We start from the raw sequence: 106,801 nt of genomic DNA, 5'->3' as shown, positions 1-106,801 counted from the left end.
GGAACGTGTTAAGTTTATCTGGTATGAATCTTTTTTCTTTCAGAACAGATTTCACATCACAGGGAGTTTTAACATGAAATTATGTAAAGATAATGTGTTTTCAGCATTCAGTATGTGTTCACACAGCCTTATCTCCTAAAATGGTTAAAACTCAAGTATCAAACTTGATGACATTATTGCAATTTTAAGATTTACTTGTGTAATTATGTACATTAGTAATCTCTTGTAAAAAAAAGTTCAGACTACTTAGTCACAGCAGCTGCATATCAGACAAAGTAACATAGCTTAACTTTAAAATCTCAAAATACAATAATGAGAAGATCTGTAATTAGATATGCAGCAAACTTTTTGAGTTTAAAGAACTCGGAAAAATTTAAATTAAAAAAATTTTAAATGATTTAATAATTTTTCTTAGTATGACATGAAGCCAATACAAGGATGATATGCAGGTCGCTCCATCTTTGTCCAGGGATATATACCATAGAAACAAGTGTCACAGCTCTTCCATCCTCCAGAGTGCAAGAGAATATGACTTGCTCTTTGCAATAACTGATAACTGATGTTTATTACTTAGTATTAGCATATTTTTAATAATGATTGCATTTTGGCAGCAGCTTATTTCTACTACTTTATTTTCAAAAATCTGTCCTCTTGCCTCCCTCCTTTCGGCAGAACTACCAGGGAACACAAGTGGGTCACCTCCCAGGTAACAGGCTGGATTTTACTTTGCTTTGCTTCGCTTTGGTAGATGTGCCCATGAAAGTTAGAGTAATAGCTGCCTCGAAACATGCTTCTGCCAGGGATTCAGTTACGGTGGTTTCAGACTGAATTTGTGATGTATCCACATTTCTCGCTTGTGCACTTTTTGCTCTTGCTTTGCTTCAGGTGATTGTGATGCCTGTATCAGGGCAGACTGACACAGTCCAAGGACACGATCAAAATAATAAAAATGTATCTAAAAAGAAAAAAACAATGACAAGCAAACGGAAGGAAGGGGAAAAGAAAGGTAAGAGTGCTTTCATGTTTATGGTCTTCTATTCAAACGAAAAAATTGTTGAACATTATGGAGTCCATAGTCTGTGCCAATCAATATTTCATAGGTCCTAATCAATCAAGTTTACAGTACGCACACTCTTAATTAACAACAGATGCAAAGTTTGAATTGCCAGGTTAAACTTCAGTGAAAGAGATTTAAATCAACATTTTTAAATCACCTTTCCTACTTCACTGTGGATTCTCACCTTGACTCACCTGTATGATTAAAGTTTTTTGTCATAATAAATACTTCTAAATTTCTGAAGCAGAGGAAAGACTTTGCAATCATGTATACATACACAGATAGTGTTATTTTCCACAGTGAGACTCATTTCAGCAGCTGGATCTTTGACACTTCACCTAGAAAAAAAGGTCTTGCTGATTAAGGGATCCTAAATGCCTAAGTATTTTAGAAACTCCTGATTGTATTGCCATTATTTGAGATTAATCAATTATTCTCTTTTAGCTTTATGTCCATATTGAATGGTAAAGTTGGAATTAAAAGCAACCATTTTTTCTCCAATTTAGAAAAAGAGTGGAGAATTTAAAGTTCTCTGGTGATTCAGCATTCTTGTATATTACAGATTTTTATTGTTCTTTTAGACTGTTACTATATAATTGCTATTTGGACATTGATTTATTCTTCACAATTACAGTTCCCTCATGTAGAACATTTTAGCTCCAAATAAGTTTTATATTCCAAGATTATCAGAACATGTTTTACGTATTTTTGCACAAGTATTTTTTCTTTGTATACAGGATGTATACATGTTATATCATTGCTGACAGAACAATTAATACTCTTATGCACTTGCCTTTCTGCTCCTAAGGCAAGAACAAGTATTTTACTGCATTTCTCTCCTCTCTTGCTTTATGGCTATGGGTAGACATTTCTGAGCAATCCTGTAAATTAGGTGACTTAAGTGGGAAGCAATTATTTACATCTGTAATGTTTTACAGGATCTACTTCATAAAGATTTTAATTAGAGACCATAAAGACTTGAGCTTGGTTTTGGTGCCATAAAAAGTAGTAACGTTATTTGTGATACTGAATCTCTTTATATGGGTATGGGAAGAGGAAAAGAACATGATAAGGTCATAACCAATGTGAAAGAAATATTGCTAAGCACAGTAAATACAAGGCAAATTTCATTACTTCTCCTAAATCAGATTGTATTAAGCCTCATGTTGATACAGAAGAGACACCTGATCCAAATGAAATCCCTCCTGTGGAAACAAAAAAGGATACAAAAAGCAACAAAGGAGCACCAAAGAAGACTGATGGAAAAGCAGGAGTAGCAGAAATGCTTCCTCAGCCCAGAGAAAGCTTGGATAGGCAGGGAAAGAAACCAGTGGAAAAAGCAGCCTTGGGTAAACCCCACTGAACTTGAATGAAGAACATGATCTTGTCATGAACTGGATAGTAAATTCAAGCTGAGATTTCAGGAGTGGTATACTAGCCATAATATTTTAACACAAAAGTTTATTAATCGTCTTTTTATTAGTCGTCTTTATTTGTAATAGTTTCTAACTTTAAATGCATAGTAGATGGGCATTTATGTCTCAATACCAGATAATTGCACTGCAGGAATTTCTAAGTATCTGAAGAATGATCTATGTACTGACAATGTGAATTTAATTACTAAAAATGTTCATGATCAGCAAAGTTCATTAGAGCGAATTCTGTCCAGAATTGATATATTTACTACGCTGCAAAAGAATGTTGGTATCATGTAGATGTGTTAATCGATACTTCTAGGTCATCACAGCTTGAGGCAGACACCACTTACTTTTTCAAGGAAATGATACATGCAGTCCTCCTAATGCCATGTGGGCTCTACTTTTCACCATGACCAGTTTGGCCACAATGGAAGATCCCCAGAAACAGAACCATCTCCTATGGATGCAGGGGGGCCATAAGTAGGTTTACTTTTGATCCAAGTTTCTTTCATGCAAACCTGTTTCATCAGGTGGATCAGGATGACATCTGGCCATTTCCTAACTCCAAGACTCGCATGACTGCTTTTCAGTCCACTCCATCCATTCCCTCGTGGTCTTGGTGAGTTACTGTGGATATGGCATTCACCCTAAAGTATGGGCTGCCCCATATGTTCACTTCGCTCCACACTTTTTACTACAGCACTCACATTTCTTCTAAACCCACTGTCCTCCTTCCCCTCAGTGACTCAGCCCAACTGTACCTCTTGTTCCACTCAGTAGCATCAGACTCACTGGTTTCTTATAAGAGAGGGTAGCTTCATGGTCCATGTAAGGACCATGTAAGGAATAAATATAAGCCAAGAATCTCTGCTGTGCTCATTCACATTCATTACTGTGTTCATTCACATGTTTATGTACTGAGGATATAGGAAAATATGACTCATTTGGAGATGCTTAGATACCATGGAAGAAGCAGAGTTCAAGCTGAAAAACAAACCAATGAAAATAAAGGTCAGAATTTATTTTGTTACTATGCAAGCTGAGTTCGACTTTAAAGTGACCAGTAATTATTAAACATAAGAGACGAAAATAAGATATTTTAATTACTAAGAAAATATTCTTATTGATTTCAACTCTTAGGAGGCTCAGTCATATTGTACTGTCTTTTTCTAGATGGATTATTGATGAAAGATTACTGAATTCCACTGGTATTTTTAGGTGTTGGATATATGACAAATGTGGAAATATTGAAAACATGAGAAATATCAGTTTCTAATCCATCCTAATCCAACTGTTAGCATAAGAAAGCACAGAATCTGAATAGCATGTAAATGCATAGAAGTTGAAACTCTGATGGAAAGAAATCCATTTCCTTCTAGTAGAATTCCAATAGAATTCTATTCCACTCTTTTTAAAACCAACAGAAATATTCACACTGGATGAAATACTGGATAGGACACTTATATGTAGGCAATTAGAGTAATAACATCTCTGTAAACAATGTAAAGGATTTAAATAACTTGGATGGTCCACAGTGAGTGACAGACACAAGAGAGAAAAAATCAAAATACTGACTGCTACACAAAATGGTAGTGGGAGAAACTTAAATACAGACTGAACTACAACTAAAATCATCCTATTAAATTTAGGTACTGTTTGACACACAGAGCTTGATTCAGTTCCACATCACAGCTTGTTCTACATATCTATGTATTATAGCATGGCAGTGAACGACATAGGCATAGGTCCCACAGAGAAATGCAGTAAGAAGGATTTCCACCGTAGGAGACTTTCAAAATGGGAACCCAAATACATGTAATTTCTCATGCCACTCTTACAGAAAATAATAAATATCCACAGATGTGCAATTTCATCACCCTGCCAGAGTCTGGCCTTTCAAAAGCAGTACAAAACTGCAGGTTGTGTCACACAACTCCCCTTTGCCGTGGCAATTGTTTCAACCTGTCTTACATCTCTCAAAATCCATCACCTCTTACAGCTCCTTGGGGTTGGGAACCTGTTTCCCGCAAACACCTACGGCAGTGTCTAAGTTATATATAGAACAGACTGTACCACTGAGAGCCTGATCCAATTCCTGCAAAATGCCACAGGGGTCTTTTCATTAGTTTTAATAGAAATCAAGATAGATCTCAGAAGAATGTTCTAAAAATATCCCAAATCTCATATTACAAAGCCCATTTTGCTCACCATGAAGCCAATGGCAGATTTTTCTTTTGTGTCAGTGTAGCAGAATCAGGTCTTAGCTTTTTGCTGAAAAAAAAAAATCACTGTTTTCCTGATATTTCAATTAAAACTTCTGGAAATACCTTTAAAAATCTAAAATAAATTGTGCTAAAGTTTGGGGGTTTTTTTTTGTTAAATTTGGATGGTTCCTCAGAAAGCTGGAAATGGAGTCACATCGGTATTGTTCTACGGGAATCTATTAGCTATCCAGAAGCATAGTGTTGTTATGCATAGTAATAAGATAAACATCAAAGATTAACCCCCCATTTTTTTATTTTGATTACTTAAGCTGTAGTTGTTCACAAATGTATAACAAAATGTTCAAAATTAATATTAATAGAATTGTTGAATATACTAAAGCTTACTGTGTTACCACGGTTGAATAATTTCTTCCTTGTGTTTTAAATGTATGATTCATATTTTGTTCTCCATTATAAGTATGAAAAAATTGTTTCAGTTTCGGTACATTACATAATGATAGAATGCAAATTATTTCTGTAGCAACAGAATGTCCCATCAAACACACGGAACCATTTGACTACATTTAAACTCAGGCACTGGTTGCAATATTTAACTGAAGTGCCTGTTCTGATTATTATCTTATTTCTCACCTAAATGTTCCATTGCAGCACACACTACTCTTTATGTTCAAATTTATAACTGTTAGAAATTTATGTTCTTGTGTTACAACAACTGTATTTAACAGTAAGGGAAAGTGTTGCAATAAGCTATATTATCTAATCACCTTCCAAAAGCACAAAGGGTGATTTTTGAAGATGAAAGAAGATGAAAAAATAGTCTTTGCCTTCCACTGTAGTAAAGACATTGTGAGCTCAGCTGTCCTTGAGTTCTTCTGAGAATTAGTTCCGGATTTGTTAGCCAATTATTGAGGCAGATCTGTCTGTGGTCTGAGACTGACAACCATAATTTGGTAATACATTAAGCCATAATCTTTGAAGCAGCTAGTTGCAAACTGAGATTATCCTTAAACTAGCATAGGGTGAACTTCTGCTCTGTATCCTTGAACAACAACTATAAGGTCCATGCATGAACAATATTCCATTTAATCTGCACTTACACTGGCCAGACAGATACCTGCAACAAATCTTTCCACACAGGTTTGGGGTTTATTTGCCTTGCTAAAAGGACATTAGGTTTTAATAATTGAAGCAAAATGTTGGTCAGGGAAAAGAACAGCAAAAGCTGTAAGGAGAAAAATGTTAGAGAAAACAGCTCTGTTCCACAAGGGCCTGTAGAGATGAAGGTACTATGAGAGAGATGGTGAGGGGCTGAGACCAATGGAGAGGAAGGAAGGTACCAGATTTGGTTGCAATCTTCTGCTGACTTTTGCCCTTGTTCCATCTCCCATTTCATTATGTGAGAGGTCTTTCCTGTAATCTCCTGCAAATTTTCAAATGAAACACCTTTCCTTCCCTCTTTCCCTATCTTGCATCTTCTACCATCCATCAGATTTGATACAATCATTTCCATTTACCATTTCATCACATATACCAACAGCAGCAGAATAAAACCTCCTACTTAATTAGGCTGTGATTATGGCAAGGAGAAGGAACTTTGCAACCTCCTTTCAGGAGGCCTGAAATCCTATCATATCTATTATCAGAAAATGGTTTGTGAAACAGCTGTTAATGATTGACAAAGAACAGAGAAATATCGCTCACATGAGACTTGATCTGAGTGTGCTGGCTTAACCAAATACATTAAATCTACACACAACTTCATCAACCTGTGGGACTATTGGTGTGCTTAAATATTTTGGTGGCTCAGCGTACAGTTCTTTATAGCCCTGAATCCTTGCTATTAACTTCCCTAATTTGTTTTGGACTGTTAAATGGAATTAAAAAGATAAACTAAACTAAATTGTAACATCCTGTCATAATGTCATTCCGATCTCAGAGAAGTTACTGAAAACACTAAGTCGTGACTAAGATGCAGAGATAAGGAGTCTCACAGGTTTACAGAATAAGATATGAGTCTAAAGCACATTAAAGAAAAAAAAAAGGATATCCTATCTGGTGGGTATGGAATAAATGACTGCTCCAGACAGCATTTCTGGGTGTTGTACAAACATACAAAATGACATAACAATAGCTCACCACTAATGTCTTGCTTTTTTTGCCTTATGTGGTTAAAGACTTTTTTGTTCTTAAACTGCGGTAACGACTAAGCAGAAGGCCATTTTTTCTTTCATCTACAAGTGTTGGCAACATGTTGAGCACACCAGTGCAAGCTGCAGACTGGTGCTACATCACTATATCCACAGCTCTTTACTATCTGCAGAACCATGAATTTTCTGAGACTTTACCAAAGCCATGCCTAGCACCCTATATCCTCCCAGATCTGTGATTTGCCCCTGGCACTGTGCTAGATACCTTTCATCATTTCTTGCCTAGCCTTAAGCAGCCTATCTCTTTCACATACTACTGCAGCTGGACATGATCTGGCAGTTGGAGAGCCAGAGAGCCACTGATTTATGCAACACACTTCCAAATGGCTTCCTCTCCATCAAAAAAGCCAAACCAGTAAGAAATTGCTCTCGTCACACCCTTCCCTGTCCCTGATGCAGAAAACAATAGTGACATTTGTGGTGAAAAGGCAAAAGGAATGTAAAGGAGGTGGCAGGGTACCTGTGGCCTGGAGGCCCTGGTTTAACCAGTGAGTTATGGTTCAACAAGGACCACAAATCATGCATAGTTACAGAGAGATGGTATCTACACCACCACGGGGCTTAACCACACAATCAGAAGGGAAACAAACCTCGTTTGATAGATATAGCTGTGGAAAATTCAGGTCACTTTTCAGCTTGATCATAATCCATGTGCAAGTCTAAAAGAGTACAGAATGCAAAAGGAGAATACCAAGGCATGTCTACTTCTGTAATCTTTTTCATCCGGAGATGACAATTTTGGAATGGTAAATATTACCTAGAAAGAAAACACTGTGTTTTCAAACAAATGCTCTTTAATTGGAAGCACCTATTCCAGGTTTGAAATAGAAAAGTATGACTTACCCCTTCATTACCCCATTTCAAGTAAAGATTTTTCTGGCTTATTTTTATAATAGGATCTAGTTTAATGTTGATATTTGAAGACATACGATAGATTTAGCCCCTACCTCTTATCTCCCTGTGAATAGGGCTGTCTGGTGTTGAAAAGGAGAATCTCTTCTCAACCAAAAAAAATCTCTTGCTGTTATGACCAGCAAAGATAAGATTACAGAAACACAAATGAAAATAGCCTGTTTGAGCAATTGCTGATGTGGTTACCCTCACAAACTAAGCAACTAAGGTGCCAAATAAGGAACTCTGCAAAGCAGAGAAATGATCTGTAGTGCAGACCGTGTGTTTGTGACAGATGTTATGCTAATGTGACTAGGTAATTATTATTGCAATGTTATATTCAAACAGGAGGCCTCTTCAGAAAACTGCTGCAGCTGAAAAATGGTTGCACTGAAGGGTAGAAAATTGCTCCATTAGTCTTTGTTCCTTCCATGTGTCCTGAGTCTTGGAAAGTGTTCCAAGAGTGACTCGGAATTTCTGACATGACAATAACATCATCAAAATGGGCAGGCATGAAATCTGACCTTCCTTTTTACATATGTATAATATACTCACCCTATCCATCTAATTCTGTGTTCATGTTTCTTCCATGAACTGCTTTCTTCAAAAATCCAGCCTGCATGTTATGCAGGAATAGATTTGTTTTAGTTCCATGCTCAAAGGGATTTAAATATATTATCTGCAAATAAGCAAACTCACCGGCTATAATCTTTTAGGCAGCTTGTTCCAGGAGGTACAGATGAATAAATAGATCTTATCTCTTTGTAGGACTGGTAAAAAAGATTGCCAAGGATCTTTCAAGAGATAGGTGGACTACCACAATAAATTTTGTCTCTATATTATATTACTTCGCAAGCTAACATGTCTTTTTGTCAGTTGCACTGAATACTCTGTTGAGCAGCCTGATTTCTTAGTACGTGACAACTACATAAAATCTATGTGAGAGCTTAAAATGGCTCTAACACCAAGTGGGGCAAAGCCAGCTTTCGACAAAACTCTTGTCAACAGATTGGTGGATGAAAAAGTAGTTGATAAACAAATGAAAGTACAGTAAAATAATACAGTTACATGAGTAGTGATAAAACACCTAATTCTCTTTTGTGAAATCCGAATTGTATTTCCAATTATGCTACTTCTCCTTTTCTCTTTTTCACACTGCAAGTTGTCTGGGGCTAGAATATTGTCCTGTTTTAGTACATATTATGTGTCAGTATCATCTGGGGCCTCTGGGCAATAGGGTGACTCAGGTAAATAATAACATACAACCAAGTTAAGTTCAGCAAGCGGCAGCATGAATCACAAAAGCAATGGGCAAATGAAGCTGCTGACCTGAAACGCATTCGTGGCCTGCTGGACATGTTCTGATTTTGCAATTCTATACTTTCATTACTAAATAAATAAATAAATATTACAGAATCACGGAATCAGTTAGGTTGGCAAAGACCTTCAGGATCAGAGTCCAACCTATGACCCAACATCACTTTGTCAACTAGACCATGGCACTAAAGTACCATGTCCAGTCTTTCCTTAAACACCTCCAGGGATGGTGACTCCACTGCCTCCCTGGGCAGCCCATTCCAATGTTTAATCACCCTTTCTGTGAGGAAATTCCTCCTAATGTCCAACCCAAACCTCCCCTGGAGCAGCTTGAGACTGAGACACAGCTTGAAACTATGGTAGATAGGTATTTATATATACACGAAAATAAATATTTCCCATCCTCCTGTGGGTAGACCAATAGCTTTCAGGAGACGTATGCAGTGACAGACGCATAAAGCGGCAAACACCGTGAGGGCTTCTCTCCCGACCCCCTGTCACGAGGTGTTAATCCCGCGTCCCGGCTCAGACCGCGGTTTCTGAACAGCTGCACCCGAGAGGGATCGGCCGCCGATCGCCGTGGCCCCCGCCCGAGGGAGGCTGGCGGGGTGGACGGGCCGAGTCCCGGCGGAAGGTACGGGGACAGTGCTACGTGCTTCCCGGGGCCGCGCCCGCCGCTCCGGCTCCCGCTCCCGCTCCCCCGCCGGGCGCACGCGCACACGGGCCACGCGCCTCCTTCCCTGTCCCCCCTCCCCTCCCGGCCCGCGCGCGATCCCAGGTCACGTGGCGCCCGGGGCGAGGCGCGCCCCCCCGCAACCCGCCGCCAGCGGGAGCGCGCGTGCGCGTGCACGCGCTGCACCAACGGCCGCCGCTTGGCGCAGTTCGCACCCGGCCGAGCGCGGCTCTCCCGGATCCCCGCTCCCGTCCGCTCTCCATCCATCTTATAACCATCCGTGCGTCCGTCCTGCCTCGGGTGGCGCCGGCCCCCGCGGGCTCTCTCGAGGTAAGCGGGAAGGGGGCCTCTGCCGCCGGGTCGGCTCGGGGCGGGGTGTCGTGACCGGGGGAGAGAGGCGGCAGCGCCGGGCGAGCGCGGGCGCTGCGGGGGACACAGCGAGGGTGGGAGGGAGGGACGGACGAACGGAGGGAGAGCGTGGCAGGGCTGCCCCGGCTGCCGGGCCGGGCTTGCTCCCCGCAGAGGGCTCCGACAGGGAACGACGAGAACCTCCCGGAACCGTCGCTGGGAAGCGGGGCGCCCGGACGGCTGTGCTGCGCTCCTCCCCGCCGCTGCCCGCGGCTCCAGCCAGGCTGGCGGAGGGAAGGGAAAGCATCCCCTCCCGTGCCCTGGCTGCCCGGTGTGCCGCCGGGTAGAGCGGGGGCGGAGGCTGCTGCCCCGCTGGCCCCCGGTGACGCCCGGCGCTGCCGCCCCGCCGCGACACGGGGGCGGCGGGACCGCTCGGGAACGCCGGTGTTCCCGGCGCTGCCTGGCGGTGCCGCTCTGGCGGACCGGGATACGCGCCTTGCCTTGCCTTGCTGCCCCAGCGCCTTCCCCTCCACGGGGGGATGCATTTCGCAGTGCATTTCCTAAGCTGGGGCTGTGAACTCGCTCTCCTCCGGGGCGCTCCGCCCCCGCTGGTCTGTGGGGTCTGAAGTGGCACTACATTGCCTGCATTTGGGTGTGTGTGTGCGTGTGTGTATGTATTTGGGGGTTTGCCAAGTTTACATCTGGTTTAATTTGTGTGAACGGCGTTTTTCTTCTCCTTAAGGGGTCACTGAGCACATGTAGTAGGCACCAACGATTTTTAATAGAGCAAGGCACTATGCTGTTTAAACCTGTGCATTTTCATCCAGCAGAATGATGTCATAAATATACCTGTGTTGTGGCTGCACTTGGTACGTGCATTTCATCTGGTTACTTTTCCCCCTCCCACCAAAATTCCATTGTTGTTACAAGAGAATTTGTTAGACACATCCCATCATGATATATGGTATTATTCAGGATACTGACAGAGAAGATGATACACAATCCTACAGAACTTAGACTGTAGAATCACAGAATATCCTGAGTTGAGGGACCCACAGGAATCATCGAAGTACAGCTCCTTGGGGGTTTTCTTGTTTGCTTTTTTTTCTATTGTGTTGTGGTTTTTTGTTTGTTTGTTTTTGTTTGTTGTTGTTGTTTGGTTTTTTGTTTTGTTTTCTTTCATTGGTTGTTTTGGGGGTTTTATACTTTTTAATAGTGTTTCCAGGACAATTTTGCATACTGAGCATTTAATATTTCAAAATACAAAAAAAATTATAGTGTTAGATACATTTTAAGAATGTACAGGTATTCATTAGTAGTAATGAAAAGTCCTAAGTCTCAAAATGCCTTGACTTTGTGACATGTCAGTCACTCTGTAGATACTTAGCCATTTTTTGTATGCATACCAGGCAGCTGGCTCCAGCCAGGGCCAACAGTTGTGCTTTCTCTCCTAGCTCCTGCTATAGTTCCCTTACATCCCAGAACATAGAGAAATGTAAACAGTTCTACCATCTCTTACTAAAATCAGGGAAGATCTCATTACTTGAGTGATGTAAAGGAATGATCTCCAAGGTGCTCCATAAAAGCTTATTACTATTATATAATAGAATATTAAACTGATAGGCTAAAGTTAAAAAGTTTCTAAATGAACTCAGGATGTCAGAAGCTTTGACTGATATGCTGTCTTACCTGGTATTATTCTTAATGCAGTAGGAGTAACTAGATAGTGCTGAATGGCTCTCCTCAGCAATTACAATATTGATTTTTAAGCTCTTAGCATAGCTTTTCAGTCAGACATACCAAAATGTTTGGGTTTCTTAGTGGCCTGTAAAAAAAAAACAAGTGGTGTTTAAATTTGGTCTTATTCTTGGTAATTAATATTTTGGTTTGTTGCAAAATTATGTGTAGTTTTCTGTTATTGTTTACTTGGAAGGCATCCACATCAAATATTGCAGTTTCTCAGAACTTTTTGAGTTTTCTCACTACTTCCAGCATTACCTTCCACTAGTGTAAAGTCTTGATCAATTATGGAGAAATCTAAACTGCACTTACTGCACTTAATGCCTCCTTATGTATCTTGAGGTCCTGAGCAGCCCTTTCTTGGATTACATGTTTTATGACTTGATCTCTGCTCCAGACAACTTGGAATCTGGACCAGATAAAGCTGAAGGAGTTTTGTTCAAAGCCACATTGGGAACCTCTGTCAAAGCAAAAGGTTAAATCAGTTGCATTTGTTTCTTTCTTCCTGGAAGATGCTCTCATGGTTAATACTCTAGATCACAATTTTCTGTTTTTCCAATCTTGCATCTTAAGTGCAAGATCACAGCATATAGGAAAAGAGAGTTTCTTACAGTCTATGTGTGATCATAGAATCTCTGTGCTTAAGTTACAATTTCTAAAAAACATGATTTTTTTTGTAAAATACTTTAGATATAAACCAAAGCTAACTTTTAATCATTGTTTATGTCATGAATTACCAATGTGTTCTATGTAACTGTCTGAAAAGGGATGAAAGGACACCTTCTGGTATGAGATTCAGTCCCGCACGTTACAGATATCCATAGTGAAAAAGCTTTCAGGCTTATACAAAACAGTTGGTGATATGTTTGTGATCAAATTCAAGTCTAAAGTGTATGTATTAGATGTCTTCATCCTGTACTGGGCACATTCTGAGAACATTGTAGCATCCTGTATCCCAGCAGTTTTTGTATCTGGCAGTGCTGATCAGGAGCATGTTTTCTATGAACCTTGGATCTCCTTGAAGTTACAGTTTAAGGTCCTACATGTTATCTAAGCAGAGGGTTTTTGTTTTTTTTTAATTGTAGGTACAATTATCCAATTAAAGCATAGTAAAAATGTTGCTGCTTTTGCAAAAATGTTTCACTTAAAAATAGGTTTAATCTGCCTAGCTGCTGTCTCATCTTGCTTGTTACGTTAGTGCTTGCATTTCAGTTTGGGCAGGCAGACTGATTTAATATGAAACTGTCATGCTAAGTCAAGCCAGATTGTCTTTGTGATTAAGGTCAAAGCTGAAGCACACTTTTTTGGGATTTTTTCCCTTGTATTTATATTTCAAGGGAATTTTGAATTAAAGGATGCTAACTTCCCCTTCCTAGTTAAATATTTCCTTTTTATCAGTTTGTTTCAGCTTTGCACTAATGTAATTTGACATTAGCTGCCAGAAGTTGTCCCAAGTCACTCATTTTCCCAAAACTAAGGGACACTTCCTCATTGCTTTTGTATGTGCTGAGTGAAACTGGCCCATTTCTTTATCCAAAGTGCTTAAATTCAATACCAGAAATGTAAATATATGAAGTAATAATAGAAAAGCCTCCATCGTATCAGGTGACATTTTTGTGTTGGTTTATGTGGCTGAAGCCAGCACATGCTAAGCCGTTCTTAGGTGGTGTCTTTAGGTTTACTTGTCTTTTTTTAGACTGCATAACTGTCTCCTCAGGAAACGTACTTCTGAATTGATGGTTATGAAAGGCCTTTTAAAGGAAATGTGTAAAGCATTCTTTGCAAAATTCTTTCAAATGAGAGCTTCCAATAAGGAATTGTAGCTGAGATTCAATTAGAAATGGAAGTAATTGACTCTCACTTGGCTAACAATAGAATTTAATTTGTGATGTGAACTGAAATACAATGATTTAAAGAAAAGAATTACTTATTGGTGACTTTAAGGCATTCATTCCCTAAATGAAAAAGTATGCCTGTAAAGACAAATAGGAAATCTGTGAGACCACTTTACAGGTTTGTCATGTCCCATATAGACAGTGCAGTCACGCTGTTGTGTCCTAGGGGTGAACAGATCCTTCAGACAGATGTGATCTCTGTGGTCATAACATAATTAATTACATTACCCTAATAATGCAGGTCGGTTGGGTTTGGTGAATGAGTAAGCATATGCCACTTTGCTCAGCTGTATCTTAATTTTTCTGCTCCCAACATCTCATGTAAGTACCTTTGCATGGGAATTCTGTAAGACTAGAATTTTTACCCAATTTATTAATAATACAGCCAAGTCTTATGTGCAAATTAAATTTGTTTTATTTTGGTATATGTACATCAGTTCAACAATATGGAGAATCTATCAAGTAAGAAAAAGGTTTCTTGATTATATACAGTATATTTAGAACTTTTTGGATATTCCATAGATGTATTTCTCAGAATAAGTATTATTTCTGTTCTTTCTGGTCAACCTGAAGATATGTACTAGTCTCAAATATTAATATTCATGTATGCATTCTAAATGTAAACAAATTGTTCACCACTGATAGATCAGGATATATTTCATAAGTGCACACATGACTATGTTCTTTTGCTTTAACTTCTAAATCCTGGAAGATTGCAAGAAAATATGAATATATCTGAGGCATTGGTGCCTGGAAAGAAACCTTGTTAAACTGGTAAAATAGAGAAAGGGATTGCTCATTAGGGAAGTGTTTAGTACTTTTTAGAAACATACAGAAAAAATCTTCGTGTGCTTTCTCTTGCCTCATGCAAAATTGAGATGGATGGAATTTCTGTTCAGAAGCATTGGTTTTCTGTGTTGTGTGTCTGGAAATAAGTTCACCCAAGGATGATGTAGCTATAGAAGAGTCCGCGTTGCTGGAAATACATCCATCCAAGTGCAGCAGGTGCTGGTGTTGCATATGCCTGTACAGATTCCAAAGGGCTGCACTCTTGGATTAGCCAGCTACTTTTTTCAGTACCTTGAGAGAAGTTAAAGTCTTCACGTGCATGAGAACATTTTGTGTGCATATAACCTAAGTTTTTGATTGAGCTGATAATTTTAACAGTAAAAATCAATTTATCAACTCTTAAAGTATTCTTTGTCCTCACTGGCATTCTTTTGCAAACAGAAAAAAAAGATAACTAAAAAAAAAAAAAAAGAAAATGCTCAAATTAATATCAGGACAGATACCATAACACTGGAGTCAGATGATTCTTAGCAGATCATACAGATATAACTGTTGACACATTATGAAAGGGCCAGCTCCAAATAAACTGCAGATTTCCTTTCTTGCTATTTTTTTTCCCTGGTGATAAATTAGTACTTAAGTTACACTGAAAAATACTCTGATTTGAATGGCTCCTGATTTCACCTGACAGGACATTGTGAAGGCATTGAATTTACCATCTTGTATTGTAGGTGGAAAACCAAACATTTGATTTTATTCTTTTTTAACCACTACTTCAGTGAACAATATATTGCTTTTGTATCACTAGTGTTTCTCTAACATCTATTAACTGCTTTGATTCTTGTACCATGCTATTATCACTTGTGATAGGGCTTTTTTAGTATTTTTATTCTTTGGACAGTAGGAAATTGCAGATAAAAGCAGGTAACACTGCCTGTTAGTATTTTTCAACATTATTGAGCAGAATTTCATTTTTAATTGCAATAATTTGCTAAAACTGGAAAAATTCATTCCAAGGTATATTTTAGCTTCCTTCAGCTTTTATGTGGAAAACTTAACAAGTATATTCACTTTTTTTAACAAGAGGTGACACTTGGTATGTTTCCACTCCACTAGAGGAAAAACTCTAGCTGTTTTCTCTTAGAAAAATTCTTGAGTTGCTTTCAAAAGGTATCTGATGCAGGTGACCTTCTGTTATTCATTCTATTATTTTAGTAAAGTTATTAAACTTTGAATTGGGTTTGAAAGTCCACATTGAGAATGGATAGACTTTTGCACTTAAAAGTATCAGAGATGTATTGAATGTGTTTTAGCACAATCTGGAATGAACAGAGCTTTGTTTCTGGTTTCAGTAAGCAGATGCTTCACACCAGGTCTAGGATCAAGAACTTGGGCACAGGAAAGTATTTTTAATTTCTGTAGGAGAATTGGAAACTCCTCCACTTTGTCTGTACTCGGTAGGCAAAGTGTAAAAGTGCATGAAAATAAACAAGTGTGGTGGAATTTTGGAATCTGTGGAGGCTTGGGGAGAAAGGACCTTTTTCAATATCAGGATGGGGTGTGAGACTGAGGACAGTGATGCCTCATGCTGGCGTGGAGAACTGTGGTGCTTAAGTCTTGGTGATAATAAGTAAAATTATGTGGGACTGGGTGGGATGAAGAAGACAATTGGTACATTAACAAAGGTTGTCCTGTACTTGCCCTATCTATTAGGATATGTTAATTAGAGAAGGATTTGGACCATTCATTTGTCTCGGCATATTTATTCTGATCTATGTTGAATTGGAATTGTGTACTGATAGAGGCTCATGTTTTTAGGATTTCTGCTTCCTTTCTTCCAGAACTTAGAATGACATGTACCAGTGAAGGTCCTGTGTGGGGAAATGTCCTGTAACTTTTTTCTGGCCACGTTTATTCTGTGGTTCCTATACAGTACAATCAAATCACTAAAATGTGGTTTTCACAGGCAGTCAGAGCTTTTTTTTTTAATGACCATCTGGAGTATGTAAATCTGATTTGCAACTACAAATGTAGCCTATTGAAGCAATGTTTTGAATATGCAAAGAGATAAAAAGAGGAGGGAAAATCTGAAAAATCAAGTTCTAACTGTGCTAAAACCCCCTGTATTTTTAATTTCTAATCTCCTGACCTGAATTTTCTATTGCATAGTTGAAAAAAATACTCCCATTTCCAAAACTAAATGAAATGAAATCAAAGATATTATGATGGTTGCCATAGAAAAGTGCATTTTAAAAATGTAGTCATATTTCACGTCAGGGATTTTGACTAACAAGCAACAGGATAAAATATGTAGAATCACAAAGAGCAGATCAAAAAAAGGCCATAGGATGGTGAATGATCTTTGTCAGCAGTATTAACTTGCATGAGGCTGTTGGAAAAACTCCTATGTGCTTTCTGAGGCTAAACCACAGTAAAATCTACCTACACCAACTAGTTTCTTTAAGGTTGCTTGGAAAACATTGCTTCTAAGACTTCCAAATTTGAGGTATTTGCTTTTCAAAACTGAAGCTAATTTTCCTGTGCAAATTGTAGTAAATAATATAGTGCTTAAAGTTACTCAGCAGGATTTATATTTTATTTACCTTATTCATATTGAGAAATAAAAGACAGAGACTAACTAAATGTGCAAAGCTTATTACCTGCCTAAATCATACCTTACTGCAGTGACCGCAATTCTATCTGTATTCTAGAAAGTCTATTTTCTAAAACACGTTTAGAAGCTTTGAGGAAAATAATGTCAGTTTGAAATACTGAAAAATATGGAAATTGAATAGATATCATAGAAAATTGTACACAAAAAAACTCCCAACATAAAGCTAAGTGAAAAATGTTTGAAAAGAAGCACCGGTTTACAAATCTGGTTTCCATTTTGCTCATAACTGTGTGTTTTATACAGTATTTTAATGGAGCACACATGGTGAGAGAATGATGAACACATAGGAGAAATCTGAGTGTGTCTAGTAATTCTTAATATCCTTTGGCGATACTTCTTGTGTTTACTAACAAACCAGTAGTTTTTCCTGTGAAGAACCTCGTTAAATATGAGCTTACTCAGTGTATGGTGAAGGGCCCAGAGATTGTAGCAGCTTATTGCAACCTTACTGCAGACATAGCAATCCCAAGACTCAGTTTAGGAGTTTGTAATTGAAACTGATTTAGTTTTGGCTTTGAGTGTAGTTCATTAATTATTTTGGAAACCTACAAGCCTTTTGGTTGCATCCAATAATGTGATTCACTGTCCTTGCATCAGAGTCTAATACGTGAATTTACTTAGAGGAGGATAGAGTGGAGTTAGTAATAGGGTCCTAGATTATTTTTTCAACTTGTAATTCTCTGCAGTGTTCTGAGTAGACACTCTGTAGCCCCCTGGGGGTGGGAAAGAGATGCGTGAGTTTAGGGTAATGAGAATGTGCCTATGTTGAGGGAATATAGATGGTCCTCAGAGAGTGTCTTTCCCATTCAGGGACAGAATTGTTTCCTTATACTACTACTCTTTCTCAGTTATTTCACCTATTCATTATATTATTTAGGGAACTAATGACGTTTCACAATTCCTCAGATCAAAAATTAATTCTTATTCTCAGTCATTGAGCTAATTATACAAAAAGCTTGTATGTATTGTCCACATGCTCAAATTATGCCAAGTTAACATTTCGGTTTAAAGAAAGCAAGAAAATTTTCACAGGAAAAAAAGTTTATTTTGGTTTTTTATGGCAAAGTATAAACTTGATACCAGGTCAATTATCTCTTTACTATTATAATGCAGTTTCGAAAAGGGGAAAACAGCCCACAAACACCAGACCTTGAAATGTCAAATTTGTTGTGTCAGACATGACTGGCTACTGCAGTGACGCCATCGGCAGAGGGATGCAGCACATGGAGAGGCAGCAGACAGTCTCGAATTAGGTGTGCACAGGCTGAACTAGGACTTTGAATGCTGCTACCAGTGGTAGAAGTTAAAACAGTGGGTGGGTGAAAAGTCTCCAAGTGAGCTATTGTAGACTTTGCTTAAGAATCATTAACTAAATCCCTGTTTTCGTGGGAGCTTCAGCTGAAGTCACGTGATGTCATGTAAACCAAGATCATTACCTATCAGTGCAAACATATGGCAAAGTCTGCCCATGTTATTACTTATCTCGAAGCACCCAAGGGGGCTGTGACATTTCAAGCAAAGCCTATTGGTGAGGAAGTTTCTAAGCGAGCCTTCTTAAAGAAGCACTTCCTTTTTAATCATAGTACTCCGTGGGAAAGGATATCAAACAGTGTTCTCTAAGAGACAGATGATTTACATAATTTTTCTGCTTCTGTGGAAAGAGAAGAAATGCTGCTACACTATTCTGTTATGGCTGTAATTTTTGCATTTGCCTGTATTTTGGAAAGTTAGTTTCCAGTTTTCTGAGATGCATTTCTCAGAAAATAATGTTTCTGAAGATGACTCCAATAGAAGTGATGCTGCTGTCCATGAAAAGGTTCCTTCTGGAATCTTGGTGAGTTTGATAGATTTATTGCTAAGTATGAGTATGTAATTTCCTGTAGCACAGTTTAAAATTATGAAAATTGACCACCTATATTTAATAGTATAGTGGAAGACTTTACTTAGGCATTCAACACTTACTTTGTTTCCCATTTTTGTTCCATAAGTACTCTGTGCAGTACTAGGAGGAATCCTAAAACCTCAATTAAAATCTTTACTTAGGAGCAAAGAGGTTTTTGTTGAGTAGACCTGATGCTACTCTTTGACAGAGTCGTTTTTCCCCCCAGTCTTTTCTTGGTACAAAATAGAAACTAGTAAAACACTTGCTAAAGATTTTCTCTGCTTAAGGAAAGCTTCTGCCTTATAAATCTATATACATGCAAATATAGGCAAAATGAGATAAGTTGAGGTAAAGCACTGCTATGCTTGGGTTTTATTTTGTTTTCCTACCTAAGCTCTTGAAACAAATACAACTTCTTTACTGTGTACATCATGTGGCATTAGACTATGATTTAATCCTCTAAGTGTATCTCAAAATAAATGGGATGTATGAATATCTACTTAAATGCAGCTAACATCTGCATTTAAGTAACTTTTTTTTGGCAGTGATTGTTAAAATTCAAACCCTCTAAAACTGTTACTCTGTAGAGCAATCTGATAGCTTGCCTTTGAGTAACTTGCACTCTTCTTTTTTTGTTGTGGAACTAGAGATTTATAGTATTCACGTTCATATGGGTGCACTTGTATCAAAAGTGTTGGCGTTAAGAACACAAAAACTGCAGATCACCATTACTAAAGCAGTACTCTAAATGCACAGAAAACAAATTTGTGGACAGGCTTTTGATTATATCTTGCCCTTGTATATGTATATTACTGAATAACATTAAAAAATTGTTGAAGAAAACATGTTGGTCCTGGGCCAGCCAAAATAACATCTTTGTTAATGGTACAGAAATATAATTCCTATCCACAAAACCTCTCGCTCAGGTTATGCTAATGTAAGCATTTCCTGGTAATGAGTTTTGAAAATTCAGCTGTCTGTCATGTTGGGCATGTTAGATGCTTACTCTTAGGTGGAGTACTGTTTAATCATAATTTCTGAGAGCCATTCTATTCCTCATTGCTGTAACATGAGGAAGTCAACCGGCATATGCAGGGTTAATTTTAGTTTAACTGATTCAAGTATTTTGTAGATGAAGGAACAGAATTTTAATTATTGAACTTTTAAAGTAGATATTTTCTTGTTTTGCATTTAGTTTTATGCTGTCCGAAAAAGAAAGACAAAGAACCAAAGCAGTTTCAGTTTCTGCCTTTTGCACTGTAATGGCTTCTGGCCAGAAAAAAAATATTTTTACGATATGACAGAGAGATTCCTTTTCCCATTCCAGTTACAGCTGCATTTAGGTTAGTAGTATTAACATATTCAGCTGTTAGAATTTTTGCACACGAGGTAGTATTGCCTAAACATTCAAAAACCAATCTCTCTGGAGCCTCAGAAATCACAAAGAGTGTTTGTATGCTTTAAGACCTCTGACATTCATAGCCTTTTAATTTACTATCGGAGAAGAATAAGTAGTAGTGAGCTGCGTTAACTTTAGCTTTTATTCAGAGTTCTGAATTTGACTGCATCAGGCAGTGTATAGACTCTGGATGCCAAAAGAAATAAAACTTAAAAGCTAAACAGTATGGTGAAGTACTACTGCATTGCCCTTTCTTAACTTGTCTTTTCCATCAGGCTTCTGTCTTGAATTTCGGAACTGGAAATTCTTTTTAGGTTCTTACAGCAGGTTATGAAGGCATACTGCTCTCTGCTTTCAAGGGAACATTTAAGAAATTTTTATTAAGCGTGAAATAAATAGTGTTATCAAGGAGATACTTTGTCTTCCTAGTTATTCTGTGATCAGGCTACTTCTGTTGCATTTCCAGGAATTAACACAATAACGCTTTACGCTTTTCTTCTCTATAGTCAGATTCAGTACTGCTCACCACAACTTTTCCAACAATATACAATAAAATTTAAGAAAAACAAACCCAAACAAAACCCAAACCAAATTCTAACCCCCAATTTTAAAATCTCCCAGCTCTTTTGACATTTGAGATAAAATCACCTGTTTCTCAGGTATGTCATGACACTTCATTTCTATTGGATCATTTTCTTTTTACAGTTTGAACCTTCTTATATAACATGTTTATCTTACAAAGTGAACCATTATGTTAAAAGCTGAACTGCAGCATGATAAGCAATAATGTACATTAGTTTATTACCTTTATCCACAATTCTGTTTACTTATCATGTACAAAACAACGTTTGCATTAAGACTTGGATCATAAAAAGCTTCTTTCCTAATAAGAAATATTTTTAATACTCAGTAGGTTCAAAAGTTCATGACTTTTTCACATGTAAGAGTGAAATAGGTAAGAACTGTCACATGTAAGAAGTTATTTAGTTTATATATGATCAGAAAAGTGGCTGTGCTGTGAGCTACAGCAATGTAACTGATACCTGTAGAAGAGATAATATCGCTACAGAATATTCTTGCTACAGGAAAGCAAGAAGATATGTAAAATGGCTGAATACTTTGGTCTTGTGTAGGTTTTTCGGTCATTTTCTGTGATTAGACAAGGTCAGTTAGCATATATGTGACAAAAAACTAGATTATTTATCATCCGAACTCAGTTCTTGGCAGATGGTGTGAAATTATGATCTTTTTAAAAGTCGCTACTTAAATCCTAGAGAATTCCTTGCTAATGCCCACTTCTCAAATCCTGTTCGTTGACATGAAATATATGGAATGGAGATTCTATTAAGGACTTTTATTCCTGATTGTGTCAAACATTTTCTTTAACAAATTCAGTCTCTTGGATGACATGAAATCAACTTTTCTTTGTAAACTAATACCATAGATCGCTCTTGGAAGAGGCCAAGATGTAGCCATGAATGATTAATGACAGTGTGTTAGAGAATTTTTTCAGAAGATTGAGATTAAAGATGACTGTCATTTTGGGGGAAAATTAATTGCTTAAACAGTAAAATAGAGATATTGCTACCTCTCTGTCTTGGGTTACAGTTTCATAGATGCAGCAAATGCCTTACTCATCAAAAGGAAGATGTTCAGTTCCCTGCCTCAGCCTCCTTTTTTTTCTAGCTTTGTGGTGCTCTGTACTTCATGGCTCTGGTGTTAGTCACGTTCTTCTTTGTGAGCTAATCTAATTTGTTAACCCACTGAAACAAACAGCACAAAACAAAAACAAAAACAAAAAACCACAACAACGAAAAAAAAACAAAACAAAAAACACACAAAAAACCCAACCAAACAAACAAAAAGGTAGACTTCTGCCAGTTGTGCTGGTGAGCTCGGTGAGCTAAAATCAGCTTATTAAGAGGGTTAGATGAGTAAAGGTTGAAGTGAGACCTTCCCTTTTTAGCAAATGAGCTATTACTTCACTAGCAAGCCGTCAATTTTTATAGTTGCACATGAAGCTACTTAGAGATGAAATTGAATTAATGACTGATGTTGATAGAGAGTCCATCCTGCTAATCTCATTAGTCACTCAATGGCAGTCTGTTCTTTTTATCTTCATTAACCCTATTGTACAAAAGCTGTGGGAGAAAAATTCTCTAGCATGTTACCTAGCATAGTCATTCTGTGGATAGTTTTAAAACAGTTTTAAATCTGTATTGGAAAACCCCCACCTTCCTTTGTAAGTCTTGTGAAGAGGAAGGAATTTTTTTTTCAAAAATATAAATATGACTGGGTAGTGTATGAGGAGCCTGAGATGGAGAAAAATATTTCTGGAGCTGCTCTAACTCTGTGAAAGTAGTTTTAGATTTCTTGCATGTTTACAATCATATTGGTACTGTTAGATGCCACAAAAGTGAATTCCTTTTGAGTGAATGCGAAATATCCTGCTTTACTGCAAGGAAGACTCTGAAGGCTCAGAACATAAATAATTGATTAATTACCTGCATAATGAAAACAGTATCAGTAGGAAGAACTCTTGTAGTGCAGTACAATTTTGTTTAGAAGCATTAAGAAAAATCCTAAACCTTGTTCAAAGACTAATGAAAATAGAATAGCATATCTATGGTGAGTTTCTATTTTTTTTCCTAGACATATTATCCCAAAATAGACTTTTTACAATTTGAGTCCTGATAAGTGTTCAGCATTTTGTGTCTTGCTTGTTGGCAGTGGCTCTATGTTCTCCCAAATAATATCCTTAACTTAGCAGGCATGCAGTTGCTTGGAAGTTTTTGAAATAAGCTTGTAGCAGTCTTTTGAGTGAGAGGCAGGAGATGGTACAATGAGGAAGCATTGCACTCAGGTTTCAATTAGAACATTTTCACCATTTTCCCTCCTCTTTTATTAAAACTCTGATGTTCTGAGAAGTCTTTAGACTTTTCCTTTCTTACTGACAGTCAGAGTTCACATTGTATTCTTATTCTGAAAGACCTGCACTCGGTCAGAATTCATTCATGTACTGAAATATTTTTAATGGATTAAACAGAATATTCAGTAAATGATTTTGTGCTCTTGTTTATCCTGTTTGACTATAGCATAATCTTGTTAATGTGTATCTCCTCGCTCCCATTACATATTTTGATAATTTCTCCAAGGTGACTCAGCTGTTTTTAAAATACAGAGCTGTAAAGGAAGAGCTACATGCAGTATGCTCTACATAAGTTTTCCTGACTTCTAAGATTTTTTCACATCCTTATGTACAGTTACCTCCATTTTCAATAAAGGATCATTTGTATTAAATAGGCAGTCCTCAGAGAACGAATTTTTCTTTTTAGCTTATCTGAGTTATTAACTTATCTGAGCAACACCTCTAGTCTTTGAGGTCTAAAAATGACTTGGTTCAATTAATCACAGATTCAAGTTGATAAACTATTAAGAATAAGATTTATAGCTCTGGAGACTTTTGCTAATAAAAGAATTGTCTCAAAGTTCTGTTGACTCTTGAAGACATTCATGTAAAGCTTGTTACAATAGTCAGAGTAACTGATAAATGACGTTGCACATCTATTTAAATGATTTTAAAAATCAATTTAAAAAAAATTTTAATGTGTTTTAAATGTACTTACTTTTTTTTCTTTCTTTCTCTTCCATAGTCTCAGACTATGAACTACGTAGGACAACTTGCAGGGCAAGTCCTGGTTACTGTGAAGGAGCTGTACAAAGGCATTAATCAGGCAACCCTTTCAGGATGCATTGATGTCATTGTGGTCCGGCAACAGGATGGTACATACCAGTGTTCTCCTTTCCATGTCCGATTTGGGAAGCTTGGTGTACTGCGCTCTAAAGAAAAAGTGGTAAGTTCAGAAAGTGGGCCAAAACAAAGTTTTGAACACCAGTGCATTCTCTTTTTTTCCCCTCTTTCTTCCTTCCCCATCTCCCCACATTCCCAGTTAGAAGGCAAATTTAGGACAGAGCAGTTGCTCATATATGCAGTATAGAGCGGTAGTTTTGGAATGCAAAACAGAACTTCTTGTGGTAATCCAAGGACTGTGCAAAAAATACTGTGAAAGAAAAGCTTTGACAGCTCTGGAGCTTTGGAGAAAGACTAATACAAACATACAGACTTCACAGTCTTAAAATGTTTACATGAAGCTATTTATTTACTTATTTAAGTATGCTGGGAAAGAAATGCTTAATGCTATTTAACTAATTACACTTTTGAGTAGCTGAACCAAATTTGAGAGGATTTCGCTTCTGGGTACCTCTAAAAAGCTGTTGGATAGTCACAACATCTACTTTTGGTACGTGCTGTACTTGACTGTCAGTGCAGTTCTCCAGTTTTGCTTGCGTGGATGACTGCTGCTTCTGGCTCCCTCCATCCTTCGAGTTACCATTCATACAGTTCTCTCAATAGTCAGTTGAATGTTTGTTACTGCATTGTGTATGCATTCTTCTCTGACATATTATGAGGCCAACAGCAATAGGTAGTCTTAAGATGTAAGGGAACACAAAGTATGCATACCTGTGCTTCAACTTAAGATATATACTGGTCTCCAGAAAGCAGCATGAGGTATAGGTGCTAAAAGTAGGGATGTTTGTCTGTCTAAATCAGCATAAAAAAAAGGGCTTTTGTTTTTAACCCATGTTGCTGAATTGGAAATTCAAGAAAATATTTTAAGAATAAACAGTGTCCAGTAGTGAAATAAGTATGATTTTCAGATCAAAACCATTCAGTTCTTTTGGGGAAGAAAGAAAAGCGGTTATCTTAAGGATTTGGGTATAATCCTCATGCGTATTTGGTTATTTACCTATTATTTATCATCTCCCATGACTTGGTTCCCTTGACTAATGGTTTTATTCTTATAAATGGGAGAATAATGGAGCAGATTAGGATACATGGATACTGTCTTTCATAGCACTGCGGTGGTATGTTTGTCTTTTTTTCTTGGCAGTCCAGATGCTTATCTTAAAATTAGTTCCCTTTTGGTTTTGACTGTCCATTTCCTGTCATGGTAACTGATTAAGAACATGAATTCACATCACAATATTCATATCACAGTACTAGTTGGCTTGGGGTACAATTTCTTCTTATGTATTGTCAGGAAACTAGAACTTGAGTAATGTATGTGTTGGATATCTCATAACTTGGTCTCCTTTTTTCTAAATTATGCATAACCTGAAATGTCATTGACATTTTCTGCAGTAAGGCAAGTCCATTGTGTTTCTACCTGACATGTAGTAAATTATTTTTACTTAGCTAGGCTAAATGCAAATATGCAGATATCTTTAGATAAGCAGATTTACAGAAGAAAATAAGATAATTTTTGTCTGGAAATTGAACACATCTTGTTTGGAAAAATTTGTAATGGAACTTACCTGGATACCTAAGATTTCATAAAGACGAGAAAGTAAAGTAGCTGTACATTGGTTTTAGAAAGACATTTGTTTTTTCTTTTGTTTCACACATGTGGCGAAGAATAATCTCTTCCGCCTGTGCAATGTAATCTAAGTTAAGGTACCTTTTTAGGATAATAAAAACATTCTTCTCTTACAAAAGTAGTATGGTTGCAGAAGAGTTGTGGTCCTATGTCATATCCCATAAACTCATGAGCAGGAATATCTGGAACAATAACTGAGTTGCAGAAATAATTGTGGCAAGTCTCTATCAGCTTCAAACAAAGCCTGCCTCCAGGAGGCTTCCAGCTGGAACTTTTGGTATTCAGGATTCAGATTCATACCAGGCCCCAACTCAGATTGAGATTTAAATATATGAACAGTCTCAGTCATGCTTCCATGAAATGAAGACTAGATCAATGATTATTATTTATGCTTCTAGCTCTCCAAATTACTTGAACAAGATTCTGTCTTTATATGTTTTTAATTTTTTACTTATTTTTCTTGTTAGGTGTTAGGCTGTCTGCTAGGAGCATGATGTATTTTGCAGGTGAACAAACTAAAGACCATTTTTATAACAGACTTGTTTCAGAAAGCAGAGAGAGGAGAGACAAGATTATATAATGGAATAAAGTTTACTCTCAGAGCTAAGTGGGCCATGAGGCCAGTGCTTTCCCCATGATGACTTATTTACAATAAATTCTCTTTCCACAGATTGATATAGAAATTAATGGCGATGCTGTTGATCTTCATATGAAACTGGGTGACAATGGAGAAGCTTTCTTTGTACAAGAAACAGAGGAGGAAAATGTAAGGGCTTTGTGCTTGATGACTACAATGCAGTAGTAACAAAGTAATGTGTTAAAAATGCTTAATTCAATGTTGTCAATATCATAACTTCTATGAAAGCTAGATATTCTGTGTCTGAATTTAACATCATTTTCATATGCTGCCAAGATGTTTGATGTTTTGTACCATTTTGCTACCAGTAATAATAATGTAATGAATTATTTTTATTAGAACATTTTTTGAAAGATGTGTTGAATTTTTTTATTTTGTTTTAGTTTATACATTCTTATTGCCTGAAGTTATTCTCATTGCAGAGTCTTACAATAATTTTTGCCTCAAGTTCTTATAGCTGGTGCTACTGGCCTCTATTAATAAAGGTAGTCTATTTTTTGGCACATTTTTAATTTGTATTACAAATTTTTGTCCAGTTTTTTACAATTTTATTTATAAAACTTCCACCATTTAAGGATAACTTCTTTGACTTGAGAATTCCTCTTGTATTATTATACAGTAATCAATTTCCCAAGAACCTATTGCAACTGGAAGCTAATGAGCCTCTGAAAAACAGGAGTAATGCTTCATTTTTAGTCTGATTTTCTAAGGATATAAGAGCTATGTAATCACAGTATTGGTCAGTCCTGAGCATTGCTTTTGATCACTTTTGAATCTGTTGGCATTTTTCAGCAAGACTGACGGAAAGAAGTTCTAAATGCAAAGTTCCAAAAGGTTTAATGAAAATAGTCAGTTCGAAGAGAGAGGGGGAAAAAAAATTGTGTCAGTGAAGTTAAAGATGAAGTGTTAACTTCCTGTTGTTATTAGGAATCAGTCTTTCAAGGAAATGAGCTTGATCCACTTTTGAGTTTAGGGTGCTACTTGTTTACTATGAAGGATCAGAGGAAGCTCTCATATTGAAAGGAGTTAAATATAATTTAAAGTGGAAGGAGAAAATAAGCATTAAGACCCCAAATGATAACTTGGGGTAGGGATTTATAACATGTAAGCAAAAGGAAGGTTGGGTTCTCTTTTAGCATACACCATGATTAAAATAAAAACTGAAAGCAGTTTTTTATAGATGCAGGCTGTCAGAGATTGATGGGAACTGACCGGTCTTATGACTTTCAGAAAGCCAGGGTGATAACCACTGCCTTTGTCCCCAGTGCAATGCTTTAAAGGAGCTATTGCTGTTGCACTTGCTTAGTTTTAATTTTTAACAAGAGTGCCTTATCTGTGTATAATGTGTTCTTGAAAGCTGGTAGTTCATGCTGAAACTATAGATCGGGTTTGCTACAAAGCAAAACAGTTATTTTTAGTGCTTTTGGACATTTTTTTTTTCTGCAACTGATCAACATGTCCTTGATGACCTCTTGAGGCTATGCTTAAGGTATAAATCATAAAGCTCCCATCGATTTTTTTTTTCTTTTTTTTTTTATGGATTCAGAACTATTCTTTCAAAAGGTCAGTCTTTGTGCTTTTCACATCTTCACATTCAGAACCAATATCACTCATCTCAAGCCATGTAAATCAGGACTATTTCTCAGCCAGTTTTCTTTTAACTTTCCCTGAGGGTTTCTTTTTTTGTTATCCTTCATTATTTATCACTAATTGTGTATTTATTTTATTATATTTATATTAGGTGCTATCATTTTTTTTGAGATTTTTCACAATGCAAAATCTGTTTGTCATGAGTGCCATATAAAGCTGTATTTTATTCTCCTTTCTCCACTTCACTGCACAACCAGTGGAACAAAATTTGGTCTGTAACTCTTACCTCAATGGAAAATTTGAATTTAGTATTAAATAATAGCAGATCAGACTTTGAACACATCAAAAGTATGATCAGTGCTCTGGCTGTTTCTGATCATAGTGTAGTTCCTGACTAATCTTCTGCATAAGAGTCCTGTAAAGTAACAGGCATATTGTAATTACTTCTATTCTAGACCATGAAATTGAGTTCCATAACTTTCTCTCCTCTCTGTGTAAATTCCATTTTCTTCTACTTTTGTTCTGCTTTGTCCCTTCACAGTGTGTTTCTTTCAGTCTAGATGTCACTGCCTTTTAAGTTTCCTGTTATGATGCAAATAAACCTAAAGCTAAAGCTTTTCCTTCAAAAGGCAGCGGGTTGTAATTAATCGAAGGTTGGTTGGTTGTATGTTGGTTTTAACCTGAGTAAGTTATAGCTGAGTTTTTCTCTTTGAATGATACTTTACATAAACAGTGCCTGACATGGGTGACAAAACTGAATGCACCTTCACCAATTTTGTGGTGAACTCCCACTGAGCTGGGAGGAGATGTAGACTGGTCAGAAACAAGAGCCATAGAACCAACTTGGCAGGCTGGGAGACTGGACCAACAAGATTCACAAGGTTTAACCAAGATACATGTGAAGTCTTGTGTGTGGGTTGGAAGAATCCTGCGCAGCAGTACAGCCTGGGATCTGACTGAAATGCGTCGCCATATCACCTGCCTGGCAGTGTGTCTTCACAGCAGTGAAGGCATATGTGTCCCAGGCTGCATCAGCAAGAGCACAGCCAGCAGATGGAGGGATGTGGGGTTGTCCTGCTTAGCCTAGTGTGTGTTAGATCAAATCTGGAACACAGTCCTGGTCTCCCCAGTTCAGGAGAGGCATGGAAAATTGGAGGGGACCCAGTGGAGAACCACCAAGTTGATCAGAGGTTTGGAGACATTGAAATAGAAAGAAAGGTTGCTGTAACTGGTTGTGTTGAGCCTAGAGAAGACTCAGGGGGATCTCACTACAGTCTTACAGTACCTATGAGATAGTTATAGAGAAGACAGAGGCTCTCTTCTCAAGGATGCCTAGTGATAAGATGGAGCAAAGGACATAAGGAGAAAATTCCAGCTGGATATAAGAAAAATCCTTCACTGAGATTAAGAACACTATAACACAGGAGTAGTTGTCTTGAGAAGTGATAGACACTCCCTCACTGTAAATACTCAATCTTTGGCTTGACAAGGTCCTGGATAACCTAACCTGAGGCCCTGCTTTCAATAGTACATTGGACCAGATGATCTCCAGATGTCCCTTTCAACCTAAACCTTTCTAAGAATCTGTTTCAAAATAAATAGCAGTGGATTTAATTAGCTTTTTTTATTAACACATTTACTGAGCATGGAACTGGTGTGCTTAGGGGCAGATAATTTCAGAAACATTCCACTGACTGGGTATGTGCTTTGCTGGCAAAATCAGTTGTTTGTGTCTGGTACTGTAAGAATACTAATATGCATTTTTATGAACTTTTTGTAATCACTCTAGTGAACTTGGTTCCTTTCAGGATTTCAACTTCATACCACTGGGATGCTGTATGATTTCATGTTTAAATATAGACACAAGGATTAATCTGTAGTTGACAACTATCCTGTGTGCACAAAACAAAGTAAAAAAAATATCCTAGTCTTTTTTGTCTTTTTTTTTTTTTTTAGGAAAAGGTTCCTGCATATTTGGCAACATCTCCAATACCCACTGAAGACCAGTTTTTTAAAGACACTGACAATCATTTGAAATCAGTTGAAAATGAGAGGACATGTGCAAACTCAGAAATTCTGCACTCTACAGAAACAGAGACTGTATTCACCCCAGGTTCTGTGAAAAAGAAAAAAAGAAGAAGAAAGAAATACAAACAAGATAGCAGGAAGGAAGATCAGATCTCTTCTGCTGGGACTGAAGAGATTTTCGAAATGGAAATCAGCTCAGATGATGAAAAAAGTGTTCAACCCCTAAGGTAAACTCTCAGATAGTTGCTGACTGCTTTCACTGTTATTGCTGAACATTTAAAAAGTCACTTGTACATTTCCTCCATGCAAGCAATGCATAAGTTTTGGTAGGCTCTGGCTGGGCATTTCCTCAAGCAAACAAACAAAATTCCAAACTGGTATCTTCCAAATCTTTACAGAATCCTTCAGGTTGGGCCATTTTTTTATGAACGTGAAATGTAGTTAAGCCCATTCTGGTAAAGAAGTGTTGTCGCAATCTGTTGTGTCACTGAGAAAGTTCCAGTGTAATTTCTCTGATGAGGCAGAGTGATCTTCTGGTGTGTTTGGTAACCTCTACATAAACTGCAGCATGGAATGCCTGTAGTACACCACATCTGAATTTGACTTCTTTGTAACTTAAAGTTTACTTTGGCAACTTAAAACTACATAAATGAGTGTTCCTTCACATTAGTAAAGTCAATTCTTTACATGTGTTTAAAGAGGAGGGAAAAAAAAATTTTAGTCCTATAGTTTGAAGTGGATAAACTATTAGTAAAGTGGAGCTTGTGCTAAAGTGGTAGCACATACTAATAAGCTGAAGAAGTTTACATGAGTAACAGGAAAGATTAAGATAACAGAAGAAAGCTATCAGGCATATAAATCCTTAAAATCTGGGGAAGGCCTATTCACCAGGACTTAGTTTTCAGAGAAAGCTAGCTGTTTTATTGGACAGTATTGTTGTTAGTTGTACTACTGTCCGAATCAATTGAAGTTCTGATCTGGGAATTGCAAGAATGTTTTTGTGTAAGAGAATAAAGTATAACTGAAAAAACTCCTTCAGGGTCTTCAAGGAAGTCTCAAATTTACTAAGTAGCAGCCAAAAAGGTTAGTGGAGCAGGAAAACATGAATCTGTTGTCACACCTATGTCTAATAAAATACACCAAACAAAATCTGGATTTTGGATAGATGTTTCCTAGAGTGTCTGTGTTTTTCTTAGTTCATTTGCCTTATCTTATTAATGTCATATTTATGTCAATGAATTGTCATTTAGATATTCGCTGCTCTGTTTAAGTCTGGAAATTGGCTTTTTGTTTGGTTTGAGATTTTTTCCTTTTTTTCCAGTGTAAGAAAAAGAACACCTTTGGTCAGTCTTCAGTGTGTGATTATTAAGACAACAATAACTTGTCATATTGAAAACGTCAAAAATAAAAATAACCATCAGGTACAGGAAGAAAGAAAATATAACCCATGAATCATTTATTCTTTATTCAGTGTATCAGTGTATCATTACAAATGGATGAAGCATTTAGCCATGTCATGCTAGTAATGACTGTTTTCATCCAGTGTTTAGAATTCTAATGGCTATTCTGGCAATTATCTTACTTGAACTAGAGATGAATAAAAAATTGCAAGTTTGACCGAAGTGTCAAATGTTTAGTCATAGCTGAACAGACCATGGTCCTTTCGTAAAGGTTACTCTGGTTTTATTTTTTTGTAGCCTTTAGAATGAAAGATTTAAAAAACTTTTTATTTGTAAGCTTCATTTTTTCACATGAGTAAGCAGAAACAGCAGTAGAAACGTATTATTGGACACAGAACAGTTCATAGTCTGAAAAGAAGATTTTGTAAAAGAATGCTGTTTTCTTGTGAATAGCAAGTAAATGAAGGAGTGAAAAAATATATTGTAGTGGTGGAGGCCCAGAGACAGTAGATTTGTGGCTCTGTGTCTGTTAGACAGTAGTCTGTAGCTCTGAGTTCATTTACTGTCATTTCCGTGGGCTGCCAAGGCAGGAAATAAAGTGCCTTGCAATAGGCAGACACTTGTTTTCTTTCCAGCTAAAGATACAGTTGTGAAAGCATTCATAAGATTTCTTTTCAAACCCTGTGGGTATGTAAGGTGATACCAGTGGGTTTGTTTTCTTTGGGATTTTGGTGGTTTTATTGTAGTGGTTTGTTTTGGGTTTGGTTTTTTGTTTGTTTGTTTTTAGTTATAAATGAAAAAAAGGAAGATAAGAAATAGAAACTTAACTGTGATTAGACATAGCTTCAGATTTCAAAGTGAAACTAAGAAAGGAAAAGGGAGGCTGATGTTCTGAGAGGAAGGTCAAAAATTCGGTCACAGGTGCCAGTATGTAATGTCTTATCTAGTTCTATTCTTATAAAGCAGAAAACAAGCTGTTTCCTGTTTCTTGAGGAAAATCTATTTCCAAGTGTTTATCTACTTTTTAAAAAAAATATGTCATTTGTGTTTTTCAGCTATGATTTAGATATGTTAGTAGTGCTGGATGTACATAAAATAATACCAGGAGGACTGAGATTACAGTGTGTATAACTCAGAAATAGAGCTCATTGTTTCTCCAGTGCTAAGGGTGTCAAACAGTTAAAGTAGTTACCTGTCTCTGAAATCTGATATATTTATTTGTACTGTATAAAGTGGATAAGGACAAGAAGTGGCAGCACTGTTTATAAATGTTGCAACATAAATAGCTTAAAATGGATGGTACCACTTGAAGTTATGCATACTGATTTTCCCTTCTTATTTTCAATAATCTTCAACTGCATTTGGATTTTTAACTTGTAGATTTATCCACTTATGGGTTAAATTTGATTTTTGTTTTGATTTTTTGTCTGAACTCTTTTAGACACTAATTTCCAGTGAATAAAATCTGTTCAGTATTACCCATGTGTCATCTTACCTCCCCTCTCATGTGAAAATATTAAGAGCCTCTCTAATAATTTTTTTGTGTTTACTTAGTTGTTCAATCATACCTTTTCCCTCTTTGGAGATACTTAGGACTGCCTACAAAGATAGCATGAAACATATTTCTGTCACACTTAGATTAGTTTCTGAATTCAAAGCATTTACAGTCTCTGCAGCTCTCATGTTAAGTCAGGATGCATCATCAGGTTTCATAAGAATACTATTATAGAATAAGACTTGGAGCTACAAAGACATTTTTAGAGTTCAGTATTTACCATAGTCTAGATGTCTTACAAATGAAAGACTTGTGCAAATGAGGTAGATCACTATGACTGCTTAGTGTCTAATGGGCTGTATTGAGTAAGCATGTAAATTCTAAATATGTATTTGATAATGATGAAATATTTTCTTTTCTCCATCCGTAAGAGAAATGAGCATTAGCATTCCAAAACAAATCCAGTGCATCTGTGTTGATAATGAAATAAAAATATTTTTCTTTTTTCTTTCATAATATGGCTTAAAATAATTTCTGTCGCATTTTGCGCTCAAATTCCAGGCATATCTTCCTTCTGTTCTTATCCACTGTTTAACCATGATGCCCTTGATCTAAGCTCAAAACAAGTTAGTTGTATTGTGAGAGTAGCTATTTATTCAGTTAAATTCAGAAAGCTGTAAAAAGATCTGGTCTTTATGATGGTAACATTTAAAAGAGACTTCTGTGTAAAATACAGTGCATGACTGCTCAATGGGTTTTAGTGTTGATTGGTTTTTGGGTCTTTGTAGACACTAAGTAGACTTCCCAGTGCAAAACAAATACCACTGTTCAGAAAAGTACAATATTTCTATCTGCTTGTTGTAGTTGATGTTAATTTGTAAACTCTTGGGTAAATCATGAGGCTAGTACCTACCCCTGATTTCGTACTGGTTTTAGTTTATGAAATGTGCATTGTCAAAACTACCACCTCTGTTTAACTTTTCCAGTGATTGTAAGATTCACATAGTAAAGGCTATGTGTAAAAATTTATGTTTGTCTTTGTATTGTGGTAATATTATCTGTCTGTGTAGAGCAATATCACTTATCACTACTCATATAGCATAATATCATTTCTGCTATTGTGATTTCTTCAGTATTAACTTAGAGGAGTATTGGATTTTAAAGTTGCAATATTTTCAAGTAATAATAGTTTTTAAATAAATTTTAAGTTATATAAAGGTGTTTTGCAAACAATAAATCCCTTTAAACTATACACTGATTTCTTTTGATCTTGGATTTTTAATAACATATATGATATGTAACTTTTTAAACTGAATTAGTAAAGCAGATTTTTTTATTGCTCACTTATTGTCTTGTGTATCTCCACAGAGGGTCCTCAAATTCATCACCAAAGGGTGAAGAGCAAAAAGAGTCTTTGATTTACCACTCGAAGGACCATTACCCCTTATCTGATGGAGACTGGTCCCCTTTGGAGAAGTAAGTAATTTTATAATGTCATCATACATATAATGATATAATTATTAAAAAAAAAAATAATCACTGTGCCTTTTTATTAATTTTCCCCCTTGACCTATAAAACTATTAAAGTTGATTGACTTCTATGATATCAAATGCAGCATTTGATACTCATTTGAAACTTTGGGAACTTTCCTCTCTACTCAATGTATTAAAAAAGGTTGTCTTTATTTTATCATTCCCGCTCCAATGAAAAAGAACCCTTTCTTATTAAAATTCACTATTAAAGAAAGAAATAAAGTTAATAGGATTTCCTTAGGTTGAGAAGGGTATGGAAAACAAGTATGATCCGTATGATCAAGCGATACTTGATATGCCAGAAATCAGAAGTGTTGAGTGTTTAAGGTACATTTTGCTGTGTGAAGTAGTCCAAATTGCTCAAGGTAAAGCTAGATCCTAAACTTGAATCATATTCCATTTCAGAACAGAGAATTAGCTAGATACTGGAGTTCTGATATCCTTGATTATCCAGAGATACGAAAATCAGCATCAGAGGACCGTAGAGTCTTAAAAGTGGCATAATACAACTCACCAGCTCAGTTTTCACAGTGACCAGGACCTTTCTGTTTGTACACTCAAGCACACTCTTCAGTTTCTGATGTTCATGCCACTATATTCCTGTTGTGTTCAGTTTGTAGATTTTTCAAGGCTCACCCTTCGGATTTCACAACTCTTAACATCAATATCTATTTGCATAAGAAAGCATTCTGTCCATATGTGATAGTACTTGAGGTAAATTTTCTATCTTTTGTGAATATTGGACATACAGGAAGGAGCATCCATTTAGCACATAGCATGCAAAGTAGTATCTTGATTCATCTGAACTCTTCAGTAAATGTCTAGTTCTACTGCTTTTCAGCTTGATACATTCACAAGGTCAGTGAGGATTACTGGTCAGCCTTCTCTGATATCCAGCATTGCTTGTTAGCTGCTCAGTGCTCAGTTACCTGTTCTTCTATATCAATTGAGGGTAGTGCAGAATAGAAGAGATCAACCTTCAGAAAATACTTTTTGAAGTGCATAGTCTCTGCTTCAGGTGTTTCCAGGGCTGTGGCATCACTGGAGGCTGTACGTACCACCCCATGCTTGGTGCCTGCATAGCTTGTTAATGAACAGAAACAGTTGGACAGGAAATCCCATTATCATTCCTTTTTGTTTTGGGTTGACAACCACATCCTCAATTATACTTAATGAGATGTAGTCTTCTCATATGTTCCCCAAAGGTTTGTGGTTTATGACTGAAAAGAAGTCACCGTGTTTGACCCTAAGGATTGACATGGTATTGTATGGATTATATCACCTAGGCAATTGTAGCATAGAGGCTGATACTCATTTTCAGTTTATAAAACTCTTAGCTAACATAGACTAGCAGGCTATTCTGGGAGAGATGATTCATACATCTCTTCTTGTTGACATATTTAGAGGTTAATCTGCTCTGACAACTTGTTTATGCATCATGTGAGATATACCCAAGGTCTTTATAATTTTGGGGGATTTTTTAACAGAAAGCTACCCAGTAGAGCTTGCAGTGTAACAGAAAAATTAGCAATTTTCCTTTCCCTCTTTGAGGTGGGGGTTGGGCACAAATTGGTGCATGAGCCATCTAGGAGAAGAGAAATTTTGCATTAAATTATTTCTCCTAAACCATCAAAGTAGGGTTTTATAATGTAGCTATTGTACAGTGAAAGAGAATTGGGAGGTTTTAATAACCTCCTTTTTGGAGATCTGAAAAAGCTAACTGACTTGTAATTGAGGTTAGTTGTTTTCAGGGTTCTCAGGGAAGATAATAGCTTAAGTCTTTTCCATGAGGACACTTCTGTTTGTCCTACTCACTATAATAAGATGAAAAGCATAACCATTAACTATTTAATATGTGATACCATCAATGTTCTTCCTGTTTTAACAAGTAATGTTACCATGACTAGGTCACTATTACAAGCTTGGGCCTTTTGGCTAAAGACTTCTGCCTGAGAATGACAATGGAAAACTTATGCTCTGGGGGAAGTGGAACAGACTTAGGGTCCCAAAGCCCTGAAGTATTTAGTCTTTTGCACTGAATACTACTGAATATTAAGGATTAAGCTTAGAAACAGGTTAATATTCTGCATGGCTTCCAGTTGACTTGTGATGTTGGCATGTGGGGAAAATTAGTTCATATTCTTCCTGAAAACAAATATGTACATGTATTTTCATCAGTGTGTTACTTTAAAAAGGCCCTTCTAACAGTACAGAAAACATCATTTCTGTAGGACTTCGTTAAAGAAGAACTGAGGGGGGAAATATCTAAATGGTTTTCTTTCTGTGTCCTTGAGTAATGGAGGCTGGAAGTTGACTGTGAGATGATGAATTGCCACTGTAGATATGTTTAAATGTCCTGATCTCTTGGATTTTGTGATGTCCTCTTAGAGCAATGTGAGGAATTCTTACTGTCTGGATTGTGATCTGATCTGAATAGTGTCTATTTTTGCAGTCTGAACTGTGATCATGGTTTAGTCCTGTATGATACTGTAAAACCTGAGCTCCACAAACCTCCAGAAAGTTTCAGATATGGTACTGCATTAGGTAACTAATCTTTGCAGGATTTTTGTAAGGAAAAAAAAAAATCCATAAATTAAATACCTGTAGGGGGTTACTGTAAAATTTTTAGTATTAAATAATTGAACAGCCTCAAAAGTTCATTTGGCCCAACCTTTCATGGAGAGAGAGTCTCAATGAGATGGTGTAGCACCTTGACACATCACAAATTCAAACCTCCTGTGATGGGGACTGCTTTCCTGGGAAGATTGTTCCAGTGGTTGATTGTTCTCACCGTAAAACAATTCATTCTTATGTCAAGGTGAAATCTCTCTTGGTGCAACAAGTGCAAAGACAAGTGCAAAATACTGTACTGGGATAACATAACTAAAGAGCCCAGTACAGGCTGGATCTGTGTAGATGGGGAGCAACCTTGCTGACCTGGGGGTCTTTTACACAACAAGCTGAACACGGGTCAGCAGGGCATGGCTGCAGCAACAAGGTCGTATTGGATCCTGGGCTACATCCACAAGGGCATTACTGGCAGAGGCAGAGATGTGATTATCCCTTGCCACTCAGTGCTGGTCAGGCCACACATGGAGTACTGTGTCCAGTTCTGGTCCCTACAATTTAAATTCAAATATTGACCTTCATATATATATATATAAAATATATATATAAATCCAAGCCATAATATGTTAATGAACATCAAAGTATAAAAAGAGCAGCAGTTCAATAATATGCTTGTTCAATAATACTTGTTCAAGAAAGGGCAGACTTGGACCTGTAAAATAATAAGAGAAAAATTATTTTGAAATCACTCCATTATAGCATTTTGTAGAGAGTTCTTCTGGCTTAAAAGTAATTTTGGCTAAAGTAAATTTCATAAATCTGTTTCTGATTTATGGATAATAATCACTGTAGGAAAAATAGGATGGATTCTAAAAGGTCATGTAGTACAAACACATCTGAAGGAAGTTTTCAAGTAATCTTTCCCTCTCCTAAGTTATCTTCTTAATGTTTTTTTCCCTACATTGGGAATTGATGTTGTTTCATGCATTTGTCTTTTATTACTCAATTCTTGGCATAGCAAGGTGAAATACTATATTTTGACAAAGGTGAGGAATTTAAAGCTAATTTCTCTCTTTCTTTTAGATAAACTTTTTTTGTTTTGCTCTTGTTTTGTTTGTAAAATGGAACATGGACTGAGAGGAGAGCTATATCTGCACTGCAGATATAGTGGAGGAATCTATTTAGTGTGATCACTATGTAAGTCCTTTAATGTGATTTTGGTTTTAACCTAATTTCTCACTGTCTGAAAACCCTGCTGGGCTTCTTGCCATGTTGCCAAATAATTGAAGCTCTGTTAAGCTGTTGAAAACTCTACCAACAGTAGCTGCACAACAAATGCATTTTAAACACTGTAGCTTTCTTTTTTCTTTTTTTTTTTTTTAATTCTTGTTGATTTGCTAGCCCTTTCTCTGAGCAAGTCTGCCCTAAAAGCGATTCAGAACTGGAAGTTAAGCCTGCTGAGAGCTTGCTCAGATCTGAATCTCACATGGAATGGACATGGGGAGGATTCCCAGAATCAACCAAGGTAAATTTATTGTCTCTAACTTTTGCGAACTGAGTTTTGGCTTGTCTAAAATTGTGTCCTAGGAGAGGATTGGAAATCTACTGCTGTTCTTTAGAATGATTCAACTGAAATGGGAAAGTAGCACCCCCTCGTGGCTGGCAGAGGTTTGGCTTCGTTGAGTTCAAAAGCTGCTCAGCAAAGTTATTCCAGAAAACCTAGCCCTAAAATTCTGAAATTTTTGAATTTTTAGTTAGAAACTGAAGGGAAAAACTTTAGAAAATAATTTCCTTTGTTGTCGAGTAAGTTCTAGTTCATTCCAGAAGAGCTGTAACCTTGGTAGAGTAAATGTGGTATCTTAACAGGACAGCTGGCAACAGAAGCCCTGATATGTCCACATTTATGCTATTCTCTTGCTATAGTTTGGTCAAGTCAGCACTTCCTCTATGCCAGTTTCTATGCTGAACTTGTAAATAAACTATTATGAAACTTCTGTTGCTGGGAACTTTGCTAATACAGTGGGACAGGTTTTATCTTGCTAAAATATGTATTTAAATTCTTTTTTTGATTACCTGTGACCAGGACTTTTACCATGAATACAAGTTTAATGTTTAGAATAGAATAAAACAAACAGAAAAAGTGAGAGGATTGACTAGACTTTTGTTTTCCAGATAAGCAAGAAAGAGAAACTGGAACACTGCAAAACAGCTACCATTACTCCATCAGAGAAGACTCATTTTAGGGTCATCCTCAGCTCTGATGAAGTTGAAGATGATGATGATGTGAAAGATTCTGTCTGTACAGTACTGAAACCTGAGCCAAGAACTCATCCTCTGCTTCAGCAGATGGATGTTAAAGATTCTCTTGCTTCTGCAATCGTAGAACCGCAAGTTGCTTTGCCATTAGATGCTGATCATCATTCCAGAATGCTGGTGGACCCTTTACCAGAAACAAAACCAACAGCAAAAACCGACTCTCCTTCAAAAAAGAAAGGTATGTAATAAAGCTGTTGATCTCTGCCTTCTATCTGGTGTACCAGTTTTGAGGCCATAGTGGGAAAAGTAGAAATGGGCCTTTTCAATTTTTCCTATTTAAATCTTAACTGACTAAAACTATAATTAAACTCTTGAATTTAGGAATGATACAAATAAGTCTGAATATACCACAATTACATTTGTATTTAATGTGTCTGGTTACCTTCATATTGGCAATCTTAATTGTTAAAATTAACAGGGGTGCACAAGCGAAGCCATCATCAAGGACCTGATGATATTTACTTGGATGACCTAAAGGCTTTGGAACCTGAAGTTGCAGCACTTTACTTTCCCAAAAGGTAATTTTGAACTAATATTCAGTGGATCTAGGGTGATATTGCAGTTTCATTACATGAGTTATTACATGTATTATTTATGTACCAATTCTGATAACATGACTCGGACTTCAGGTTTCTAGGCTTTTATGGAGTAACTGGTACTGATCTCATTGGGAAAATCTATTTCTAGTTTGAGAAACGCATTGGAAGATCACGTGGGAGATCACTACTGAGAGTTTTCATCTTTGTGGAACCTGTATGTTCTGCAAACAGAGAGGGGAGTAAATTTAAACTGCACACCCCATTTAAACACTACTCCAGTGCTGTTTTGCCACATTGCTAGCTCTAGAGAAGCAGACACGAGTTTATATTTTGCATGCCCTGTACATCCTTTCCAACTTTTTAATATCAAAAAAGACCAATAAAAATCCCACTGCATCTTCATGCAAGGCAGCTCAGTCTCAAAATTCACTCATTGGCTTTTTCTGAAGAATTTGAAACATTTTTATACTCCTAAAATATTTTGCAAAATAATAACTGTCTAGGAAGACCTTTATTAAAATATAGCTTAACAAGAAAGAAGTGTCTGTTGGTTTATGTTAAAACTAGAGTAGTAAACTTTTCAGTACTTCAGTTCAAACTAATAACTTTAACCTTAGATGACAGTGTGATATTTTTTTTCAAAACACACAGTGTTTTGAAAACATAAAATAGTGTCCTTTTGGGTTTTTTTATTCTTATTCTACAGCTTTCTGGTAAAGATTGAGGAGCACAGTATTGTTCTGCAGAATTAGAATGCAGAGGATGTTTTCTTCATTTAAATCCAATTTTGTTGTAGACAAGAGAAATGCAATTATTTCCCAATTTAGGTGAATGGAAACTGTCAGGCTGCTAGTATTGTGAGGGGTTGATGGGGGTGTTTGTATCTGTTTTTTTGTTTGGCTGGTTTTAAATTTATATTGTAAAATTATGTAGAAATGCAACAGCAAGTTTCTTTGTTGTTGTTTTTTGAGTAATCATTTAATATGTTCTGTACATTTTTTTTCTAAGTATAATACTTTTCACTTTCGTTTAGTGATTCTGATCCTGGCTTCAGGCAGTGGACAGAGTCAGATACCCTTTCTGGTTCCCAGTCACCCCAGTCAGTTGGAAGTGCTGCTGCTGATAGTGGTACAGAGTGCATGTCTGATTCTGCTATGGACTTGCCTGATGTCACACTGTCACTTTGTGGAGGTCTCAATGAAAATGGAGAGATTTCTAAAGGTATGTGAAAGACTTTAAAACATAAAGAGTAATAGAGCTCAGGCAGCTAAATCTGAATGCTCTGATTTCCTCCTTACAAAACTTGGCTTATTACTATACTCATGTCAAGAAAGGAGAATGGATAATCTTTCATTTTTCTAAACTTCGGAAGCATTTGCCAAGCAGAGACAGCAGAATTTAACCTCAATCAAGAGCACTTGATGTCTTGAGAAGCTTTCAGTCTCCTTTTTTGCACTACATGTTGTTTATCTGACCAATCAGCCTGATTTCTGGCTGCAATTACTTACTTAGTCCTATATAAATCTTCAAAACTCATGTTTTTTCCAATTGCCTGATTTTTTTTTTATGTTTTTTTTTTAGTTTTCTTAAGCGATTTAAAAGGAAAACAACTTTAGCTGTTGTGTTGGATTATCTCTTTGCCTGCATTCTTTTTCCTGTCCTAATTTTTTGACAACCTTTAGATTTTTACCAGCTGACTCTTCTCCCCTAATGCTCTAGTTTATTTAATGTTGAAGTTGTATGTATTTTTGAGGGAGCACTTGTGACCCCATAATCTTTATGAACATGTACTACAGTGCTTTTAGCATTACGTTTTTAATGGTCATTCGGTCTCTAATGCATAAATTGAAATTTAAATGATCATTAATAAAGACTGAGAACACTCAGTACTCTTGGTAGCATGGTAGTAGTAATATTGGATTTGCTTTGAGAAAATTGTCTTGCTTGCAGGGGTCTTACACTAAATCGTGGATTTCTGCAAACATATATAGAAACTAGTCATGAAAATGCTATTAGTTAGTGATAGTAGTAGTTTTTCAAACCTGAAAAGCAGACAACATCCTTCACCTCCCCTTTTTGTGTATTATCTAGGCCCCTTACCATGCCATTATAATTTTTGAAGAAAACTTGCTTAGACAAGCATGGCTCCCTTTTTCCAGCCTGCAAACTGAATTAGTGTCTGCCTCCTCCTTATCCTCCCTTTTCTAATTTCTTGATGCTTGTTACTGTGACTGTTGGAGTGGTGCAAGGCTTCCCCTGTAAGGGAGGAGGCAGTCACAAGACCCTTGACAGGTAGGCCATATTAGCATATCTTCAGTGTTACTGCAAGATCAGCAAAGACTCTGAGATGACAGAAAAGGTTTTCCTAGACATAAACTAATCAGACATCTTGGAATTTTATATTATTAATTTAAATCTCTTTCTGTTGCAGAAAAATTCATGGAACATATTATTACTTATCATGAATTTGCTGAAAACCCTGGACTCATTGACAATCCTAATTTGGTAATACGGATTTATAACAGGTAAATTGTCTGTGTCATGTAATTAGGCCATAGAAAATCTCATTTCAAACCTGCTCTTTAAAGTGAGCACACTTTTCAGCTTCCATTGCATTTTGTGTTATTGATGAATCTGTTTCTCAGTCTCAAAGAGAGATATTTTGAACCGAAGATTTGCATTAAATTTAGCTTCAGCTGGAGTGAGATTTTTTTCTGCAATTTCCACTGATGTTGAATTGTATGTATTAAAATCACTCTACTTGCACAAAACTGTAATATTAGTGGTTGGCAGCAAATATATATATATTCATCAGTGAAAGGGCAAGTTTTCATGCTGATATTTATTGACTTGTAGTCAGATTTTGTAATATCAATAACATGTTTTAAAACAGGTATTATAACTGGGCATTGGCTGCTCCGATGATTCTCAGTTTGCAGGTGTTTCAGAAGAGTTTGCCTAAGGTAAATAGATAAACTTATACTTTCCTTTAAAATTTTGTATGTAGTAACACATGATTATCTGTTTGTTTTTCTATACAAATTAAAACCATGTCTAATTTTTCAGGCTACTGTTGAGTCTTGGGTCAAAGAAAAGATGCCAAAGAAGTCTGGAAGGTGGTGGTTCTGGCGCAAGAGAGAAAGCATGACTAAACAGGTAACTTGAGACCTATTTTGATTTTTATTTTTTTTTTTTGAGCTGTAAAAAGATAAAAAGACTGTCATTTGTCAGAAGTATCTCTGAACTGCTTGTATAGCTCGGTGTCACTGATTGCCAGATGAGAGTTACTCAGTGTTGCAGTAGCTGTAGCTGCATCTGTTTATTTAGCCTTAAATACTGCATTAATATTTGGTGTTACTAGTTACTTCAACAAAATTTATTGTATTCAGCTGTTGCACAATGTTCTTAAAATTCTTTCTTCTAAGCCATAAACAGTAGTCAGAGCTACACTTCAGTCACTACAGTATGTTTTTGGAATGTGCACAGAAATAAATAAGTAGGTGCTGTGCTGCATCACAGATTTTATGCTGAAACACACCATTTTAAACTAAAGTTGCTTTCTAAACCTTGAGTATGGGCCTTAAATTCACCTCCCCACGAAAATATGAATTTTATAAGCTTAGAGGTTGACGGCCCCCTTAATGCTAAATTACTCATGTTGGACTAGCAGTTCTCGATTTTTTGACACACAGAGTTTTGTTTCCTGAAATAATAAAAAGCTTTAATGAATCATTTCTTCATAAGCATCTTTTTGTTAAATAATTTGCAGAATGAGCAATTCTGAGACTTAATATACTTTATGTACTATATTAGTAGCTGTTTGCTTAAAACTATGAATTCAGTCAGATCAGTTTAAAATGTTTAAAATGTCAATATATTCTTTATTATCTTGTTTCTTTAGATACCAGAGGCGAAAGAGGGGAAAACTGAGACACAAAGAGCAAATGAGCTGCCAGCAACTATAAAAGAGCAAGTTAATAGTAGGTGTGTTCCTGTCTGAAGACTTATTTTGTGGACCGAATAGTGTCTTCTTTTTTATTTCATTTTTCTTTTTTTGAACAAAGAATTCAGTAGGAATGTACTGTGGGAAGAAACATTTTCCTGTAAGCTACTGAAGAGGAACCATATGTGTTTGGCAAACAATTCAACAGAAAAATGTGACAGCAAACATTATAGGAACTACAGACACACTACAATTATTTCCTAAATCCCACTGTGTTTACTTCTTAAATCATAACATAACTGACAGAACAAAAACATACCTGGTAACCTTTAGCAATGGGACACTGCTCTGTAAATATAGTGGTATTGTTTCTGAGATGCTGTTTTCTTTTTTGCTTTTGTGAAAACATAATCTTGTATAAATAATTTAAACCATGCAGAATTTTTTGTAACATTAAATAATTGAAACAATAAAATAGCATTAATTACAGTGCACACGTTGCCCATGATTATGGTAGACAGCTATCAGTGCTTAGCACAAAACTGTCCCATTCTAGGTAACTTATTATGCACATTCATATTCTCCCATGATTTTACAAAGATACTTGTAAGCGTTGGTGTCTTAAAGATAAAAAAATTTAATATATTGTGATTTAATACTTCAGAGAAACTAAATACTGCTTTTAATCTTGAAATCTCTAATGAGCAGGAAAGTAAGTCTGTGAATAACCTTAAAAGGTGAGCTACTCTACTAACTTATCACCCAGTTTAATTTCCGTAGAAACTGTGGCAGCTTTTTTTAAAAACAAAGCACTGTTACCCATTCAGTGTCCCTTTTCCCTGCAGTTTGCCTAATGCATCAACATAGCATCAGTGACCACTTGACACTATGTCTTTACTAAACCCGTCATGTGTGCAGCCAGCTAGGAGTAGTAATGTTTAGAGCTCCACTGGTACTGGCACTACAAGTCTTACTTGCTTACTGGCATATGTTGGCTTTATCTGGGCATTCACTAGACCTTGGACTTTGTTTATCTGTGCTCTCAGGTAGTAGCAAATCCTCAACATAAGCAGAAATTAATCTTGCATAATAACCTTACTCTGTTAAAGAAGCATTTTCTGTAGCTTACGTGTATTCTGGTTGATGCCCTGTTAGACCTCCAGAAGATGATTCTTCTAGTGATGAAGCATCACAGGAGTTGAAGGAATCTCTAAAAATGGATTCTGCCCCAGCAGAGCATCCACCCCATGGGAACATTCCATCTTATAAGAAGTCACTTAGACTGTCTTCAGACCAAATAGTAAGTGGCACACCTTTCTTGTTCATAGGATGCTCCCTAATTCCACTCTGATTCTAAGAGTTGAACTTTTTTCTACTTTTTAGAAGTGACATATAAGTTCATTTCACAAAGTAAAAATTATGTTTGGGTTACCGTGCTAGCAATAGAAAAAAGGAATGGGGAAATTTAAAACTTAAAAAGAAAGTTAAAATACTTTCCTGTGAAAGTGTTTTTTAAGAATCTGTGTTTAGATTAAAACTTTGTAAGAAATTATTTTTTATAATCAAACTTCTGTATTAAGATGTTGCCAAAAAAGTGATGACGCTTGCTTCTGCAGTTTGGATGTGCTGGGATCTGGACACCTGCCTAACACGTCTGAGCATCTGTCTAACAGCATACATTTAAACTGGTGTGCAGTTTACTCACTGCAGTCTAAAAGTTAGTTCTGCTACTGTCTAAATATATGATCTTCATCAGGGAAGAATTTTGAGGAAAGCACCCACTACGCAGGAAATACTGTTGCATACTTTGGCAAACTGGGAGTTCCGTTTGATAATGCGGCAAGTCTACTGTGACAGCAAGAATTAGAGAGGCAGAGAGTGAAATATCTGCTGCTGTAAACAGATAGAGGAGCTCTGGAAAAAAACATGTACCCAGACTGCAGCAGACTTTGCCAGCAGAACTGTGCCAGTGTTAAACCATGGTTCACTTTTTGATGAGTTAGTCAAGATAGACAAGGAAGAGTATATGAGCCATTTGCTGCAGCTCATTTATGATTCTAAACATTTTAGAGAGAGGGGAACTTATATTTTCAATTATTTTTATTTATTCTAAAGGCAAAGTTGAAGCTCAGAGATGGCCCTAATGATGTTGTATTTAGTATTACAACCCAGTATCAAGGAACTTGCCGTTGTGCAGGAACAATATACCTCTGGAACTGGAATGATAAAATCATCATATCAGACATTGATGGAACAATAACCAAGTAAGTATCTTTGGAGGGTTTTTTTTCTTTGATTCTTTTAATCTTGCTTTATTGATCCTACTCTGCTTTTCAAAATAAGATAAAGAACCTTTTTTAAGATGGCTATTAAAGGATGTTCATTAATAATCATGAAAAAAGGTCTTGCTTTGATTTTAATTTGTACTTGCCTTTACAGCAAGCTAGAAAATGTCTTTTAAAAGAATAATGCAAAGATGGTGATTTTTACTATGTGACTGTTCCCTCTCTGATTGCTCCAGGTTTAGCAGCCGTACCTTAACTTGGAAACTAACTTGTGTTATATGGCCCCACTTTTGCAATAGTTAGGACTTTCTGCAGAGATATTTCTATAAATACTCTTTATAAATTGTATATTAGTGGTTGTCTTTAACAAAACTCATATACTGAGTATCAGATACCTTTGATTCTGCTTTTAGGTCTGATGCTTTAGGACATATCCTCCCTCAGTTTGGCAAGGACTGGACTCATCAGGGCATTGCAAAACTCTATCATTCCATAAACGAGTGAGTATGTAATCTGTGAAACAATTAGAGTTTTCTGGAATTTGGGAATTAATGGACAGGTAATTGAATAGTTGTTAATAATTTATTAATGGATAGTTTATTATAATTTTTTAGTCTAAATGTTGGGAAGTCAGCTACTTCTGTAGTTCACAAACAAAATTAAGTTCTTTCCTCAGATGTATACTTTTGCAAGAATGCAAGCTACCACTTTTACTAGTTCCCTTCTCAAGTGTTTGATTCTGCATTTCATTTTTAAGAACTGTGTAATATTTTTATGACTATGAAAGAGAAACACAATACCAATAATTTCTCAAACAGTCATGCTTGTATGTTTCCACCAACTGTGGTTGATCACAAGCCTTTTAGAACATGGTACAGTGTAAACTCAAAACTAAGTTGGGTCCTCCCAAAGCATAGGTATTTTGTGTTTTATTGGGTTTGCTACCCAACTCAAGTGAATGCTCCTTAGGATGAATTCCGTTTTCTGGAACAAGCCTAATTAACAACTTGCTACTTGCCACAAAGAGTAGTTTGTGGCCTGGCTCAAGTTTTCTGTCACAGTTGCATTTCTGATATAAGCTGATGTAGAACAGTGGAAAAGTAATTCAGCAAATTGGCAATTTCCCTGTGCTCACCTTGTGATCTGCAAGGATCTGCAGAGGCAGCCCCTGTGCCTTCTCTCTACAGCAGCAGTGAGGTATTTGTTTTATTCAAAAGTGTTGTAAACTACACCCTTATAAAGGTGCTGTTCACCTAAGAAGTATGTAACCCTATAATATTTATGTCTGGTAACTTAGGGCAAAATAAACCTACATACTACCTCACCTTTCAGATTTGGTCCTTTGTTTAGCAAACTTTTTTCAAAAATCTAGTGAGGCCAGAAATAGTACTTGGTACTGAGGAAGATCACAGGATGATCAACTGTTAAAAACTTCAGGATTTACTTAAAATAATCAACTTTTATCCTTGTCTTTTAGTAGTCTTTCTGCCCACAAAAATATTTGTGATCAAAGAATCTATTGTTGGCCTTCATTCTGTGGCTAAATTTCATCTGTGGCCATGGGAGTCCATGGGAGATACCCTGAATGTTTTGGTTTTGTTGGTTTTGGGGGGTTTGGTGGCTTTTTTTGTTTGTTGCTTTGTTTTGTTTTGTTTTGTTTGTTTGTTTGTTTTGGGGTTTTTTGTTTGGTTTTTTGGTAGGGTTTTTTGTTTGTTTTTTTTTAATTCAGTGCATAATAGAAGAGCAGTTTTGGAATTATTTGCCAAATTGAATCAAGTCTTTGAAAATGCTCATAAACACTCAAGTCTTTTGTGCGTGCAGAAACTGTATAACAAATCTGTGTAACAGATGAACCTACAAAGTCTGCAGGAAAAAATTAGGGCTTAATGAATGTTTGTTGTTATCAGTCCTTCACCCCACACTGCAAATTCTGCCAACAACCTGAAAAAGGCAGGAGATCTGGCACCCATTATTTTGTGATGCAGATAATTTAAATAACTGCTGTAATTCCACATGTAGCTGGTCTGAAAGAAGCTGAATAAAACCAGTGTGGCACTTATTTAAACACGGTCTAGTCCATCTGATTGTGTCATCTGAGTATTACTGTTTCTGTTCTTTTTGCATTTCCTGTTTCTCAGTTTTGATTGGAGTCATATATTTAAACTACTGTATGCCTTGCAGATTCTTTAACAGCAGAAAAGTCTTTTCCTTGTGTGTGTAGAGCACTGCAACAATTCAATACCTAAATTGGTGCCTCTGGACACTGCTATAATTGTGTACTTAGCTTTGCAAAAAAACTCTTCAGCGGGAATATGAATTTGATAATTCTTTTCTAGAAATGGCTACAAGTTTCTGTACTGCTCTGCCCGTGCCATTGGGATGGCAGATATCACCAGAGGATACTTACACTGGGTGAATGACAAAGGAACAATTCTCCCCAGGGGCCCTCTCATGTTGTCCCCCAGCAGTTTGTTTTCTGCCTTTCATAGGTAAGGATGTGGGATTTCATACATCCATTCTCTCCCCATTTCAGAGAAAAAAGCAGATATAAAAATATTTGGCATTACAGCTGTAACCAAACATTACAGTCTGTGCTAGATTTGCTGTTGAGTCTTGAGGTCCCCCTAGTGATCATTTATAAACTATTTGTTTTGTCTGACTTTCACTTTTATGCTTCTGTTTGTGTGAGCATGTTAGAAGTGGCTACAAAGTGGCTACCAGTCCTAGAGGAGCTTGTTTTCCCTTCTCTTTACTCCTTTAGACCATGACTCATTACTATTAGGTTCTGTTGTTATCAGTCTTTTCAAGTATAGCTCAAAGGGTTGTAGTGCAGTGCTACTACACAAGATAGAAGAAAAGCTGGGAAAAAAGCTGGGAAATATAGACTGTCATGCAAAAGGACCTTGTGATATTGGGAGTGCTCCATATACAAGTACTTACAAAGCAGTAGGGCATTTAGGTATGGTTTAACTCAACTGATCTTTTGGACCAACCATATTCTACTTGTTCTTGATGGGAGGAGCTAACAGTAGAAAAGTCTTTTTGGTTTTGTTTTTAATAAGAATGACTCATTCATGGATAGCAAATTCCATTAAGGTCATGGGCCTTACACACTTTTTTGTCAGAGATAGGAGTTGTGACAAGCTTATGTGTACTTGATTAGATCTTCTGATTCAGGTAGTCATCTACAATAAAAGCAGTTCACAAACTGCATTCACAACTGGGAATTCTATCTCATTTATACTTAGCATATGCACAGGTTATGGACCTGTTTTTTTACTGCGGATGTTGGAAAACAGTGAATGTTTGATTGTCTCTTGTATCATTCTTGGAGAGCTAGTTACCACTGTCTGTGTAACTACCAATGGGAAGCAGTAGGAATATAAATATCAGATAAATGAGGGAAAGAAGATGCCCTCTATCCAGTCATGACTTGGAATTTGATTGTTGAAATTTTATTTTAGGGAAGTAATAGAAAAGAAGCCCGAAAAGTTCAAAATCGAATGTTTGAATGATATCAAGAATTTGTTTGCTCCCAGTAAACAGCCTTTCTATGCTGCTTTTGGAAACAGGCCCAATGTAAGTCTGCCCGTTTCTAATTGAAGGGTTAAAATGCATGAAGTACTTGAGAAGCAAAATAAATAGGGTTTTCTTTTTGTGTCTATCAAAATTTGAATATGGAAATGGGACACTGATGCTTTTATGGGTTTGGTCAGGAAAAGCCATATGTAGATACTTTAAATAAAAGCTGTTACAACGGCTTATATGAGAAAGGTTACAAAGATGCATTAGTATTCTCAGAATTTTATTAAATATGTGCCACCTTTCCAAATTATTTTTTAAGGATTTTTGGCAGCTTTGTGACCTAAGGACATTAATGCAGTGCTCTGCAGTCTGCAGTCATTTTTCCTATTATACGGTTCCTGTATTTTCTCTGCAGCTCAATGCTACTGTAACTGAGCAAAAGAGGGGGAGTATTGTAAAAAGAATATTGTCACAAGGAGTGGTGTTGGGTGGCATAGATTTTGTGCATGTTTGTGGTCCCAGGCTTGGGAAAAGGAATTAAGCATTTGGGAGCAGGGGGAATGTTTTGTTATGGTGCATGTGTATGGTTTGGTGGGGGGAGGGGGGAGTGGTGTGTATTTTGGTGTTTTCCTGTTTTTTAGGGACTTTTTTTAAGAGATAGTTCTACTATACTCTTTTTGGATCGGCTTTTCTCATTGTTGGATCACATTCAATAAGGAAATGTTGAAGCATGTGCTTTTGGTCATGGTTTTTGCAGGATGTATATGCCTACATGCAAGTGGGAGTTCCAGCCTGCAGAATATTTACTGTGAATCCAAAGGGTGAACTGATCCAAGAACAGACTAAGGGAAACAAATCTTCGTAAGACCATTTTTGTTATTTCCACTAAAGAAAGTATCTAAGAATGAGATTACAAAATAATTGCATTTGTGTCCAGGATTTCCTCTTACATATGGTAATATGTAAGGTGCAAAACCTTGTTTGCCAGAGACTTACAGCTTCGGATACATGACTGAAACTTTTCAAAATGAAAACTGGCGAAATAAAATTGAAAATTGGTTCTGCAGTAGTTATTCAAGTATAACTTTCTGGTCTAGACTTCCAAAGCTGCTTTTTGATTACAGCTGAACAGCGACTAGACTGTTAAAAAATGGTCTTTCTTCTTCTTTAATATAGGTATTACAGACTAAGTGAGCTTGTGGAATACGTGTTCCCATTGCTTAATAAAGAACAGAGTTCTGCATTTCCGTGCCCAGAATTCAGCTCTTTTTGCTACTGGAGAGAGCCTCTTCCTGACCTTAACATGGATGAACTGGCCTGAAAAGTACTTCTCACCAGGAGATGGAATTTCATATTCAACTACTCAACTTCAGTTTAAATGTGAAGAACTTTCTTAATGAAGATGATAATTTATATATTGGTACCGTAAGTCTTACTAAGGAAATCACTTTAACTTCATTGGTTTGAAACAAAGAAAATGCAAAGCTACTGTCTTATTTTTTGGTGTGTGTGTGTGGGTTTTTTGTTTGTTTCTTTATTGCTTGTCTTTATATACCTGTTCTAAGGCACTTGAGATTGGCCTGTCATTGATGGTCATGGTACCCAAGTGCTTCAGGGCAACTAAATGCTGAGGTAAAATATGACTTCACATTCTCATCAGTACAGACCTTATTGTAAACGGACTAATTTTTTTTTAATTTGTCTTAATAGTATATTTTCTAAAATGAAGCCAAAAAGTGTATGGAAACTGCCAAATAGAATGTCAGACCTGTTAATAAAAAACGTGGTTTAATGTTCAGATGGGCAATTGGGCCATTTTTGAAAGGAGCCAGAGCCCAAGACCAGTGTGCTTTTTCTCAGCTAAAATACAGAAAATGTATAGACCTTACTAGTCTGACAGACTCTGAAGACATAAAATTCCTCTTAAGATGTACATATGCCTTTTGTTACATGTACAAGGCTGTGCTTGTACAAATCTGCTCAAACTAACTCTGCTTATTACTTTTCTTTTTTTACACATAATATTTAAACTATTTGATGAGCTTGTTAAAAATGAAAGTTGTCTTCGGACACATATATGGCTTTTGTTGTTTTCAGGCTGAGCTGTGTCATGTTAATTTCCATCAAGAAAAATCTTCAACAATTCTGTAAAAGTTGGGGAACTGGCATTTTTGTTTCCTTTTTCAGCACAGAGATAATGCGTATGTGTGTGTATGCTGTGTAGGCCAGTAAAACGTATGTACAGATTATATTCAGGGAATTGTAATACTAAAAAAATTATGTATTTAATATTTTAATTGTCTACTGCGCAGGTCTTTCCAGAATTCTGTATTGCAGGTTTTCAAGAGCTGGAAGGAAATGCACCCCAAGTAGTGAGATTCCAGCTGTGAGAATGGTTAAATGCTGCAGAGCAGAATAAAACCTTTTCCTTTTTTTCTTTTTTCTTTGGGCTTGTTTTGTTTGTTTGTTTTAAGTTTTGGGTTATTCATAAACATCATGCTGGTCATTCCTCAGGTTCCAATCAGAGCCTGTGAACAAATTACATTCCAATTGTAGTGTTTGTCAGCTGTAGAAGCAGCTAGTGTTTCTCCAAAAGTGCTTGAAGGCAAAGGCAGCTGCTTTCTAAGTTGAGTTAGTGCATTTAACCTCCTTTGGACAAAACTATGGTGAGAACATATCATTCCACCAGCCTGGGAGGCTTAAAGACTACAGTCATTTAAACATCATTTAATCGTCAGTCCTGAGATTTCTGGGCTTCCTCTCACTCCTTAAGTGTGTTCCTGGGGCCATGTATTAAAGATCTTTCAGGGGGCAACATCCAGAATTTCCACAGACTCCGGAGCAAGCTCTTCCCTGTGCACAGCTCCCAGTGGGAGCAGGGAAGGGTGAGTGATCTTCAGAAGGCATTTGTGTGGCTACCTGCTGCAGTGCCTGCACAGGGCTGCTCTTCTCAGGAACAGCTGGGGCAGGCCTTCTGCGTGGGCTGAATGTAGGAAAGGAGCTTGCTCTGTTTCACTACCTGCAGAAGAGTACATTTAGAGGATTTTGCACCCCTCCAGGAATATTTTCTTTATTAGGCTGAGTGTCTTAACCCCAGTTCTGATGTAACACCAGCTAACACTAGTCAGTTGGTGAACTGCTCAGAGGAATCATTTTTAGATCACCATATAACTGAAATTACTTTTTTCCCCCTTATAAAACTCTAGTGTATTCCTGTATTTATAAAACATTGGATAATGAGTTGAGGCAAGCATGGAATCTCTTTCAAAACAGGAGAATGAGAGTGGGGAAAAAAAAACCCATACCTATCTGTCACAGTGTGCCATGCATGTCAGTGAATTGAAAGGTATCCTCATTCTTGTTCTGCATGCACAATACTTTCAGTGGTTCTTGGTCACCAATCTACTCAGTGTTTAAGTGGATTTCACAGGATATTTTGCTCTTACTGCCTTTTTTTCTTTTTCTTTTTCCGTTTTTACTGTCAGAAGCTTACAAACATCATTCCTTGTGGGTTTTTTTCCTTTTCTTACCTTTTATTCCATAGATTTCACTAGAACTGAAATTTTCATGATCACCAAGTGCTTTGAATATCAATGGGATTTGATCTTTTAAGTCACTTAAATACTTCAAAATATAAATAAATAAGAATCCAACATAATAAAGTATTTTAATTATGAGATTAAATATTCTATCTAAAGATTCTATTTTGCATAAAGGGAGTGAAGCAGCCTTTCCTAAACCAGTCCTTTTGTGGATGTTAAAATTTTCTTTATCATGCTTAACTTACTCTTGGTGACCCTGGTACACGGCTTTTTAAAAAATGAAAGTACTTCATGAAACTACAATGAGTTTCCAAATGGTTGTTACCAAGGTTTGGCTATGCCTTTCTTGGTTAATTTTTTTTTATGTGGTAATTTTTTTTTTTTTGCTTCACTTCAGCTCCATCTTTTCAGGCTGTCATAAAGATAAGCTGTGGATTTCAAGGTGGGGACTTGAGTAAATGATCAGCATGGAAAAATATGAGGTTTATCTCCAAATGCATGTACTTTCAGCTGGTGTAAATTTGGTGGTTGTGTGAGCATGGAGAGCTCCTCACTATGCTAACACGTCATTTTGCATTGTAGGAATGTCCAAAAAGTTGCTTAGTTAAAAAATCAGATTTTTTTTTCTCTGTAACAGCTACAATTTGATATTTGCTTTTTGATAAAATTTAAGTGTTGCTGAGTATTTCTGATATGAGTAGGGCAGAGGGCTTATTTGTTTTTTCTAAGTCTGGCTTGTGTTTGAAGCTTTCCAGACTGTTTGTTAACCCTGTTAATGGACAGAACAGGGGGGCACTGTACCCGTCATTGCATACCTACGTCATTTGGGCTGCTGGGCACTTCACTGACTCTAGAGAAGACATCTTGTTGCTATTAACTGTAGGCTTGTGCTGCAATATTAATGTGAAGTGGGGTAAATAAGAATTAAGCATTAGCCTGTCCTTTGTTACCTGAGTCGAGAGAAGTGGCCTGAAACTAATGTTTGAGAACAAGTTGTGCTATACGGATTTAAAATTAGCGCAAACTAAATCATTCTTTCTGTGAAAGAGGAACTTCTAAGTGTATGTGTCTGTAGGCATGTGCACACCCCTGTTAAGACTGTGTTGTTGAAGATGCAGATCCTCTTAGTGTTGGAACCTGTCAAAGGCTGAGTCAAGGACACCTGTCTGGGAGTAAATAAGGAACACTGCAATTCAAAACTTGTTAGTGACTTGGGCATCACCCATTTCTAGAATGTCTTAAAGATCAGCAATTCAAGGGGCACACATTTCTGGATTTAATTGGTTTTTGGTTGTTTTTTTTACTGTACCAAGCATGTTTGTACTTCAAAAGATTGGGCTCTCATTCCCAGCAGTATACAGTTGCATGTGCAATCTTGGCTCATAACTCTTTAGCTTTCTGTCATCAGTGTACTCCTCCTAAAACCTTTTATTTTTTTTTCAACTGGAAAAGTTTTAACACTTGTGTTAATTCTGTCATGGAACTTCTGAAGCAAACTATGAATCCGCTTGTGGTAAAGAGAAAAGAGATGAGATTTCATGTTAATATTTCAGACGAGTCTTCTAGAAAATGCTGTCATATGAATGAGTTGCTTAAATGACTGTAATGCACATTCATAATGAACCATCAAAAATACATAGTGAATTTGAGATGCCTTTAAAGTGTCACTTTTGCCTAAAGAAGTTTTAGTTTCCAAAGTTAAAATTTACTAAATAAAATGGAATTGTTTGGGATTTTTTTACAGTGTTAATTACTTTCAGATGAAAGTTAAAATGTTGGTTTATTTTGAGGGTGGGAAAACTCTCTTCAATCATTTGTTTTTACCTTGAAGATGTGGAATACTTGATTGTTAAGCAACCCAATCACTAATAAGGTAGTGTGTTTAAAATGTCAAATCTGTGATCATACCAATACAGTGGTTTTTGTTAAGACTGGACTGTCTTGGGTACAGCAACCCACAATTCAGTGCAATGTTTATTGGTGTTCGGAACAATGTTATCACAATAAACAGACTTAAACTAAAATTTCTCTTTACTTTGTGTTTGGTAATTCCATTATTGTATTTCTAATTTAGTGAATGCAGGGTTATTGAAATTGTATTCATGTTTAACATGGAATTCTCTTCTAAGGACTATGATACATTTGCTTTCTTTCACACTCGGTTTACTTTTCTTCAGAGTATTTATACAGCTGATAAAAAATTGCTGTCATCAAACTTAACTTCTGTGGCAGTACCAATACTGGGTTATAACTATAATGAAAGGCAAACACACACTTGTAATATAGAATATCAGAGGCATGACTTGGGAATGCACAATCTGCCTTGAAGAAAATGTTGTAACTGCATAGTTTGAGCTCTGGTAAATGCCCTAATTTGGAGTTTTATCCTAATTCCATCAAAGATAACTTTTTCCTTTCAAGGCAAAAAGTATTGTCTTCGGCAACAGTTGTTGAATTGTTTGAGGCAAATATTGGGAGACCATCTTGAAAAAGAGGCCTTGGGCTTTAGTAGAAACTGATTTTCCTGGTCTCTTGCTGTTATTGGTAAATACAACTAATTAGCAGCCTGCATAGAAAACTTGACTGTTCAGTCACATGTAAAAGTACGACAGATCTGCATGAAAGCTTCAGTGATGCTGTGCCTTTTGGTTCTTCTGTGGTGTCATTTGTGTTGCTGTGCCCAGCACCCACTCGCTCTCCTTGTGCCTGGACACAGAGCTTACTGCTGGAGTTATATTGTCTCCTGCATTCCTGCTGGTTTCCCCCATGACTCTGCTCACACTCCGCACTCACTCCTCACAGCACACTCTCCTTCCTGCCCATCTTTCGCTCCTAGGTCTCACTGCTTCCTTGTGTGTGAGTGACTGTGCCAGTGCAGGCAATACAAGGGTGGCATGTCCTATGTCTGCCCAATGTTTGGAGCTGTTGCAAAAATACTTCTGAGCTGGCATTGTTTCTCCTGTCCATCTTACCCTAATGGACTCTTGCTGGGGTGATCTTGTTCTTGGTGGATGAATTTTTCTGACTTGGAGCAACAGGTTTAGATATGTAAAGAACAGAAGAAGAGTTTCCAGGAATGGGCACTTTCTCTGTGCAGGACACAATTTCTGGAATCGTGTCATGCAGTTGGTACACCGAGGGCCTGCAGCCCTGCACCATTTTGGTGGGGAGGATGTGTACATTCCCCCTGGTTGCTGGCTGAGCTCTCAGACTAGTGGTGAGCTGAGCAGTGAGTCAGCTGGCTGCTCAGAGGGGTCTTCTGGGCAGATGCCCCATGTGCTGCATGGTTTCAGAGTTTTCATTGTTGGGCAGAGCAACAGTTTGTCAGGGTCTTCTGTCTGGCAGGGGTGCAGCATGTTTCCTAGGCAGGACAATACCCACTGCTTTTCCTCCTTTCCCCTTGCCTTAAATTAATCAAACCCACATTGATGTTTCTGTCCCCCTCAGAGATACCCAAGACCCTTCTAATCGTGCAGGGGAGCTGGAGCAAATATTAGCAGACAGATGCCAGCACTTGTAACCCTATGGGGGGGATTTTTCTTCACAGCCAAAGTGGTTGCCAGCTCAGACTGAGGCACCAGGCTGGTACATGGTGGGAAGGCCCCCCAGCCAAATGGCTGTGGCAGCAGCGTTGGCTCAGTGGGAGAGCAGATGTTGAGCTACAGGAGAGCGAGGGTTTGCGGTAATGGCTTTTGCGTGTAGTGCTCTGGATGGGGCTGTGCGTTGGGGTAATTAGAAGCAATGCTAAGCCACCTCCTTGGGAGTGCTACAAAAGCCTTTGCTTGTAAGGAAGTGTACCAGAAAGATATGGTTCTGACTAAACATTCAGCTTTAGTCTGAATTCATCTGAATTCTGCTTTTTTAGGACTGGGTGGCTGCCACTCTGGCCCCAGCACCAGGAACTGACCCACCTCATGTCTTCTTCCTAGTTAAGTCTTTTGTTCCAACCTTTCCCTGCCGCCTTCTTTTCCTTCTCCTTCCTGCCTTGCTGTTCCCTAACCTTAAATTCCCCATCTCTGATGATACTTCATGTGTATGTGGTCTGGGGAGAATAAGCAACATAGCCTGAACTGCTCAGCCTAGAACTGGCTAAAGGACAGGGCAGATTTGGCCATAAATTTCTGATAAGGCCCCACTGTTTTGGCAGTAGCCTCCCTCCTCCAGCCCAGGCCCTGGTGGGAGGCCGAGTGCTCCAGCCAGCACCCCTGCTCTGCAATGCTCTCCTGGTGTAGGAAAGGTATTCCCCAGTTTAGTGTTCACATTTAAACACTCCAGTCCACTGGCTGCTTCCTCACTTCCCCCCCACCTCCTCCTGCAGCAGGATGGAGAGGAGAGTTGGAGGCACAAAAAGGTAAAGATCGCATGTTGAGATTAAGAGCAATTTAGTGGAAACAGCAATGAGATGAAAAAGCAAACAGTAACAACAACAATACAACTAGCAGTGTGTGTACAAGACAGGTGAACAATTCACATGCAATTGTCACCATGCCAGTTTGGCGCCACCCCACTGCACACCCTCCAAAATTGGAGAAACTCCCCCCCTTCTGTGCCCCCTGCCCATGAGGGGAAGTGGTACTGAATAACCCCAGGGTCTTGGCTGTGCCCCTCCTGGCTGCTGCCAAAGTTAACCCTGTCCTGGTCAGAACCAGGACAAATGCAAAGGCCAACAATTGGTAAAAATGAACCAACCATACAATAAAAAAAAAAAAAAAAACCAAAACAAGCAAACAAAAAAAACAACAAAACAAAAAACCAAAAAAGTACTTACAGGATCTCTGTCTATAAAGCAGCCAAGTGCTGTCCCCACATGGCAGTGGCGACTTACTTTCCATGGAACCCTCTGTGCATTCCCCATGCTCCCGTACATCTTGGACTTCAAGCCTCTCTGATACCCCACAAGGAGGGGTGACCCACCAGGGCCATGGGGATGGATGGCTGCCTGCCCTTTCGGTCACTGGGAACCATACTGTGTGCCAGCAGGATGGATGAGGGGAGCACATCCCCAGTGTGGAATGTTCAGCAGCTCAGCTCTCCTGGGCATGGATGGCCCTTGTTCTGTGTGCACGTGGAACAGACACGGAGGCTTGCTGCAGCAGTCCCAGGCTAAGCCCTGCAGATGCAGGTCCCAAGTCTGTGGGCTTTGTCACTGCCATGCTGGGGAGCAGAGGGGTCATCTCAGGATCTCCAAGCCTGTCAGTGTTTAAGAGGCATTTGGACAATGCCCTTGACAACATGCTTTAGTTTTTGTCCAGCCCTGAATTAGCCAGGCACTTGGACTACATGATCGTTGCAGGTCCCTTGCAACTGAAATATTATCAAGGCAGTGACTGAGCAAATAAGATGGACAAAAACTCTGTTGGCATAACTTCTGTGTACTACAAAGCTTATGTAACAGTGCTTGACACTGAATAAACACTTAAAATATATATATAAGCGTGATTGAGAAGCCAGAAACTGCAGTTTAAAAGGTGGTGAAGAAGAGAGTGAAAATTTTGGCTTAGTGCTGCTGTGTTCCCTGGAAAGCAAAAGAGCATTGAAGCATTACATAAGAGGTAGGCTTTATTGGGACATATCTGCAGTTGTTTTCCATCACACAATTTTCTTCATGTTCCTGGATATTACTCTCTCTATCTATTTATATATATATGCACATGAATATACATATACACATACATACCTAAAGCATACTCTCAAATGTGCTGTTCCTTTTTACTGAAGAATTTTAGTAATGTTCCTTTTTTTCACAATCAAGATAGCAAAATAAATGCCAAAAGCTGCTTATGTAGTACATGTTGCAAGATGTTCTTTGAAATCTCCCATATACAAAGAATTGGCAGAGCTGCTGTTCTGCATCTCGTCTCAAGTCTCCAGAGTATGTTGCAAAAAGTTGGTGTTGGCTCAAGCACAAGTCTGCCTTGTGATGACAGGAGACTGCTCCCAGGTATTCCTTGTAACTTGATGATTTGAACTCTGTGCCATTATTTGGGAGCAACCAGCAGCCAACATGTGTACCTGCTGAGCAATTCTCACTGGAGTGCATATTCCTCCCATCTCCAAACTGAGACCATAAGTGCATTTGTAGTTTTAGTGAAATACATCTGTATCCACTACTGGACTGTAACACAAAGACTTAGTTAAATCAGCAGGTAACACTGACTTCCAAATGCATGTATCCTCAGGAGACAGTTTAGTCCAGCTGGAGAACTGGAGAGCCCTTTACTTTGTATTCTCCATGAATTTTAAAGCTGCACTGGGCATTTTACTTTAAGTTGCTTTCCTGTGCTTTCCACTTACAGTTTGCTCCATTTCCTTGACTATTTATAAGTTTTCTTGATGGGCTGGTTGGCTTCACCAAGCCGAATAGTCTCAGTGACACTGCACAAAGTTGCTGCAACTAACATGGTGTACACTTAAAGGAAATGTGGTGGAATACCACAGACAATCCTCACTGTTTTGAGTGCTCAGCATAGAAATGTTTTCAGAAGTCTTAACAGCAAATTAAAATGAGGTAGTTTTTTAATATACTTTTTGCTGCGAAAATTGGCATTCCTGCTTTGCTGCATGCATTCCAGGGGATATGACTGATTTACATGTCACCTTGGTGCTCTAGGATATGTTCAGCAGAGCTGAGTCTCCCTGACTGTCAGCATGCTGGCTTGTCTTCAGATGTTCTGCTGCTAATGACCTGCCCGTGGGAATTCACCTGTCTCACAAATGATGCTGCCTTGGGGACTCTGCTGGCTTTGATATTTGGACAGTCTCTGTGGAACCGCCATGCCTCAACGCCTGGCTCCAGGAATGGCAGACATGTCTGCCTGTACAGCTTCACCTGGTATGATTTGGTTTTCTTCCTGTTTCAATGTCAAACAAGAGCGCCTGGCACAACAGATACTGTATTGCCCAAGAATCTTGCAATTCTCATACAATTCATTACAAAACTACTTGCAAAGCAGATCTAAAAGGTGTCACTGTGATCTATGAAACAGGCAGCATTTCTGCCTTACAGCCCCCACCTACAGGATTTATTTTTTTTAAGGCTCTGGAGCAGAGAACTGGAACTCAGGTTCCACTCTCCCTTTGCCTATTAAGGGGCTACAGCACTGTAGTCTTCCCAGCTGGATGAATATTTCACCTCTTAAGTTTCAGGAAAATAACCTCATTAGGAGGAATTGAGCCATCTATCCTGATTACAGCAATTATCAACGAAGTGGAAATTAAGGGTCAAGTCCCCCTCAACAAAGGCAGGAATCTAAGACAGAGGTTCCTTGTAAAAGGTCATAGCTTTAGCCACCCACACTGCTAGAGATGAATGGGAAGCTATTCCTGAAAGGTCTAAAAGTATCCTCAAAATACGCTGCTGAGACTGGGCCCTGCTGTAACACAGTTCAAGGAATGCTTTACAGCAGTGTACAAATGCCAGCTACTCTGCATTATGAGGGCTCCAACCATTCCAACACGGGCATCAGCAGATTCTGGGCCTAAGGAGAAACTTTCTGGTAGAAAGCTGGGCTTGTGAAGATTTGTGAATTGGATTTAGCAATCTCCCAGGGCAGTTAGGTAATAATTAAATGATACAACTTTTGCAACTCAGCACTAAACTTGCACTGCCAATTCTTAAAAATTTCTCACTTGGCGTGGGCGGGAAAAAAACGTTGTGCTTGCCAGCTAGGTCTCCCTAAGCACTCAGCTCATTTTGTTTATTTCCATGAGTCATTTTTAGAACAGGCAACAATAATCTAACAATACTTGAGTCACATATAGTCTGGAGCCAACTTCTTAGAGAACACAGCTTTCTTGAGAAGAGTGAAAAATATTCTAAAAGAAAAAATGCCTCTCTGGCTTTTATACATAACAAGAAATTACATTTAAAAAAAAAGTGGATGATATGCTTGACTTTTGAAAATACAGAAAACAACACTTCCTGTCTGTCCCTTCAATTTTGAGAACTAGAAAGACATGAGACAGAAAGGACAAAACAACACTAAGCCCCCCTTGAACAAGTGTGTGGTTGCTGACTACATGCTAATGGCTCGCCCCCCAGCACAGGTCCAGAAAACACGCAGGGAAATGGGACAGAGGCAGCTCCTTTTATCAAGCTGTGAAGTGCAAGTTCACTGTACATCTCTGGCTACTAACATCTGCTCTTACAGAAATAGCCTTCCTGCTACAAATACAGCCAGCTTCTGCTTATCTCTTAACACCATCATTTCTGATAATCAGGTGCAAAGAGATCTTCCCAAACCAGGTGCTTTAAAACTCCTCTCACAATTTCCTTCCTGTGCTCGGAACTCCCCCAGTGCAATCCTAGCTGCACAGGGACTGACTCAGAGTTCCTCTGTGGAGAGAAAGGTTTTTCTGCCTGCTTTTCTCAAAAGCACTTCAGTTTCCAGGATGTGACAGTTTGTTGTGGGAAGGCCCCATTTCATTGCCTGGAAACACAGTTATTAGGAAGTATCTATTCCAAAGCTAAGCAACAAAGGCACAAGTCTTCATCTGATCTCCTCAGATGGGATGGGCTTCAGCTATAAACATACTGTGCTGCTTACAGCACAGAGCACAGAGAGTTCTTCCCTCAGCTAAAGGAATCATTTGTTCTGAGGCTATAAACAGCTGTTCTGCATTTTTAAGAAGGAAAATATACTACACAAAACACTATGATAAATACAGCTCTATGTGGCATGAGTAGACTATTCAAAAGGCCAGTTGATACAAGAATATACAGGTGACAGATGAACAGTCTGGCACTCAGTAAGGCAAGGCTCGATTTTTTTTTCAGCCACAAAAGACACCAAAATGCTATCCCCTAAGAGCCAAAGCATCATTTTTGTTACCTCCACTGAGAAGTGGCTAGAATGAGAAATAAAATACTGCTGCCCCAAATGTGTTTGTCTGTTTAAGCTATGAAAGTTGTTTCATCCATGTAAACAGATGCGGAGTGTTAAAACAAACTTCACCAATGCGAAGGAGGCTGCAGATGGTTGGTTTCTGCATTTGACAGTAATGACTAATAAGACAGTTTTCCTTTATCAATGATTTTTCCTCTGATTTGCACCAAAGACAAAAACTTCCCTCTTAATGCAAGTACTTTAGGAGTGCCCGAAACAAACTTTGTAGATTTTTTTAAACTTTTCAAAATTACCATTTTCCTACCTAAGCAAAGATAATTCTGATTTTTCTGACCTGTTTAATTAATTTCCAGCAGCAAGCTTTAATCCCAAGAGCATCATGTTTAACTGATCCTCTTTTTTACTCTATAAACGGATAGTAGCTGTTCTGAACCTTTCAGTAGTACCAACTGCACCTTATGCTCACATCTGCACAGTGGAAAGCTGAGGCAAGTTTCTCCCTGCGCTGCAGCTTTCACTTGACTGGAAGGAGTCACTCAGCTTGCCTCCTGGCACTGTGTTTGGCCTTTAGGGGAAAAAAGAAAACCAGTGCAGATGAGTATCATTTTGTTTTGCACCATGGTCAGCAATTGCACTGCACAAATTGATTATGCAAATGCACATGATTCAGTAACACAAGGAATAAAAAGCCATCAATCACATCCGCTACAATTTCTCTTTCTTGGCCCTGCTTTACTGAAAACATGAAAATACCTGACCGGAACTGTAAACTTAAGCAAAGATGTAAACTCTTATATACTAGGGACAATTTGAAAAACTAGGGAGAAGATGGCAAAGACAATTTAATAGGGAACAGCAAGAGCACAGTGGAGAAGTGTCTACTGAGAATGTACCTTTCAAACAGTTGTTCTTCTTGTACAGGTCAAGGGCTTGGGAAGGAGTTAATTTAGCTACAGAAACATATCTTTTGTAGCTCCCTCGGGAAACAAAGGACAAGGAAAAGTTCTCTGTATAGACTATAAACCCATCACTGAAATCAAATATATAAACTGAATATATTAAAGCTTTGAACTTTATTACACTTAATTTCTTCTGAGTATCTTACCCTTCTTTCCTGTTCAAGATAAACCTAAACATGAGAAATAGAAGGATAAAGGAGAACTCCACTAAATGTGGAGTACATTTCGTCAGAGTCTGTGTAGGCCAGTTTGCCTCCCGTTACAACAATGTTTACTTCATCTCCTGCTTTGAGGTGAAGAACAAGGTGGAACGTCCCAGGACCACCACAGGTCCGTTTCCCCGAGTAGGGTTTGTGATACTCCAACAGTTCCCTTCTGTACCCAGCTGTGTGGAGCTGAGCCACACTTGCATTGGAGACGGATAGCACTGCTTCTACATACTCATCTCTCTCTGGGGCCAGCACGGCGGTGATCAGGTAGCGCCCTTCATATGGTGATGTGAAAATGCCTGTAGAAGAGAGACAGCTTTTCAGAGTTATTCAAAATGGGGACACCTGACCTCTCTAAGCACCATGACAAAAATAAAGCTACATGGGTTATCCATCACTACATACAGGTCGGCCTAGATCAACTGACAACAGTCATGAAGACAAAGGAGTGCTGCTTTTGTGTTAGAGCCCACCTGTCCTCCAGGACATGACCAGGTCTTGTCAACATTCAAAAATGTTGGAGCTGGATGAAGGTGTGCACATCTGGATGCTGTGCAAGTCCCCAGTAGGTTGAGGCCCACCTAACACCCTCAAGTGACATGACACCCTGCTTGAGAAGGAGGCAGCCTGCAGGGATGGCCATTGGAGAGGCAGTGTGAGACACCCCCCTCCCACCTCTCCTCTGGGTGACCCAGCTGGCTAAGCTACAGTGAAATCAGGATTAGTAAGTAAGGGTTAGGAAGGAATCTCACCTCTGCTGCCTGGGCTCAGCTGGCCTGTGGTGGGGTGAGGAGCACAATCAGTTGTGCTGCCAGAGAAGACATAGTAGTGAGCTGGGCCTCAGTAATACTGGGCAGTTGTGGAAAACCAGCCATGGCAAAGTGTATGTCTGTCCACATCCACAGGAGGCTTCTACCCCGGTGTGTTTGGTTTAAATGGATTTATTTTGTTGTTCAATGTGCCAGCAAGACCTGAGATAACCTCAAACCCTGGAAACCCATGCTACTGCCAGTCTATCATCTCTGTGGGTCCATATCCTTTGGCTATTACCTGTATTGGGGTTATAATAGTCCCCGTCATTCACAAGCACTTTGTTAAAGTGAACCACGCCAGCATCACTGGAGAAAGGCTTCTGTGTGAGCCCAGCAGAAAACGACACCAGAGAGGGCGCAGCAGCAGCAGCAGGTCCTAAAATGAGTAACAACTTGAGTGAGAATCACATTAGGATGACAACACAGCCTTTTCCCTGCGATGGTTTATAATCCAATGTCTCTGTTCCTGCACATAACTCCCCTTAGACTAATCCTGTCAACTGAGGGATGCCAGAATTAGCAGAATACGTATTGCTGGCCCAGGTCCCAGGTGTTTCATCACAAAATTTACTGAGCACCATAAAGTTCCTGTGTTGGCCACAGTCTTTTTTTTTTCCTTCTAAGAAAATAGTACATGGCTTCTAAATGCTGGCAGTGGAAATCCTGCCACATTTCAATTCTACAATGCTTCTGCCAAAGTCCTTCTTCATGACTGAGGTTGCCCTTCAACATCTCCGCTCTCTGGTGGCAGGAGTGCTAAAGGTGTTTAGCTCACGCCAGCTTTCCTGGTCATGCTGAGAAGCTACACACATCTTAGATCTCCTACCTTCTCTGCCAAAGCGTAGTGAAAAGAGATATAAGAATATATAACATTTCAGTATTAATGCAAAGAGGATATTCTCTCACTCTGGCACTTCCCTTTTCGGTGAATTTTCACTTCACAATTTTTTCTCCTTTTCTCAGCAGATCAAACAGACAGGCATTTTATAGTGGCTATCTGCTTACGAGCTAAACACTGCTGTTAGACTGGGCTGGATGAAATACAATTTGGACAATTAAGACAAATTTTTACTTTTAACAGACTGATTTAATGGCAAGTACTTAATACTCAACCACTTATTAGTCCCATTTTAGTTACCTTCCCTTTAAACATTTCCCCTAAGGCAGTACACACTGCTAGAAGTAGTCAACTTGTTGCTTTGTTCAGGCAATTAGGTAAAAAACAAATGACCTTAAAGTTGTCCACGGTTGCTGCTTCACCCTGCTCCTTCTGCCTTCCATAAAATAAATGTTTGCCTTTCCCCTCTCCCTCTTAAGCAGAGATGCCCATCAGCAACAAGTGCTCAATTCATTGAATCATAGAATATCCTGAATTGAAAGAGACCTGTTCAACCCCTGGTCCTGCACAGGACAGCTCCAAGAATCACACTGTGTTCCTGAGAGTGTTGTCCAAACCCTTCTTAAACTCTGATAGGCTTCATGCTGTGACCACTTCCCTGGGGAGCCTGTTCCAGTGCTCAACCACCCTCTGGGTGAAAAGGCTTTTCCTAATATCCAATCTAATCCAGATTATAACACTTAAAAATTTAAGTTTAAAGGTGTCAAAACTTTTCCTAAAATGTAGATATACAAATGCTCTGCTACCCTATCCACTTTTTTTCTGAATAATTCAGCATGGGGGAGTGGGAGGGGAAGGCAAGAGGAAGACATGCCTGCAAATTCAGAATTGGCAAATAACTACCTCGATTTTCCTTGGGGGCTGGTAACCAGCTGCCTCCTGTATCTTTAGAAATCTCATTCAGCATTTTGTCTCATGTTCAGAAAACAGACAGAAGCCCTTTTTCCTTACCCCTGCCTGCCAGTGTGCCTGCAGGGTGCCCTGTAAGCTAAAATGAGGTTATTTGAAAGGACCAACATTAATTGCTGGAAGTCTACTTACTTAAGCAGCTTCTGTAGAATTCCACCACCTTAACACCACACTACTTACAGAAAGCATCTCTATGTATATGCTTACCCCAGGACTCAAATCAACTGAAAACACACCTCAACTTATTTCTTACTGGCTTACTCAAATGGTTTCTCTCCTCTTCAGTCACACTGCACAAGTATATGCTGCCTGCCTATAAACACTGCCCTCTTCCTTCGGAGCAGCTATAGTCCTGTTTGGATTGCTGTCATCTGAATAAGGGAGTGACTCCTGCCCCGGTTTGCCACAACTTCCTTCAAGATTTTCCTTACTAATTGCTAGAACAGTTGTTAGAAATAACTATTTTCTGCTATGCTGCTGAAATTGTTTCAGATCTGCAGCCTGGTTTAGCACACTATATGTATCTATTCAAAGGGGAAATCTTAAACTGTCTAAATATCCTCTAAGTCAGTTCAGGAGTCAATATAAGGAGGAGCAATGAAGACACACTGTGTCTGTGCTCTCTTACCCTACTCACTACTTCCAGCTGGAGTTGTGCCTGTTCAAAGCTTTCACAATTCCTACCAACAGCTCAGCAGTGTTTTGCGGAACTTTACCCTCTCTTACATGTCCCCCCTTGAAAACACTTTCCTTCATGCAAAGATCAAAGTTCAGCTTCTCTAGGCAAGGTCCAGGCTTGAAAACTACTTTCACTTAAGCAGTCAGTGTTGTGGAAGTATTAACATCAGAAAGAAAAATTTTAAAACATTTAAAAGCGGCGAACCACAGGCACAGCTCTGATGAGGAAACTGGTAGGCAGATAGAAAGTTTCACAAAAGATTCAACCCCAGTTTTACAGCTTCTAGGGGCAGAAAAAACTCTTTTTACTTCAGGTGCATTCAAGAAGGTTTCACTTGAGATAGATATATCTGTATCTTTCTATATACATAGATACATAAGGAGTAGGTATGTCTGTTCTTGATGATCTAAGCTACATAATGCATTCTGGGAAGTCAAAGAACTACAGAAGATGCATGGGTGGCCCTTATTAGGTTACATCTACTTCCACCCATCTGCTAATTGTACTTCTGGTTCTCCACCTCTCTTTTAACTTCCCAGCACAGTTCATGCCTCCCACAGAGCCCAAGGGCCAGAAGGACAGAAAAGAAATAAAAAATATTAAGCAAAACAAAACAGCACACAGCATAGGCATTTGCCATCAAGGTGAAAGGAGAAAAAATAACAGTGTGATGGTGCTGCTGACAATTGGTCAGCAACTGGAATGAAGATTGTTCAAGGACCTACACAGAAGAAAGACCATAAGTACTTAATTCACCAGCAGGCACTTTTAATTTCCTTTGAACATGGTGCAAGTAAGGAGGATTTGTCAGATTCACTTTTTTATTTTTTAATACTTCAGTTTGACCCTAATGTCTCATTTGCAGGAACATTTTTTCTGCTTATGGGATGGCCATGCAGCACAGCATCACACTGATTTCCATGAGCCAGTGCTCAGTGAAGCTGCTCTGCTAAGTCACAGTGTTTCTGATGGGGATGACACCTCCTTGTGTTATGAAGACACAAACTTTTCTCCAGAGTCTCTCACTGCGGTCAAAGTGTAGGACCCAGCACTTGGTCTTGTTGAACCCCATGCTGTTTGTCTCGGCCCATCTATCCAGCCATAAGGCCAGATTAGGGATAGTGGATGTAAATGCTCCAACTCCACAGAAGTATAACAGCTCTTTGCACCATTCTTACCTCTCTATTTTCTGACTGTACCTGCCATTAAGGTTTGCAAGGCACTTGGGGGGAAGCTAAAGGACAGATCAGCAGGTATATCTTATATTTAGACAGGTCTTCAGGGACACGGATCAGGAAAAGGAACTCCTTGGCGAAGCCCACCTCTCTCTGGATCCCAGGGCGATAACTGTTCCACCAACATGTTCCACCAAGCAGCAGACGGGTGCACTGCCTGCCTCACCCTGCCTTTTCAACACTTCTAACATCCAGCTACTGTTTCACACAGTTTTAGCATAAACTTATTAAAATACTGCTGCCTATAAACTGCAATAAATTGTACAAAGTGGAAGAAAACCCCCAGGAAATCCATTTATCACAGAAATCTAGACATCTATATTTGCTTTGCTGGTATCAAGATAAATTAATGTTTCTTTACTTCTTATCCTCTTCCAGAAACCTCCTCTATTGCTGCTTGTTCTTACCACCAATCCCCAAATGCAAAAACATTGCTTTAAGGCTTGATGGATTTTTAATTAGAATGTATAAATATCAGAATTACAGTGTGAACTCTTTACAACTCTTTTTTTGTCAGTCCCCAGACCAGTCTTTACAACGTGTTTTTGTGATTTTGTTATGGCCATCAAACTAAGTCCCAAGGGTAGGATTTTGGATTCCATAAAGCCCTTATGTTTTATTTCCATCTATTTCCCATATTTCCTCAAACAAATTTAGATGAAATCATTCTTTCTGAAGAGGGTGTGGAAATATTCACTTTGATTGAGGATACCATTCCCCAGGGTTTGATAATATCTTAAGTATGAAATTGCAGGGCTGGCAACATCTAATCAACATATTTATCAAGGCCAACTAGCATGTCATACAAATTTATAAATGAATTGCAATATTAACAATTATAAAAAATAAAAAACACCCTACCAAACCAAGAAAACTGTGTTTTGAACCCTTTAATCTGTGGCTGTCAGTGGACAGCACTTTTGCTTTCACTGTAGTCAGGAACACAAGCCTTGGTGATTCCAACAAAGCCAGAAACTCTCCCAAGAGTAGAACCAACTCATGCACTGCGCTAAGGCATTAACAGTTCTTCAAGATCTTAGTCTTGGCCTTATTCATATCTTATTAAAGAAATATTAAAATCGGCAGAAATATATCTTTATTTTCTCATTTAAAAGGCAAATAAAAAGGTCTGTACTAACATTTGCTAGAAACTACAAACCCTTTGTATTTAAAAACCACACTGAAGCAAGTAACAAGAACCCAAGATGAATTATTTTTCAAAACCTAACCCCCTTCTCCCCCGCCCCATATTTGTAAAGTATGCAGGTTCTGCTTTGATGTGTACATATAGCAAAAATCGGGCAGATTTTCCTCAATGCTAAACTTAAATACTAAAAATCAGCACTTTTTTTCTTTCAACCATGACTTTCCAGGGACTGAAATAAACATTAAACACCTGTGTGAAGAATTTCTAGGAAACAATCACCTTACCTTGTGAGTCCGTGGTAGGAGGAGACGACTTTGGATATCCTACAAAGGAGAAGTAGTATGTGTGACTCAGTACATAGCAGAGTTCATTATGACCAATATCACTGCAGTCTTCTGAAAAGATCCTTGGTTACTGAACAGCAACCTACCCAAATAGCTACCAAACAGCACCCCTTATGAAATGCTCAATTATCATTAAACTGGGGTGGTCATGGCAAAGAAAACCAAGTTATTACTTCAATGTACTAAATCCACTGCAGGAATTATGGAAAGAAAAAAATAATTTAAGTTTCCCTAGTGGCAAAGACTGCTGTAGTTACCAGGGATTTTACATCAGTTCTGTTGACCTCATGCTTTGTGCAGCCTTGGAAAAGCAACAAAACTGGCACTGAATGTGTTTCTCCTACTCCTATAGCCAGCTGCAGGCTGCAAAGGCCCATTCACAAATCATCTCTGCTGTAAACCCATCCTCAACAGTAAGGAAGGTAAAAGTGGCTGGTAAAGCACAACAGATCTCAGTGTCACTTCCCTAGCCAGACTTGGCATGTCCATCGCACTTAGTTGGGAGTGATTCACTACCAGTTTGGTTCTCTCACCTGGTGCTCCAGCATACCCTTCAGCAATGGGCATGGTACTTTGACCAGCCTGACCATCCGCACTTCTAAGCCGTCCTCTTCCTGACATCAAAACTGTGCCAGGAGGCCCTGCCTCTCCAGTCTCCAAGATGATCCCGGTTGTTCCAGGCAGAAGTGGCACAACTCCTGACCCTGGCAGCACTGGGCGTGGAGGAGGTCTCAGCTGTGGTGGCTGGAGGGGGGTCCTGTGTCGAGGGGGTTGTATCCTTGGCCTTGATGGCAGCAGGGATATGCCAGGATGGGGCTGCACGGGTGGCCTTGGTGGCAATGGCTGCCATGGTACTTCTGATCGCCCTTTGAAATGATGAAAGAGGAGGAAAGATACAAATTTATTTGCCTAAAACAGTAAATAAAATGGCACAGTTTTGTAAAATAAACACTTTAAAACAAAACAGGGCTCGGTTGGAGGCCACCTGTTCCCTCAGACCCAAGACTGCACTGGCAAAACTCCATTCCACTCTTGCAGTACTATAGACTCCCCTCTTTACCAGCCTGTGTGACACAAGGAAAGGACAGTCTGGGGACAGGACAAGCAGCAGTCAAATAACCCATGAACAGTCATTCAACCACTAGACCAGTTTTGACTTTCTGCACCAGGCAGGGTGTGTATCACACCTACTCCCACCAGTACCTTCATCTCCACTGCGTGCTCTCTCTCTCTCTCTCTCTCTCTCTCTCTACTTTCACTTCAGTTCTGCTCAACCCCTCACACCCACTGCGTACTCTGCAACTGTGTACTCACATAACTCCTAGCACAAGGCTGACTCTTCAGCATGACCATAAAGAAAATTATCCACAGCAAAAAAAAAATCAGTAATGAGCATGACTTATGAGACTTTTTTTCCTTACTTTAAAAAGCAATGAACTTAAAATTCTAAGTGCTTCCATTACTAATATTTTCTGACAATGAAGGCAGAACCCTAGGATATAATCTACCAGAAAACTCTTTATTGTTTAAAGTGAAGAGATACCATTAAAAGACTTTTCCACTAGGGTAGCCAGCTCATATGACATCAGGGTTGAACAGCACTGACATGGTTACATTTGTGTCTGGTGTAGTTCTAAGCCCTTTACAGGAATTATGACATTCATAAAAATGAAGTCCTAGATGACATTTAAGGCTGAAATGTCCTCCCAAGAATAAAGGTGAATTACATCTACACTAAGAACAGAAATCTACAAATATGTAGATTTCAGCAGATGCAATGACAGCTTTTATATAGAATAATTAGAATTTCATTCTAAATTAAACTTCAGCATAGGTTACTCTGGTTAGGTGCAGGGAGCAATGTGAGTTTCTGTGGAAAAAACCCCCATTGCAAATTCATCTGATGAAACTTATCAGACTCTGACGTGTCAGAAACATGTCAGAGATGCTTGCCATGGTCCACAGTGGAGACCACCTCTCTGAGGTCTCAGTGGTCACAGTGAAGCACTTCAATTCAGCACAGTCCAAAATCAGCCTGGGTAAATTCATCAGTGGCTAGGGCTAAACCACCTGGCTGTGCCTAGAAGCAGATTTGGTGTGAGGCTTCCCCTGGCTCTGCTGTGCAGCTGGGGACCCCAGGAGGGCCTTAAGCTGCTCCTTGGGGCAAGAGCTTACAACCAAGTCATGCAGGTATTGTCCAAGACGCATGGCTGGGGTTTGGACAGTGTCATCGCAACCACATGCTGTTTTGTGACTACTCAGCACCTGCACTTTACCCTTGTGAATCCCATTTCTTGTTTTCAGTCTCATGAGAAGTCCACATAAGCCTTCCAGAGTACTGGGAGGATGTCTGAAGTCATAGTCTCACACCACCTGCATTCATTTGCTCGATATAGCTGCTGGAAATAAATCTCCCTGAGCTTTCCTGGCTGACTTTCACTGTCATGAGAATTGAAACTTACACAGGCAGTGCACCACAAAGCTGGGCTAAAGCTCTCTTGGTAACTCTGTTCACAAGGCAGAGGCCTAAAGAGTGAAATGTTCACTTTATACAGGTTAAAATTATTTTCAGAAAAATCCCAAGATTAAAAAAATCTTGGAATTTTTTTCAAAAAAAAAGCTCTTAAGCATCAAAGTGAATTGTTTAACAGAATTATTAACTTAGTAGAGACAACTTCTGTCCACAGCAGCATCAATTTAGACCTTCAACTAAGATCTTCAGATTAACCTCACTCAAAACACAAACTGACAAAATACTTGGGATGCATGTACTTGTCATTTCTTGAGTCAGTTATACTGAGCTTTATTAAGACAATTATTTGAAATTACACTGGGAAAATGTATACATTTATATGTTTGTTTTTCTAGACCTTTAAATAACAATCAACAGCTGAAATCCCATATCCTGAGCAAACTGCCTCCTTGCACACAACATCAATACTGCAATACCCAGAATTATCCCATCTCCGTAAAACTAAATCCAGAATCACCTGCCTAAGGCTCAACTTAAAGTAGAAGTAATTGGATATGTGCGAGTTGAGAGTAATCTGGTCTGCCACCTTTGCCAACCTTTTGGCCTCTTCTACTGAGATGCATCATAGCAAGACAAAGTACCAATAAATCACTAGATAAAGATGGTAACATTGGAGTCAACCTATTCTGACACTGAATTCCATAACACACATTGTCAATTCACAAGGCAATGAGAAAATGAACCCGTGATGAAGGTTGGGGGGAATCTAGCTGGACCTGCTTTAACTTTGCTGAGCAGCACATGAAACAGAATCTTCCTCATCATCTTCCCATTTGTCTAGGAATGCAAAGGATAGAGTTGAGATCATTCCACAGCTAGGAACACTAACACTGTCCTCGGCAGAGATGGTCTTGCTGCTCTGGCTGTCATCACTGCTGTGAGTGACAATGTGGTTACCATATCACATACCAGCGTCTTCTCTCAGATGCTCATCCACAACTAAAAACTGAAGGAAAGATTTTCCTCCTTGGTTGAAAATAAGACTGCTTTTGTTCTCCTCTCCCTTCAGTTTGTTCAGACAGTCAGCTTTAATCTGCAAGTTACTTCACTGAAGGAGCAATGATTTGCTGGGAAGGACAATGAGCAGCAACCTGGATGCATGAGGTGGGTGGACCTTTGGGATATATTTGTTTCTAGAGTATCATTCTGCTCTGATCATGCTCTCATCAGTCCCCTAAACACACAGAAACAAAGTGTATAAAGCAAACTAATGAGTAAAGGAATCTGTCACTGCACCCACAAGAAGCCAAAAAGGCCTCATGTGAATTTTCTTATAGATACCAAGGGGATTTTACAATTACGCTAGGAAGCAGCATTTTGCACAAGCTCACAGGGAGCCCAGAGGAATTGACTATTATGACTGTATGACTATCACACTGCAACATTAAGATTTTTATGTTGTCTTTTATTGATGTTGTAATGCAGAGCACACATTTGGTTTCTTAGACCATAACTTCATCAGACAACATTTTGCTGTTGCTTTCAAAACCCTGCTACAGAGACAATTACCACAGGAATTGCAGTTCTCGTCAAATAACCGTAACCAAAGCAAACTGCACTCCCAGCATGGTATCTGGCTACAAGACCACACTTTGATCCCTGGAAAACTTCATGGACATATATGAATAGGCAGTAATTAAAAGAGACCACTGACTTTAACACGGCTTTCAGTTTCGTGCCATTTGAAGAGCAAACGTACTCACAGAGAGGCACAGACTGCAATGAGAACAACTTACCCTACAAGATATGGAGCCGGGGGCAGCCACCATTTAGTGTGGATGAAAAGATACAGGATCATACTACCTAGGAGAGCACATCATGCATGGTCCCCTAAATGCTTAGAGCAGACCACCGCCTTGTGTGAGGCAGGACATTGCACTACCTTCACCAGGAATTATAACAAATTAAATGCATTTCTGGCCCCTGGGCTCATATCTGATGTACAATCATTCACTGGCTTGTTAGTTTGGATTGAGGCACTTGAAACCCCTTAATAAAAACATTTGGAAGAAAACATAGCCATATTCCTAAGATCACTGTCATTTGACTTTGCTCAGGTTTACAGTGTGCTGGGCTTACACTGCTTGATGAGATTTTATATTCTATTCCTTGCAATATATCCTTGCCTTACTGCCCTCAACAACTTTATTAGTAACAATTGGATTCTGTTTCGGCCCTTCTGAAGTCAAATGACATCATTTGAATGTTACAATATGCTGGCAAATTGTGCATAAGAAATTCTACACTGATCCAAGTCCAGGACTGTCAGTCTTCCTTTCAAATAACGTTGGTATCAGAGACAATGCTGCAGGTCACAGATGTAAAAATAGTTTAAGCCATACCCCAACTCACATTACAGCGTTCCCAAATCACTTCCAAAAAAGGCTCTTCTGCTAAAATGTTTCTGCAACTCCAGCTTTCAAAACTTACTTAGACTGTTGTGCCAGATAGTGTTATTATAATTGGAAACATTTGGGAACTGAAATGTGTGCTTCACAAATCCTTCAGAGGCCAGAGGCACTCCATAGCAGCAAGGGATGCTCAGAGTGCCTGCACCCCAGATCCAGCAGCAGCATCCTTCCATAGACTTTTAGCACCCAATGGTAGGTGGAGAGGTCTGCCCTAAAGCAGCATTATTTTATGGAAAGCCAGGTGTGCTGAAGCTTTAATACACTGTAATAGGGGCTGAAAAATGCAACCCGCGAGGTCACTTGAACATCTGCTTTAAAGAGCAGAAGAAAGATTACTGTGTGTATCTTGGACCTTTCTCCAGTGTCATTCCCTAGTGCAAATTAATTTTGGGCAACATGGATGAGAAACAGGATTACACAGATACATCATACTCCATTTTAATGGGGATTTGCAAGATCTAGGAGTAAAGGTCCTAACCCTGTTGAATTTAAGTCAAGATGACACCAAAAGAATTATCTGAAAATTATGGACCCTCTTCATTCCTTTTCACTTCTTCCTTTAAAGGAAGAGAAATGTATTTTTTTTAAATTTCACACAAAACTTCTCACCTCAGAAGGATTTTTGCATCAAGTAATGCAATACATTTGGTTTTAAACAATTAAACAAAAGAAACACATCTATTATAGGCTTTCAAGTCTCTGCCTTGGAGTGAGAAGAATAGTTTTCCCTAAAGAAATTAGTTTCAGACCCTTCATGAAGCACGACTTGTCCATTCAAGGACAAGTGCTCACAGTCTTGCATCTGATCTCTCCCAACCACCATCAGCTGCAACAGCCCACAGGCTCTTTCCTCAGCACCTCTCCTAATTTTAGGCCAGTCAGAGAAATTTGCCTCTTATTTATCTCATACATGTACAAAATTAAAACCAGAAGCATCAACCAGCTGAGGACTGCAGTTTCAAAGCAGTCTCCAATTCTTATGTTTCTGCGTCATGCTAGCAGAAACAGGAACTCAGCTTCCTTCTGTAAACTTTGACTCTCTCAGCAAAACAACCCATTGCTGAAATTTGGAGCAAGAACTGCAGAGGGAACAGAGCGGCTTTTGTCAAGGTCCCTAAACCTTCATGGCAAGGTTCACCAGCATGCTGAGGTTACCATTTCACAGCATTTTGAGCCAAAGGGAATGTGCCCCGACTTCTCATCTGCTCTAATGCAAACTTTAAACCACCTGCGGAGGTAGATTCGTACTAACATGTTGCACTACCAACAGAAGTGGCTGAGGTGTGAAAACAGTGCCAGCTGGGGTCTGCCAACTATTGCCAACTACCTTGTGGGAATGCAAACTTCTGTGAGAGCTATGAAGAAGAATTCTTATATTGCCATGTCAAGATATGCCAGAGCTTGTTTATGAAAGTTCTAGATCAAAGAGTTGGTGCTGAATTATAATCATTAACTCATGCTAAGAACACAACTGAGAAAATGCAGGGATAATATGTATTATCAAAATAAATTTGAATTACTCTGACTTGATTTTCTCCATTTACTTTTCAATTTTTCCTGAGGCATGCAGAATAATCTCACACAACAGAATAAAACAAAAAAAGAAAAGAATTAAATCAAATTAACTGCAATAAGAGCCACAGACAATCATTACTATTCAAAAATACTACTTTTCCCACTCTCTTTATTCTGTCTCAAAGTAAATGTAAAAGCATGTAAGACTTCTTTTTTGGTTTTGGTTTTTTTGGAGGATACTTTTAAAAGCACTCAAAGTACTCTGTGGTATTCTAGAGCAAAGAGCCAAAATTAGAGTCACTGTAAAAACAAAGTAGTAATTGTGTAATATTAAGTTTTCCCTCCCTTGTTTAGCTCCTTTATAAAAGTTTCAGAAAGGAAAGCCAATTGAAAAACAAACAAACAAAAAACTGGGAAAAAAAAAAGGAAAAAACTTACTTGTGTCAGACTGAGATTTCAGCACATCTTCAATGCCTGTGGTGATTTTGGAGACCTGACTATGAAACTGTTGGACAGAATTTTTGAGGCCAGAAATATCTGTGGAATGAGATGCTATAGTTCCATTCATTTCATGGATGCAGTTCCATAAGCTGCTCACGTGTTTATTCAGACCTTCTTTTATCCTCTGCAAGCTATCTGAGACAGAGTCCAGCTTGCCGCAAGCTTTTTCAACATGTGAGACTCTGCTCTCAACATCCGAAACACCCGCCTGGATACCTTGTGTCTTTTCTTTGCACTTGCTAAGATCATTCAGGACATGGTCATTCAATTGTTCTAGCCTCTCTTTCACTTCACCACAGCAGCTCTCACTGGGATGAGCAGTTTGATTTGCAAATGTCCTCTGCATTTGATCAATTTTTCGGAAGACACCTCGTTGCGTTTTTCTACATGTGGAATTGACACCCAGAAGCTGCTCCTTGCAGCTACTCAAGCCATCTTGAAGATTTTTCATATCTTTATCGATGACATTTAGATTATACCGGAATACACGTATGTCTCTTTGCATTTTCTGAATGTCACGTTGGTTACCCTTAATTAAGTTCTGTTTCTCATTAAGAGAGTTATTTAGAGACTGCAGAAGAACAGAGTTATTCTCTGTTTTCAAAAGCAAGTCACTGTACTTGTCGTTACAGTTTTCTAGCCGTTTCTGAAGGTCCTCCATACCTTGTGGTGCAGACTGACATTTCTGTCCACAGAGCTGTTCAAATGACAGTAGTTTGTTCTTCAGGAAATCAATCTCTGCTGTAAATTGCTCATTTGCAAATCCTGCGTCACTGGGCAAGATGGGCCCAGGGTTCATAAACATTCCATCCGGGTCCGTGTTATTAGCGATCTCTAAAATAGTGCCACCCAGCCTGACCTCTAGAGCCCGCAGCTTTTGGTCAAACAAGTCTCTCAGTTCATCTACCTCAGCAGCTATAGCACCGCGGAGAGTTTCCTCAACGTAAAAGCAGTGTTCTTCAGCATTTCGTTCTGTAATATTCATCCTCGCATCAAGCTCCTCCAGCCTCTCGCCAAACATGTCTTCTAGATCTGGAGTTGACAATCGAATTATTTCATTATCTATTCTGACATTCAAGATCCTATGTGCTTCCGCAACTCTGTCAATCTTCTTATCTAAATCTTTTATCTTTTGGTCAAAGTCATTTCTCTCACCCTCACTGCAACAACTGGAGTCGTTTGACGGAATCTGAGTTCGGAGAGTATTTATTTCTTTCCTCAAATCATTCTCTTTTCCTTTTATAACATCAAGTATCCCTACACAGTTATTTTCATTGTCATCACACTGCTGTTGAATATCCTGTAGTTTGTATTCACAGGAGTTCTTCAGATCTGACATTTTCTTTTCAAATCCTTCCATTATTTCTTGTCTGAGGGACTCAAATTTTGAGTCTATATACTCCTGATAAATATTGTCACTGGGCATTGTTATTGTAGGTCCTTGTGCTGCCTCCTGCAGTTGTTTTAATTGTCCTTCATAGCCTTTTACTTTTCCATTCAGTTCCTCCAGCTCATCATTCCTCACCTTCAAGGCTTCTTTGACCTCAGCTAGCTCAGACTTTATATCTTCCATTTCAAAATCAATAAAAGGGTCTTTTTGATCTTTATTGTTGTGGAGTCCAGGCAGATGAATAGCATCTGTTTCACCACTAACCGCACTGTCAGGCTCTGGGCGGTCGTAAAGGTTGTTCAGCCAAGTGACCAACATCTTACTAGCATCTTCTTGTACAGTCAACTTCAGGTTTTCATTCACACCTGCCACGGAGGACTGAAGTTCAATCACAGATCGTGTAAGTCTAAACAATTCATCCTCAAGAAACTGCATTCTCTTCTCATATGCTGGAGCCTCTGGCACTTCCGTTGGTTCTGCATCTGTTTCACAGAAATAACAGACAAGATCTGGATGTAAATATTCCCACTGTCACTTGTTTTAATCAGCTGTGGTTAATTTCACTTTTCTTTAAAACCAAATAATGATTTAATTTGCAGAATGCTTGTTGCCTTTTCTGTTCTTGTTTTCAGTAGTTTATAATTAACACATCACCAAAACCCCTCCAAACTAAAAAGTTTTAGCACATTGACCAACTCCTGTCAAGATACAAGGGCAATAAATAAACTGGCAAGCAGAACTGCCCTTCTTGTTCAGCAATAAATCTAAGCTATAGTATATATAACAGACCATTATAGATCTATACACATCACAACACAATCACCTTGGAACCACTGCATCTCCTATAACAATAAATTTGCTCCCAAATTCCCACTTCAGTGGCAGCCAGCCATTTATTTGCCTGAAATGGATTTGTGCTCCAGTATTTTACTGAACTGGGGTCCAAATATAAATCCCATATATGAGATTATGAGATGGGGTTCTGCAAGGTACTCCAGTTACCACACTCGCTTCATATGCAATTCTGGATGTTCAGTTTCAGGCAAAATGTGTGACAGTTGCAGAAAATCCAGAACAACAACAAAAAAAGAAATATTATGAGACGTCAGGAAAGGATAAACTTCAGGAAAAGTCAAAGTAATTTTTTATTTAGTCTAGAAGAGAATGTTTTATTATCATCTTCTGGAAATAATGTTTTAGGTGGGCTAACAAATTATTTTAAAAGGTTATTTTTAAAGCAGGTGTATAATCTATAGGACTAGTTTGAAAGCATGTTTTAAGTGATTCAATACATTCCATTACACAGAAAACACATGTGGAAATCTGACTAAGCGCTATATATGACACTAATCTCCAATTATGTTGGAAAAAGTCCTTCAGAAGGAAACATCTGTTTATCATTTTTTGTTAATGGAGAAAAGGCATAATACAGCAGTAACAGCACTCCTTCTTGCCCTTTCAGAAGACAGTATCTTACACAAATGTCATTTATTCTTTAAAATATTCTTTGAGGAACTGAGGCTTATCCTTACTTATTCCCTTACTCCTTACTATTAAGGCAGGTAATCTAACATAAATCTGTAAAATCTACACAACCTTGAACAAAACACTGTGAAACTGCAAGGGACCACTATGTATAATCAAAATTAGTACCTACTGTGGGGTTTTTTTGTTTTAATAGTAGTTCTTATTATTATTTTTTTTTCCTCAACATTGGAGAAACCACAGAAAAAAAAATCCTGTAAATTCTCACAAAAACTCCAATCTTAAAACAAAGATTTTCTGGAACCCTGAGTAGTCAGCTGGCATTTCCAGCCAGCATTCTACAGTCCAACCCTCTGTTATTCTTCAGGAAATTCTCTGTATCAAGACTGCTATTGCCTGGCTATTATTTTGCCACCACACAGCGTCTTCCATACGGCATTTGTACCTGCCAGTAGTTGATTTCAATAGAAACCATAACGGTTCTTATTCTTAAAAGACAGAACAAGAAAGCAGACATATGATCACGCCTACCAAAATTCAACCCAAAACTTACCTACGCCTTTCTTCACAACAGCTTTAGCTGGTGTTGTGGGACGTCGAGCAGTGTTTGGCTTTTCTGCTGGTCCTTCCCTGCAGTCTTCCCCTTTGTACCCAGGACAACATCTCCATTCTAGCTCTGTCACTGTCTTATATGCAACTGTGTACCGAGGTCTGAAACTCGTTCGGTATCTGCCAAAACAGAAAGCATTTTAAACGACCTATAACCTAACCAGCTATTGGAATTAAAGTAAAAATTAAAACAGGTTTTGTTATTTTTTTTCCCAATGAAAATCAAATATTCACGATTCATTTTCTGCTTCAAACATCAAACGAACAAACATTTCTGTCTAGGTTTTAAAGTTACCTGCACCCAACACAGTCATGTCAGGAAAAACAAATATTGGCATGGAATAAGGGCTTTCATGTATGAGCAGAGGGATAAAATGTTGTGGCAAGTGAAGATTCAACTTCTCAGACACCACTGAGAGTAACAGTGACCATCAATGTATTATTCTATAAATTCAAAACCTTTTTCCTCTAATAATTGCTTTTCATTCCAAACCCACCCACAGGGCTCTTCTGGACATCAAAAAATGTTTCTGCCCACTTTGTTCCACTTGTCTTTCCACAGTCTTCACTTAAACCATTCATCAGCATGCATATGTACAGAGCAGTCAAAGTTGGAAGGGATATTCCAGAGGACAAAACGCTGTAAGCATGAGTCAGACAAGGACATGAAAGAAGGAGTCAGATGAAATGCTAAACCAAAAAAGAAATCAAGTCTTTCCTACTTCATTAGTTAAGCTGAAAAGGGTGTGGCAGACAAACCTATGCACACATTATGTACATACAATCTTGAGCTTCCCTGATTAATCACTTTCTTTAACCATAGACTTCTTCCATAGCTTTCCTTCATACACACACTGCATGTTCACCTGTGGTCAGACACTATGGTATCCCACCAGACTATAACCAGAGGCCCTGCTATTTTATAAAAACTAAATCAATTTAAGGTACAGCTCATTTCAGCTTGAGAGAAGAGGAAAACGAGGAAAACGGGGATTTGCTACCTGAGCTCTATAAAATTGTATTTTTGGAGCACAGAGAAACAAAAAATCCCCATTTCTCACATGAATTCCTTTCTCAGAGTAAAACTAGCATCACGCTACTAATGTCCCTACAGCATTTTCAGATCTTTTTTCCTTCCTTTTTTCCTTACAATTATTTCAGATTATAACAACAGGTTGCACTCATTTAATGAATGACAGGCTCACTTCACAGCTGAGATGTCTCTAAAATAGTAATACTGGCAGAATAAATTCAGAACAGTGGCAAAGGACTCTACAGAAGCTCTGCAACAGATTTCATCCATAGCCTGTCTGGGCTCATAGGGAGTGTCTCTTGGGACAGAGAGAATACAGTACAGAACAGGCACTAAGAGCAGCCATACTATCACACAAAAATCACCTACATACTTCATTAAACACTGTTGTATTAATTTGCAAAATTCCTTATTGGTTAAAAAAAAAACAGTATTCAGCTATCAAATGGAAAGAGTTAAATTCTTACACTGTGAAACAGTTTCTATTCAAAGTGACAGAGTGAGAGTTAGTTTAACTGTTACCCTTCAAAGCTCCTCTTGCCACCGATGCATTTAATTGCTAAAATAATTCCATATTTTTTTTATTCAGCATATTTCACCTCCAGATACATAATTTTAATATAATGTCCCACATCTCACAGACGTATGCTGTCCCTTTTCAGTAAGGTGGTTAACAAACTTGTGGCAGGGTGGTTAAAATGTTTACTACTTATTAAGAATTTTTTTCTTTTCCAACCACACCTTTCCCAATTCTGCCACAATATATTCTAATTTTTGTATATACTCAGTGTTGTTTTGCATTATTAATTTGTCTATGACTTCTCACTTAATGGGAAAAAGTTACTTTCTGGGCCAAGAGTATCTTATTCTAATAAGCCTCTCGATTACAAAGGAAAGCAGGGGCAGGCTATGTTGTATCTCTTGTCTATTAGCTGGTCATAACTACAGTGGTTTGCTGGGGCTGTCAGCTTTTCAGACTCTGACTCGGAGCACGTAAACTCAACGTGGGTTTCCAATCTTTTTTTTAACCTTCGCAACACCATATAGGAAACAGCTGTAGCAGCTCATCATTTCTTCTACAATTTTCACTGAAACATCTGCTGAATCCTGCTTACAAATATAAAGTACAGACATCCCCAAGGTCAAGTGCTTTAAAAACTAAATAGAGGAGTGCAACGTAGAGGGCACCACTGGGAAGAACAATATCCCGGCCACCCAGGAACTTCCTCTTCCCTCTCCCTTATCTGAAGTATTAAACCACATCTTGTCAAGATAATTTGGGTTTGAATCCTTTCCTTCCAACTAGCTGCCAGAGTCAGGAGCAACAGGATTAGCTAGACACTTGAGTGTTTTGAAGTGGTTTTGAGAGTCATTACAACCTCTCTCACAACTACCACATTACTGAAATGCAAACTTTGAACTTCCAGATCAATGTTCACATGCCGGAAATGGTTGTACATACTTTTCTCTGATTTCCATAAAACACTTAACTGCTCCAAACTTTGTGTGTGTTCCTCTCTATACTTTCAGGGTCAACCTCCTTCCTGAAAATTACAATGTTTTGATTATTTTCAAACACCTCTCTATTTTCCTAACAAAGTTTTAAGAATATAGCTTAAAGTAATTTTATAAAAGGAATAAGAACTAGTTTTATGCAAACTGTGCACTTCTTTGCTTAAATTACAGAAGGAGGATTTTCTATCGTATTTTTGACAAGTTTCTCTTTCTATTCCTTCTCTATAGTCATACTCATCAACATAGACACCTTAAGATGACTTCAATATTCAGACAAATCATGAGACACAAAAGAAAAATATAAACAAATAAAAAGAAATCAAGCTTAATATTTCTCATATGTGAAATTTTTCTAAACTCCATCTTAAAAATAAAAAATAAGCATGTTTGACATTCTTACTTTTTTTTGTTTCATAGTTTCATGATTCTAGGAGGCATAAAATCCCTCAATATGATTTAATAAATTATCTGAAATGCAGAATAATTCTCACATTCTAAATTATAAAATATAAACACTGGGCGTCTACACCTTTTAAAATGTTGTAGCGGTCCATTTCTTACAAATTCTTGCCAGTTTGAAAACTTAAGCAAATACAAAAATTGGATCTGTTTTTATTTCAGATATGGCACATCAAATACAGACTAACCTGAATCCTAAACCACAATTCTCCTAGAGCAAAAACAAGCTAGAATCAGAATATTTCAAAATCTGGATCTAGAACAGCTTTCATATTTCACATTTTGAACTATGCTAACAAGAAGCTATACTCATGGATGGCTCAGAAATTAAAGTTGGATTTACTTACCAAGAACTATTCCTTCTCTATACTGCCAGTCCAGCTGAATGAATCATAGAGCTACTCCCATTTCCTCCAGGAAGGTTAGTCATGTAAGGCTGGGAAACAGGAACTTACAATAACACTTTTCTAATGTAAATTCAGTCAAATAAAAATTTCTTAAAAATCACAGCTTTATTGATGCAGCTTCTCTACTAATGATATACTTCATACAGAGTTGTTGTGCAAGTCACCCATGCAAGGAATGGTGCCACTGTGCCAACACTGTCCAGCTGCACTGATAAATGACAGTCACCAGCAGGCATCCAGCCCAAGGGAGATTCTCAATCATATATTAAGTTTTTTAAAGCCAGAACTTTGCTTGCTCAATGAATTTCAGTGCAGGAGCTGGAGACTTCCAGGATTTTGCTAGGATATAACAGTCTAACAGCATTGAACACAATGTATTACTGGTTACAGTTCTAACAAAACAAACCATAGCTTCCTGCAAGGGACCACATCCTGGGAATAATTTGTGATTCTATGTATGGGAAAGACATAGGACTGGGAGCTACCAGAATATACAAATCAGACATGTCTTTATTAAATTCTTCAGTATTCTGAATCCAACCGCTCACTCATAGTCACAGCAAATGCATAACATACAATCACAAACATACAAAATGTAAAAAATGCACTCCTGTAGCCAGAGATACAAAATGTTGGTTCCCTATGAAGCGTGGTAGAGTTACATGGTTAGAATGCATCATCAATTTTCACATCGTGTATCTGGTAGGTGTGAATCTTTACAGAGCTATCTAGTGAGGCAATTTGGTCAAAAGGGTTCACAAAAAATTCAGAAGTCTCTCAAAGAATTGAGGCTCCGCTTTAATGCCTTTAAATGCTGCAACACAATTCAAAACCAGTAAAACATCAAATCTTCCTACAGTTGACTTGGATTTCTGCTATTCATGTAAGTGTTACTAAACACAATTATTTTTACAAGTATCTTAGAGATATTTTTAAAAATGGTAATTTCTTACATGGTTAAAAGTTACATACAATACACCAGCACTTACTGCGCCTAGTCACCTCATCCTCCTGTGGACCTTCAGTCAAAGATGATGGTTGTATCCCCTTGATGAATTGAGCTAAATACTGTAATTGAAATAATTCTCTCAACAGTCTCTAATCTTTCCTCACAACAGAGAAAATAAGAACAGCTGCTTTTAGGAGCATTGCCACAACAGGTTTATAACTACCAATGCCTACTGTCTTCACCATGAATTCAACATGCTGATCAAATGAGAAAATACATTCAGAATGCTAAAGCAAATCTTCACTTTTAATAGCTAAGTGTTTTGCAGCTGAAATAAAGTTGTACTGGGTGACAGTAGCATTCAAATATTCCTCCTCTTTGAAAGAGAAGTACATCCTTAGGAAAATGCTTAATTAAAACTTCATGTTTGCTGTAAATGCTAGACATTTTGACTAGGGAATAAGCTATAATATTCTCATGGTGCTAAACCACAGAAGGAAACAGTTAACACTGATATTTGGAATGTCACCTAATAGCGATAAAACAAATCAGAAACATTTGGACAAAACTGGTGGGAAAACATATGGTTCAGTTCTGGAACTAGATATTAACACTCAACCTTTTGGGAAATGCAGTGACATAAGTGGCACCACATCCTCACTGTGAGGAAGGGACTGTTGACTCAGCATATGTTTCTACATAAGCAGTGTATAAAATGTTTATTCTGAGCACAAAGCTTTAAGGTTGGTCCAAAATTCTGTAGTGATTGGAACAAGTCCCATACTTCAGCAGCCTGAAAACTGCTGTCTTATTAAATATAAGATAACAAATCTTCAGTATTTCACAATTTTATTGAATGTAGATTCATTCTTTGTAAATTATATAGTCTGATAGTTATTTTTATCCAGTCATCTAAATTTCCAATATAGATTGCAACGGGAGTGCCAAAGTAGCACACAGACACTCTCAGAAATACTACCTAGATGCAAATGTACTTTGACCAAGCATTTTTTATTTTGTAGGTTTATACTACACAAATACTAAACTAGAACCAGTTGATCCCAAGTTTTCTGTTTCCCAAGACTGCAGGCCTAACCGTAAGCCCTACAAATAGTGCCAGAAATCTTAGTTCCACTGAGATCGTGGGAAACTTCCAGTGGTTGTCTGTAACAGCAAGTTTCAGCTCTCCTGGATTTCAGGTGCCTCCTGTGTAAGTACGGACAGGTACTAGTTCTCTGTATTTCCATGATGGTCAACAGAAATAGGCAATACAGCCAGCAGAGTCAAACCTGCATCTCACTGCATGAGGCTGCATCTCACCCTAAAGTCATTATTTACATCCGATTACCTACAGAGCATGCTGGACACCACTGACTTGCATTTGAGTCACCATTACTGTATGTCTAAGTTCCCATGCTCATATTCATCCCTCCGTATAAAGGGCAGACAACCGAATTCAGGGTGAGTCAAACCCCACCTCTGGATTTTGTTCTTTTATAACCTTACTACTGCACAGCAGCACTGGCAGTTAGCTTGTGTTCCAGCCCACAGATGAGCTTAATTTAAGAAAAATGTGTCTTTACTAAGAGTTTATCCTAAGGCATTTATAGCAAGCAGTGAAAAGATGTTTTGACAGGAATAGAGTAACCTACAGAAGTCTAGGTGTTAAGTGAAAGAAAGACATCAAGGCCATAATAAATTCCAATTATACAATGCAGCAAAATCAATTTTAAAAGAATCCTATTGCACCCCAAAATGATTTTCCATTTTGATCTGGCATTAGAGACACTAAGCTGCTTCTTACAGATAGACTTAAGAAAATCTTATCTTTACACTGCTATTCTTCCTTTAGCTGGCTTTTTTTTTTTTTTTTCAAAATTCACATAAAGTAGGTTAGTACATGTCTTTGCAGGCACTGGGGTCTGAGGAATTACTTTTTTTTGAAAAAAATGCCACTGACCTTACCCACTAGTCCAATGTCTGGCCCAGTCACAGCCATCTTAATTGAAGATCCTGAAAAGTCATGGTCAGGTCTATAGATAACATAATAATCAGGACCTAATAATTGTTATGAAAAGAAATCACAGAGTGACTAAAATTTTTTTGTGCTGGGAAAAACACAAATTTGAGGCACCCCTGCGGAAAACATAAAACTGTGACAAGTACCACTAGCACATATGACCAAGGAGGCTCAGCTTCTCTGGGTTCGCACAGGTACATAAGGGAGCTTCTAATAAAGTTTTCACTAATGTATACTATAGCATGGCCAACATTTGTTCCAGATCTATTCTGAGCTAAATCCTGAATAAAAAGCTGCTGCTGGCTGAGAGCATTAACAGGGACTGAAACTCAAGGAAAGCAAGGGAATAAGTCAAAGCACTACGCATTCACAGAAACACAACTGCCTGCTGTGTACATAACCAAGAAATCACCCATCCAGGTCATGGCAATGACTGTTTTAGTATCTGATTACAAAAGTAATTTTACTAAATGTTGCATAAAACAGGAATGAGCATTAGAGACTAAGTGCTTTTTTTTCCAGTGCTTATTTTTATTTGGTGTCTTCATGCTACCTGAAAAGCATGATGGAAGAAATTGCTAGTGGGCAGAGACCTGGCACAGGTGACTGTATTACTCCCTCCTGCTAGGAAGGAAAAAGTTGCTTTTCCCTACATCTAAATAAAACTGTTGTCTCACCTATTGGTGCCAGGGAAGGAGCAGACAATCATGGTGCCCAAATCAGCTTGTGACAGGCTGGTCTCTCGCACACAGTTCTCTTCAATGCTGAACATTATTTCAATGAATCTGAGAGAATCCTGAATTTTACTTCAGAGTTTGGGTGGTTTTTTCAATAAGAGAGGCAGAAGATTACAGGAAGCATTAGAAGACAAAAACTTTCAACTATTCTCAGGCAACACCACATGGTTCCATTTGTAGCTCCTTTCAAAGCCTCCAGAAGTGCCATTGTTTATTACTTATGCAGTGAATTTCATGCCACTCAGCTGGAATTCTTCTATCAAAAAAAGACGAGATTCAAATTACAATTTTCTCTCTTGGGAGAAAAATGTTTCTTCATGGGAAGAAAGAGCCAAAGGACTCCACACTCTGAAACATGACCTCATGTCTCATACTAATTATTTCTTCCTGTATATCTTCATACAGACACATACACACACGGAAATACCTATCTCTCTAACTCTCAGCCACCGAAGATTTTATTTTCAAAGAGCTGACCACTAAAGTCCAGTAGACAATGCTCAGACGTTTAAAATGTTAATACTCTTAATGTTCATAAATTACCACTAGGTAGGCATCCTCTTCTTAGAAGCAGTAAAACCAAGACACAGGGTGCATTTAAGTAACTTGCAGCCACAGACAGCCTGTGGCAAAGTTCAAAGCAGAGCTTCATTCTTGGGACTTACATTCTTGAATTGTCTTACATAGTTGCTTCCTTCCATTTTGTCATGAGATATACTTATGCCAGTCAGACGTGGTGACAGACCAACAATAAGCTATTAAAATCCCACTTAAATGGAATGGGATAGGACAACCCTGAAAATACAGTCCTTTCAAAAAGATTTCAGCAAAACTTTGTAGAGCTGCAATGTGATGTAGTCTAACAGGGATGGAACAGGTGCAATTTTGCAACAGGTTATATGTTAGCAACATACTCATTTGCCTCTTCCAGCAGCGAGGACCAAGTTTCTCACCCTACACCAGTGAAAAGATCAAGTGAGGATGCAGAACATGGCTACTGATAAAGCTGCCTGAGAAACTGAGCTCCAACAGTATCTCTCCTGCTTCTCTGCCCATGAAATAAACTGATTCCTAGGATGCTCTAGAATTAGCTATTGCTGACAGATTATTTAAGAACACACACAGTTAGAAGAGAAAACCAATACTTTCATGAATGCAAGAGCTAACTGTGGGATTAGCTGGGACCCCAACTTTCAGAATAAAATGGAGCATTGTTTTGAGAGCTGTTACTTTTCAAGACACCAAGCCAAAAGTGAACCAGAGGGGAAAGGAAAGATGAGATGTGAATGCAAAACCTAAGTCAGATGGGAGTAATAATGCACAATGTGTAAAACTGGCACTGCCCACTTTCTAATGGTGCAGAATATTCCTTGGTTATTTGAGTGATTTATGATGAAATACACTTTAAACAGGTCAGCAGCTCCCTAAAAGAGAAAATTTGTTGTATTGGCAACAGTTTGGTGCTTAACAGAAGAGGCTCCAGACCTCCAGGTCGCACATTTCTCAAACCTGAAAGCATAAAACGCTAAGTGTTTACACTAATGTGAAGTGGGGAGCACTGTGTGATTTTTTAAAAATTGTTGCAACACACTCAGATGATGTGTGAAGTTAAAATTCCCTGTCCAGTTCACAGAGAAGAAAGATTCTCTTGCATTCAGTGTGTGGAGGCAGAGATGCACAATTTCAGGCTTGGGGAGCCAGCCAGGAAAGCTTACCACACCCAGCAGGCCCTCAAAGATTTTCAAACAAGCACTACAGGAGATTGAAGTTTTTTAAGTTTCCTTGCTGTTTTCAATGCACAACCCCTTAGGCTAACCTCCCTATGTAGTCAGCTAGCTGGAGCCTGTACAAAGAAACACTGCTTCATACAAAATACAAGAAGTCGGAAAAAAAAAAAATCCCAAGGACCTTTATAGATACTTGGAGGGGAAACATTAAACAGCTCTCACTTTCCCTTCAAGTTTTTGTGCATCCTGAAAGTTTTTCTTACAAGATATGTATTGCTGGAGGCCAGTGGCAGGCACAGGCTCTGATCTGTACTGACTTGTGTATCTGAGTTTTTGACCCTCACTGGTGCTAAGTGTTCTGACACTGGTCTGTATGCTTAATTTCTAGCAACTGAACAGTCTCACTGAAAACTACATTGAGACTGTTGAAGGGTTGAAAACAAGATGTGGATTTCCTACATGTTCCTAGACTAGGGTTGATGTGCTCCACCGAGGTTGCTCTGGGGTGGCCAGATTGATGAAGCCATTTAACATGAACTCGAAGTCTCACATGTTGTTCCTCAGTAATACATTTCTGCTTTTACTTAGTATTATTTTGTTAATAAACACTGAGTGCTGCTCATTAAAAGCTGTGTTTTACTCATAAGTAATCATCTATCCTGATACTTAAGAATGCAGAAAACTAACAGTAATATTCTCTAAAGTTATTTCAATCTTTTGCTTTAAATCTTCTTCTGGGCAATAAACAAAACTGTGAATCGTTTGGCAGTGGGCTTATTTATGCTCATTTGAAAGTATCAAACGACAAGAAGTCGGAAAATATTGCTCAATGAGAGATTTGGAGAGGCTTGCCAATTCAGCTATTGATTCATTCATCATTTCCTTGACCATTTTCTAAGTATGTGCAACAAAATGAAATAATGGGTTTGTTTATTAAACATTTATCATTAGTGTTATATGAGAAGCTTACACTAAACCATGAAATTTAGTTTTCACAAGCTAAAGACAGATGACCTGACTTGAGCCCACAAATCTTTACTCATGTAGCAGAATTAATGGGGGTTGGTACATGAATTAGAAGATCTGATAAAACATCCCCTCTTCCAAATCCCCGAGCAACCTTATCTAACCTTGAAGCTGGCTCTCCTGTTAGCTGGGAGCCATGGCAGGGGGGGGTTACATACCTCCAGAGGTTCTTACCAACCTAAATTTCTTTCTATTTGATTTACGGGAAAGTCCTATCGCAGTTCTGTAGCAAAGACAGAAATCCAGAAAACATCCCTCTGCTTCAGCCACTTCAGTTCACTTCAAACTTTAAAATCAAAACCTTAGTGTCGAGAGCAGCTTTTCCCAAAAATGCTGGGCCATAAACTTGAGCACCTATGGTACAGCCAGGTGTCCCAACATACTTTACAGAACAAGAGGCAAACCAAACAACTGGTAGGACGATACCCTACTCTGAAGCAGCTACATTAACCAGAACAAGCCAAAACCCTAAAGAGTGCGTAGGATCTAACCAGAAGGGCAACACATTTTTTCTTTAGAATCCAACAATGCTATTAGTTATAAATTGCTAATAATGCTATTTAAGTTACCAAACCATTCACAAGAAAGCTAGGAAAGGAAATTCACAACAAAAGAAGCAGGAAGGGGTCAGTTATTTATGAAGTAATATTAAATTTCAAAACATCCAAGTTCTTTTTAGTGGGTAAAAACATTAATATTTTGTGTAAGTACCCTTCAGCCCAATGACCTACTAATAACAACGTTCCTCCTTCTTTTGCTACTCACAGTTTTAAGAAAAATAAATCAGGTGCCCCCATACTTCAAAGGGAACATACTTCAAAGGGCCTTTCTGCTCTTTCTACTCCCTCTCTTCCTATCTCTTAAGCAGCCACACTTCAACTCACATTTATCCTTGACACCTTAATGAGCCAAAGCATTCACCAGCTTTTCAGCAAGGAAATGCACTATCGAGCCCAAGTACCTACAGATCACTTAAACAATGAAGTATAATAATTTCCTGAATTTCAACTTAGTTCAGGAAATACACCCCCTAGCCAAAGTGAACTTACAGTTAACACTTCTAGAAGTGTAGTTATCCCAATAGGGGATTTTGTTTTGGTTTTTTTTTCTCCAGACAAATTATATTTTAATGGGCCTAAAGGGTAGGTAAAAAGGGTTCATGCACGCATATGATTTTTATGCTTAATCACCACACCTTTTATTTCTAAAAAAAAAAAAAAATAAAAAAATTAAAAGGATAATCAGTGCTGACTATAATCCAAACCTGAATACACACTCTCTTGTATGTGAAGAACACATGGAGTTTGGGAGTACTCCGTATGTTTAAGGCAGTGAAAAGCTCCCATATAAAATGCAATCTAAGTAATTGCTATCCATAACCTAGACTGTACCTAAATATTAGAAAGGCGCTTTAAACCTAGTCTTCAACTAACATAAATCAACAGAAAATCCACTGACTGTTTAAAAAATAGACCTAACAGTACTTAAGTACTAATAAAACTCCTAAATCTATGATACAGTTAAGGAACTCTTTGTTTGATTTGGATCTCACTGTCCCCACTGTCTGCAGCTGAATGAGCTCTCAGATAAACCCTGGGTATCAGGAGGAGAGTACACAGGGACTATACTTTATTACCATGAATATCTGCTATTTAGTTCATTTTAAGCTCTCTATGCAAGTGTACAAAGGAAGGAAAGAGAATAATTTTCTAAAAGTCCTCACAGTTATTTCTTTGTTGCTTTTATAGCTCTTTCCTCTCCTATTTATGTCAGCATTAGCTAATAAACATATATAAACACATTTTGTTATTCAGACCACTATTCCTTCTGAATTAAACAATTCTTTTCACAGGACTGAAGTTAGGGATTTGTAGGATTTGTAGCATTTGAAGATTAGCTCCTTTCCTACTCTGGCACTTAGAGAAGGTGTATATGCAGTAGACAAAAATAAAAGTCAAAAAGTTCAAAAGTTTTGAACACAATAAAATTTCAAGATTTTGATATTCCACCATCTTTCAGTGTTAATCAGCCAGTGCTGTGTAAGGTGCTTAAAATATTTTATGTTAAGAAAAAGGAATTGTTTTGCAGTTGCCATTACAGTTATGAAGAAAATAATAGTGATGTTCAACAAAGAAAGTCAAATTGAGGCAACAAAATCTTATGATAAATACCTAATTCCATTCTCAAAAGAACAAAAAATCCCATGAGACTGAACACAGCTGGCGAGACCAAATGCCTGTTTAGCCCAATATTCTCTCTCTGACAGCAGCCAACTCCAGATGTTCCGAAGCACAAGGACAGACAATGCCATTTCACAGAACCACAGAGAAATCTGAAAGGGATGGGACTTCTGGAGGTCATGCAGTCCAGCCCCCTGCTCAAGATGGGCTTCCCCTTCTTACTCCTGCCAAAGACCTCACACACTCAAACATTTTCAGTTCAGGAATTTCCTGAGCTAGAAGCAATGCCCTTGCACTTTCTTCATTATCTACTAGCAAATAGTCCATGAAAGTCCTAATTTACTGCCTCTGAAATTCCTTATCTCAATGCTTGGTGATTTATATGTTTAAAGAGCTCAGTTTCAACCACTCCTCACTCCTCTGTAGCTCCACTACGGAGACTTCTCAAGACAGAGGGCACACCCCATTACACAGTTCATAAACTCAGTCACAAGTCCAAAATGGCCAGTTCAACACTCCAAAGAGAAACGGGATATTACACAAGAGTGTTACTCAGCTGTATGCTGTCTTTGTTTTTTCCCCTCAAATTCTAGGGTTTATATTTTCCAATAGAGAAAAGCTGTTTTTTTAAACGAAAACAGCAACCCAAACAGACAGAAAGCGAGGCATTTGAATGCCAAACACGCAACACCTATTGTCATGGGCCCCAGGGTGGCAGTGTCATCAATGTCCACAGTCTTATTTCAGTAGTACCCAGGATGCAGCAGTATAAGTTTCATTCTCACTGTTTCACGTCAAAATAAAAACTAGTTACTGAAGTTTTACTCTAAAACAATCCTCATCATCACCTCAGCCCAAGTCTGAGCCTACGAAAATCTGTGGGTGTCCTTCGACTGACTTCTGGGAGAGGTGAAATGCTTTCACAGGATGCATATCACTAAGAGCTTTCAAACAGAAACATGCAAATATTACTGCTTCTCAAGTGGGAAACTGAGGAATGGGGACTTGCCTGAGATTAGCCAGAAGGTAAGTGGGATACATCTGTTCCCTGACGCCTATGGTACCTGCAGGCTCACACAGCCTTGCTGCAGCACAGCGTGCCGTAGGTGGTCACTCTGCAGACTAGCATGTGGTCACACTCATAAAGCTTAAAATCAAAAAAGTAACTTTATATAACCTCCCGTAAAAATCTCTGCACTGGCAGCTCCCCTTGCTGGGCAACCGACAGGGATACACAGACTGTAAAGCAGTTGGCTCACGTTCCTGGCTCTCTCTTGATCCAGGAACACAGAGCAACTATAAAACCGGTTTTGAGCGTGGCTGTACCCCGGCAGCTCTGGGCCAGGGTGCGTAGGGGCGCACCCAGCAGCACATAGGTGCGCTCCCGGCAGATCCCGGCGTTCCCGCCGTCCATGGGAAGCAGCCCGCGTGCTTTCCGCCTGCCTGCACGCCCCACCACGCCGACGAGGTGTGCCAGCGCAGCTCCCTCTCGGCGGGCTGGCTGCACAGACCAACAATTCAATCTGGCTCCAATTAGCTCCGGCCGCCTGATGTTTGCAATGAGAGCGCGCTTTGTCTGGGGCGTGCTGGGGACCAGGGGCGGTCCGCGCCCTCCTGCCCCGACTCTGCGCTTTTGGGGTGCCGGGAACCACCCGAGCGCCGGCGCAGCGACCACCTCCCTGCCGGGGCTTGGCAGTGGGTGGCCAAGCTCTTGCCTTCCCGAGGTCGCCTCCTGGGCTACTTACACCGGGGTCGGCTGGCAGGGGAACTGGTTCCAAGCGCACTTGTACTGGGCCTGGACGTAGCTCTCCGTCCCGTCCAGCACCGAGCAGCTCACGTTCTTGTCACTATGTAGGCGCACCCCGTTCCTGGAGGTGGAAAGACAGGCGCCCGTCAGAGAGTCCTCCCGCCGGCCCAGCTCGCCCGGACCGGCACCCCGGGCTGCCCAGCTCGCCCCGCCGCGGCAGCGCCTCCCGCTCCGCTCGCGGGCGGAGGTACTCACTTGCTGCGGGAGCCCGCCGGGAGTACGGCAGGTGCGGGGTGCCGTGGCTGAGCCGGCGCCCAGGGCGAGGAGGAGCGGCAGCCCATCCCCAGTGCACGGCGGGCCCCGGGCACAGCTCCATGGGGCGGCGGGCAGCGGCGGCGGGCGAGCGGGACGGGCCGGTGCCTCTCGGAGGGCTCCCCCGTCCGTCTGTCCCCTCCGTCCGTCCCGCCCGCCCTCGTCCGCTCCCAGCTCCCTCACTGACGCAAATCCCCCCCACCCCGTTTCCGCCCTCCACAGCGGCTCCGCACCCCCTCCGGCCGAGGCGCGTCCCCTCTACCCGGCCGGCCGGCCCCGGCCGCCGCCCCGCTCCATCCCCCCGGCCGAGCAGAAGCGGGAGCCGCCGGCTCGCGGGGCGCCCCTCGCCATCAGCGGGTCCCTGCGGGGCAGCCCCGCTCCCAAACCTGCCCGAGCCGGCTGACGGCCGCTCCCGAGCGGATGGGAGGAGGGGGCCGGGCCCCTGAGGAGGAGCTCCCCTCTCCCGATGACCCGGAGTCCTGGGACAGAGCGCAGCCCCGCGAATGGCGGGCAAGAGGGGCACTGGGTTCTCCTTCAGGTGGGGCCGGTGCAGACGCAGTGGGCTCCCGGTGTGCTGGTGGTGCTCCCGGTGGGCGTGAGGGAGGCTGAGAAGGGCTTGCTGCCCTGTGGTCCTTGCTTGACATCAGTGCCATGACATGGCATTCCCTTGTATGGCCCAATGGCTCATTCCAACCCATTGGCATGGGAAGGGTGCTGGCAGCTACCTCTGCAAGCGATGTACAATAAGCCTTTATTCGTAAGGAGGAGTGTTCAGTGGTTGGAGAGAGCAATGGGCATTCAGGTTGACCCAGCTGTTAAAATCCAACTCAAGCACCTCAACTGAGTGGCCTGCCCGGGTGAGGCCATCTGCAATGGGTCCACCGCTGTCAGGACCACACAGCTCCTTTATCTTTCTCAGCTCCTGCTATTTTGCAGGTTGGATCTTTGGATTGAGGCGAAACTGAACAAAGCATCAAGGCTGGGCCAGGTCAGGCTGCTCCCACCAGAGGGAAGGAGGGGAAGGGAGACAGTGATGTATGGGTGGAGAAGAGTTTGGGTGGGAGTTTTGGGAGCAGTGCCTGCTGCTGCTGATGAGCCTGACCAGCCCCAACCCTGTCCACATGTTCCCAGGCCTCCCATGGCCACAGCAGCTGCTCAGGGTTTTCTAGGTCTCACAGGCAGACAAAGCCAGCAGCAGGGTTGGACCCTTTCTTGTGCTGTAGACGACAGCCTGCTCTCCTCACAGTTTGCCCTGACCTGCTGAAACAGGAAGGTTTCATCTGCCAGTCTTACAGTTGGTCTCACCTGACAACTTCACTTGGCCTCTGAGTCTGCAGGAAAATAACCTTTCAATGCTGAGGTCAAAATTATGCATTCAGACTGTTTTTTAGAAGTTGTTTCACTGGAAATATACACTAAAGCTTCCTGTCCCCCAGAGAAATGTGAGCCATTACAGATGCATAGGAACACTTCATTGGTGATAAATAGCAATGGGAAAAGATGAGATTATGACTGTTGCTTTAATCTGTCTTGTTTCACTTGAAACCCTTCTAATGCCCTGAAGCTGCTTTGAAGAGGATAGCACCTCACTGTCTTAAGAAACTGTGCTTCAGACAAGGGTTGAACAATTTGCTGTGCCACTGTTTAGATTCGTAGAAGCGTATCATTCATATTTGTACCGGCAGAAATTATCTGGAGTTTCTCCAGCCTGAAGAAGGCAAGACTAGATTTCAATACCTAAAAAAAAACCTTTTCCCCCCTCCTCATTCAGACCAACTCATGGAGTTGGTCCTTTTCCAAGTGACGAGCAACATGGAAGAGCTGTATGTTGTCCCACAAAGGGAAAGTCATTAAATAATAAAAGACTGAGGTCATGCCTGTCTTGAGAATGACTGCATAGTACAAAAATTAATAGGCTGATTTAAACAAAATGAGCATGAAGCAACATATGCAAAACACTGAGCTTATATTTTGGTGAAGGAAGATAAAGCAGATATTACCTGATTTGCCATGAGGGCACCCTACTAACCTGTGAACCACAGACTCAGTTGCGTGACCGAACATAACATGGGGCACCATTAGAAGTAGAGTTGTTACAGCCCTTTGCTTACTCCGTGGATATGACAGATAATGAATCAGGAGTTTCCTGTAACTTCAGGACTCTGTGAATGTTCACTCAATAACTGTGCAAGAAAATCTCTCTCCTGATTTCTGATATGTGGTCATCTCCTTACTGTCTGAATCAACTACTTTGTAAATATTATGAAACAGAGCTTTGACAGCACTTGCTGCCATTTCTTTAAAAGGCTGTGTAAGACTTCTTCCACTGCAAAGCACAGTGCATTTTTTAGTTTATTTCATTTAAAATAAGCCATAACACTGAAAAACAAAATCCTGCAGGACCATTCTCTTCTTCCCACTTAAACCAGAGCTCTATGGGAAATTGAATACAAGTGCTGCTTCAGGGAGTGAAGTTTTATGTGTGGCTGCACGATGGCTCAGTAAGGAGTAGCAGCAGAGATGACTTGTGGTGGAATTATTGAGCTGAATAAAAATGGATGAATTTGGGCACATGCACAGAGCTCAACTCCTCTAATATTCACACCGGGCCTATGATATCAGCTGATTCAACAAGCAACCAGTAGAGAAATTGGGCTTTGTCAGGAAAATCTTCAGCTCAGGTGCCTGCTGAAAATGTGGTCCAAGCTCTGCACATGGCTGCATTTTTTTCTATGGGTGTAACTAGTTTTATTTCAGAGCATAAGTATGAGGGTTAATCGTGTTCTCAAGAAGACAGAAATGCTCACACTTTATATCTCTGTGCTATGTCCTCTCATCTCTAAAATTCACAGAAATTCCAAGACAGATGATCCTTTCAGTACATGGAAAGTATCCCTCCACCCCTCCCTACAAATGGAACATGTAGTCTGTGAGTGCACTGAGGAGATCTTCAATGACTGCATCCTTGGCAGAAGGAGATCCCAGATATGACTCCATAAATTCTTTTAAATGTTTTAAAGTTCTTGTTTCTTTACTAAGCATCCTGTCTGTGTTTCCGGCATCAAGATCAACCACACTTTCATACTTTGTAGCAGGACAATGATAGGGAAACAACTAGGGCCACATGCAAGGGCCTTCCAGAGAGATTAAAGTGCACAGAGCAGGTGGGCAGAATAAATAGCAAAAACATTATCAGAGTATTTACTGCAGAACCCCCAAGAGAGAAAAGTATCTGTAGTGGTGTGATGCATGGAGCAGGAATGGTGTTCTCCCTGCAGTTTACCTCTCTTATCTATCAGCTTTTTTTCCTGTAGATTTCAGCAATAAATTTCTTTGTGAATTCTGAGTTCCTTTTCTTCAGGTTCCCCGCCTGAAAAAATTGCCAAAATAACTTGTGTTTTTCAGAGAGGTGTTTGTACTCCCTTGATACTTCTCTGTAATAAAAAAAGGTCTCTCATCTAGAAAAATTGTCTGTGGCACAGAAGGTCTCTCAGGTACTTCTTTCCAATCAGGCTTTACATTTGGTCTTGTATTAACTCCATCCATTGGTCAAAGCAGGTCACAGTGTCCCTCTGGAAAGATGAAACTGGTATTAGGCAACAAAGAAAAGTTTGAAAGGAGACTGTAGGAAACTCCAAGCTAACAGAGGAAAGCTTGGATTGAGGTGTATCGTGCATGCTGCTAGGAAAAGCACTCCATGGGGAAAGAGGGGTTTTGAATACTGTTTTGCAGAGACATGATACAGCCCTGTCACATTCACTTGACCTGGTGCATAGGTCACTACATGGTAACCTTAACATTAATGTAAACATTTCTAATTTGAGTCTAGGATTGGTGTTCTCCAACTTTTCCCCTCTCAGATTTGACTGTGAGCTTTGGTTGCAATATCTTTTAAAAATTATTCCCCATTGCAAGAGGCAGGTTTCAATTTTTTAATTTTTTATGCGTAATCACCTCAATAAAGTATGTCAGACACATATTTATCTGTGAATGTTTAATGAAAATTAATGACTGAATGAAAAGTAAGTAACAGATGCTAATAAAATTACTCTTTATAAACACGTTGACTTAGAGCGAAAAATCCAAGCTCTAGTCAGGGATGAATAAATAAACAAATGAAAGGAAGAAGAACAGAGTATTTTGGATTTCTCCTTACTGAAGAGCCACCTTGAAGGACCTTAACAGTTACGCAACCACAGAGATTTTGTTAATGCCACAAAAAAGGTCTGTAGCAGAGATCCATTCTAGGAGCTTTGGAGTATGCAGAGATATAGCTCATGTGGTCCTGACCAGTGCTCGGCCACATCTTCACTTGAGTGAAGTGCTGTATTTGCCTATCTAGGTGACAGTGGTGTTGGGGATGTTTCAGTGTATGGGCAGGCAACCTGAAAGCTCCAGCCTTTCTTTCTTGCTGTTCCTTTCTTTTTATGGAAAAACATTTGTGCTACGTTTATTTATTTAAACAGAAAAACAAATCGGTGTATTACAGAGAGCCCAAACATTGCCTAGTTGTGGTATGCGTTAGGTGTTTGTATTGAAACTGATGCTCTTTACTGTCATACTTATGGGTTTGATTAGAGAACAAGATAAACAAAGGCTAGTCCCTGGGAGCAGCTGTCTCAGCACACCATTACTATCTGTTCAAGGCCTCAAGGCAGGACAGCAGAGATCAATATACATTATTCTCCACCAGGAAGAATGATCTGCCTGAGTGCTGGAGCATCATTAACCACAAGTATGCCACACTTGTGGAACATCCTATCTACTTGGTACTGAATAGTTGGGACAGCTAAAGAAATAACGTGATTAAGGTCTATATTGCTTCTATACAAAAGGTAAGTGCTCTCTCATATTACTTACTGTATAATGTGAGAGGACTGACTGATGTTACCATGGTTTTCCAACCACAGAAGTCTGGACATCACAGTATAGGATGACAATCAGAAGAAAACATTTTCCTGCTCCGCAGGATCTTCAGCAAAGAGCCCAAGCTGGTTGGCACATGCACTAAGGTGGAAGAAGCTAAAGAGTGCTGGAAAGAAAATCAGAGGAGATCAGCATTCCTTGGCAGATGGGCTGGAGATGGGAGGGTAGAGGAGATATGGGGAAGAGGTTTCTTTTGTGTCTGTTTATCTGTGATTTGGTGAAATTGCCAAGTGACTTCAAAAGAGAGGGTGCATGATGCTCTTCTGTTCTTTCCGCAGCTACTACTGCTCTAACCTTCATATTTAATAGGACAAAAATGGTTTGTACAAAGCTACAGTTGCTACCTGTAGCAGAAACCTGCAGGCAAATTGTTGGAACATACTTAAGAGACTGAGTCTGAAGCTGTATGCATTATTTGCCCTTGCTGTAAAGAGTTTATTTGAATGTTGCTTGTTGTGAAAAGAAGAATTGTCATATTGTTTTATTATCTCACCTCTGATGGTAGTGCAGTATTTCAGAATAAAGAATTAAACCGAGGGCATTAATTAGTGTGCAGTCCTTACCTGCAGTATAGGGCAGCTTCCACAGCTTCCCAGGATGCACCGCCCTTGTCAACGTGCTGCTCTCTGATTGAACATGACAGATTTCAGCTTTCATAATTTTTTAGAGCTGAGCTGGAAACGAGAAAAGGGAGTGGCACATGACTTTACAGTGTTTGGGACAAAGTTGTCAGCAGATTTTTAAACAATGACATTGCTTCTGATAGAAAATTATTCTGAAGCTGTAATTCCTTGTTCATCAGTTTATCCAGTCTCTGGCTGAAGTTCCTGGTGTTTTAAATAAGTAAGAAAGTTATGTGAGTTTAACTACAGCAGGTATGAGTTTCTAGGTGGACATTATAATCTCAGTTTAGGTGTAACAGATGTTGGTTTATTTCAAGGAATTGATTATAAATGCACTAAGTCCACTTAAAATTAAAATAATAATCTCTTCCTGAAAATGAGAGGCGGACATTCTTTATGTTGGTAAGACCAAATACTGTAATCACAACATCAGTCTTGCTTCCTTGGAAAAAAATAACTCCTAGCCTAATTGTTTCCCAAGGAAGAAACTAACTGCTAATTTTAAGGAGGCCTTCTCTATATTTCTTCTGATCCTTATCTATTTTGCATTCAAAAGCAAAGTTAAATTTAACTTCTGTTCAACTTGCACACTGTAAAGAAGACTTAGAAATCATTAAAGAAATAGAAGAAATTCTGAAAGAAATTCTGTGTTTCAAAGTGAACTAACCAAACATGAAAATGCCAAGAATATTTGAAATAAGACCTTATTAGGTAAAGACCATGGCCACAACTATTTCATGCCTGTCTGCAGTCACACCATGTTTTTAAAAGAAGGCTAGTTTTTCTAATTCAGCCATTTGGACAATGAATGAATTTCTTCAGCTTCTCTACTTTCTCCCTGTTTTTTTTTCTCGTAGAAGGTGCTGCTTATTATTTGTCCTGTAAATTCTAATTAAGGTTACAGCTGCTTGAAGCTGGAAAAACTCAAATAAAAGACAGGAACAAACACTAAGTCTCTTTTTTCATCTGCCTTCTCCAATCTTATATTTTCACTGGATGATGGTGGTATGTGTCTCTCGCTAATCTCAAAAACTACAACTCAAAATATATGACTGCAGCTTGTAGTGAACAAAGCTAAATGACAGCTCCAAGCCCTGCTGCCTGCAGCCAGTGAGGTTGCTCACCAGAAATGGAGAAGTATGGGATGGAAGGGGGGAGGAGAGTCCCTTGTAGCAGGTCACACCCTTCCCCAAGGCGCTTTTTTTCCCCCTGCTCAGTCCCCAAAGGTGCTTTTGTGTGGAAAGACATTAACAACCTCTTGCAAATATGGGATGAGGTTACAATACTTTTATGTGCACAAGCCTACTAAAGGAGCAAGATTTCCTATACAGTAGTAAGGCTATCACAGTCCAGTTCATGGAAATGATCACGTAGCTTCTACCCCAAAGAATTTACAGTCAAATCAGACCCAGGCAGCAAATAATATTCCTCCTGTTTCTGACACACCTGTAAACTCCAGTACTGTAATATGACAAATTATTTTTTGCTGCAATGTGAAATGCAAAGGAAACTATCTGATCTTTTCTTGCAGTTGCTTTTGATTCTCTGTTTATTATTCAAAAGTTTCCAAGGAGGTGGTGATTTTAAAAAATGAGAAGTTAAACAAAAGAAGGAAAAAGATGAAGTAAAATGTAAGAGGCTGCACAAGAGTGTGACTGCTAAGATCACACAGATATAAGATCACACAGAGATAAGACAGATAAGACACAAAAAGGCACTGGAGGTAAAGTGTGGAAAGAGGAGGTGGTGAGGTCCACAGTGAAAGGGTGGGCAGCATCTTACTCTGATCATATGCTCAAATCTCATGAAACATTGTTATTCACATATTTGCCTTATTTTATTGTGCTTTGTTGTACTTCATGTACTCTAACATGAATTTCTGTTAGCTGAGTCTGAGGGAAAAGTGTTCCTTCTTCCTCAGGCCTCCAGTATGTTGTGGTAAGTTTGGTTGTAAGTGTTCCACTATTGAGTCTTAAATACTTTCTGAAGGGATGTGCAGTTGCAAAGACAAATACACTAAGAAGCAGATTAAAATGGGGAAAAAAAAAGAAAGTTCATATTTTGTTTTGTTCACAGAGCTCACTAAGCAGTTATCTGTGTTTATTCTAGAGATTTTTCCAAGAAATTATTCTCAATAAATGTTTTGCATTGTATCCTAATTGTGAGTCTAACTGTGTGTAAGCCGGCTGCACAAACCATGTGTATTGAATTTCTCAGGGCTGCAGATAAATAAACTGGGGATAGCAGTGCTCTGGTTTGGTCAGCTAAGCAATTTGAATGAGCCAAGGGCAACATCCTTAAAGTAGGTAAGTACTTCTCTCCCACCAATGTTGATGGGAATTAACAGCCCTCATCTCTGTCAAAACTAGAGATTAAGCACCCAAGATTTGTTTCAATCAAACCTCTGCTGATAACATCACTGGATACTGTTTGTGCGCATTGTGTGCCTCATTCTGTCACCTTCTCTTGAAAGGCTCAGGCAAGAATCAATAGTTTAAGTAAAAACAGGAAAGACTCTTTCGTTCAGACATGCAAGTTTAAAGTAATTCCATTACTTGGGCAGCAAAATCCATGGAGTTTGGGGAAGTACAGAAGTGTTTTACACAGATGATGGTTTTGCTGATTGTTTCTTTCCAGGGAGAGGAGGGTGGGTAGGTTTAAATACGTCTCCTAACAAGCAATGGTCATGTAGTTAATTGCAATTGGTAAGGAGGGAGGAATAGTTAAATATATATTTAAATTTTCTCACTGCTGACCTTTCCATTCTGCATCATAATATCATTTAGCTAAGTATTTATGTATATTCATAAATATTTAGATTTTAGAACATCTCAGAGATTTCAGCAGTATCCTTAAGTTATCTATGAGATGAGTCCAGATCAGTCTTGAATTTCCTTTTTCCCACCTGAGATCAAAACCTTCTGATGATGCCATTTCCTCTGATTCTTTCAGACACATATTATACTTTGACATCCTTCCTGCTCCAGGCTATACGAATGAGTGTTCTTGGTCAGCCACGGACTTGTATCCTTTTTAATTTGTCTTTCATTGTTAAAAGGAAATATCCATTGCCAAAAAGGGTGTGGTTTTATGTCATCTTGGAAGAGCAATGGCTACAGGGATGATGGCTGAGGGAGAAGAAATTAAAGATGAACATTGCTGGTGTGTTTCCTGTGTGTGGGATTGAGAACTGGTGGATCAAATGACAGTAATACTTCCACTGAACAAGACTGTATGCAGTAGTGGTAAAATGAACTCATGGTTTCAGAATTAAGAGAACATAAGATATGAAGAATTTATGTATAGCAGCATGTGTTCAAGAATGAACTCAGTCATGGACTCAGTTCAGGGCATCTGGCATTATTTACAGCATTTGATTTTACTTTTAGGAGCACAGAATTTCAGGCCTGTAGAATGTTATTTAAAATACTTTTTTATGATAGTTAAAATTAAACCTAAACTTTAGGATGAACTCTGTCAGGAATTGTTAATACTCTCCTCTCCTGTTGGTGTTAGACTTTTCTTTTTATTCCCTTTAGCCATTTACAGAGCACCACAGTGGGATCACTACTGCTCTAGGATAAAAAATGATTAAGGAAGGAATCCTGTTGTTTTATAGGTACCTGTCAGTGATGCTAGAGACTATGAACAAAATCAGAACTCTGTTGTCTTCAGTGCCAAGCTTTGTGCCAAGGCATGGTCTCTACAGGGAGTTTTGCCACTCTGGTTATACCACCCATGTTAAAGCCAGAAAAGGTTTTATAGACACAGGCATGGTTATCATGCATACACTGGAATAGCCTGTGTCAGTTTGGGAAGTGGTTAAACTGTGCCAGGTGAAATTCTCTGTATTCCAGTAATATAAGTGCTGTAGGGCAGCTGAGGTTGGGATAGAGGGGGAGGGAGTGGGAAGGAAGCAGAGATGGAGGAGCAGGGAGTTTTGGTCTTTTCTTTTGCACTATGTTGCTCTTTCTGGAAGAAATTAAAAGCTTATATTTGTCATTGCTGTTTAGAAATACATTGGCTACCATTTTGCTCCTTTCAAATTTAATTTTGTAGAAATAGGACAATCTTTGCTGTGAGATTCTGCCTTACTTCATGCCAGTCTACACATTCAGTTTGAACAGTTTTCCAGGATTACCAACAATAGTCCACTTGAAGGCAAACATTCAATTAGTAAGTCACAGCAGTTCATTCCTAATGTTTCCCTGAAGTTTGTCATTGATAGAGAAATAACATCACAGAGGCTGTAGCTGTAGACATAATTTTATACTGCACTAGGGGAAAATAAATTGCCTGAAGCACAGTAGGACATTTCCTAATTGAAGGTCAAGGAAATCACTGCAAATTATTACACTGTAATTTCACTGCAAATAGCACAATGCAGAAGATTAACAAAAATTATGGGGACAGTTCTCTTTCACAGAAGACATCAGTATCCAGAGCAGAAACAGTAAGCCAAATGTCTAGAAACATCAACTGTGTATAAGTGCAGAGATTTAGATAACTCACAAAGAGCCACTTCACTGAGTGTATTCTGAGACAGCCAAAAATTTACTGCCTCATGCATGAGTTGTCCTTTTTGCCTTGAAAAAATGGGAATGCTCCCAAGACCTTTATTCCTAGAGAGGTCTGTTCAGTTCAATGGACTTTACAAATTACAGCAGTGAAACCCTTATGGAGGAGGATTGATTTATCATTGTTAGATTATGGGTTGGATTTTGTTACATCAGTCTTCTCTTTAAAAGTTGAGGCAGAAAAATAACTTCTGTTAATACTGTGCTTCTTTTGCCTTTACTTTTTTTTTATTGCAGCATCTCATACATTTTGCTTTTTCATTTAAGTTCCAGTTCCTGGAATTCCATCTTGATTTGAGTAATTCAGATTGTTTTGCAAGAAAAAGTTAGTTCTGGCATTCCATAGCTGAAAGTAATCTGAAAACTTGACTCAAATAGATCCTACAGGCTCAGAAACAAAAAGGAAAGTACAAAGAATTGTATAATTTTTAAATCTCCTGACTTTTAAGCCAGCCCCCTAATTTTACTTTTTTTTATTGCTACAAGTTTGCAGTAAGTTGCTATCTTTATCCATCTGCTTCTGATTTTCAGCAGTGCCCTGGAGTTGCTGTTCTGGGGTTGGCAACACAGATTACCTTAAAGCACTATTTGCTATGTGGCATATTAAAAGGAGCAATGACTTTAATTAACTTCTTTATCCAAGAATGGAATCAGAGTCCTTCACTCTTCTATCTCATTGTTCAGCCTTCCCTTACAATTCTTTTATTCCATTTACCTTTCTCTGGTTCAGGTCATGTATCTGGATTGAGTTACTGGTGGGAAACTTACATAATAGGTAGTTACTGTAATTTGCAGTAAAAGACACTTACCTTTCTTTCCTCTTAATCCAATCTGTGGTAACTGGGTATTTACATTTCAGCTGCCCCTTAAACTTACAGACAGTATTTCATGCCTGACTCATTTCTTGGTGACTTGCAAAACTCTTCTGAGATGCATTAAGTGTTAATAATTTTTTCTAGGCTTTAAGTAATTTAAATGTGAGGAGCTCAGCTTAAAATTTAAGCATAGATCCGATCCTTTGCATGGATATACTCTTTTGTTTTCAGGCAGTTAATAAAAAAAGAAAAAAAAAGAAAAAGAAAAAAAAGGCAGAAGTCCACAGCCAAACATTGCAACATAGCTTGGACGCACATCCAGGGGTGGGAACAAAACAATCCTTTTCTACAGACTGTCTCTAGGGTCTGGTCCTGTTTTTCAATTGGCAAAAAATGGTTACAAAAGATTTTATGCTGACAACAAAACCTCACTGCTGTTCAGGACAAGGTTGGCTTGGGACTTTTGAAGGCAAGGGGCCTCTGCAGGTTCTGCGCTCTGAGTGAATCGTGCACAGTCTGTGAAAGTGAGCAAGGGCAGTAAGCACAAAGTTGCTCAGTGCAGCTGCAGTTGGTGCTGTAGCCGAGATTATTGATAATGCACAACATATCCATTTGTGGTTCTTAGAACACTAGCAGGCTGGTCTGCAGGGTACCAAGAAAAGTGGACAGTTGGTGTGAAACTAGACAAAATACCAAAAAACACCCAGTTTTTATTTGCTTATCCTACCAGACAGTGCATTTGATTGTATTGTATGGGGACTCAATTTGTACAGAGTACATCTTGGCTGGTAGAACCCCGTGAGACATTTCAGATGGGAAGCCTGAATTCTGGCCTGTGTCTGTGCTTTAAGATGTTAGCATCTGATGTGGCTGCATGGATCTGCTGCTGCTGAAAATACAGACTTCTGGAGCATTCAAAATTGTACACATGTAAATGAAAAATGTCTTTTACCTACCTCTGCTGAAGACCCTACCTGGAGAACTGCATCCAGCTCTGGGGTCCCCAGCACAGGGGGACCTGTTGGAGAAAGTCCAGAGGAGGGCCACCAAGATGTTAGAGGGATGGAGCACCTCTCCTATGAAAAAAGGCTAAAAGAAGTGGAATTGTTAAACCCGGAGAAGAGAAAGCTTCTGTGTGACCCACTTGCATTCTTCCAGTACCTGCAGAGAGCGTATAAGAAACATGGAGAGAGACTTTTTACAAGAGCATGGAGTGACAGGACAAGGGGAAGTGGCTTCAAACTAAAAGAGAGTAGGTTTAGATTAGATATTAGGAAAAAATTCTTTACCATGAGGGTGGTGAGGCACTGGAACAGGTTGCCCAGAGAAGTTGTGGATGCCCTGTCTCTGGAAGTGTTTAAGGCCGGGTTGGATTGATCTTTGAGCAACCTGGTCTAGTGGAAGGCATCCCTGTCCTCAGCAGGGGAGTTGGAAGTGGATGATCTTTAAGGTGCCTTCCAACTCAAACCATTCTTTGATTCTATGATTTATCCAGTGTAGCAGAGGACCAGACTGCTGAAAAAGACAGGACCCATCTGCATCTGCTCTCTAGTAATTATTGGAAACTTGGTTTTTTTTCTGATATTTTAAATGAAGAAAAAGGGAGAAAGCATTTGGTTATAAAATTTTAGTTTGACTGCAGGTTGCCTACAGGACTGAGTCCTATTTATTCATCTTTATTTTCCATCCTGGAGGAATTTATACCAGACTTAACCTGAAGTTTAGGAAAGAAAAAAAAAATACAAACAAAAGTTGTGTGAAGTGACATCCAGCACTGCATCTTCAAAGCCTTTTAGATCCTTTGGCAGAGATAATCTGGTACCTATATTTTTCATCCTAAGGATTCTGGTTTTCGTTTTTCTTATGAGGAGAAATTTACATTTACCACTCACAAAATTTACTAAATAGGTAT

The 106,801-nt window shown here is 39.0% G+C and overlaps 2 protein-coding genes and 1 long non-coding RNA gene across 4 annotated transcripts; 1 reads left to right on the top strand and 2 right to left on the bottom strand.

Moving 5' to 3' along the window:
• The first annotated feature begins 18,727 nt into the window (after nt 1-18,727).
• Nucleotides 18,728-55,378, top strand: LPIN2 (lipin 2). 2 transcript variants are annotated; one of them, XM_008925531.3, is made up of 20 exons: nt 18,730-19,068; nt 24,169-24,369; nt 26,624-26,719; nt 30,137-30,435; nt 34,472-34,579; nt 38,606-38,729; nt 39,377-39,698; nt 39,939-40,038; nt 41,093-41,280; nt 42,491-42,584; nt 42,953-43,022; nt 43,126-43,215; nt 43,961-44,043; nt 45,158-45,302; nt 46,118-46,266; nt 46,701-46,787; nt 48,624-48,776; nt 49,752-49,866; nt 50,570-50,673; nt 50,989-55,378. In XM_008925531.3, the coding sequence occupies exons 1-20, from the start codon at nt 18,982-18,984 to the stop codon at nt 51,131-51,133; spliced, it is 2,760 nt and encodes a 919-aa protein (XP_008923779.2). In that variant the 5' UTR covers nt 18,730-18,981; the 3' UTR covers nt 51,134-55,378. The 2 variants fall into 2 exon arrangements, with proteins under 2 accessions (XP_017936708.1, XP_008923779.2); XM_018081219.2 differs by lacking the exon at nt 49,752-49,866 and having other exon boundaries at nt 18,728-19,068; nt 50,989-51,106.
• A 7,867-nt stretch (nt 55,379-63,245) lies between these two features.
• Nucleotides 63,246-94,012, bottom strand: EMILIN2 (elastin microfibril interfacer 2). The gene is given in 9 exon segments (XM_029959388.1): nt 63,246-63,667; nt 64,419-64,556; nt 69,333-69,371; nt 69,926-70,258; nt 76,290-78,224; nt 79,781-79,956; nt 93,635-93,734; nt 93,737-93,757; nt 93,892-94,012. Coding segments are annotated over 9 exon segments (3,201 nt in total). The 3' UTR covers nt 63,246-63,329.
• Nucleotides 94,013-97,327: 3,315 nt separating this feature from the next.
• On the bottom strand, nt 97,328-99,657 carry LOC108641149. Its single transcript, XR_001921790.1, has 3 exons — nt 99,438-99,657; nt 98,809-98,980; nt 97,328-97,520 (listed from the first exon to the last, which is right to left on the bottom strand). It is a non-coding gene; the product is annotated as an uncharacterized LOC108641149 (long non-coding RNA).
• Nucleotides 99,658-106,801: the final 7,144 nt, after the last annotated feature.

Source organism: Manacus vitellinus, unplaced genomic scaffold (assembly GCF_001715985.3).
Source record: "Manacus vitellinus isolate BGI_N305 unplaced genomic scaffold, ASM171598v3 scaffold_1_pilon, whole genome shotgun sequence".
Lineage (NCBI taxonomy): Eukaryota > Metazoa > Chordata > Aves > Passeriformes > Pipridae > Manacus > Manacus vitellinus.
Note: the sequence above shows the minus strand (reverse complement) of the source record. Positions and strands in the feature narration are given on the sequence as shown.

What these genes read in the sequence shown, in the direction of transcription:
- LPIN2 (XM_008925531.3), top strand. Translation starts at nt 18,982, where the DNA reads ATGCATTTCTCAGAAAATAATGTTTCTGAAGATGACTCCAATAGAAGT. An exon ending in TGCGCTCTAAAGAAAAAGTG is followed by an intron (nt 24,370 to 26,623) that starts GTAAGTTCAGAA and finishes CTCTTTCCACAG; the next exon opens with ATTGATATAGAAATTAATGG. An exon ending in AAGAAACAGAGGAGGAAAAT is followed by an intron (nt 26,720 to 30,136) that starts GTAAGGGCTTTG and finishes TTTTTTTTTTAG; the next exon opens with GAAAAGGTTCCTGCATATTT.